The 135,104-nt window shown below is 38.9% G+C and overlaps 2 protein-coding genes across 3 annotated transcripts; both read right to left on the reverse strand.

Moving 5' to 3' along the window:
- Positions 1–21,828: 21,828 nt before the first annotated feature.
- CEP192 (centrosomal protein 192) lies at positions 21,829–100,531 on the reverse strand. The gene is made up of 43 exons (XM_075704851.1): positions 100,362–100,531; positions 99,375–99,497; positions 97,626–97,780; positions 96,043–96,089; positions 94,387–94,519; positions 91,734–91,888; positions 89,110–89,250; positions 87,953–88,292; positions 87,476–87,616; positions 84,354–84,418; positions 84,081–84,272; positions 83,010–83,133; positions 80,887–81,017; positions 77,203–78,244; positions 76,966–77,092; positions 75,361–75,532; positions 69,246–70,146; positions 67,300–67,448; positions 65,230–65,460; positions 64,047–64,172; positions 62,919–63,062; positions 62,654–62,717; positions 61,833–61,972; positions 61,619–61,711; positions 57,082–57,197; positions 55,027–55,203; positions 53,102–53,192; positions 52,156–52,332; positions 51,347–51,607; positions 51,015–51,133; positions 48,816–48,925; positions 43,583–43,724; positions 41,086–41,258; positions 40,609–40,732; positions 37,945–38,050; positions 36,357–36,561; positions 35,495–35,574; positions 34,544–34,639; positions 32,892–33,011; positions 28,923–29,044; positions 27,905–28,028; positions 27,388–27,446; positions 21,829–21,967 (listed from the first exon to the last, which is right to left on the reverse strand). The coding sequence occupies exons 1-43, from the start codon at positions 100,529–100,531 to the stop codon at positions 21,829–21,831; spliced, it is 7,647 nt and encodes a 2,548-aa protein (XP_075560966.1).
- A 4,057-nt stretch (positions 100,532–104,588) lies between these two features.
- On the reverse strand, positions 104,589–117,435 carry SEH1L (SEH1 like nucleoporin). Of its 2 annotated transcripts, none has more exons than XM_075704853.1 (9): positions 117,325–117,435; positions 115,510–115,560; positions 114,307–114,453; positions 112,630–112,841; positions 111,250–111,348; positions 110,077–110,217; positions 109,614–109,771; positions 108,819–108,969; positions 104,589–105,221 (listed from the first exon to the last, which is right to left on the reverse strand). In XM_075704853.1, exons 1-9 carry the CDS (start codon positions 117,433–117,435, stop codon positions 105,032–105,034), a joined length of 1,260 nt encoding a protein of 419 aa, XP_075560968.1. In that variant the 3' UTR covers positions 104,589–105,031. The 2 variants fall into 2 exon arrangements, with proteins under 2 accessions (XP_075560968.1, XP_075560969.1); XM_075704854.1 differs by lacking the exon at positions 104,589–105,221 and adding an exon at positions 105,903–106,866.
- Positions 117,436–135,104: the final 17,669 nt, after the last annotated feature.

Raw genomic sequence — 135,104 nt, forward strand, 5'->3', positions numbered from 1 at the left:
TGTATGCCTTGTAAAGTAGGTGGTAGGTATTAGAGCAATGGCAGGGGGAAAAAGTATGTAAGGATGTAAGGAAGGCAGCACAAGAAAGATTGCTTATAACATTTTGCTGTGGAACAAAATTCTCTGTTTGTTCTAGTCATTCACTGAAATTAGACTCCAGCTAGTTTGTTGTTCATGGGTGCACACGCACACACACTCATTCTGCAAAGTGTTGTTCACCTGCCAATTCTACCCACACACCTGCAGACCCCTCCACTAGATGTCAATCTCAGTTTTAGATAATCACAGAAATCTTAACTGATGTTTTGGTTTTCTTGTTTTGATTGACATAACTAGAAAGGTTTTCACGCTAAATAAAATGCAATGTCAGACTGTAAACTTAGTGCTATGAATATCTGGACTGTATCCTCAGGTTTTAACAATAAGGTAACATTACAGAGCATACATTTCTTTGTTCTCAACAATAAAAAGGCTTGGAAAGGACATTATTAGACAAAGTACTATAGAGACAGCAATTAGCTGAGTCCAGGCTGCAACTCTCCCAGCTACTGTATGCAGTAAGTAATCTAAGAGCTTGGGAGAGGCATGGCAAAAATCTCAGTTGGACGCACATTCTGTTTCTCTTGTTGAAATTTCGAAAACTGTACTGTTGGTCACAATGACATTTCTAGAAGACAGCACTGGTGAATTTGGAGCTTGCAAAAAAAACAGTGGATGAAAAGCTCTGGCCACTCTTCCTGTCTCAGAATTTATGCAACTGACACACAGCTAAGAGAACCAGCACCCTCAACACTCTCCAAACTACAACGGCGTAACGCCCTCCTTTTTCCCAAAGGAAGGCCTAATGCAAAAAAACTCCACTGGGAATGAGCATAGATCAGGTTGCCAGGCCTACCTTTAGCTTCTGATAAATCAGCCAAGAAAGCTATGATGTGGAAACCCTCTGTGAAGAACCAAGAGAAATGGACTGGAATCAGATTGTATCACATAAGCTACCAAATACCACATACGCTACCATAATAAAGAGAGAAATCACTTTCCCTGTTAAGAGGGGCTGGATGACTGAACAGCAATCAAAATGGAGTTCTGTATCAATATCTTATTATATAGAGTCAATAATGAATGTAGCAATTAGGCAATATTTGATCATCAAATAAGAAACAAATTCTTGTCTTAACCTGGCTATTCTTATTTTATAAAAGAACCTCAAACCATTTTTCTTGAGTTAGCAGATCCTTACGGATGTACCAAGTGTCTTATGAGGCAGCATAGATTGAAAAAATGGAATCCTAACGTGAAACAGAATTTTTTCTTTTTGACAGCATTGCTTTAAAATAAAAATGGCAACTACAGTTCTGAATTGGTTCCTTGACTTAGAAGTATTTGAAATACCAAACTGTCTAGTTTGCTGAAATGTCGATAGCACTACCACATTAAAATAGAAAGATATTTAGTAACTTCCATATGCTTTCACATCCATTTATCTGCTTTACAAACTAGTCAGTAAATTTTTCAGATCGGGGGGGAAAAAAAAAAAAAAAGACTCCAGTATGCAGATTAATAATGATAATAAAATGCTATTTCCAAACTCTCTCACAGCACTAACACACTTCAAACACTGCTTCAGTAATTTAGGATATGAATTAATACACAGGATGTACTCTGCTAATATCAGTTTACACACAATTTACAAATAGCTGTATTTTCTGCTTTGCAAAATAAAGTCTTTGCCATGTGAAAGATACAAGACTCTTGCTTGTAATAAAATTTCCCAAATATGTTTTCATTTTCATTCCCAAGTCTCAGACTGATTTGTGTTGGAGGACAAGCCTTCATATTTCCACGATACAGATAGAGAATCTAAGTCATAAAAGAAATACGATTTGCCTTAAGAATGCACTATGAGAACAAGCAGAATCGTGAACCAATCCAAGTTCACCTGGTTTATTCTACAGCATTCTGTCTACTCAACCACAAAGCAGCTACTCACTGCTTGTTATTCTACAATTTTTGATTTTTAGAGTAATACCAAACCCCCCTTTTCTCTCCAAAACCAGCCAGAATTACTTTCTTAGCTGCCAGTCCTACTGTACTGGTTTATGTTAGTTGTGAGGGAAGTAATTAGTTTGCAAAGCACTTTTAAATGAAAGAATTGCCAAATATTGTTGGACAAGATCCTAACTCCTTTCAGGCCCACATCAGAAATCCCACTGATTTCAGAAGGATCAGGATCAGACTCATTTTACACACACAGACACACACACACAAAACTCACAGAAAAAGTATTCAATGAAGAATGCTGTGCCCATCTAGTACTCAAATGAAGCCATGACTCAAAAACCCCAAAACTTGGGATAGTCTTACATGAAGAGGGAAATCGTATGAGAAGGATGCGTAATAGAACTGTTTATCAATAACAGCATCATCATCTTAAGCTTAACTATAATGGGAGAATCAGTATTACAATCTATAAGCTTCTGCCTTTTCTATTCACTAATAACATCATTCCTATTCAGCTGCCCATACTCCTAGCTTTCAAATTCTTCCCAATAACTTGACACATCCACATGTGTTTAAAGCTACTCTATTCTTCTTTAGGGCTTCACAGATTAATTCTATCTTTCTATTTACACACTTTAAAAAAATCCCTCATTTTTCATGATAAGGATCATCTTCACTGTATCCCTTGTACAGTACAGAGCACCTGGTCAATGCTTAAACTTTAAAATACAATTGCCTTCATTTTAAGAACCCTACATTGCAATAAATGTCTTCTAGTTCTACCCTTCAACTCTCCCCCAGGATAAAGCTGGAGAGCTCTGAGAAGTTCCCAGTGTCCACTTATTACAGCTACTTCTTTTGGACTCCTTTAAAATTAAAGCCTCTGCATTAATGCAGCATTGAAAAATATGAAGGCTTTACTATGACAGAAGACAATCAAAATTAAAGCAAATAGGCTGGACAGATGACACTACTCAAATTGCATATATTGTCATATGAGTAGTAGCCGAGTGTTTTTCAGGCCTAAGATGCAACTCTACATCACCTTCAGGCACCCCAGGCTAACACTGCCCACTGAATCCGATACCTGTATGGCCCAGAATGAAAACAAGTCGAACCTGCTGCTGACCGTATGCCTGCTTTGCTTCACCTGTTGCTGTGACCAAATGTGTTTTTTCATGTCTGGAAAAATGTTTCTACAATTGCTTACAGAAACACTGCAAACAAGACTGTTATATTATCCCTTTCTAGCTACCTCCCCCCAAAAGGATCTTAGAAACTGTCTCTTTGCTCTTTCATGTTAACTGTGTCCTAGTGACTTTTTTTTATCCTCCCCACTGCTTTTGCAGGTCATCTGTAACATATTTTTAATATTGAAAATCTGCATAGCATACAGTTGTTTAATGCCTTCCATTAAAGGCTCTCAAAGCATTTTGTTGTCACTAATCAGTTCAATCTCACCAACCCAGACGTACACAAGCATTATTCCTATTCTATAGACAAGAACACAACTACAGAGAAGGCTGAGTGGCAGAATTCATTCCTGCATTCAAACTCCAACCACTAGATCACAAACGGCTTGAAAAAAGACAAACCATTCTCTAATGCTCAGATCTGTATGACTGTGTTAACAGGAGTTCCTCCAATAACTTGCTGTCTCTTCTCTCAGATACTTCCTTAGCTACTCATTTATTTATAAGCAGACTACCTACAGATCTTAACATACCTTACAGACATCAAGAACAGAGACCACTATAAAAAAAGCCATTAAAAAAGATCTTTCCCAGTTATTTTAGCATCAGTATAACAAGTTGTAAGAATGCAAAATACATTAGAATGATAGATATTTACATCTTTTTCCTTTAACACACTGACTACTCCTTTGGCTGGCATCTTCAGCACTCTTCATTGACAGCTGAACCACTTTAAACAAGGCACTACTAGAAAAATATATTCAAAATTTGTGGGAAAAAATGTTTCTACATCTCAAAATTTTAACTCCAAAGCTCTATATCATCATTATAGATACCATTGTAACAGGTCATTCACACATCTCTCTAGTGAGGGCTAAAGTACCAAGATGTGCCCTATCAGGTTATGAAAATGGTAACCTGATTCAGAAGTTTAACGTAGTGAGATACAGGAAAAAAACCCTGTATTTCTCTCTCAAATCTAAGGAGCGAGAAAGTGCTATGTTCAAGGATAGACTTTGCAACCGATGAGAAATGCTACGCATTATACACTATGTAATACAGACTTTCACAAGTAAAAATGGAAATAGTTTTCCTAGGTTAGGAAACTATTTACGCAATAGGCAGTGATGCCATATACTAAAGTTTTGGGGTTTTTTTTTTAAATGTTAAGCAAAAGGATGAATTGTAATTCTAACATTGAAAAACTGCTGTTGCAGATTAATGCAACTTCGGAAATTCTTCTGATACAATATCATCATTTGCAAAAATGAGAGTCTATTTACACTGTGTCATTAACTGTTATTTTTGTTCATTTTCTATTGTTACATGTTATCGTTTCTACAGCAGTTTTCCCTTCATTGCTTAGAATGGAGACTGCCCAAAGGATGAATCAGGAACACATATGGAAAAGAAGTTCCCCTTGGTAGAAGCTCTGCCTCACTTGTGCAAATTAACATCTTGCTCTTGTTTAGTATCATATTCATTATTGCCACACTCTTAACAGTAGGAATACATGAACAAATTGTCACAAGTTAAGCAAGGATGTCAAATTTACTACAAATCAGTTAATCTGCAATTCCTTTCTATAAAATGTATACTCTGCCCCAGCAACACATGCAAAAGAAGTTGGTCTTTAACCAAGAAAATAAGCAGCTTTGAATTAGCTCATATTGACCTGACAATAACAATTTGCATGCAGGCAGTTAATGCAAAACAACTGACTTGGAGTAATTTACTTAGAATAAGGAGTTAAGAGACCAAGCAGGTTATTCGTGTATGTATACTCTCAATATACATGCACTTAGATCATGTCAGACAGGCTGGCAACATTTGTATAAAATACAGCCACACCTATATCTTATGCCAATCTAAGTTACATTGTTTCCAGAAAATTTCACTTCTTCAAGCTACATCTTTCTGGCAAGATGACAAACGTGTGAAATAGATTCTCTTTGTTCCTCAAACTTGAGACTTTTCACCAGCGTGGATACATGGGCAAATAAACACCTGCTTATGGTTTATTTGTAGCTATGCCACTCACAGCTTTTTAGCACATAACTATCCCAAACTGTATTGCTTCAAAACTTGACAACTGTAAGACAATAAAGCCTGTTCCTGCTCACAGGTATTAGAACTATCATCTTGCCGTCTATTTTTGTTTAATCTCTGTTTTTAGAGTGCTATTTATTTATGTCTCTGCTGTACTCCATTTGTTATCCTGAAAGCATGAGAGATGAGCAACGTAAGTTGAATTACACCACAGGCAGTGAGGCCACGCAGAGACCTCGGAGCCTCCCCAGGGAAAGACACAATGTTATCTCCAAGCCCTTTCTCCCTCCAAATACCTGCCCTTCTGCTGGGGGCAAGGCAGCAGAGCAAAGAAGATACTGTTCGGTTCAACCCCCTTCCTGGCACCGCAGCCCAACAGCAGCATGGAAATCTTGGCAGGGAATGCCAGCGCTTGGAGCATTTGAACAGTGGCATGGGGCGTTCAGCCAGAGGCTGCACAGCTGCTGCTGGAAGAGGCTCCAAGCGACCCCCTCACCTACCGGGCCCCTCTGGCTGCACAGACCACTCGCTGGTACAGTGAAGGTTGTAGCAATATCAAGGAGACTTCTCCCCATCCACAATTCCTACTACTAACTGGTATAGACTCTACTTGGTAGTTAACTGCAATGATCCAGGCACAGGCTAGATGATGAATTCATTTAAAGAAGCCTCCAAGAATGTCAGATTACATCTGCCACAAGAAATAAAACCAAAACCGCTTTGGAGTCAGTATAGCTGCGACTTGCCTGTTCTTAAAGAGAATTACATGAGCATAGGAATTTATCTGTCAGTGGGCAGTCTCAGCTTTGTACCAGACATATGATTTTATATGAAATCCAGATGTCATTTAGAACAGTGTCAAAAGTCAGACTGAAATTAGTATTCATCGAATGACTTTTTTAAAGAAAAAAATATGCTCTGCAGCTTAAAGAAAGAATTGTAAAAATATCTCAGACTCATGTATTTCTCTTAGCAATGTCATTTGGTTTTCTCTCGTACAAACATATAAGCCTAAAGAATCAAGAGTGGAAATATTTTCCATGTTTGTTTGGCTATGGCTCATAAGTCAGGATCAGTTTATGAGTCTCTGTAGTTCCCCCAGAGTACAGAGTAGTCCACCACTATAGTTTGATTTACATGCACGATATCTACCTACATGAAAAGTCTTGATACACTAGAAAAGAGCAAGATGGGGTTTCTACATTTATTTAGCAAACAAATGAAATTACTTTCAACAGGCTTAGGTTTTCTTAGGCAATATTAGAACTGCCTGCACACTACTCTACTAGTCGGCGCAAGCAGCAGGAAAAAAAAAATTGCTTATTTGTTCTGAGACAGCCACCCCAAAGCTCTACCTACCACTCTACAGAGTTCACCTTCATGCCATGCTGTGCCTACCCAAACTGTAGCAGTCACCCACTTTCACTGAATAAAATGGTGCTTTATTTGCAAAGATTTAAATAAAGCTTTCTTTGTTCATGAAAGATCTCCATTCTTTTCAGCAAAAGGCATGATCTCATCATTCTGATATAATTGTCCCATTAATTGCGTGACAGAAACTTTGCATTGCCACAGCTGAGACAGATCGCTCTAGAAGGTGAAACTGGGAGTCTAGAGGGATGTTTACAATTTACCTCATCAACAGGAAGAAGAATGTGTGTCATTTAGCTATTCCCTAAAAATGAGAAAGAAGGCAAAATCAGCACGGGGCTAGACTGACATCAAGATGCCATTCAAACAGTATCCAGCCCCAACAATGTCTCAGCCTCACAATAAGCCTTTTACAATCAGTTGGCCCCCAGTTGCCTTGCAAAATTCCATCTCAGAAAGGGATTAAAGATGTCTTTTAGCCAGGAACATTCAGTTGCACCTTCAGCAACACCTGTTTATTTTAATGGTTGGTGTTCATATTTTCTGCTGCATGGTCTTTAAGTTCTGCAGAGATATACTATAAGTAGGTTTTTGTTCAATTGCAGGTTTCTGCAATTGTTCAGAAAAAATTGTTTAGATTTCTAAGTCACAGCAAGGCAAATTTCAGAAAGAAAATGGTATTATTATAGTTGAGGGTTTTTTAGAAGAAAACATTGTGGTCACACAATAAATAAATTTTCTGTTGTAATAGGTGTTACCACTCTTAATACAGTTTTTGAGCTAGTGATTTTCTTCTAAGTCACTCTTCCTTCCAGAGTTCTAAACAAAGTGAGTAAGAGATGATCAGATACAATAGCTGCATGAAAGAAAAATCCTTTCCTTCAGATGCATCCCAGCAAGTAGATCGTTTCAGCAACTTAACGCTTACTCTTGAACTGACATGAGTACTTGAGTCATATCTAAAACAAACATCACAAGAGTTAGCTACAATAGAAACATGTTACCCTTCAGTGCTTTGAGAGTTTCAGTTTATCAAGACTGACAATCTACAGAAGCTTGATGCTGAAATAGCAGTACTGATCTGGATGCAAGGATGCTGCATTAAACACCTAGCATGTTCTGTAAGTCCCACTAAGAAGCCTGAAGTCCTTGTGATTATACACTGTTCTTGGTGATTAAAGCCAGAGATTCAGAAATGTGGAGTTACAAGATTAGGCCCATACCCTAATCACTACAGAAGGTGAGACCAAGTAAAACACTATCTCCACCACAGGTCCTTCTACTTTTCTCAGTCAGAGGTGGTGGTGCACATCAACACTTCCTACGCCAGAACAGGTGAACGGACCTTTCACCTTTCCTCCAGCTCACTCCTGTGGCCCTAGGGTTGCAGTTCTACCCTTGTACTCCCACCACTTCCACTTGTATTTCATCTAAAAGATTGGGTTTGCCTTTTTTCTTTCAGAGTTTGTGTCTGACACACCTGACTCTACAGGCATGGCTGTTTATCTGCTTTTCCTGGCATGACTTCTTGGACTTTGGGACTGAGTACAAATACATCTTCATCTTCAAACAGGAAGATCCACTTCAGGGACCATATATTAGTCTAACCTGCTAGATCTTAGGCCTATCACATTAACACAGAAAATGGACCTCATCCTATCCCTGGATAATCAGGTAGGTCAAATTCTTAGCAAGGGGAACCAAAATTTGCCTCCTTTAGATATCAATATTTATGACGTTTCATATCCTGAGATACACACATTAACTAGACTAAGCACTGTGGAGTTCTTCCTCTGCAGAGAGGAAAGACTGCCTCCCATACCAGTAAAGTCCTCAATTCGTACATCTAGAAGAAAAAATGCTTTAGCACACTGACCTGCATTGGCTTTGTTGTTTTAGGTGGGGCATGTGACTTATTTCTGCACTGCCTACAGATCTGCTCATAAAAAGCTAATCTCACCACAGGCTGCTTCCCTCCCTGTTTAAGAAGCAGGATACCATCTTTTTCACAGACTTGGCCAAGTGATAGCAGGCTTTTTTCTTGGATATTTGTTTTGATGTGTCAAAGTGACTAAAATACTATTTTGTCCAGGTCAAAAAGGGACCGAACTCTGGCCAGCAAGTATGGGCAGTGCAGAGGTGCACCTCCTCATGCCTGGACTCTCTGACACAAGAGTCTTTCACGTGACAAGAATCTGCCTAAGCAAGCAGTGTGGGCTTTACCCATCAAAAGTGCAATGTATGAAGCCCACTGTTCCCCAAGGCAGTTATCATACAACTCCCACATTACCAAATTAACAAAAAAGCATCTTAGGACAACCTTCATGTTATCACTTCAGCATATATAAATTGGATTACTAAGGAAGCAGGTTTTCCAGAACTGCAGTGCACTCCAGGGCATTAACAGACCACACAGTCTCTGCTGTTGTTGCTGCAGCAGCTGTTCCCCCTTTTGTTGCAGTTAGGGGATGACAGCATCTGGGTTTCAACCCAGTCTCATGAAGTTTAGAAAAAATAGCACCTGTAGGTGGGGTCGTCTTCAGTCAAGATGACAGAGGCATCCTCATACTTGGCATCACTGTTCCAAGCTGGCCTACTTTCCACTCCAGCATGTCTTTCTGACCCAAACAGGCTCTAAATACTGACACCCTGCTCTAAGTCACATGCCTATAGAAGGGAGCAGACCAGCAGCATCGGTGGCTCCTGGCTCTGGAAATGCCAGAAGCAGCTTTCCAGGGTGAGGGGTGTCTCCAAGACCCCCACCCCTGCAGCAGATATGCTTGCTTCTGCCCAAGTTTTGGAATAACTAATGTGTCTTAAAAAACTCCTCCAGCTCATAAGAGGTTACAACTTCCAGCCGCCTGTCATCACTCTTCTGCTAGAGATTATATGCTGGAGGGGCTCTTATTACAAATGTTCCACAATCTGTTGCCTTCAAATTGAACTAAGTTAACTTTAAAAAAAAAAAAAAAAAAAAACCACCAAACCAAAAAAAACCCCACAAAAACATCTTTCTAACCTAACTCATTTTGACAGACAAGGTGAAAATGACAAACACACACAACAAACAGATCTGAGAGGATGATAATCACCAGCTGATAAGATGGTGACAAGCAGCTGAGGGGCAGTTACTGTCTGGATCTTGCTACACTTGCAGAAGAGGTAACTTCTGCCCATGACTTCATTAAACTACAATTTTGTCTTCTAAAAGGCAGCTTATTTTCTATACATTGCTAGAATCAAGAAAAATTATACTAGTATATTACTTATCTGTGTTGCTAAAGCTAACATCTTCTACTTAATCCACAAACAACACTCTTCCTGCACAGCCAAGTGTTAAAGTATCCAAAGCCTCTTCCCAAAACCTTTGTTTAAAAGGCCTCTCAACTTCCTTACCTTCAATAAGTTAACATTTTTCACCTGTTTGTCTCATTCTCTACTGCACCAAAATAAAACACTGTTTTAAATTACTTTTAATGTTCCAAGTTCAAGCTTCATTTCAGTGTATGAATTTCTATTTCATTCTACACTCATAAATGTGCTTTTGCAATTACACAAAATAAAGTTCATTTTTCTACAAGAGACTGGATGAGAACATCCATGCCATAAAAGTAAAATCCATGATAACCTCCTTACTGAAGCAGTGCAGAAGTATCTTACCTAGATCCTTCCTAAGAGGGTAACTACTATACTGTGGCAGCATAGCTGGTTTCATTTCTGGTGATGCTAGTGATTATTCTTCTTTTGAGTAGTTCTGTACTAGTACAGCAGTTCTAGGAAACAGCCTCGGTTCTTCTGTGGGGGTTTTTTGTTCGTTTGTTTTGGAGTTTGGTGGGGTTTTTTCAAACTCACAGACATCTTGCGTTGTTTACAGCAGTACTGAAAATCCTAACAGACTAGTTCCTATAGGCCGCACAGAGATGCCTGGAGCTACGACAGTAGTTCCTCTGAGGACCACAAGGGAGAGAGACCCTTGTGACCACAAGGGAGAGAGGTACAGAGAAACTAGAGAGCCTATGCAAGAAAAACATAGCATATGGAAAAGGCTTTGAAATTACTTCCTAACGTACACCAGCTGCCTAACACATATTGTTTGAACCCAGAAAAAGCTATGCAGGTGTGAAGGGGCAGCAAAAAGTTTTGGGGAAGTACATAATTTGCCTACATTAAATGGTTTATGCAACTAAATGGCAAAAGTAAGCACCAATTGTTGTTCTAGGTATGCAAATGCTTTGAAAATTCCATCCCATCATTTAATTTACTTGATTTCTAAAAATACCAAACCTCTTAAATTACTATTTAACTACACAATAGGTTGCTAGCCTGTAAGCCAGCATTCTTTCCAGAGACAGCTTTTAAGCTCATAGTGGTGTTTTCACAATTAAAACCAAGAACAAACCTTTATCTCATGATCTTAGGTTATGTTCACATCCTGTTCACACACATCTTGCTTTGTCCTGCCACAAGGACAATACATCTTAGATACTTTGTACTACCACTTCTGTCTTTTAATTTAATTCTTTTAGTTCCTTAATTCTTGTAATATTTATTCAATTTTCAGCTATTGTCAACAACTAAGTGCATCAAAAATTGCCTTCCTTCTTTTTGACTCTCTAGAGAGAAAGCTAAGGGCTGGTGGATGTGTGAAGTTTAAAAATTTAAAACTAAAAACATTAAAAGTTAATGCTGTTAGTCCATTTCCTCCATGCTTTTTCATATCAAACATGCTACATTTAGAAGAAAGACTTTTTTGAATTGCCAGTACAATCAACTATAAAACCCAAATATAGGTTTTTAACTACATTGTAGAATTATACTCAGATAATGACAACATATATATTTATGTAATCTATATCTGTAAAATTTCTACTTGCAGTAAAACTGAGATTGCACCATACTCTGGGAAATGTCCCTCTGATCCTGATGCACAATTCCTGTTTATTCCATAGAAGAAACCCTAAAGTACACAAGGTAAGCCTTGAAAAGGCATGGTTCTGTGAGAGATTCTTACAGGTACCATCTGGTTAAATCATTAGAAAATAAACTTTAACATTTCACTAAAATTTGTTTTGTCAGGTCATCTCTAGATTCCATTAAATGAATCTTCTGTCTCAACACTCAGCAAAACTATTTAGAAAGGAAAGCACATTTGTTCAAGAGAAGCTTAGAACAGAACACAAGGTCCAAATATTCTTGAATTTTGGAAAGTCTACTCCACACTGTTGTCTTTATTTACATTGGAAGAGAGAGAGAGAAAACTGAGGAGCTGTATCAATACCAAAGTGAGGAGAACATTTTAATATTTTGCCTTCACACCCAGTGTTTCCTATAGAGAAAATAAATCAAGAGACCACGCCAATACCAAACACTGCAAAGAAAACTAAAAAAAAAAAAAAAACCCCACAAAAAACCCCACCACAAACCCAAAAAACAAACAAAGAAACCCACCCACCCACAACCCAATACTAAAAGCTCCTAAACCCTACAAGGACATACTCTCAGAGAATCAACAGGGTGATACACCCTGATTTACCTGAAAGGAAAAAAATTTTTCCTGCTTTTTGGATCTTACACATGCCAGTGGGTTAAATTACAAGCCTTCGTCGCTTTTGCATTCCCTTCCCTCTCCATGTAGGCCGTGGTCTCCAAACGCTGATAGCATCCACAGGAACAAACAAACAGAAGTTCTGAGCTGATTTTCACACAATTGCTGAAAACCTGTAAGATAAATATGAAGAACATCTGAACAGACTATTGAAAAAGAAAAAAAAAATTGCAATATGAGGACACAAGATATTTCTTTCTGAATACAGAAACCCCACTTGCCTGGCTATCATCCTTTACTATGACCAAACTTTCAAAGACTGTTTCTCTCTAGTACTCGTGAGTCATTTTCTAACATCACGTCTTTGGCGGCTTGAAGCATTTTGAAAGTGGAAAGCAAACAAAATTGCTTTTAATGCACTCATAAGAGGGTACTTCAGGTTTTTTAAAAGCCATTTTTTCTCTATCTTTTAGCTGCTAGGAGGCTTTAAATGGGACCCCTGTAGGTTTTTGTCTGTAAACCATACGAGAGCATAAAAGCTTGGAAAACTTGCAGAGATTCTGAAGCAGGTTCACACAGCTTCATTGAAACTGTGTGTGGTTTTGAAGCTCACCAGGGCTCTACTCACCAGGAACCATTTAAAATTGCCCACTTAAAAAATAGATTTAAAACTCATAAAGGATTATGATGAAAATGTAAGACTTATTTTGTAGCCTTCCAGGTTGAAAGAAAAAATACTATTCTGTAAATAGGGAGGAATGGGGTTTCATTCTCTAAAGGTTTTTGGGTATTGTTTCTTTGAAAACACATATAGTAGCCTGAAAAAGGGATCAGAGTAACCTCTGTAAACACAGTCTGAATTAATCTGCAAAGTGATTTACCTGTATCAAAAGAATCAGACTGATCAATCCATTATACCAACACATGGTGGCTCAACTATCCTAAAAGCACTTGCAGGATTGTCACAATGGAAACATGTCAAATCTTTCCCTGTCTTTGGAGGTGACTCTTCTCAACCCATTTCAGTATCAATCAGAATAGCCAGCAAGAAAAGGTGGCTTGGAAAACCGCCACTGCCATCCATAAATACCATGTGAAATGTGAAACTACTTTCATTTCTATGAAGAATCAGTCAAGATTTTCTGACTAACACCGTTATCTCGCTATTACCAGTTTCTCATTTTACATTGTAAGGTTTACTAGAACTTGGTGCTACGGAAGAAAATGGAAAAGTATTGTTTTGAATGTTAAGGGAGACATGAAAAATGTATCACGATAGGGTCTAATATGGCATTTCTTGTACATACAGTCATCATTGAAGCCTGTGAGAGTTCTGTGAGGAAAGATTGCCAGACTGGATTTTTACTTCACTCAACATTGAAATTCTAGTAAGATACCAAGAAGTTAACGAACAGAAATGAAACTATGTTTTTCATGTTTTCTGATGGCAAGTGGTACAATGGATGGATGATGTTGGGACATGGTTTAGTCTAGTCTACCCTTGATTGGTTTAGTGTGGACTTGATAGTGTAGGTTAATGGTTGGACTGGATGATCTTAAAGGTCTTTTCCAACCTAAACGATTCTATGATTCTATTCTATGTTTGGTATTATTTAAATTTGTTGTGGGACTGATTTTGCCACTAGTAGTTGCTTTTAGCTTTTACACTCATTACTTATAAATTTTATACTCTTTGATAGTGAAGAATACTCAGCACTGCTGTTGATTTCAGATGAACCATTCAATATGTCAGCAGCTGTGCAATGCCAGGGAATCAATGTAGCTGTTCACTGGGATCATAAAGAACATGGGGTTGGTCACAGAAGCTTATTTTTCCACAATCACAACCAGCCATGGAATTAATTCCTAACTCAGGAAGGTCTATGCAACATCTCTTCTGTTAATATATAATACTCCAAAAGCTGTTGATGTTTTTTCCTGGCATCCTAGTTGGCTAGGAATCCATTGGCCCATGTTAAATGACCAAAATCTATAATATGTGAGCCCTAGCATAAGAGCAAGAGAGAGCAGAGATCAACAGTTTCCTAAGTCCTTGCAATAGCTGAGATTTTAAAGAGCTCCTACAGGTACAAAGTAAAAGATTCAAACCATAAAGAGAAAACCAAAATGTTTATCCCTGCCTATTGGACCGGAGGGGACAGCAGACCTGACCCCAAATCTAGTGAGAGGAAGCAAGATACACTGACCAGATGCTTAAAAGACTTTATTGCCAAAGAATGCACCAGTATACTCTACCAAACTTGTGTGTACACCTGTAGCAATCTTCAGCGCTTCAGAAGAAGGTAGGGAAGGAAATGAGAACAGAGAAAAAACAAAACAAAACAAAAACCACAAAACCATTTCAGAAGCCAGGCGAGGGAAGGGAAGGGGGAATTCCTTCCTGGATCCTACAGGTAAGTAGCAATTCTGAAGCATGGCATTAATACAGCATAAGTGTAATGTAAACAGATATTCGAGTAGTCTCCCTGTTTAAAAAAGAAAAAAAAAAAAAAAAAAAAAGAGGAGGGGGGAGAGGTACTATTCAAAGTACTACTCAAAGTGTAAAGTCTGGAAGAGCACAGCCCATGGCTGGCATCTCAGTGTTTCTTTTCCATCACTTAGACCAATTTGAAGAAAATCCCTGCAAAGAAGCTTTCATAAGATGGCATTTTTGTGATTCAGTATAGCACCAATATTCCTTTTGAGTTTTATAACTGTTCCTAGAACATTCTTGGCAATGAATTTAAACTTTTTGAAAGAGGTTGCATTTCACTGTAAATGATTATCTGGTATTCACAACACAAAATAAGCATTTGAATATTTATTGTGAGCACACTGCATTTTAGGGAGAACACACAAAGATTCTTACCACAATTATCTTGTTCCAGCTTTAATATATTAGCTGTCACCTCTTTAATGGATCTTGTGAGAAAGGAAAGTTTCTTTCTTTAACTCTCTTTTCCCCCTGAACGCAATTACCACCTCATTCAGAGCTCTTTGTGTCCACCTAATCTCTCTGATTATGTCTCTGACACCACCACAATACTACATGACTGACATACCTGACAGCTGTGACTAGTGACAGAATACTCACAATGAAAACCAGCTCTATGCAGGATGAGTATTACCTACCGCCAGCCTCATAGAACAAACATGGAAGGAAGGTAAAAAAGGGGTGGGGGCATTTCAAGACTAGCCTAACCCCTACCGATTTTTCCTCCTTTTAGAGCCAAACAGCATTGACAAGCAGAGCCTCTTTGTACATACCTACCTAATGAACCAATTGTTGGATGAATACAAAAGAATGCCCATTAGTATTTTAATTTTGAATTTATAGAGTAGAAAATGCATGTTTGGAGACCTGACTTACAAGTAGGACTTGATGGATCATTTTGTCTCTCTCCAGCCCTTTTATGCTTCTCCGGGTCATAACTCCCAGCTGGTGCTCAACTGTCAGATTTAGGCAGGTGGCAATAGATGAGAGCCTGTGAGGAAAGCTATACCTGAAAATATCATTCCCAGACACGAAGCTGCCACTGGAATCAAGCACAAACGATTTCAGAATTCAGCATTTTGAGCCATAAAGACATGAAGTAGTATTACAAATAATTGGCTAATACAACAGTAGTAATGAATACACTAATCAGGAAAAATATTAAGGTAGAGTGCTTTACAAAGTGTCTTATACTTAAAAAATTCCAGGTTTTTAAGTGGTATTTCTACATTAAAAGCTTCATCTTGTCAGCACTGACTTCCTTTTTTTCCCCACCAAAAAAAAGGATGAGAATTTTGGGAATAGGGATGAAGCAGATTTTTCTAAACATACTAAATATTTAGAAGAGACAATTTAGTTGCATCTTTCTGAGCTCTTGAGCAGCTTCAGAAATTACACATTCCCAGAGTCAGAGAGAAGAGGCAGAAATCAAACTAACATTCTCAAATTGGAATGTCTACAGGTCTACAGCCAAAATGTGCCACTTGGGCATCCAGTTTTCAGAGATAATCAGATAATCTTTACAGAAAATTAATGTAAGTGCTTTACAGCCATCTGATTTTATACCTAAAAACTGCTTGTGTAAGAGTATCCTCAGACAATCATACAGCAAAAATAAAACATGCAAGCTTGAAGGATACGCTTAGGAAAGCTTTGTGGTCAAACAGTATGTTACTGAAATGTGAATTGTTCATTGTCTATCTTAACTTTCTTATGCTGCAAGTAAAGTGTTCGTGCTGTTACTATAGATTCAGCACATTACATTAAGTTTGAAAAGGTTTAAGGAGCAGTTTAAGTAAATGAATAAAATGTTTAAAGAAAACCCTCTTTTTAATCTGTCATGTTCCAGCTTGCAATACTTGTTTATTCTGTGCTTTAAGTTACCACTACCTAGGAAACTGTAACACAGATTCCACGCTACATGATGTATCAGTGAACTAATGCAGTGTTGTAAAGAAAAAAATTCATTAATGTTAATAAGCACACTGAGGAAAAAAAACCTCTTCTACTGTTAATGCCAATTCAAATTTTCAAATGGGAAGCTAGAATCAATATTCTACTTAACTGGTAAATTTTGTGAGAGAATTGATATGATGCAAACATTGCCACTTAAAAAAAAATCATTAACAGTCATCTTTCTTACTGAATATGAGCCATCACTGCAGGCAGGAGGATTCTTCACACAAATATTTCATGTCTGTCTTACTAAGACATGTGTACTCTTCATCTATGCTATACAATGAGAGCAGTAAGGCATGAACTTCTATTACCTAGTTTTGGGGGGAAAAGTTAGAACAATATAGCTGTGAATAAAAGTCAGGATATTCAGTTACAGTCCCAGGAACAACTGATCTTATGTCAAATGCCCACTCTTTCATTAGCTTCCAAGGACTTTTGTTCCCATAATGCCTTTTCTCATTTCTAAAGATGCTACAATATAGAAAGCTAACATACTTCACACATATAAGATATATTACCTACTAACCTTGTAGTGAACTCTGATAGCCCTGTAGCCCCCCAACTCCTCCACAATTCATAGGAGCAAGAATATACCAGCATTTCACCTAACAGGCATTCCTACTACAGAAATGCCCAGAAGTCTTTAATAGTCTACTTCAAAAAGCCACCACTGCTCTCAATAACTTACCTCATACACTAAAACCCCTCACAAAATTCCCTTCGCCGTTTTAACCTTCTATATGATCAAAATAATTTTCTAGACAGCCAGGCCTTGATATGCACCTTTAGGTTTTCTGAACACTAATTAGTTTCAGATGCCAGGGCAACAATCTCCAAAACACACTGAAGCACGTGTACGGAATGTATTATAGCTCCATTTGTAGTCAATGATGTGAAAACTTTACAAAGCTGTTGAATAATTATGATTACTAATATCCCAATTAGGTTGAGCAGGTACAAAGACATCCTCAATGTTAGACAATTAATGAATTTTTAAAAATAATTTATTTCTGAATTTTCTCTCTGACTGGTCTTAAAATCAACAACTAAGATTGCTATAATTAAAGAGACATTATTTGTGGTTTTTTTGTTTGGCTTGTTTTAAGTTTGCCTGCTTGGGATGTTTGAGCCAGTCTTCCCACTCTGAGACAAAGGATTGCACCCAATAACAGGAGAAAACTGAAAAAACTTCCAAAACTGACAATCAAAATGAGAGAAGAATTATACCCAAAGCTAATTCTGATTCTTTTATCAAAAGTGTCATGTTTGAAACTCTTAATCCAATTTGCAGTCTTTGAGAATTGGTCAGAATTGTCCTGTTTTTCTGTATCCCTAAAAGGTGTAGAGACAGAGATCAGGGTTTCTTCATAGTAAACACTGGACCACTCATGGCAAGATCATCTTGACTACAAAAGTTTACTACATAGATAAGGCAACCATGGGGAAAGGAAGCAGTCTCATTTTATGGACTAGGAATGGAAGCAGTTTGAAGTGACTTCCTCAAGACTTTTGAAGTCCTGCTGATTAAAAATCCATTGGCTATGCTCCAGCTCTTGCACCTTTCATTACTGGGGAAAAACTTCAGCCCGAACTGAATCAGCTGTCTACCAAAGACTTGGGCTTCCACTGAAATACTCCTTTCCTCTTCCTCACCTTCTCTGCCTCACAAAAAACAAAACAAAACAAAACAAAAACTGTCTTCTAGTTTGCATTGCACACACTAGAACATATATTTTCCTAGAGATAATTTGCTTTACCCATATATGACAAGGTCCATGTCTAGAGATGATAATTATTGCCAATATGTCCAATGACTATTGCAACCAAACCAAAACAGTATGGAGGTACTCAAACTGGGGGGGGGGGGGGGGGGCAAAGAAAAAGAAAAAAGTCATGCACAACTTACTCTTCAGCAGGTAGGTTAATTACACATCATGTAGTACTAACAGAAACTTCCATTAAACATTTGTGAAACAAGAGCCTAAGGAGTAGAACAGCTAAAATATTAGAAGATTACCTATCCTTCCTACATCATGTGGAATCAATTTGATTTGCCTTATGAATGCAAGCATAGCAATATAATTCAAACAGCCAAAACAACTGCTGGGACAAGTGCTCTAGGGATATTCTCCCACAGAGAGTCTGGTCATGGAGTTACCAGCCTGTAGCTTCCTCTTCACACTGCAAAGAAAATTATTGTTACCAGAAGTGAATCAAGGAAAACGGGCTGTAAATAGATGCTAAAATACTTAGCATCACCTGAAAACCATGGTTCCCTTGGATAATGAAGGCAGGTCATTTTCTCATACATTTTGAAGAATCAGTGTTTCACCCATATATATATTTACACACACACACACACTCACTCTTCAGCAGAGAGTATCCATAGCAGCACGTTCTGCACCCTTTCCCTCCCTTACATCCAGTCCAGGTGGCAATATAGGAAAGAGGCATAACCATTCCTCCCAGTTCTTCTCAAGAATTCAGGAAAAGCCCATAACAGAAGTGTGAACAGCGTGCCAGAGAGCAGCTCTATCATAGGAACAGCACACAAAGAGAATTCTGAATTTAGACCAAATAAACAATTATCCAAAATTGGGGTTTCTTACTGCAATTCAGAGGTGCTCTTTTACAAAGACCACTATTTAGGGGGAAATTCTCTGTGACAATACTGGTAGCCGTTTCAACTCCTTAGGCACAGAGAGAAACAAGGCATCTTTTTTGGAGGCTTGTCTTATTAATATAGAAGGAACAGAGGCTGGGCCAGCATCAAAGTCATGAAGGTTTAATTCTGTAAGACTGAAATTTAAAAGTAGAATAATCTGGAATAGCTCAATACCATAATCAGTCTTTGACAAAAATTCTAGATGTGTTCTAAGAGTTATTTTATCCTTATGGAAACCAGTGTTATGAAGTCTTACCACAGGAGGGACCATCATCTAACCTTGTGGAAACAACTACTAAAAACGTCCGAACGGATAGTAAAAGGTACAAAATCACATAGCTCGTATTAACAGACAGTGGTCCTTCCTCCTCAGTGATCCAGTTTCCTTATTAATAGTCAGTCATATAAAGACAAATTTCTACTGAGAAACCAAGGTCCTTGAAAAAAAGGTAAAGGTTAATCAATCCCTCCAGAAACTGGTTCAGAAAAGACTACCATAAAGTTGAGCGTGCAAGACTGAACTTCAGAGCTTATTACAATGTCAGGTTTAAGTGGATGGTCAAGAATAGCTGCTAGAGTAGTAAATGTATAGTGAACATGACTTCCATGAACAACAAATCACAAGTCTTCTCTTCAATAAGACTTTAGCTACATTATCATGTAACATGAAACAACAGAAGAGAATCTGCAGAACAGCTGGAGCTAATACCCTGAAGTCACACTACCTGCATTTCACAAGGATTATTCTAGACTAGCAAGAGGCAAGGACAACTTTAGAACAGAGGGCAGCTGGAAGATACTCAGCTAGGAAATGCAAAGGCTTTGAAGATAGTGACATTGAGCTTGGTCTTCCAACTCTGGAAGATACTTCTGATTGTGCTTCTAAAACTGAACCAACACAGGCTTTTGGACACTAAGGACTTTCTCAAACGAAGCAGCCAAGCCCGTTGAGGTAAGGCAGCAGACAGAAGATTCCCTCCATCACAATTCTGTATTCAGGACAAGTACACAGGCATCAACTAGGGAAACATGCAAGAGAGAGGGCAAGAGGAACATGGTCACAGTACCTAGCAGACAGGAGCTTATGTGTTGACAGAAGAATAAGGAGGCGGCAAGTCTTCCAATGCCTAATTTCTTTCAGTAAATCTTCCCTTCCTTGTTTGCAGACTGCTGAGAAACAAGGTTTTATGAAGAAATGGCAGCTTTAGTATACTTTAACATAATACTGATGGCATGTATCAAAGGCAATGAACTGGGTACTTCAAGTTTTTCCTCCCAGTTTTTTCAAATTTCAGTTGTTTGAAAATGCAGTTAAACAATCTCGTATTGAAAGGAATTTGACTCACACTTCTACCAACCTGAAGAAAGGAATAATGTATATAAGCTATGACAAAACTTTGCTGTCAAAAAGCTACATTTCTAGCTTAAGGCAACTTCAGACAACTCTATGCTACAGAAATAAAATAGCAGACAGAGCCAAAGGGTACAAAGAAGATGGTAACAATGGGTAAGCTGATTGTGGAACTGCTGTTCATTGAATCCTACAATATAAGGACTGGAGAGCACTCAACAAAATTAGAAAGAAGCCTAAGCCAGTTTAGCACACAAAAAATAACTTTTGTTAAAAAAGCACATGGTGAACTTTCAGAGCTTGCTGCCACATGAAGTTGTGGAAACAAGGTATCAAAAGGGTTCAGAAAGGTAAGTGGATAAATTCACAAACAGGTCCATAAATGGACAAAAAAAGGGGATAGGTGGGAATCTACCTCCCATCCCTAATCCAATGACTGCAGATGCTGAAGAAATGCAAGAAAAGTGAACCAAAGGCAGCAGCCAGGCTTATATCATCTCTCAATGCAACATCTTTTCACCACTGTTAGAGGAAGAATACTGGGTTAGACGAATTGTTCTGGAGGGCTGAAGGCAGTATTGCTTGTGTTTAATTTACACTGCTTTCACATTTTTAGTTAAAACAATGTTTATGCCTGCCACCGAGCAGTGTAAAAAGTTAGGGGCTGATTGTCAGATCATCAATCTGGTCCCAGCTTTACCAGACGGAGACATGACATTAACAGGTCAGCTTCTGTACTGCAATCCCACCCCTGGCTCCCCAAAGCCCCCCAAGAAACTAGCACTGCCTAAAAGCAGACAGCTTGATCCTTTACCTACCCAAGACAAAAATCAGGTAGAATCAACTGTTAACATATTGATTTTATTTCTGTATTTACAATGCTTAAAATAAAATATATCAGATCTAGCTATTCCTAATAAATGCAAAAATAGAAAACTTTCCTTTTCAATGAAAGTGCAGAAATATAAATTAGAACATGATAACTTTAAAACATACAATGTTATTTCTCAGTGTTTTTACTACGAAAACAGATTTGTAAAATAAGCACCATAATTCATCTTACAGAAGACTTTCCATCAAAGCAGCATTACAGGGCAAAACAAGTAGGACATTAGTACAGAAATGTAGTAGCAATCTTTGGATATTTTAAATGGCATAAACTGTTATAAATTATTATAAACAGTTATAAAACTGTTCTGACTATATTTTTGCAATAGCTTTACCACATAGCCGAATATTAACTGAGCCATATTTGGTTGTCAGCACAACGAAGAGACCTTCAAATTTTCCTTCTGCCTTTGGCTTGAACTGGACTGGCACATTGATGTAATGGTGGGATCTGTAAAAAGGCAATTACGTGCATATTCATTGTTAATGAACAAGTAAATCCTACCAGATAAAGAAATTCTTGTCTAGCTTTGATTGTCACCAAAATAGTATATTGGATGTGCACTGGATCATCAAGTTTATTTTTATAGATTTGATTATCTGCTATTCTTCTGTGGGACTTTGATTGCAAAGGTCATTCTTTCCTACTGATTATACAAAGTACTACAATACTTTATTGCTGCTAGTTTACCTAGGTAAGCTTGGTCTGCCTCTTTGCAATAATATTGACAGTGCATAAATTATATTTAGAGCAAAGTTACTACATTTCTTCCCTTTAGAAGTCACATGACAAGTACACTAAAATTTCCAATTCTTTTGGAAATTCCATCAATTTGAAGCTAGTAAAATAATTTCGATTACTTCTAATTGCCTCTACATTAAGAAATATTTTGCTGAATCATTGCAAATCAATATACCCATCCTCAAACAGTGTTTTCAAGATTTTACATTACACCTTTTTAGGTTATATAAGTCCCCTGCTATTCAGATTGCATAAAAACGTACCAAATGTAATGCATAGCTATCTTAATTGTCAAAAGCCTAGAGTGAACATTTTAAAAAATATAAGCTATACAAGCAACAAGCTGGAAATGCTGAGTGGCAGCCTATTGGATTCCATGGCATCCAACAGAAATATCCAGCACTAACAGACCGGTAATGGTAACAGGCACATACTGGAATAAGGAAAAATGAACAGCATCACTTCATAAGACAAAGAAAGGACAGCTTTGTTTTCTTTTATTGTAGCTTCAGTTTTCTCCCCTTAACAGTATTTAGTATTATCCAACATCCTCTGGCATGTGCTTATATTCCCTATTTTTTTCTTATTTTGTTCCTACCTTTTCATATTCCTTTCCTTTACACTAATCCAACCTATCATAATCAGTCTGTGCTCTTACCCTTCTCCTACATTTGGAAATTATAATATTGGCCCTACATATAAGCCTGATCCCAGCCTCATTTGTTTAGTATCATCCTTAGTGCTAAAACAGTTGTACTAGCAAATGTATTTTGATATATATTTTTTTTTAAACAGATCCTGGTCAATCAAGTAACTTAAGAGTACACACTTTCAGAATAAAGACTGGTACGCTACTGTATCTTTTGATTGGGTTAATACAAGAACAAAGCACTAATTATGTAGTACTGAACTGCAATCAACAATACAGCAAAGGAGTACAGCCAGATCAGGTTTCACGTGTCTCGCTTGATTGCTGAGTGCTGTATAACAAACCTGGTATGCTCTGTCTCTTTATCTATCTATAACATATGGGATGAAGATATTTACTCAGTTTTATTTTAAAAAATCCATTTTATAAATTAAGAACTTCACTGTGACTACTTAATCTGTAAAAGATGCATTATATCAGAAAACACAAATTTTAGTAAGAAGAGACTGAAACTGCATACAGCCAGGCCACCTGAGAATTTACAAAAACAAAAGTAAATTCAGTAGAAAGTCAGGAGGGATGCACAAGTCTATATCATCATCTCCAAAATAATATATGTATGCTTCCTTACATATCCTAGCACTTACTCAAAAAGAACAATATCACCAAACTCGAACTTATACTGTCAAAAACTTAACAGGAAGTTATGTATCGCTCTTTAAAAGGGATGGCCAGATCTGTCTGTCAAATATTAATTTCCAGAATACATACTACATGACCTTAGTGATACTGAGGCAGAGCACAGTTTCTTAGCATGTTCAGTTCCATCTGACCTCTAAATTCAGGTGTCCATTTGGTTGGTGCTATACGCATTATCGTTCTTCTCTAAAAGCAGAATTAGTCAGACATTACTTAAGAGTTTGTTTTCTAGCAGTCAGTTGATTTCTCACAATCAGGATAAGGCTCAACACACTTGAATTCTTATGCTTCCTCATCCAAAGGGAAAGATGTTATTTTCATTTTCGTCAACTAACAAAATGGGAAAGTTCAGACTCCAGCTACTACACAGCATAAATGTTCTTAGAAATGAAGCAACTTGGAGTTTTTTTTCTAAAGTACAGTAGCCAGAAACTAGTGAAGAAGAATGGTGTCAGGACAACCAGAATTCCCCTGCAATTAACCTGTTTTTTTCTTAATGAAAAATTTTGCTTTACTTCAGACTTTTCACTATACCTGCAATTCAATTAGTCTATGAATACTATATGGGCTTAACAGGTTGTTGCATCAGTTTCAAGTGGTATTTCTGAGAAGTCAGGTATGTCTGAAGCCTACTTCATAGACAAACTATTACTGTAGTCTTCTAAACACAATGGCAGCAACAGCTAAGTTGAATCATAGAATGCTTTGGGTTGGAAGGGACCTTTAGAGGCCATCCAGCCCAATCCCCCTGCAGTGAGCAGGGACAGCTTTAACCAGATCAGGTTGCTCAGAGCCCCAGCCAACCTGACCTGGAATGTTTCCAGGGATGGGGCCTCCACCACCTCTCTGGGCAACCTGTGCCAGTGCTTCACCACCCTCATGGTAAACAATTTCTTTCTTATGTCTAGTCTAAATCTATTCTTCTTTAGTTTAAATCCATTATTCCTTGTCCTGTCACAACAGGTCTTGCTAAAAAGATTGCCCCCATCCTTCCTACAGGCCCCCTTTAAGTACTGAAAGGCTGCAATAAGGTCTCCTCGCAGCCTTCTCTTCTCCAGGCTGAACAACCCCAACTCCCTCAGCCTGTCCTCGTAGGAGAGGTGCTCCAGATCATTTTGGTGGCCTGCCTCTGGACCCGCTCCAACAGGTCCATGTCCTTCTTGTGCTGAGGGCCCCAGAGCTGGACACAGTATTCCAGGTGAGGTCTTAAAAAGGAACAGTATGAATAAGCTGCACCTAAGCCATAGTAACCAGGTCTACTGTCAATGATTATCGTTGACTCCTGACACCCAGAATGGTGGCTACTGGAAACAAAAATAATTAGTCAAGCAAAAAACAGTTCTACCTTTTAGTAATATCTGAAATATGTACTACCCCATAGTCAACTTATTTCAGATGGCTTACGAAGGCAATACAATAGAAACGCCTTAGTTTTCAAACTTTTTTTAAGTAGGCGTAACCTGGTAGTCCTTCCAGAAACAGAACTTAGCCAAATGTTTTTAAAAAGTCAAGTGGTTTTTAATGTTTCATCCATATGTTTATATCACTTAAGAGTCATCTTGTTAAAGGTACTCTCTCTGCAGTAAAAAAAAAATCTTACTGTCAACAAATAGAAATCCTCTTTTGAATGCAAATTCCAGATGGAATTCTTTCCCACCCATTCTTTGCAGGACTTACTATATTAGCTAAATGACATCTCTGTGGTTAAAAAACAAAATAAATAAGATATTTGGTGAAGATTATTAAAAATCTTTTTTTTTTTTTTTTTGTTGCTACAGTTTTGGTTGCAAGATACTGTATTTGGATAAAGCCCATTACTATTTTCCACTGAGCAAAGTGTGGTAAAGGAACCAGCAGTGCTACATATTAGTACTTGAGATCACATAATCAACTGAACAAGAACTGGCAAGCCACTATACCAACTTCTGAAGGTCCGACTCTTGATACTAAGTACAAAAACAAACTTGCAATTCCATTATCCAGACTTAAAACTTGATTACACAGGATTGCTTTCAAATTTGGCCCTCAAAGTGAAGAGCATGCAACAGACCACATTTACTACAAACACTACTAAACACATGACACTTTTTTGGTCCAAAAATATAGGTAGGTGGTACTTTTTATTTTTACACTCTTATTTACAGACTAATATCCCAAGTTCCTGCAAACAGTTTTCTTATCCAATTACTTTTGAACATTACTTTGTAAGATGTCCAGTTAACACTGGCTTTCTTGAAACTCTCCATGATGCTGTTCTCAAATAAAAGCCATTTCAAGAAGTTCTTTTAACACTTTTTTAAAAGCATCTATCAAGTCAAGTAATTCTTCTGTGCTTTATGCTCTTAAATGGGAGAGCTTCTTCAGATAGCTATGTTGACTTCAGGTAAATTAATTTTTAAAAAGCTAGGAAAAGCCAGTATTTACAACTGGAGAAAAAACAGCCAAAGTTGCTAGAAAAAAAGGCTGTCAAATGTTATTACGAAGTGCAGTATATTCAGTTGATAACCTTTAGAAATGGTAGACTGAATTTTAAACTTGTTAACTCTACTTTGGATAAAAGCAATAGGAGTTTATACTCTCTCACAGAAAATATACCAAATAGCTTTTACAGCATTCCTCAAGAATATTTCTGAAATATTTAAGTGTCTTCCAGTGAAGTTACTAATTTTTTTTTCTCAGGGACAATCAAGTCATCCTGTCCTTTGTCTGCAGCTGTACAGCCTCAGACAGATCTAGCTAGTAGTCTTTATTTGGATAGATTTCACCATGGTCACTGCCTCCATAAAAAACCCTTCTGTGCCATCTGATGTCACATATTTAATAAAAAGATGCCAGTTAAATAGAAACACTGGAACAGATGCCTAAGTGGAGTTATAACACTTTGCACTGAAAAGTGGCCTTAAGAATACCTTGAATACCTGTGGCTAACACCACCACAGCCCTACCTTTATAATAAATGCTAAGTATCATTGGCAGACACAAAACTAGATTAGAAGCCAGAGTATCTAGTTCCATGTATGATTTTGCTCACAATTTCTATTCTGTATATCCTTAGTTTCTCCATCTTTAAAACAGGGACCTGTTTAAACACTGAGAATGTGTGCTGTACAACTTCTAATGAAATGGTCACATTTCTGTCTTCCTGACCGTCCCACTGTTACAGATGAGTACGTGAGATGCTATACTTCTTGAAGAGATGACTAATAGGACTGTCAAATAGTTGTTGCAATGAACTCTAAAAGATGACTGGGTTTATTCTGAGGGATTGTTATCACCAACTTGAAAATTCCTTTTATGCAGGTAATAATGCTGAAATACTTGGTACGACCAGGCAATTCCACTGGCTGCTCAAACCTTGTATTTGCAGAGAATCTTTGATGCAGCTCTGCAGGTTTGTCAAATTAGAAGCATGATGAAGGCAATTTGCTTGGTCTGTTGTGCAGAAAATATAAATGGAAGGAATGACTTGATTGTGCACAGCATGCCAAATGGTTAAATGAAGCATTAGGCTTAGCATTAAAAGCAGTAGCACTGTTAGAAACAATTTGCAGGGAAGAAATTGGCAGATGCAGAAATAACTGTGTGGGCTCATTCTGCTTCTAACCAAGATTACAGAGTACAGCTTAGGGGGGGGAAAAAAAGTGCCTTTAACTAGACAGCCAGAATGTTGGATATTTCTATCTACATTTTAGTACTGTACATACAGAGAAGATATTTATCTTACTGAATCACTTGTTTAATTTTTTTGTTAGGAGAGAAAGTTAGCATATGCACTACTCACCTTAGAGAGTATTTTGAGTGCTTGATGTAGAAAGGCTCTCTGGGACTTACAAATTTCAGCTGCAATTTAATACAAAATGCTTAAAAGTGCACTATATCTAAGCCTATCATATTCAATTTATGACATGCTTAAGATAAATCAAGTCACTTACAAATACAGCTTTACACAGACCCAGGGTTTAAAAATAAAGCATGCCCACATTTGTGCATAGTAAGAAAAATTCACATCTCAGTATTTTAACGAAGTTAAAAAATAAATCAGGATAATAACAGATCTATGCAAACTATAATCTACTACTTTTTCAGTTGCAAATATATTACAAATACACTCCATGATTCAGTCAGACAAAAGAAAAGAAAAATTACAAGAGAGCAGAATTCTTCAAATGTAGTATTGAGTTTTGAAACTAAGACTTAAACTATTGCAATCTTCTGTCAAGAGTGAAAAAAAAACAGTACAGTTGAACTGTTGGAAGGACTTATGAAAATGTATTTTAAATAAAGTCTGTCAAACTTACCAAGTGTGTTGTAAAGGAATTATTCCGCAAGTTGACCTTTAATGTGCATGATTCCCCAACTCTAGTTGGAGGAAAAGTGTACAGGTCTTCTGGTGCGTATACCCCTCGAGTTATCTCATTTTGTCTGATTTAAAAAAGGGATTTAAGATATTAAGATTTCCTACTTATATGGTCCGGATATATTGATTGCATACTTCAAGATAACAGGTGTATTTTCTGAGACTAAGTCGGGAAAAATGGAAAGATCCTGAAGGCATCAACTCTCTCGCCTAAATTTTATAGGCAATATATTTTAGCCAGAAAGAATAATGAAAGCATCACTGTGGCATAAATATATGAACATTTACTTATACACACTTTCACAATCTGAGTTTTTCCCCCCATATGCTTTACTAGACTCTTCTCAGAGATGCCATGTTTAACCAAAACATTTTACTCCCCTGCTATATTCACATCATCCCATAGTAAAAGAACTGGAAATCAACTTAAGATGGAAGAACAGCAAGAAGATGGAAGAACAGCATGTTAAAACATGCAGTACAGTGGTCTTCTCAGAAGTGACTTTACAATTCTATGGAGTCTCCAAAAGGGGAGTATAGAAAAAGTATACGCAAGATTCTACTGCTGATATCAGTTCATTTACAACAGCAAATCATGGTTAGGCAACTTAGAAACCCAACTGAAAAGCATGAGAGATTGTACAAAGCCATTAAGAGGTTTGGCAAGTCTGGTTTTTGCAACTGTTTACTCTTTAACATAGAATCATAGGGTAATTCAGGTCAAAAGAGACTCAGGAGGTCTCTAGTTCAACCTCTTGCTCCAATCAGGGTCAGCTCTGAGGTCAGACCAGGCTGCTCAGGGCTTTGTCCAGTCAGAACCTGAAAGCCTCTCTGCTCAGCCTGTTCCACCACATAGCTGTCCTAATGGTAAAAAACGTTTTGGTTGTGGGGTTGGGTTCCCCCCACCCCCCTTTTACCCAGTTGCACACTCTCTCCTTTTGCGTTTTGTCTATACATACCCTGCTTTAATTGCACGTGCTTCAGAGTAAACCTTCATTTCTGGTATAACTGGAAGCTCAGTTTTTGTGAGGACACTTGCAGAAGCTTTCACAATTGAAGTTTCATTTTCTGTTTTAGTACCCTGTTAGCAAAAATAGAGAAGCCTTTAAACTTTGCATTCAAAAGTATTTAAGTATTCAAGTATGTAAGTAATTTCCTTTACCCAATCCTTTTCATTTAAAGTATAATCTTTCAGGAACAGTAGAGTCTGGATCATTGAGACAGAAGCAATGATTTAGGAGGAATACTTTAACAGGCTTCTGTGTCTTATGAATACTTTATTTGTTACAAGCCAATTCACAACTAACTAGCAGTGCAGGTGGAATCTCAAGAAGGCTGCTAGCAATGAAGATTTTAGTAAAAGCCAAAACAAAAAACAATTCCTCTGCAGATATTCTGCCCATATGCCTCAAGAACAGCAGTCAGCTAAACAACTGCTCGGAAAGAAGGCGTAAGTCATCATTATAGTTTGAATTCTCACAACAGCAGAAAGCTTTGTGATCATTTTGTATTATGAACAATACATCTTTCTCAAAGAAAGGCCCCTCCAGAGAAACAGAATCTGATAACTCATTATATGGTAACTGTTACATTCAGAAATTAGGTCAAAATATTTACCATCATCACGACCCCCATTTAGTGTACTCTAATACAGGGAGACCAGATCACCCTAAGGGAATACTTCACCAAATAGCCAATTTCAAATTCTGCATTGTTTAACAAATCTAGCCAGATACTGTTTGGAGCCCCCTGGGTCACAACATCTTGAACAAAGTTAAAGAACCAAAAGAACCTCCTACGCTTACAGTCCTACAACATTATCTTCATTTTTTAAATGGTGCTGACGTTTTAGACAAGCAGTTGATTCCCTTACGCAGGGAAGATTAAAAAAAATAGATTCATCTTCAATAGAGCTGCTATGACAAACTTGTCTTTTAGACATTCGTTTCTTCTATTGAAAGAGCTGCTAATCAGTCTGTCAGAAATAGCAGCAGCCAAAAAAATCCCAACAATCTTAATTTTAAAGAATATTTTTCAGTTGCAAATAACCCATGAACCACAGTAGAACCCAATACATAAGAGAAGAAAGGATTTGTACACATGGCTTGTTTCAAGAGCTTTTAATTTTCCATGTAGTGAAAAAAGATGGGTGTCATGCCTCAGTGTTATCATTCAAATTTTAATTTATCAATAAGGCAAGTTTACCGCATGGGAATAAGGCACATTATGGAAAACAATCAGAAGTTCCCCAGTCTTTATAAGGGCATCTTGAAGCACTGCATGCTTTACCATAGCCCATAGTGACTTCTGTTTCAAACGAAAGCAATATGTTAACACTGTCCAAATGGTTACAGTTGAGTGCTGTTGTTCCAAAGCAACCTCAGGAGCATAGAAATTTGTTTAGCTTTAAAAGTGGAATTATTTTGCTCAGAGTTTAAAAAGATTTTTCCACCTCTCGCTTCTGGGATACCCAAAGAAGATGAAGCTTTGTACTGCTGGTAATAATAGTCAAATCAGGACTCTTAGCAGTATGTTTTGTGTTAAGTATTAAGAATTTCAGCTCAGTTTGCTGCAAAATGATACATTAAAAAGTTGCACAGTTACACAGCTGAAGTACATAAACCATGTAAATTAAAAAATGGTATGCACTTAACATTTGTAGTATCTTCAAACAACAGCAGGGACTCTTTATGCAGTCCTCAACTTTCTACGTGTTAAAGGAGCAATCAGAACTTAGATGCTGCCTCAGCCTTCTGGCAGGTTCTTGCTAGTTCCCCATTTCACTCAGAAGGGACCAATAATTAGACCGAAATACCAATCCAAAACTTCTGTGCACAACTGTGATACTCATTCTTAGCTCAATGATTGTAGAACAATACCTGATAGCAGCCTAACAAATGTTTCTCAGGAAAAGAAAAAACTAAGTATGAATGGCCAGTATTGAGAGGTTGGGGCTGCAAAGCACATGTAGAATCCCTCCTTTCTTTGTCTCTGGGATCAGTTTTGGAGACGTGATCTTCTGAGCTCCTGACTATGGCTTCCAGTGGTGGGGACTGCAAACGCATGCAGAGCATAATCAAAGTCACAGTTAATTGTTTTTTCAGGAAAAAATGAAAGTAGTAAGTGCCACTGATTTTCCTAATTTCACCTTGTTCTTTTAGTTCTTTCCTGAGCTCTTCCAAATTTTTCATTTCTTTTGAAGTGGTGCTATAAATAAATACCACTCAGTCACTCTGAATGACAGTCAGTCTTCACACTTCATTCTATCAAAAGTCCCATTAACCAGAGCCATAGCCCTCTCTGCCACAGCAAGCCCAGCAGGATCTAAGTCCTTTTCAAAGTTGTAGTAACATAGTCTAAACTCTTGATCCCTAAGATATAATAGATCATAACTGACTTGTCTTCTCAACTAAAAGTGGATCTGATTAAAAAGCTGCAATAATCTAAGCAAAGGTGCTGTGCTGATCCCCTTCCAAACAGATGTATAGTTCCTTACCTAGTTGATAAACAAAGTATTTCCCTTTCAACTCTTTTTCAAAATGATCATGACACATCTCAAGTATTTTCTACAAATGTTTTCCCATATGCACAAAGAGATGCTGGAAAGATCTAATTGTTAATGGCTTTGAAAAAAATCAAAAGGAACAAATCTGACACGGTAGTTCAAAAACATTAATATCAAGTTATGCCGCTCAAAGATTTACACAACTCTGACAACTAGTCACATTTTAAGAAGAGAATTCTTCAAAACTCTAGATTTCTGATAAAGAATTCATCTTCTTTCAATTTCAACTGGCTTTAGAGAGACAAATGACATAGATGTTTTCCTCATTTTAAGGAAAATTATGTTCAAAGAATTAGACGAAAGCTGAATAAAAAACCTTCCCAAACCAAACATTATACAGGTCTCATTCTTCAAGCCAAAATTAGAAGTCATTTAACGTATACTTTTTTTAGCAAGTCCCCTTTTCAACACAATTAACTACTGGGAAGAACAAGGATCCTACAAAATAAAACGTAAGGTACCCCAGCAAGAAAGGTAAGTAATGTTCCTACTGCAAAAACAGGCTCAGTACTCTAAAGAAAGATCCCAAATCTTTATCTGGGCTTCTTAGAAAAATTAAGTCAATGTCTCTGGGGAGGACAGCAAAGCATATATAGCAATCATGCAATACTGAACATACAAAGCTCTTCATGTTCAGCTTATTTAATTAATCATTAGAATTAATTCTTCCTAAAAGCAGTAGATTCTCTGTCCTATGTAGACTCCTCTTGTGTGGATGGTGAGGTAGGGATTAAAAGCCAGGTAAGGAGAGAGAGCACAAAAAAAAATCAGTTCTAACTCCCAAACCCCTCCTTCCAAGCCTCACCATAAAGTTAGAGCTGAGGAATAACAGGGCAGCAAAGGAGAGCTCAAGTCCAATTGCTCCCATGTAAAAATTTCAAAAATCACCCCCACCTACACTGTTACTCTGATAAAATACTCAAATAGATTCTATCAGAGACACATCCATATCTCCAATAAGGATATTTGAAAATTCCGATACTGCATTAAGTTACATATTATAGCAAAGGTCAGTTACTTTGCTATTTATTTACTAAAACAAAACAAATGATGCAAACAAATCTGCATCTACAGAAGCAATTCCCACAAAAGGCAAGTTTGTATCTACTTTCTCTGAGCAAAATAAAATTTTATGTCTTAAATGGCAAAAGATAATGCATTATCACATAAGCAAGGTGAAAAAGGTATTTTTGTAACATAAGAAAACGGTACAGTTTACTCCAACAAAAATAGCAGCAGGGTGTTTTGTGTTTTTTTTCCCCAGAATACGCCAGTGCATATGAGAAGGAGTACTGTAGAGTAAAATTAAGATGTTACAAAAAATTTGTGCTCAGAACAGCATTTATAGCATTTATATACTCACTGCTCCAGAAAGCTGAAATCTTAATTTGTGTTTCCAACTAGGTTTTTCAACTGGGTGACACTCAAGGTCCCAGAACTGGGAGTAATTCCCTTTATCTCTAGGTAAAAAGATTACAGCAACCTACCAAAACAAGAGAAAAAAATTTTGCAGAAGGTTATTAGAATAATCTATACATCTTCACTATTTTACCTACACAAAGTTACAGTCAAGCCAGCACAAAATTTACACGCTCCAGAACATACATTCTACACAGAGGTGATCTTGCAGAAAACAATACAGCTTATCCTCCTTTGCTTGCACAACCTATTTCATCAGAGCTTTCTCTCTTGTGGGCAATCTCGAACAAAATTTGACTTCAGCTAATCTGCTTTAAGCAAAGTAGCAAGTGCTTGTACAATTATTTCTATTAGTAAAATGGAGGAGAAGGGGACCAGGAGGGGAAATACATGCAGCTGAAAGACAGCAATACCTTCCTTCATCTGTCAGCTAAGCTGTGAACAACTGCACTCCTCCAGCTCCAAGTCTGTAAGCACACTGTGCTACAGTTACTAGAAGGCCTGAAATTTAAACCAACTTGCAGGCTATGCATTTGATCATCCTTAAGGATCACCTATGTAACAAAGGCTTGCCTCCGTATAGTGTTGTACCAGGTTAATTCAAGAGTAAACTTGCATTGTTTTCAGAGTTGAGGTTGTGGGAAGAAAGAGAAGGGGAGCAGCAGGTTAGATCACTACAACTATATCTAATTAGCCAAATATTATCATACCCACTGCAAAAACCAGCAAATCGTGATAGCACTGTACCTTATCAGCTCCAGCCAACAGCCTGACATGCCAATAATGTAAATGTTATTCAAATAGGCCTGAATTAGGATTGCTAAGGCAAAGACAATTGTTTAAATTCAAATAATGGTTTTCAATATTGTGAAATAACTATGAAACTGGACAGGAGTAAGTTTTTAATGTCTTGTAAATAGATTACAAATTGCATCATCATAGAAATAATGTAGTTAAGGAATACCATAATAATCCATAATGATTAAAATACAGGTATTCATGAAGATGAACAGATAGAACTGAAGTAGCATTGAGGGAGAAGGTGAGGGACAAAAGCCCCTTAAACCCATTCAGTATGTCCTTGGATGTGCTTTATAATTGTGGTTATGAAACCCTCTACTGGTCAGGAGATAAAATTGTAAGTCAACTTTAGGAACAGAGAACTGTTCTTGAACTAGTATGACAAGACTGCTTCTAAGGAAGAGAAACCAGTTCTCGCACCAGTTTCAGAGGAACCCAGTATTTGCGATTTTCTTGTGGACTTTTACAAAACATTTAAAACCAATTCTCTGTTCTAGAATAATTTATCTAAACAAAAAAAAAAAACCACCACAAAACCACCACCATGTTAAAGAAACTACAGATTGCATGAATTCTTAGAATCAACTCAGCTGACATTATAACAGGTGTGGTAAGTAGATACAGACTACCTGATACACCCCAGAACCCAATTTTGAAGATGAACATTTTATCATTATCAGATAAAGTATGATCAGCTTCAAAAATTCAACTGTTATTTCAGAGAATTTCTCATGTAAAATCCTATTTTACAACTGAGATACACCATGCTTGAAATATTTATAAATGTCAGTTTACCTTCTCTCTTCCGTGAGCTTCAAGAGTACCAGAAACACGGGAACATCTGAAAGCGGAGTAAGTAACCCTATAAACACAACCAGTTCCATCCACATCCTGCAAATAAAGTTATGAGTCAGATTCAGGAGGGAAAAGGGGGGCAACCACCACACAATACACCCACCCACACACCACCCTTGCAAAGGACTAAAGAAAATACACCCAGTCAAGCTGCTTTCAAGTGAACAAGTAATATTACCTCCACAAAAGCAAATGAATAAAGACTAAAACTACTACAGTATCTATGCAGTCACCATGACTACAGACTTCCAGTTTAGAAGTCGTGCACTGGGTGGAACATGGCATCCTCAGTCTTCTGGGCTACAGCTAAGAGTGCTACATAACCATTTTTCATTGTTTCATGACAACAGACCGTAATAATTCTAGCATAAAATCAAAGTGACCATCACAGCATTTCAGACTATCAAAAACATAGGGAAGCATTTACAAATATCAATGGTACAGCTACAGTAATTGCACAAGCGACAGCAGTGTGATTCAAATATCCCCGACCTAACTTAAATTACCTACAGAGATACCATGTACTGTGTAATTCCAGCAACACAAGTCTCAAAACAAGGCAAGTCTAGCGTTCTGGAGCCAAAAGGGACACACATCTTTCATGTATGCTTGAATACTTAATGCTATCTGGATGAGCACCAGCAAACTCTACAAGCCAGTAAGCAAACCAGAAACCATTCCACAGAGAACTGATTCACAGTCAGGGAGCACATTAGAGATTAAAAAAAAAAAAAAAAAGGCATAAAACATTTCCCTGATATGGACAGAGGCAAAGAGAAACTTTGTAACTGAGTTCATGCTCAAATACATATTCTTTCTTGAGAGGAAGGAAGAGAGAAGGAAAAAACCCAAGAGATTTTAATAAAACTACCAATGCAAGCATTCACTCACTTTAACATAGGGTGGTGCAAAAGATGACAAATGCCACTTCACGTTTTCATCCCCTTTATTCTCCATTTCCAGGTAACTCTCTAGAAGAGAAATAGCAGACTAATATATTAAAGGTCTTTGTTCAAGTGTTCAAGTATCTTTAACTGAAAGAGTTTAAACAGAAACTATGTTTCAAGACACGCAAGTTTAATGGAAACTGTTCTCGGGATGCCAACTCCAAGAGCAGACTCAAACAAAGCACATTGTCATAAAATTCTTGAAAGCTTATAAAAAAGAAATTTGGAAGTAAAGTCTTCTAGTGAAGAATCATATTGAAGATGCTTACAAGAAACGAAGTGAGACCTAAATCTCACCTTTAATAACCCTAAAACAATAATAGATAAGAACATTATTTCTCTGCTACATGCAGACAGATTTATCTCACATCTTAGGGACACATATACAGATGAGGAGAATGGGTCTACCACAAAAGTGCATTGACCCAAAAGAGCTTTAACAAAACACAGTAACCTCACAGTACCCTCTTTGCCCAGGGACAGTGTGGTTGCAGTCATCAGAGTTGCTTTAAAAAATTGGCAACTGACCTGTCTGGATGCAAACCTATCTGTGGGAAAAAGTGTAGCTATACCACATAAGGAGAAGGAAAAAAACGGGCGAGGAAATAGGACTTCTGAAAAGAGTTCCATCACAAGGAGTAATATTTCAAACTAAAATCAGAAGAGGGGAACTGGTCAACCACACTTACCAGACTAAAAGAACAAAACCAAAGTCAAATTCAAGTTCCCAAACATGCAATACAGTAAACAAAACCTCTGAACACAACATACTACAGATGTTACATTTACTAAGTAAGCGATATTACCTGAGCTTTGGCCAGGTCTTGTTTCAGGAAAAACAATGGTTCTGTTCTTTATTTCCATTTTTGTTAGAGGGAGCACTGAGAGAGGCTTTGCCACATGAACAGCAGGACTTTGAGACTGTGGAGTAAATATATCACGCCTTCTAGATGGAAAGTCTGCTCCAGACACACTCTGTACAACTGCCTCTCGAATTTGCACTTTAATAAACTTTTGCACAATTTGAAGAAAAAGAAAAATTTAAATAGTGAACATTGATATATTAACAAGTCAAACTATTTAGTTCTATTTCCTTGAGCTGTAAGAGCTCATGTTGTTCAGCTTTACATTCCAACAGAAAAAGTCTCATACGTTAAATCACCAGGTCTTCTCTAACTTCAGTTCACAAAGTTTAAAGATTTTTAAAGACAAGTTTAGTTTAGGAGAACAGGAAAATTTACTGAAAATTTGCTATCTAGATGTTTTAATGCAATAGGAATAATAATTTAAAGTAGTTAAATTTAATTGACAACTCCTACAATATTCTCTGCTTGCAAGAACAGGAACAGGGCTGCCTCACACAGAACAAGCTTTGTGTTTCCTTCTGCTATGTAATTAGCACTTCTAAAAACTTCAGTTAACGCTAGTAAAATCTTAGCATACTTTTTGCCTAATTGGATAGGTGGCAAAGAAATGGCAAAAGCATTATCAACTGCCAGATTTCTTACAATTTGATTTTTTTGCTACATTCTCTACTTTTGTCCTAGTAGGTTTCTTCTCTTAAATCCTTTTCTCTTATTGTAGAACATAACACAGTTAAATATGTGCACAGTCTCCATTTCCTCCTCAACTCACTTTTTTCAATAACTTCTCTGTTTGTTTGGGGTTTTTTAAGGCAGTTTCCAATTCTGTGCCATACCTCACCTTTCTCCATCAAGAAGGAAAGTTATCCTTTCAGTGTCTTTTATTTCTCTCTCCACCCATTGTTACAATTAACCCAAAATACATACTGGCTGTAAAAATAAAAAAACCCACGTGCCTATCTCTTCGGGAGAGATCACCAAGGAGTCTTTCTGCTTTTACATTGATGAAAGAAGAAACTGTAGGCTTCATAAATTTTATTGGTAAGTCTTAATTTAATCAGGGAAATCTGGAATTAAAATGCATGAAGAGCAAGAACCTGTTCTGGACATTGTTTAGCACAGACTTGTTGGCCAGATGGTTAAGTTTACCTTACAGGAGCTCAAAAGGAGCTACGGTGACTTGTCCAATGACCTCCTTTAACTTCTTTTATCTTACAATATTATATAGACTACTTTTATATATGCATGTGTACCTATATAGAGTCAGCGTTTTAGAAAATGATGCATAAGGCAGTGGTGGGTGAACGGAGGCAACTTTGTTGGCAATTCAGTCTAAGTGTACACATCATAGTATTTCTTCAGAGATAAATGAACTAAGAATCTCAGTTTGCAAAACAGCATCTCAACTCTGTTTATTTTTTTCTTTTTTTATTTTTTAAAAAGAGAACTTTACAAATTAGAGAGAATAAGGAAGTTGACAGAACTACCGTCTCATACCTAAAGGGTTTTAGCAACATTACTAGCCACATACCTTTTGTCCATTATCACAATGGATATAGATCAGGCCACTCCAAGGAATTAATGAAGGCTTCGTTGCAAGTGATGGATTAGGACTCACCAGAATTAGTGTACTGCTCCTAATAAAAAAAAATATTAGCATGATCCTCACATTAGAATGAGTATCTACAACAGATCTCACTAGCCCCCTCCAAAAAATGCACTTTTAAGATAGCAGGTAAGTGAAGATGATCTAGAGATAGTTTAAGGTATTCAGATACACAATACATTATCAAGCTTTAGTAGTCACTAACACACTTTATAAACTTTTCATTGATGGTTTTGTAAGGGGAAAGAGTAAATCTTATCTATTTTTAACATATACAACCAGTCAGGCCATGTAAAGCAGACATAACTACACACTTCAGAAAAATAAGCTTCAATACTAGTCAAAAAGGGAATTGTACTGTTCAAACGAAATATACTGCACAGATTGCATTTCAAGAACCTTTTAAACTAATTCTAGTTTTAGAGAAGCAGCTTGCTTTCCTTCCTCCCATGTAGAACTGATCATGATAAAAAGAAAAGCCTTTCAATGTTATCTATGTTTTCTATAGTTATTTAGAGTAGGGGACACTGAAGAGTCTAAACTCACTTGAAGCACTTACGGCATCACACAGTAATTTGACCAGTGAGAACATAAGTTCTGATTTACAATATTCTGCATTCTACACTAGAGACATTTAAATAAAGGATGGGAGAAGGTAAGCACTGAAGTCTTTAAAAAATGAGTACAAAATCACTGAATTAAAGGTCACTGGTTGTAAGTCAGCAGAAGCAGTCAAGCTACACCTGAAAAATTAGCTTAATGTGTCATTAGCACAGCACTTCACATTCAAAAAGTTCAGCGTAGGAACAAGATCAGTCCCTATAGTAAAGTCAGTTCCATAATCATTGTCACAACATGGCCATCTCTACAAACTTCAACTAACACATGTTAATGGTCTTAAAATATTCAATCAGGATACTGATATTTCCTTAAAGAATTGTGGGATTTTTTTTGAATCTGCAGCTTTCAGAATCTTTTCACTCATTGTTTTCTCTCTCTCATGTACAAGCTGCATTCATGAAAATATGATTTACTAAATACACACACTATCTGTTATCACAAACCATTTCACTGTATTTGCTCCTACCAGCTTGTCTTTGACATTCACTGCAAACTTCTCATGCAAATCCAAGTTGCATGGGATCACAAACCACATGTGTCTCAAGAGAGTCATATTCAACCTAAAGACACTACCTCTCAGTACTTTCATTGCCATGGAAAGGAATAGAGCATAGGGAAAAAACGCTTTCCAAAGCCAGCTCTTGCAGCCTTTGGAGATACTAACAGTCCCTGCTCCAAAAGTGCAATTCCTTTCACAGCACTCACCAGTACTCCCAACACTGAGGCACAGCGACATGCCAGAGGCTAGTTTCAGTTCACCTCCATAAGAAAAATCTCTTGGAATGCTACCAAATTCAGTAGGGACTCAAGACTTTACTATTCCACATTCAGGCAGGTTAGAGGTTGCCTTTAGCTCATTCCATGGAACTTAAGGGGTTTAGTCAAGGTGAAACAGGGGGTGGTCTGCTTGCTCTAGCATGGCACAGTCAGTCCTTGATCTTAGGACCTTCTTTCACCACCACTGAGAAATCAGACCTTCTCCTTTCCTGGCCTAAATCAGTTCAAGAATTCTGTTGGCTCCAACCATCACAGTGCATAATATACAAGATTCAGACAGGATGACTGCTCTTGGTAGTGCAGGGAGATGGTCATGGAAAGTAGAAAACTGGGCAAGAGCAGATTGCTGTGCTTAAGTCAGCTGTTCCCACGGGTCTGTTTCCTACTTATCATAGAATCGTTTAGGTTGGAAAAGACCTTTAAGATCATCCAGTCCAACCATTAACCTACACTACCAAGTCTACTCTAAGCCAATCAAGGGTAGACTAGAATAAACCATGTCCCAAAGTGCCACATCTACTCGTTTTTTGAACATTTCCAGGGATGGGGACTCCACCACCTCTCTGGGCTGCCTGTTCCAATTCTTGACCACCCTTTCCGTAAAGAAGTTTTTCCGAATTTCCAACCTAAACCTCCCCTGGCGCAGCTTAAGCCCATTTCCTCCCATCCTATCACTAACTACATGGGAGAAGAGACCAACACCCACCTCACTACAACCTCCTTTCAGGTAGCTGTAGAGAGCAATAAGGTCTCCCCTTTTTGTTGGGGTGGGGGGTGGCAGGGAGAGAAGTCTTTTTGTTTTTAAACACACAGGTCATTTTTAAACAACAACAAAAAAAAAACCTATTGTAAAAGGAAATTTTTAAAGCTTCAGCTTCTTTGACCATCCAGCTCCTGGAAAATTATGCAATAATAATAGTATTTCCAGACACAGAAAATTCCTGACCTCCAGGTAACTTTGTAGGTGACAGAAGAACATTCCCTCTATACAGAATTATAAAAGGATAAGGTCCTAAAATATAAAAGCTAGATTTGCGTGTTAGCTGACAAAAAGCTAAGCAAGCTAAAATAAATTCCTAAAAATGAACTAAAACTCCTGAATTAATGGAATTCCTAAACTAACTAAAAATAAATTCCTCCAAAATCTCACCACACTTTCAAACAGAGAGGAACCTATGAAAAGAAACTTACTCTGGTTCAATAATTCCATGTTGCGGAGTTATAGTAAGGCAGTGAGCTGGCCATGAAAGTTCAAATGCCAACATCCTATTAGAACTGTTGACAATTTGTACATGCCCAGTATCCGCTGTGCCACCTGTAATAGAAAAAGAAAGCTATAAAAAGCTAACATGTACAAAAATTCACAGAAGTGACCAAGATTCAGAGATGTACCAATTAAGATAAACCATCTTCTGCCCTATTTTTACCTTCACAATGCTTTAAAATTTTCATAGGTATCCAGTGCATATTATATGTATATACACAGAGCACACTACCTCTGACAACTTAACCAAAACTGTGTTCAAGTTTACTGTTTAGATGTAAAGCTATTAAACAAGATTATTGGCTGAGCCACATATACAAACACAAAATAATTACAAAAATAGTATGCAGCACAGTTATTTTAATACTACAATGATTATTTTATTAACTTCAAAAAATACTTACTAATAGAAGGAGAAGTCAAAGTCAGGTACTCTGGTTTAACAGCCCAAGTCTGTTGAGCATCTGATTTATTCTGAACCGGATCATCAGTTTTTACAGGTAATGGAGGACCCTGAGGTCCTTTAACAGGAAGAACATCCAAAGCTGCATTGATATGTCTGACAGAGTTCTCAAATCTGAAAATAAGATTGCATTAAGCAAAAGTAGTAGTAAATATAACTGATGGGTAATTATAACAGCCTACTCATAGTATTTCTCAAAATTTAATACTGAAATACAATGTTCTTTACATGGGCCCTCAATTTAATTCAATTGTCCATTATTAAGAAAAAATTAATTCAGCAGCTATATCACGACACAGCTTTTTCGCAGAATGTTTAGAAGTGGAAGGTACCATTTAGAATGGAAGGTACTAAAATAAACAATTACCTTCAGGTGATAAAGTAAAATGCTTTCTCTATACATATTTTGTTCAGATTAAGAAAGTGCTGCAGAGAAAAATAAGGCAATGCAAGTTGTGTTTCCAGAATGCTGGAGGTCTGGAGGGACCTCTGGAGATCACCTAGTCCAACAGCCCTGCTCAAAGCAGGATGAGCTACAGCAGGGTTACTCAGGACATTTTCCAGTCAGGTTTTGAATTTCTCCACAGATACAGACTTTACAACCTCTCTGGGCAACCTGTCCCAGTGTCCGACCACCCTCACCAGGAGAAAAAAAAATAAAAAAAAATAAATTTTTCTCATATTTAAATTGAGTTTCTTGCATTTCAGTTTGTGTCCATTGCCTCTTGGCCTGTCGCTGGACACCACTGGGAAGACTCCGTCTTCCTCTTCTTTACTTCCCTATCAGGTATTTATACACATCAATAAGATCCTACCCCTGCTCAAGCCTTCTCTGCTCAACACTAAACAAACCCAGCTCAGTCTCTCCTTGCAAGACAGATGCTCCAATCCCTTCATCTTCTTCATGGCCTAGCATTTCACACCTTTGCTTTCAAAATACATGGCAGATAAGCTTATATATGAAAGCTAGGATGCTGTTATTTTAGCGTTCAGCATATTTTCTTAAGTTAAAAGCTTAACTCACAACCAGTTTGATTTTAAATACTAAAATAAAAGCAGAAATCAACAGTTAAAGAAAAAATAGGTAACTCTTGCTCCGTACAACGTTGTGCTAACATACAGCTCTTCTTCCTATTATTTCTACTTCTACTTTTAATGCTTCTGAGAATCCTAACTCAGTTCAGGACAGCTGAACTAATACCTATGAGAATTCATCCCTTAAGATAGCAATGGAACCAGGAAGGCAACTGATTCACGTAATTCCTTGACATGGAATTTCCTAACAGTTAGTAGTTAACACACTCAGATCTCTTCTAAGAATTTCAGTCTACTCAAAAAATGAAAATCCTTGTGATGCTTAGCCAGGGAATAAATTCAAATCTACAAGAACTGATAAGGCTATAGAGTGGAAAAACAAACAAATGACAACCACCAAATAAGAGAAATGTCCTGCTTGCTGCTGCAGATATCTGTTTCCAACCTCTAGCAGCACAATCCCACTATGCCTGACAAACACCTTGCTAGCCAACAAATCTGTCAAGTGTCCCGAAGTGTTCAGCACCTAGAGTTCAACAGGTACAAGAATTCCAAGACAACATCTACATATGTAGATGTTAAACACAACAGGACTGAGTAGGACCCTTTCTTCACCTGTGTAACAGGATCTTGAGAAGAAGAAACATGAAGACTCAAGAAATAACCCATGCAAATATATTCCTTACAGTGTTAAGGTTAACCCATCTTTATTTTGGTTTTATGCTATGCTATCTTAGTAAGTAGGACTTGTATAGGATTTGGACATTTCTTTCCCTTTTCAGGGCTCCAAATGCTACAGCAACCTCTCTAAATGAGAGAGACAGGTCCATTTTAAAGACCAGGTCTCTGCCAGTCCTCCAAAGAAATCCTCCCAGTAATGGATCACTTCATTTGAGGGAGTGACAGGGGTGGGAGTAGCCTCAGCACAGATCATTCTTTTGATGAGTATAATACACACTACATTGAAAGGCTGGTATATGGACTGGACAAGGAAAAGGCCACTAAGCGTTCATAATATACCTCTGTTTCCATCCCAGATGTCAAAAATTCATTAGAAGGAATGAAGTGGTTATAGCCCTATTAGGTCTACAACAATAAATGCACTTTGGATGTGCCTCTGGAAAAAAAAACAGTTTCTTCAGATGAAGAATAGGAAGTTGCAGATAAAGTTAATGGTGTCAGTTGAGGGAATAGCTTAAAAGTTATAATAACAGTTTAAACAGACTATATAGAGAAAAAGTGAGAAGAGCCACCTAGATACTCACTGGAGCCATCCTCATTATAGAGCCAACTCTTTCACTTATAAAGCAAGTCAATTTTCATCACTGACATTAAAATCTTAAATGAAAGGAGATGCACTTCAGTTAGGCATTATTTGACAGTTAGCCTTATATTTACATTACCTGTCTGATTCCAAATGACACCCAGGAGACTGCTGAAATCCATCCTGATCAAAAGTGGAATATCCAACCACAGAAAGGATAACCTTTCGCATATTTGCATAGAAAAGATGGATATCATTTGTCCCCCGTGGGATATCACATACTAAAAAAGAGAGTAATAGAGCAATTCTAATAAGAACAAAACTATAATACTCAGAAATTACACAACAGATATTTAGTATATAGACCTAGTTAATAATCTGTTGGCTAAGATATCCTAGATTGTTAAAAAATTACTTACTACAAGTTCAGTTATCAGACATAAATCAACATTAACATGAGATGTAACATATAAATCTAAATACATGCCAATTTTAATTTTTTAATTAAAAGACAGACATTTTCCACCTTTATACAAATAGTACATACTAATCCGATTCTATGCCAAATTAAAGTTAAGTTTTACTTTTTTTACCCTGACAAATAAGACTAACACACTCCTAAGGCTTCACAGAGACATTCAACTTGAAAGAAGTTATTTTTCAATTACTCAGTCTATTCAATCTAACACTTCATTATTTAATTCGTTATACCTGTAAATATCCAAAAGGTCAGGAACGTAAGAGTATGATTTAAAAATAATAAAATGTTTCATCAAAATGTTTAATAATCAAGTCAAAGTTTTCTCCTTTGCTTTGAGCCATTTCGTGTTGAATAAACAGAATGAAGAAGTGAACACTTCTCACACAGAATGCATTTGATCCAACTGTTATTTCCTTTGCTGCGTAGTAGATACCAGGGGCAATTATAAATATTTGTATACAGCTTCTACAACTCAGCTACAGATAAGACAAAGCAACATCTGTTGTAGAAGTGTTTTTAGTTGGAATATACATGCATCCGGAAACTTGTTGACAAAGCTAAGTCTTGCAAAAGGATGTTTAGCAGAATGTGGGGGTTTTTTGAAGAAATAATTTATTTATTCTGTCATATATATAATGAAATTCAGTATGGAAATATGTTCTTTCTTCAAGGTGACCACTGTTTCTACTCTAAGTTTCTTTTATTCCCTCCCTCACCCCTCAACTGAATTCCATTCCATTCAGGAAATCCCAATTTTCAAATATCTCATTAAAATATTTAACTCCCACCCACAGCCTATCTCATTTTCACTAAGTTAAAACATCAAAAGGGCTAGTTCATATCATTAACATAACTTTGAATGCCAAGGCCACAGTGCACACAATTCCAGACCCAAAAACGTCAGATCCAAATCACAGCATGTGAACAGCATGATGGCACCATCTTAATCACAACAGACAGAAACAATTTTATACAAAGGCTTAGATCCTATAAAAAACATAGTGAGGTACATCATATGATACCTAGAAATGCACAAGAGATCTCGTGAAGAATACTTGATCAGAATTCCTTCCCTCCTCTTTAACAATACATCCATTTGCAGACAAGATGCTAATATGCATTGGAAGCTAACTAAATTCATTCTGATGACCCAAGTACAGACACCACAAAATGCTTCAGGCAGCTTTAGCATAAAAAGTTGCTAGATGTTAAATATCAACAACCACTGTCTCTGTTCAATTAGTAATTGAAGGATACCTTAGCAACTCAAAATATATTAGATCAGTATGTAAAAGATGTTCAGTTAGTGCAGAAAACCACATTAGTGTTAGGGAGTAACTGAATCTGGTAGCCTGACAGAGATGAGGCTGCCACAGGTCCAACCAGCAGCAAGGCTGAGCATGTGTTCCCAGTAAGCAGCCCCACACACATGCACACACACAGAGCCAGCCACACAGACAGAAACACTCAGCACTCACACAAACAGCACCAATGGCCTCATCCCATTCCCCTCTCTGGCTGATCAGGATGAAGACTCATTACTGGGAACATACATACGTACAGTGTGGATCCCTCCAGCTGCTGGCCCTGGACCACACCACACTGATGCATCAAGTGAGCAGACTGGTGAAAAACTGACACCACACTATTTCAAACACTAATGTTAGTGTGTAATTTCTTAATAGTTTTTTCAAATAGCACTGTGGATTAAGGCAATGAGGAACAGAGACCAAATCAGCCAAGGGATCCAACTTTACATTAAAAGCAATCCTTATAGCCAAGACATTCTATTATTTGAGCTTTTTTTCAGCATCATCTCTTTAACAATCTTTCATTTAAAAGGCCAAAAAGTAAAAAAAGCATTTAGATGTTGAAAAAACAACTTACTTTTCACCTAAAAGATAGCATTACAGAAAATTTAATGAAAAAAAAAAATCAGATTTCTTAATTCTAGGTACTACTATCAGCTCCTGCAAAGTATTTGACTTACAAGAACATGTAACAAAAAAACCCTGTGGATGTTCCCACTGAAAAGTCAGTGAACACTAATCTGTGTAAAATAAGATTGTACTATGCACACCAGACATCACGGGGTGACAAGAAGGTAAGTAATGAGGTGGGTGTTGGGCTCTTCTCCCAAGTAGTTAGTGATAGGACAAGAGCAAATGGCCTCAAGCTGCGCCACGGGAGGTTTAGATTGGGTATTAGGAAAAAATTCTTCACAGAAAGGGTAGTCAAGCATTGGAACAGGCTGCCCAGAGAGGTGATGGAGTCACCATCCCTGGAAGAGTTCCAAAACCAGGTAGACGTGGCACTCTGGGACATGGTTTAGTGGGCATGGGGGTTTTGGGTTGATGAATGGAATGATGATCTTAGAGGTCCTTTCCAATCTTAATGATTCCTAGTTTTTACTTTCATTATAAATAATCCAGCCACCAAGCAAGGAGGCGTGGGGTTGTTACTCTACCCTTAATTGGTTTAGTGGTGGACTTGGTAGTGTTCGGGTAATGGTTGGACTGGATGATCTTAAAGGTCTTTTCCAACCTAAACGATTGTATGATTCTATGGAAGGACTTGAAGTTTGTCATCATTGTTAAAACAAGTAAGAATAACCTAATTTACTTTTCTAAGAGCTACTCTTTCGGCACCCCTCCTTGAAGGCCTATTTGCAGTGTTATATAAGTCTGTCTCCTAGGGTTTTTTATAACAGTCTTCAGCTTAGATTTATTGATTGAGTACAGAAAGTAGTACATAAGAGGGCAAGGATCTTTTATGTCCAAGATAAATAAGTTTGAGTAACTAAAACAACTGTGATCAAACAATAAGCTATATTCATATATTCAGGAAAGTACGCTCTCAAAAAGAGACAGAAAAACTGTCAGAAGGTAGGCCTTGTTTCCTACAGAAAGAAAAAAAAATTAAGCTACCGTTACAAAAACTCTAGCAGTAAGACAACAAGAGGTAATTCAAGGATGTCTAGGCTCTAACACCGGCTTAACAACTTCAGAGCATACTCCAGAACCCAAGTACCTTATCTTCACTAGGATTTCACCTCAACCAAGATGAACAATCAACAATCTTTACTTTTCCAAGTGAAGACAATATACGATCTATCAGGAAAGAATCCGACTACCACATTTATTCAGGTGTAGTAGCCTTAAAACAATAAAATCCTTCCATATGTGAACAGAACTACTTCAAGAAATAGGGTTTTACAGTAAACTTGTTCATGACACTTACGGCATTGAACAGTTGCAGAGGGAGGGGTTTTGGTGGTTTGGGATTGGGGGGGGGCTGGGTTTTGCGTTTTTTTTAAGGACACCTTTACAATCTAATATACTGCATTCTTTTTTTAATTCTTTAATTCCTTGCTAACACAAGCAGAAGTACAAAAAAATATTAACTTAATTTGGGAAAGGAAATGTCAGCATATTTTAATGTAAGCAAAGTTGTCTGCCTCTCAATTTTCAAATAAAAGATGTATCTGTGTACAAGAAACTGAATCTTTCTCAGTTATTAATAAGGAAAATACTCTCCAAATAAATGGAGCATTTTTAATGCTATAACATTCATAGACCGGGGTTTCATCTTGCTAGGAGAAAAGTACAGTAAATTGTTTAAATAGACAGGTATTGAATGAAAGAAAGCAAGTTCCATTGTGGTGGGTTGACCCTGGCTGGATGCCAGGTGCCCACCAAAGCTGCTCTATCACTCCCCTCCTCAGCTGGACAGAGGAGAGAAAATATAATGAAAGACTCAGGGGCCGAGACAAGGACAGGAAGAGATCACTCAGCAATTACCATCATGGGCAAAACAGACTCAACTTAGGGAAATTAATTTAACTTATTACCAATACAATCAGAGTAGGATAATGAGAAAGAAAACCAAATCTTAAAAACACCTTCCCTCCACCCCTCCCTCCTTCCCTCGGCTCAACTTCACTCACGATTTTCTCTACCTCCTCCCCACCAGTGGCACAGGGGGACAGGGAACGGGGGTTACAGTCAGTTCATCACACATTGTCTCTGCCGCTCCTTCCTCCTCAGGGGGAAGACTTCTCACGCTCTTCCTCTGCTCCAGCACGGGGTCCTTCTCATGGGAGACAGTCCTCCACAAAGTGCTCCAGCATGGGTCCCTTCCATGGGATGCAGTCCTTCAGGAGCAGACTGCTCCAGCGTGGGTCCCCCACAGGGTCACAAGTCCTGCCAGCAAACCTGCTCCAGCATGGGCTCCCCTCTCTCTCTCCACAGCTCCACAGGTCCTGCCAGGGGCCTGCTCCAGCGTGGGCTTCCCACAGGGTCACAGCCTCCTTGGGGCACATCCACCTGCTCCAGCGTGGGGCCCTCCCCGGGCTGCAGGTGGATATCTGCTCCACCGTGGACCTCCATGGGCTGCAGGGGCACAGCTGCCTCACCATGGGCTGCACCAGGGGCTGCAGGGGAATCTCTGCTCCGGTGCCTGGAGCACCTCCTCCCCCTCCTTCTTCACTGATCCTGGTGTCTGCAGAGTCGTTCCTCTCACATATTCTCACTCCTCTCTCCGGCTGTGGTTGTGCAGGTTTTTTTTCCCCCTTCTTAAATACATTATCCCCACTGTGGCTGATGGGCTCGGCCTTGGCCACTGGCGGGTCTGTCTTGGAGCTGGCTGGCATTGGACATATATTGCACATAGGGGAAGCTTCCAGGAGCTTCCCACAGAAACCACCCCTGTAGCCCACCCACTACCAAAACCTTGCCATGCAAACCCAATACATCCGTCCAAACTGAGAATTTTGCTTCTATGTTTATCAAAAAGGAAATAGTGGAAAACCAACTACGATCCAAACCTAAAACTACATTTTTCCACCTGAAAACAAGTATTACATTTTTCTTTTAACAAGTCACAGGCTTACCTTCTGTCACAAGCTGTTCCCCTTGAAATTCTTCATCAAATACAATGTTTCTCAATAAGCTGTTTTCTGGTATAATGTGTTTTTCTACCTCAGGTTTATACATCATAGCTCTGTTAGAGAGATAAAGAAACAAAAGTCATTAAATTACACAAAGTATTGGAAACAACAATTTGAAAAGATTGATAAGATTGGTAAGAATCCAGCATAATTTTAACTTTATCATTTCTTGAATACACCAAGCTCAAATCTGTGACTATTCGTTTAAAACTGAAATATTTTCATAATATTAAAATGATTATAAAGAAATACCCGCTCTATTGCTGCACAGTAAAAGGAACCACTGAAATAATGGCTACCATACACTTGTCTTTCCAAGGTACTTGTTCTCTGCTCTTAGTCAGACATACCTAGATTTCTGATAAGTACATCAGGAAACCGAGTGATTTTTCAGTCACCACAGGAAGCAGAAGAATGCTATTTTGGTCACGAGTGAAAGCTTTTTGAGGGGAAAAACGGACTAGTCAATGTCAAAGTGGCAGCAGATGCCAGCCAACAGCAGGAACATGGAGCCAAGGAGCATGACTGCCAACAGGACAGAAAAGACTGGGAGGTATAGGGATATAAATAGTTCTGGGAAAAACAGTAAGCTACAGGTCAGTAAGAGGAAACCTGGCACTCAGCTAGGGTCAGAGCCATGGAAGTGGAAAGAATACCTCAGCACTACTAACTCTCAGGTCTAAGCTACTTACCAGGCTGCTGACTATGTATATTTTTGGAGTAAAGAACTTGAGCCACAAATTGGCAGACTAGGCAGATTACTCATTTCACACTCCTGCCCCTAAGTCCCAATTCATGTTCTTGTCCTAGTACACAACTACAGAATGGGGGTTGACTGCCTTGCAGTACTCAGTCATTTCAAGAAATAAGCATCTTTTTCAAATTATCAAGGGAAACATCAGAGAAGCTCCAACCAAAAAACAACCAACTAGACCACCATGTTCAAGAACCAAATGCCATGCCTGCTGACTAATAAAATCAGCAACAAATAATTTCACTCATGTTCCAATGTTCGGAGTCTGAATAAAAAAAAAGTTTCCAACACCACCTATACAGGTGCATCAAACTTCTTAAAGAGTTTTCTGTTGATCAGTAGATCAAAGCTTTTCCCTAAGAATTCCCAATCCTTTGAGAAGGATTCAATGATAATGAGCATTGCCTCAGACAAAAGAGTTCATACAAAAATCAGAAACAAGCATCTTCTAAGATATCTAAGATAAGCCAATTTTCTATCAGGAAAGTCACAAATGCAGCTATTGTATGAGCGTGTTATTCAAAGTCATACAGTTAAATTCAGCTATGTTTAATACTTTATTTGGATAACAATAAATACAATGACTTCCATAAAGTTTCAGGCAATCGCATTTAAAAGCAATAGTGAAATACTGCCATTCTGAAAATTTGCACTGAATGATGATCATCAGCACCTTAGTGCTCTGCCTACTCTTAATATTTTGCATTATCACTATATACCATACACAAGTCAGAAGGGCCACCTGTGTCATTAAAAGCAGAGTATGCCATTTTTGTGCATTTGAGTTATGCAAATTGAAATGCAGAGTAATATAGCCCCTATTTAAGCTCAGTAAGATATATTCTACAAATTTCCTTAGTGTGTTATGAGCATATGTGGATGTTATTTCTCTCAAATATATATCTACTCAAACACTGTCTTCGTCAACAGAATTCAGCAAACCAAGATGCAAATCTTGTTCAAAACTTAATACTGCTGAATTTCAGTACTACTCCTTTCATGACCCTTTTCTTTAAACATTAAAGCTACATACATATTGGAAAGAGAGATACCAAGACAGAACACAACTCTCTTCCGATATAAAAAAAGCAAAAATTTTCCCACAAAGCCAATGCGCTCAAAATCAAGAATGTAAAAAGAAAATAAACCCCTTAACTAGGATTCTAACTACAGTATGTAAACAAAAAAACAAATAAACAAACCAAACCCCCACCAAACAACCTACCAGATATAAGACTTGCTAGATCTCTCCATATCATCACTGTCTTTTGGTTTGTTCTTGCTATTTTTTGGAAGCATGTTAAAACCATACTCGTGGCAGAACAAACCTCTAGTTTTAATTTTTTATTAAACATCTGTCTCTGTTACAATAGCAAAGTACATCTTACCTACGATACTGCTGCCTAGAAACTTCATCTCCACAAAAAAAACACACTGTCGATACCAAAGTGTTTGTTTTATGGAAGTTCTTTTCCTTTTCCATTGGATTCCATGTTATAGTAATCACCTGATAAAATAAATAGACAACATACTGAGAAAAAAAAAAATCTTATTGTTAGTACTAACATTTGGAACATGAGTCAACAAATTACTGCAATACAAGTGAAACAGGGTTTAACACAAGTTAAGTGAGACTTTAATAAAGAACTAGTCAGACACATTCTCACTGATCACACAATTTAAATTAATAAAACTTGCTCAAATCAAGTATTATACTTACTTCATGTGTTCCTTCTCTTAGTACAAACTTCTCTGGAGATACCATCATCACCTCAGGATCCATAACTATTTTTGTCCGTAAGTTTGCAAAGCACAGTGCTTTAACATAGGCCGCCCGAGAACCTGTATTTCTTATGCGGAAGGAAGCCTTCCTTAATCTTGCAGGCAATAATCCATCCAGTGTTACCATGTAACTATCTGACAGTTTTTTAACATTTTCGAAGGTTATATTGCTTGTTCCTCCATACCCAGATAGTGGTATCTGAGGGGGGGGGGGGGGGGGGGAGAAAAAAAAAAATCACAAAAAAAAAAATAGTACTTCAAATGAAAGAAAGCTTCTTACTAGAACTTCTGTACAACAATGGTAAACTATATAAAGAGTTACAGAAAGGCAAATGAAAATGCTTAAAATGTGAACTGAAAAGACTGCAAGAAATAAAAAAGACTAAGTTTATTCAACCTGTTTCAAGTTTTACTGAAAATTAATTTAAGGCCTACCTATAAAACAAGACACGTTCAGATTTTTTGACCGTTTTACAGTTAAGATCTTGGGCTACTTTTACCATAGTACACAAAAATCCTTCTTCTTCCTTCACAAGCGGAAAAAGCGCATGCAAAATTGAGGCTAATGTTCAAACTATAAAATTTAGTGCCCACACAATCTTGAACAAGAGTAGAGATATGCATAGTGTATATATATATCTTGAAAAGTTTCACCTTTTCGATAGAAACAGCTATTCAGTGCTAGATGTAAAAGAATTATGAAAGACATATGTTTAAAATTATTAGAAGTTAGGTTGGGACTCTCACAGTAAACTTAATTCCTGGCTGTGATCGAATCCCCAGCTGTTTGATTTCCAGCTTTGCAAAGAAGCGAGTTATTCGAGTAGGTGTAAACATCAAGTATATGTTGGTATCTTCTTTGGGACGGATTTTGAGTTCCCAATTACTAGTTAAGCGTTCTTCTGATCCGAATATATTTTGCAGCTATAAAACAAAGACATCAGAAGTGAGTGACTACAATAGAAAAAAGATACAGTAATAAGACTTACTTCACTAGTAACCTGAAATTAACTTCTTCAAAACCTGGATTAACTCAGTTGACAATGAAACATATTTAAGGTTACAATGCTTAATATGGAGATTCAAGTTCAAGATACTTTATATTCCCACAATGACCATATTGATGCCTCTCAGTTTAGACCACAGTTTTTTGCCTTCAATCCATAATACGGTAAGGCTGAATTTAACCAGCACTACATTAATTCTCTCTCAGTTGAAGATTTTAAATATCAGATCTGAACATCTGAGGAAAAAAGGGGATATGAATGTATGCAGACTACGTAACAAAAAAACCTCTAGTTATGGTAATTCCCAAAAGCTAATTCCAGTTTTTCTTTCTTCTCTCCCTCATGTACACTGAGTCCCTTGGAGTGAGGTCTGGAATTCCTCCTGCAAGAAGTGCCATTGACCATTTACTCCACCAGATATTGACTCTGTTGTGCTATAGCAGCTTAAAGAGCTATAAATTGAACTCCAATTTGCTGCAGCACTGTTATGATTTCAGCTCTTCCTAAGGTTGCCAGTGTAGCTTAAGCTCTGCTATCATGTCCATCTTGGCAGTCTCAGAGCAAATACACAGCCTGCCAGTCACTGACATTTATAAAGGAACAACCTTTCAGGGCAAAGACATTTTATTACAAATGTATCCTGATAGTTGTCATAAACACTAGAGAGAAATTTTCATGACAGTTACCTGAAAGCAGTCTTGATCCTGGCCTCTTATCAACAGTCTTAAATGCTGCGTCACAGATGGAGAGTCATTTCTCAGAGTTAACTTCTGCTGGCTGAAAAATATGAAGTTCACTTATATTTTACAGCAAATGTAAATTAACTGCATATGTGTATTCATGGAAACAATGAAAATGGGATAGCCAATTTTAAAGTAATTTCATTAAAAAAAAATCACCTCTTGGTACAACAGAATACATTAGCTAGAAAGTTACTTCTGTATTCTCAAACTTACAGACCTTACAATATTATACACCATTACATATCAATCCTCATACAGCAAAACAACCTCAAAACATATATAAATACAGCTTTTCTGAAGTTCAAGTACTGTACTTAACAGCTTGAACTTTTAAAGCAAGCAGCAGTTGTGTCAATACAAAAATTCCTTAAAAAACCACTTTAAGACACAGTTATAATTAGATTATCCAGATCCACTTAGTTACGCGGAAACAGAGTCTTGTGAGTAGTCTGGCCCAGATTCACTGGAACAGTTGTAAGGAACTCAGTTAAGGATAACTTCTCCTTTTCATGTACTTTTCAACATGATAGTACCACAGAAGTTATGGCTATTTGGCAGCATCAGGTTGACCAAAAAGTAAATTTTTTCTCTCTGATATATCCTGGCATCGACCAGGCTTCTGGTACTCAAATCCTTCCTTGACAGAGGAAGGAAACCTCTCTGGCAAGAAGAGTGTCTGTCATTTTAACAAGTCAAAAAACAATCACAGAAGGATGTGACAAGCCCTAAAACTAGTAAAAACATAAAGGAAGAAGAAAGATCATGCAGTTATAATCAAAGAGAAGGATGGAGAGAGAGCAAAGCCTCTGCCAATTTTCAGTGGCAGACACTCTTTTGTACTCTGTTGGAACAAAAATTTTAAAAATAATTTCAGCTTCCTAAAACCAATGGTGAATCAAAACTATTTTTCAGGAGGAACAGAAAATAAAAACGTAGCAGCACGCAGGGAAGAGAAAGTGATTCCCAAACATCACACAGTCAAAACTACTATGTTAGAAATACACTATCTTAACAAAACAGAAAAATAGGAATAAATCTATCAGAAATTATTCTTGGCTACATTTTAAACAACCAGGAACATTATTAGATTCCTCAAAAAGTTCAGTATCAAAACAACAGTGGATTAGTCCCTAAAGTAATACTTACTAGAAGTCCAGAGATCTGCAAAACTTGCAGTCTTTGCATACAAAAGAAGCAAAGCATATCCAGACAGTTACAACAAGTTTCACTAAATCATGTAATACTGAAGCTGTAAACTTGAAACTAAAAAAGCTCAGACAAGAACTAGTCTGAAGGATAAAGTAATCATAATTAGGGATGAAATAGATTCTCCATCACTGAAAGTTTTAGCATTGGAACACATTAAAATTCAGATAAATTAGTTCAGGGATGTTCAACAGCCTGTGCTATTTGGGTGGTCAAATTACATTACTAGACTTGATTCTTCTAGTCTTAATGGATGAATTGAAAAACAAGCATAGAGGTTTATTTCTAACAAGACATAGGTGTCAAAAGAACCAATAGAATTTTTCCATCAACTTGCCTTAAAAATATTTTCCACTACATTTCTACTTACATAACACACTAATATTACAGTATCAGATATTATTCTAACAATAACTGAAGAGTCCTGAAGAATACAAAAAGCTCAAACAAGATCACAGTTTGTTTCCAAAAATTTGTTGCACAAAAAAAAAAAAAAAAAATTGTAATATACTGCTGCTCTCAATTGAGTCAAAAACCAGCTTAGTTTATCACCTGTGGATTATTAACATGAACTGAGACAGTAAAAGTTTTACTTCAAGTAAGTGCAATATAAAGTACTTAACATGAAATTCTATGTGAACGGCTGCCCAGCTTATACTTACGCTGATGCTCCAAGTGTTACTCCTCCCCAGGCAATGAACTGCTTGTTGGAGAGAATGGGTGGGATGTCTGAGCAGCCAGCAACTGTGGACACAGGTCTGTTTTCCTCAGACTCCACCTCCCCTTTTATCACCACTTCATACTGAGGCCCAGATGGCAGCACAAGGATTTTCAAAGTACTTTAAAAATAAATAAATAAATAAATTTAAATCCTACCACAGAACAAGACTAGCTGATGAAAACACAACATAACTGAAAAAAAATTATACATAGGCCTTTTTAAACTACCTTCTCAAGGGGAAAATAAAAAATATTTGTATTTTATGACAAAGGCCAGCCTTAGACATAGCAAGATTTAAATACTTTGGTTCGTAAATATGCATGCCACATGTACCTCAAACAGTTCATCTGAAAATGGTTCAGCTAAGTATTTCAGGACAAATTATTTTTTGCCCATGCTAACTTCTGATTATTTTGACAGACTAATTTTGGAGAGAAACAAAGTCTGGCTGTCTCTAACATTAAAGAGATGGCTTTTGAAAAACCGGTGAAATTTCACTGAAGTTTCACAAGTGTGGGATACCCAGGAGCATCAAAATTAAACTCTGATCCCTGTTAACAACAGTAGTGTTCTAAGCCACAACCCCAAGATTTTCTTCTCACTTTGTTTTGAATGAGAGCATCAGGAATACAGATTCAAATAATGAAGTAGAAAGAAATGGGCTAATACTGAATAGGAACGCTGGACTAAACTAGCAAAGAAAACAGAGAAGAAACTAGACACACACAAAAAAAAAACCCCACAACCCAGAGGAAGAATTAGGAAAAAGAAAGCGCTGCCTAATTAAGGAGGACAGAAGACAACAGAGAAATAAACCAAAAGGCTGAAGTATATAGGGAAGGAAGTGGAGATTGGAAGCATCTAACCAATGATACAGGGAACTAGAGAAAAAACAATGAGAAAAACAAAACAGAAAAAAAATACTAGAAAAAAAGGCATAGGGCAGGAATGAAATCAAGATTTTAAAGAACAGACTGAAATATTTGCTATAGCACAGACCCACTTAGAGCCAAGAATGAAACTCAAGAACCTCCACTCTAGCTGTCATTGAATTCCTATGATGCCTACTGACAGAGCCCAGCATCCCATCAGTAGGGAACATGAACTCTTGTTACTGCTTTAGTTAGTTTATTAGTCTTTTGGCAGCATTTGCAAGTGGACTGCAAAGTTCCCAACCCTACTGAGTACCTTGAGCCTGTAAAGCAAACCAGTTATGCATAAAGCCACAGGAAAGAAAAGATTAATCACTTTGCATGCCTATCCATTAGGATCATACCGTCATTAGCACAGAACTTTTCACTGTTTAATTTAATGCACTGTGTAGGCCCAGTTAAGCTAGACAGTGAAGCTGAACAGGTTTTGGACAGATTCCTTTGTCCATTCTTGCTCTACTGCAGCAAAAACTGGAAAGCACGTAACAAAAGAGGAAAAGCTGCTCTGGAGAAATGAGTCTGACCCCTGCCATTGCCAAAAAACTCTTACATGACACCAGAATGGTCACTTGAACCAATCAAATCTATTTTGCAGAATGAAGTTCAACAGGTGCTAATGTGCAAGAATATGAATGCTTGTTAAAAAAAAACAAACAAGAAAAAACCAAAACCCAAAACATTTCCCTTGTCTCAGCAGAGTGAAGAAGAGGGAAGCAACTGAAGGGGCTGCTGAAGATAAGTATTTTAAAGCTTTGCTGTACTTTAGAAACATGTACCATATAAAGGGCTTCAGGGACTTTATTTATTTACACTGAAGTCTCAGGACATCTGTTGATCTATGATGGGAAATATTAACTACTCATTAAATCATGTACAGCAAAAAAGGCAGGGAATCTATGGAACAGGTGAACTCTGGCAAAAATCTACTTTGCAGTGAATGAGGACTCTCACTAAAAAAACTGAAGTCAAAGTTTCCCTTATGGATAAAACTTTCAATTTGTTCATCACCTTAAGGTCAAAAGTAGCTCTGTTTAAAACAGGCAGCATAAAATCAGTTATGTTACCTTTCTGTAGTTGTAATGTTTTTTGGAAAAAACAGGACAGTCACTTCTCGTTCTTCTCCAGGAAGAAGGAAAAGATCTTCAGGTTCAACAGCAAAGCAGCTGTCCTGATTTGATGTCTGATGTTGGGCAAGGGGAGAAAGGGAGGGTTGGTTACTTATTTTAAGGGGTAAATATTTCTACAACATACAATACAATTTGGTTGTACATCTGTTGTACATACAGTTCAGACAATTCAAATGCACCTGGCATCCTCAGAACTCTCCCATAGCCCTGCACTAGTTAAACTCTTCTTGAAAGTTGGACACTACAGTACAAATACCTCTAAAAGAGGCATTTTAAGACATCAACTGTGTATACAACACTGAAGGGGCCACAAAGAGATTTCAAGAATTTAACAGTAAGTACAACATGGCAATGGTACGCCACTAGTGAAGCAGCACCACTAGTCTCAACGGTGGTACCAACCATTACTGGTATCAATTAGTATCCAGTATCATCACATTAATGTGGCATCTGTGATACTAGTCATGCATCCTATTTCCATGGCCTATGCTCCAAGAAATGATGGGCTCACAATCCTCAATTTTTTTTTCTTTTTAAGTGTAAAAGGGCACCAAATGCTCCCCCTGTTGACTTTGAAATGCTAGTTTCAAATGTGTCTAGTTACCTTTCAGTCTAGTACCATACTTTTCATGGATTCTCAAGAAAATTAAAGAGATCACATATCTGAAAAGATCTCACTTCATACTTGAGTTTGCAAGATGTCCACCAAAAACTAATGCAGCTTTGTTAGAATATAAAGATGCTTCCCAATGTTAATATTATCGATGCTCTAAAGGGGCTTTACTCCACTAGCTAATTAACACCTGCTGTGCAGCACAGGATTCACTAGTTTTACATATTTGTTACATACTCATTAAAATCTATTGTTAAAAATCATAAAAGTATGTTTGTTAAAACAAATATAACTGAAGCTGAGCAACTAAACTCCCATATGCTTTTTCCAATACCGTGAGCTAATCTCTTTGCTATATTTCATTCTCTTTAAAGAATCATACAATAGTTTGGCTTGAAAGGGACCTGTAAAGATCACCTAGTCCAACCACCCTGCAACGAGCAGGGACATCTTCATACCTGATCAGGTTGCTCAGAGACCCATCCAGCCTGACCCTGAGTGTTTCTAGGGATGGGGCATTTACCACCTCTCTGGGCACCTTTTCCAATGCTTCACCACCCTCATGGTAAAAAATTTCTTCCTTAAATCTAGTCTGAACCTACCTTCTTTTAGTTTAAAACCATTACTCCTTGTCCTGTCACAACAGGCCTTGCTAAAAAGATTGCCCCCATCCTTCTCATAAGCCCCCTTTAAGTACTGAAAGGTCACAATAAGGTGTCCCCAGAGCCTTGCCTTCTCCAGGCTGAACAACCCCAACTCTCTCAGCCTTCCTTCACAGTAGAGGTGCTCCAGCCCTCGGATCATTTTGGTGGCCCTCCTCTGGACCCGCTCCAGCAGGCCCATGCCCTTCTTGTGCTGAGGGCCCCAGAGCTGGATGCAGTGCTCCAGGTGAGGTCTCACCAGAGCAGAGCAGAGGGGCAGAATCACCTCCCTCGACCTGCTGGCCACGCTGCTTTTGATGCAGCCCAGGATACGGTTGGCTTTCTGGGCTGCAAGCGCACATTGCTGGCTCATGTCCAGCTTTTCATCCACCAGTACCCCCAAGTCCTTCTCTGCAGGGCTACTCTCAATGCCTTCATCCCCCAGTCTGTATTGATATCAGGGGCTGCCCCATTCCAGGTGCAGGACCTTGCACTTGGCCTTGTTAAACTCATGAGGTTCACATGGGCCCATTTCTCAAGCTTGTCCAGGTCCCTCTGGATGGCATCTCGTCCTTCTGGAATGTCAACTGCACCACTCAGCTTGGTGTCATCTGCAAACTTGCTGAGGGTGCACTCGATCCCACTGTCCACATCATTGATGAAGATATTAAACAGTACTGGTCCCACTACGGACCCCTGAGGGACACCACTTGTCACCGATCTCCATCTGGACAATGAGCCATTGACCACTACTCTCTGGATGCCACCATCCAACCAATTCCTCATCCACTGAACAGACCACCCATCAAATCCGTATCTCTCCAATTTAGAGAGAGGGATGTTGTGGGGGACCATGTCAAAGGCCTTACAGAAGTCCAAACAGACAACATCCATAGCCCTTCCCTTGTCCACTGATGCAGTCACTCCATCACAGAAGGCCACTAGGTTGGGCAGGCAAGACTTGCCCTAGGCCATGCTGGCTGCGTCAAATCACCTCCATGTGCCTTAGTGTAGCTTCTAGGAGGATCTGTTCCACGGTCTTCCCAGGCACAGAGGTGAGGCTGACAGGTCGGTAGTTCCCAGGGTCCTCTTTTCTACCCTTTTTAAAAATGGGTGCAATATTTCCCTTTTTCCAGTCACCCCGGACTTCACCTGACTGCCATGACTTTTCAAATATCACAGAGAGTGGCTTGGTAACTACATCAGCCAATTCCCTCAGGACTCTGGGATGCATCTCGTCAAGTCCCATAGACTTACTTATGTTCAGGTTCCTCAGGTGGTCACGAACGTGATCTTCTCTTACAATGGGAGTAACTTTGCTCCCCCAGTCCCCGTCCTGCGGTCCATCCACTCAAGAGGTGTGGGAGGAGAGGTTGCCAGTGAAGGCTGAGGCAAAAAAGTTGTTGAGTACCTCAGCCTTCTCCTCGTCCATTTTTACCAGTTTGTCAGTCGTGTTCATCAGGGGGGTACACTTTCTTTGACCTTCCTTTTCTGGATGACATACCTGTAGAAGCCCTTTTTACTATTCTTTGCATCCCTTGCCAAGTTCAGCTCCAGCTGCACCCTGGCCTTCCTGACCCCATCCCTACACAAGCGGGCAGTGTCCCTATGCTCTTCCCAGGATACCTGTCCCTGCTTCCACTGCCTGTGCATTTCCTTCTTGCTCTTTAGTTTGACCAGCAGGTCTCAACTCAGCCATGCTGGTCTCTTGCCTTCCTTTCCTGATTTCTTGCACCTGGGGATCTAGAGCTCTTGTGCTCTATGGACAGCATCATTAAAGATCTGCCAGCTCCATTCTGCTCCCTTGTCCCTGAGGGCAGTTTCCCCAGGGGGTTCTATTGACTAACTCCTTGAACAGCTGGAGGCTTGCTTTCCTAAAATTCAGGGTCCTGACTTTATTCTTTGCCTGACCCATATCCCTCAGAACTGTGAACTCCACCAGTGCATGATCACTGCAGCCCAGGCTGCATTCAATCTTGATGTCACCAATTAGCTCACTTGCATCGGTGACCAACAGGTCCAGTATCACATCCTCTCTGCTAGGGCTGTCTATTACCTGGCTTAAGAAGTTATCCTCAGTGCATGCCAGGAGTCTTCCTGGATTGCCTACAGTTTGCTGTGCTACTTTTCCAGCAGATGTTGGGGTGGTTGAAGTCCCCCAGCAGGACGAGACCCTGCAAGCGCAATGCCTCCTGTAGCTGGAGTAAGAAGGCTTCGTCAATAGGCTCCCCTTGATGAGGCAGCCTGTAGTAGCACCAACCACAGGGTTCCCTTTGTCGCCTTGGTCTCTGATTCTTACCCATAAGCTTTCGACCTGCTCGTGGCTGTTCTTCAGAGAGAGCTCTTCACACTCTATCCATTCCTTGATGTAGAGGGCAATGCCTCCAACCCTCCTTCCTTGCCTGTCTCTTCTGAACAGCCTGTAGCCATCAATAGCCACATTCCAATCATGGGATTTGTCCCACCAAGTGCCAGCAATGGCAACTAGGTCATAGCTTTCTAGCAGCATGGCAGCTTCCAGCTCCCGTTTGTTGTCCATGCTGTGTGCATTGGTGTAGAGGCACTTCAGCTGGGCTGTTGGCCGTGTCACCTTCTCAGAGGAACACCCCTTAATTCCTTTGAAGTATTCCACTGGTGATTTCCTGTTGGCTCCTATTACCTCAGGAGCCACTGGCTCATCTCCATAGGACTTCAGCTGTGCTCCAGTGTAGCCAGCACGTCTCAGAGCAACAGGCTGGGGGCGCTGGCTAGCACCCCGTCCCTGTAACCTTGGCGTGTCATCCCACAGCTTGTCATGGGCAAGCCTGATATTATCCCCCTCCCCCTTCAAGTCTAGTTTAAAGCTCTGTCAATAAGGCCCCACTAGCTCATGAGCAAAGACCCTCTTGCCCCTTTGAGAAAGGTGAATCCCCTGACACCAGCAGGCCTGGTGCTGTGTAGGTGATCCCATTATCAAAAAAACCCAAAATTTGGCTGGTGTCACCAGCCATGGAGCCATGTATTAATAGACTGTGTCCGTCTGTTTCTTCCAATGTCACCTGCCCACAGCTGGAAGGATAGAGGGAAAAAAAAAAAATAACCTGTGCTCCAGGTTCCCTTATGTAAACTTATAAACCTTTTGTCAAACCACACAGTTAAGCTAGGATCCCAAGGCTCTGCTCTAGTTTCAGTACATTAACAGCACAAAACTCATGATTTCAAGAGGGAGAAGCCAACCTACCTTAACTTTCAAATATACACCAATGTTTCCAGCATTTTTCAACGGCAGCTGCTGCTTGGCTGTTGAACCCACACTAGCAGACAGATATATTGTCTGGAAAATGTAAAGAAGCATGTATGCATGTATGCATATATAATAAAACTAAACATTACAGAAGAAGTAGGCTAGGAAAGGCAAACTATTATTAAAACACACTTTGGAAATACATGCAAACCTGTAAGTCCTTTGGAGCATGTATCCTTGCTATTCCAGCTCTTGCTCGGAGAGGAATACTTTTAATGACGCTGCTAGGTCCTGGACTATCCACTTCCACATCAACTCTTGCCAAGAATTCATCCGCTGGACCCAAGGAATCTAGGAACAATTCCATGAGTAACAAAAGCAAGCAAGTCTGCTAGCAGCAAAGACCATTCCTATAGGTGCATGTCTCACTTCAGCTATTATCCAATCTTGAAAACATATTAATGTTGTGGTGATATTAACAGAAACTCTCCCCATTACCCTGGCAACAGTTTTTTTTTCTTTTTAATGAAGTCTCACAGGATCTATTTAAGATTTTAACCTTTCTGTCAAATGTAGCTGAAATTGCCCCTGAAGCAAACAAAAAAACCATCTTAACATAATAGCCAAACTAGCTGATATATGTACTATTTTCTATATAGGACACCAAAAAAACCTCAGAGGTTTCTTCAGATTTCTTATCTATTTTGCAACCAGCACAATGTTTTCTTAAATGATGATTTAATTCCCTCCACAAAAGGAGTAAAGCAAATTCCACACATCTTGCAGTAGTAACTGCTTTGTACAGTTTGATACTGAAGTATAAATACCCCTGTTAACATCTAAAAGATTAAGACACAGAAGTATTCCACCTCCTTCAGTTACTAAAACTGAATGCAATACCCAAAATATTAGGACACAGAGCAAAGACAGAACATTTTATTTCAAGATTGCAGCCTGTTCCTGCAATTCTAACACATGCATACATTGAAAGTTAAATTTGTTTTAGCTGAAATGAAAATCAAATTGCTATACCTGAAGAAGAAATTTGTTTCTTAGGTGCATGGAACAGAACCCAAACTGTTAAAGCTTCAGGATCCTGAAAAAGAAATTGATTGACTCATCTTATGGGGCAGGGAGAAGAATTACTGAAGAGAAAAAAAACCCCAAAACTAGCAACAAAACTCTACTGCTCAAATAGGTAGACTCCCCAAAAATCATTACTGTCAACCCAGACATTCAGAACTGTCATTTCAGACCGCAAGTAACAGGAAGAATCATTCAACTACAAAATACTCACTTGCCCATCATAGCTTGCATGTATCACATGATTTACAACGGATGGGGCTGCTATCTGAGAAACTGCATCCATTTGAAGCGACTGTTCATTGGAAGGATTAACTGGTTCCTTGGAAAACGTGAAGCAACGCCAAGCTACTGCATTCTGTCAAAGAAATAAAGTATTAGAAGTATTAAATCTCTTGTTGTCACTAACAGTAATGTTGACAAAGCTGAGAAATACAATGCAAGTTCTGAATGATCTAAGTAGTTTGGAAAAAACAAAGATTAGCCCGTAGTTTCAGTTGGTATGTGATAGTCCAGCAAACCCTCTAAAAATAGTCAGAAACCCTTCTGCAGTAAAAGGAGACAAGCTGAAACTGGTTACTTTAAGCCTTCAAGAACTTTGGCTGTTCAAGACCAAACCTCACTAGTCACCAAGATGACCTGATCCAATCTTAACACAGGGCCAGTCCTTTCTTGTCTCCCCACACAAGAAAACAAGACCAGCTCTTCCCACAGCACAAAACAGCAGCCAGCCTAGCCAAAAATCTGAAATCTGCATTGCCACGGAGATGCAGAGGAACATATTGTAGCCTATAATACAAGCTATTATTGTCTAGTGAGAGACGAAGTAGATAGAGTGAAGAGTCCTGCTCCTGCAGAGGAAGAGAGAATATGTTAAACTTGCTACAAAGCAAGTTTGGCTGCTTGTTTGAAGAGTCGGCTGTTCCACTTCCAACAGTGGAATATGTCTCCATCTTCTCAGAGGGAAGCATTAGGCAACATAAGCCTTTTGCTGTCTGCTGCCCTATGTTCTCCAGTAAGGCAACACAGAGGCAGCAGTCCATGGCTGGGCTGTGAAAAAAGAAAAAGAAAGGAAAAAACAAAACAAAAAACAAAACCTGAACCACTAAACAGAACCCCACACCTATCCCAGAAGCATTTTCGTTGGTACCATTATAGCTGAATCAGATTACCACACTGCAAAAAAAGAATTTATTTCCTGACTAAGCAAAGATTTCTTGTGAATCTTACTTCTTGTGTCCAGGGTATGTTACTTAATGACATATAACATAAAGTGTTTTGGTATTAAAATTCAATATCACAAGAAGTTAACTTTCACATACAGGAAGTTTACTGTACTTACAGCATTAATAATAAGTCTAATTGGCACAAAAGCATGGGTTTTGTTGATAAGTTTTAGTGGAAGAGCCTTCCAACAGCCAGAAGTCAAGTCACCAAAATCCAGATAATCTCTTTTTCCTGTTTCCACCTGGTTTTAGGGCAAAGCAGAACTTAGAAGGAAAGAAAATGTCTAAAACACACTACCATACAAAAGCACCAGGAAAGTAAGGATGTTATTCACCTATTCCATCCTCTTAATGCTATATCCACACACAATACACACCTCCTAACAGGGATAGGAAGAATCTAAGAAACACATTTCCTTTGATATCAAAAGGGGTTACATCCAATTGGTGCTCTCTCACATATTTTGTGGGATTACTTAAGCCAATCTTAGTGCAATATTTATCCACCAAAACCCAGTAGACAACCAAATTATTTTGGCTAATTTAAAATAACAATAAATTGTTAGCTGTGGTTAATGACTGATAATTTTACTTTTATCAGTGATGTCACAGACTATCATACAATTCATTCAGTCATCTCCAGAAGTACCATCAAGCCCATTTCTGCCTGTCCATACTCTTAAATCCATATTCTTAAATTTAGGACTACATAAAGCCAGATTTCGTTCTCAATGTCACACTGTCTCGCACCTTGTTGTTCATAAGACACAAGACAAAGCATTTTATACACCCACTTATTTTTAATTTTTAATTAGTCCAAAATAAGAAAATATTCTCTACAACCATAAATAAGCTGAAAGTAATAAGAAACCAAGACAAAACCTACTTGATGTAAAAAATAAAGAAATCCTTACAACTGGAAATAAATGGGTTTTGTTACATTTCAATGCCCAATGGTATCAAACATAGCAGATACTTAGAAAGCATTAGATGTTTAAGATCTCATCCATTCTTTTAATAATGAAAAAGCAACACCTTTTAATTTATTCCTTTCACACAGTTGCATAATAATTCTTCATTTGCAGATAGGTGTTCTTCTACAACTAAAACATCCTAGATAGTCATATAAGCTTCTCATAATCATTCTTGTATATTCCCTCCCCACTCCAAACATAAGAAATCCCAGGTTCCTTTGAGGAACAACCTCGCATTCCTATTCTTTTCCAGTGTCATTAAATTATTCAAAATTCCAACAGCAACAACAACAACAAAAAAAACCCACAATAAGCAGCTACTTACTTCTAAATTAGGATTTTCAGCGACTGCTGTCAGAACTACCCTACTTGCCAAAGCTTCTGCCTGAACAATTGTTTCGGCATCTGCAGAAACCGGCCAAGATGAAACATTGAGAATACACTGAAAGATCCCCGAATGACAAGGTAAGAAAAGTATTTTCAGATCATTGGTAGAATAGGATCCTACGATGGTTTTGTTCTTGAAAACCAGACATTGATATTTCACAGGATCCATCTGAAAAACAAAATCTCTGTCATTTTCAACAGGCCTCTTGCCAGAGAACAGCTTCTTTCAAAATAGCACATTTATCTGGCACCACTGCTTACCACAGACATTTTGTATATGTTTTTGCTCAATATTAATTATTGCATCTTCATATTCATGTCCCACTTCCATCTCACTCAACTGTAGGCATTTTCTTTTAAATTAAAGGGTTAGATAAGTCAGCCTGAAAGTTGCAGGGGTTTCTTTCCAGCATCTAGTGGAATATTAACACTGGTCTTATAGTATTTATTATATTTGAAAATGAATTCATAAGTAACACCCTGATTTTTGAGAAAGAAGAGCAGCAAAATAAACAAAGCCAATTGTACTTGGTGCTTTCTGCCATCAAAGATGGGATGAAGAGGTATGGTGGAAGAGTAATGGAAAGGTCAGTGGATGGAGGTCACCAGTAAATCCTAGTGCAGATGCCTTAAAGTTTCTGCTGTGAACATACTCATAGAAAGTCTTAAAGCAGGAGCGACAGACTGCAAGTCATACATAGTGTATTTCAGAGTTAACTTGACTGAAAAAAGTGGGTTTTAATTATATTGTGCAGCAAACAAATTAAATGTATATATTTCTTCATGGAAACAACTGTAAATGGGACTGTCAACTGTAACATAATTTCATGGAAAAAAAAAATCACCTCCTGGTACAACAGAATCTCAGGTTTGAAGAGCTGCATAAGAGCCCCATGATACTGAGTGACTAGAAAAACATGTAAGAAATCTTAACTTTCATATACACATGTATATATACACAGAGTTGTGGTTTGGTGGTTTTTACAGAGGACATATTCAGAGAAAACCAGAAGTCATACACCTGGAAAGACATGTGCTACATCTGCTGGAAAAATATACCTAAGGGATATGATAAGGACTTATAAGACTTACAAGCAGCAATATATAAAGTGAATTATTGTCCATTATTTGTCAGTAATAAGGACCAAACAAAACCAGCAAGAATCAGATTTAAAAAAAGGAAAAAAGCAGTAGTGCATAGAATCCACAACTCAACTGAACTGTGGACAACACTACACAATTTTAAAAGATTAACTAGATAAAGAGCAGTCCACCAAAAACTAGTAAGAACAGAAATAACATCTAGCTCAAAAGTTCCCAAGCATCAAACTGACAGAAGCTCAGAGTATACTATGCTTGTTCTGTTGTTATATTCTTCTCTACTAACAGTATTCATCAGTAAAAGAAATTAAAGTACACTGATGGACCTTTAACTAACTCATTCTCATGTTCTTGAGAGCTTTTACCTCTGGAACTATTATTATGATGACAGAAGTAGATAGAATTTAACAAAATTAAAGTGCAAATGCCCAATCTATGGCCTACAAAGTTACATACAACACACAGAACAAACCATCTAGCTTGAAGCCTGTTCCAAATATTTCTCATTCTCTGTCACTCAAGATCTCCTGATTTCAAGAAAAATGGGAGCAAACTGCACAAAATGTTTTAGCAGTAACAGTCCTCAGCGTGGATGCTTTCTTTTCTAGGGCTGACTTTTCTTGCATACAATGGTGGGAATGAACGAGCAGTAAATTCAGACCTGCCACACTTTATGCATGGAAGACAATTCTACAAGTCAATCCCTTCATGTGGCATTTACCTCTCTATGCCTACTTGTTGGAATAAGTCAGGTGGCCTGGCTGAAAGAGGGTAGCACTGCTTTTGTGCATATTAACTATAAAATGGGAAAAAAATTACAAATCTGTACAGAAGGCTCTAATTTTACATATGACTTCTGGTAAGATTGCAGCATTGTTCCTATAGCTTTATTAAAAAAATCTCTTACCTTTTCCCCATTAACTGAAACACTGAGTATTCCAATGCTGACCTGCAACCACCGTTCAGTTGGATTAAAAATGCTAAGAACCGTCTGTGATGCAATTCCCACGCAACAGGCATTAGGGAACCTCAATTCTTCTGGTACTTTTACATGTCCTTTGGAAGAAAATATGCTCCTGTTAGTTCCAAGTACCCAGAAGCAACCCAGGCTGTCACCATGTCAAGTTTATAAACTCATTTGACTAATGCTTCCTTATGGCAAGGAACTCTTTTGACTCCTACAGTTTTCATAAGAATGTTTTCCACAAGCCTGATACTCAGAATTTCAATCATTTCTAATTTGCATCTTACTTGGAGTTCTACTGTCATGAACAAAAATCCTTATGGAAATAGCACATCCCATGCAGACACTAAAGCATATATATATACACACACACCTTATATAAAATACTCAGTGTTCACAATTTAATCAGTACTAGCCCAACTCAGAAAATGGTAATACCAGTATTAAACACCTTTAGAACATTTACACTGACCAAAAGGAAAATCTTTTTTTACCAGAGTATAACTGTTACCTGAAAAGGTGTTGAGGCAATTTTTGCTACAGAAAATATGGAGTACTCTTAGAGTAGATTTTTGCTCTAGAAGCATGGTCATCAAAAGTTATCACCAAATCAAAAAGAAATCCTGCTTCAAATATTTTACTTCCAGGAAGTCCTTACTTCTAAAATATTCAAAATAACTCTTTCAGAGGAATTACAACATTATAATGGCAACTCAAAACTCAAATGGAGGTTAAGAGTTCCCTGGCATGCTGAGGATCAATCTTCATTACATCCAGAAACCCACTAATGTGTACTCATGTCAAATTAAAAATTGGACTTCTCAGAGACACACCTAATATCTGGAGTAGACTTAGTTACTTGAGCAACAAGCTTTAAAATAAAGCCATACACTCTTATTCCCCTCAAAAAAAAAAAAAATTAGCACAAGTATGAAGGTGAAAATGTAAACCAAGACTAGCATCACTGGAAATTAAGTTCAAAAACTCAAGTTTGCTAAAAATCAAGTTTAGACTACATATATATTCAGAGTTCAAAAACATGTACAAAACCCTAGAGATTATGTATATTAAAAACCATCAAAAAGTAAGATTGTTCAAATTTTACTATTTTAAAATGTACTAACAAGATCAATGATTTAGAACAAACAATAAACAGAAAACAACCTATAAACTGTCACAAATTCAAACCTTGAACCCCGCTAGCTTGTCATTTCACCTGAAAGAATTAGCCAGAAAAAAGTATAGCAAAAAACAACTAAAGAGATCATAGGTTAAAAGAATTCTTTAAAATGAAACACTAATTTGCATTGCTTAGGTTTAGAGCTAAGTCAAGATACAGAGAAATAGCAGAAGGTACAGAAAGCACTTGGCAGCTTGTCTTTCCCCTTCATAACCAGAACACAGCTTCAGCCCTCCACTCTCCTCTTCAGATTTTTTGGCTTAACTGACTGCTAATACCAAGTTAGGCTGGAGACAGAAATGTCATCTACTTTCCAGATAAAATACAACTGAATTTCCAGAGCATAACTTGTCTGGCCTAGCATGAACTACAGCTAGGATTTCTCTTCCTCCTATGAAAGACAGCCCCAGATCCCTTAAACAAACAAAAAACCACTGAATGAACCAAGAATGCTGAAATTCTTCTGGATGATGAAAAATTTATTTTAAGACCATTAGGGGGACTGGAAGAATAGATACTGAATTCTGAGAACATCATTAAATAAGGAAATTAGCAACAGCTTTTTTTAAAATAACAAAGCTTGCATAAAGAATAATTGTGGTCACACTTAATAGTCATCTTAATTTTATTTACTATAATATTAGCATCATCATTATCGCCCTTCTTGTCCACAGCTGTATTTTAAACACAGTCTAAAAAACACACTTACCAATACCAGGTGACTTTGGCAACTCCCACTCATTTCTACCAGCTCCAAGAGGTTGTCCAGTACATGATTTTATATTTAAGATATTCTTGTTCCAGGAAGTAGAGTGTGGATTACAAAGTGAAGCTGCACCCAAAGAGCCAGCACCGATACTTGGACCTAAAGGAATTCCTACCATAAGTGGATTCTCAGTATGTCCTGCTGGGATACCAGAACAAGGAAGCCTTGCTGGAAGACCAAAACCTGCAGAGCTGCAGCCATGAAACTGAGACAAAACTGTATTTCCAGTAGATGGTATATTTCCCAGATGCTGTTGTGCAAATGGAGTCGTTGCAAGAGAACGTCCTGTAAGCAATGTGGGAACAGAAGAAGAAATTGCTTGACTCTCAGAGGTAGTGACATGGGATTTAAAGCTTGAAATAGGAACATATTGTTCACCAGATGAGTTTTGATTGAATGGTATATAAGTGCTTAATCCAGGATATACAGGTAATACATTCAAGGATGGTAATCCTTGTCTCTGTGCTTTGCTTGTTTGATCCTGCCACACTTCTTGTGCTTCAACATTAACAGAAAGTGGCTGAAAGATGCGGAATTCACTTGGTAAAGCTGATTTAACATGGTCTAGCTCATTATGATTTGCTGCTACATTTGAAGGAATAGATGCAAGCTGCTTTTCATTCTTCGGAAAACCTTCTTTGGACAGTTCTTGACTGAGTATATCATCAAGCTTTCTTTTAAGACCAGCAAGTACATTTTCTTCTGATTTCTGGTCAATACTAAGCAGCGCTTCTTTTTTAGTTTTTTGACATGATTGGTCTTCTAGATTTTCATTTGTATGTTCCTGCGAAGGAGTTGGACTGGCTCGAATTATTGTTGTGCTCAGTTCACTAGCATTTTCACCCTAGTAAGCAAACACAATACACAGTGTTACAAATTTTAGAAAAGCAAATAGGGTACATAAAACAAGACAGACATTAATACCAGTATTGCCATCCAATATAAATAATCAAGTTTGTTAAGTCTTCTCTGAAGTTTTGCTTTTGTAACATCTGTGGCTCCTCATCTTGAAAAAGAAAACCTGCAACTTCAACCTGTTTGCTGTCTAAAGTCACATCCTAGCTAGGTGTACTGGGTCAGGCTGGAATGAAGCTAGTTTTCTTCATAGTAGCCCCTATGGTGCTGTATTTTTAGATTTGTGACCACAACAATGTTGAAAACACACCAGTGTTTTAGCTATCGCTGAGCAGTGCCTGCACAGTGTCAAGGCCTCCTCTGTTTCTCACTCTGCCACTCCAAAGTAGGCTGGGGGTGGGCAAGAGATAGGAAGGGGACATGGTCAGGACAGCTGACCCCAACTGACAAAGAGAGAATCCACATCATGCTCAGCAATAAAACTGTGAGAGAATTTTTCCAAAGTAGCTGTTGCTTGGAGACTGGCTTGGCATTCGTCTGCTGGTAGCAAGTGATTGCTTTTGCATCACTTGCCCCCCTCCCCTCCTTCACTTATTAAACTGTCTTTATCTCAACCACCAGTCCCCCACCCCACCCTTTTACCATTCCAATTCTCTCCTCCATCCCACTGTGGGGGTGTGAGCAAGCAATTGTGAGGGGGATCAGCCACCAGCTGGGGTCAACCCACCACACTAGGCTTTAACACCAGAAGAATGCTCTCCTCTCTGAAGTTATCACCAACTAAGAGAGTTTCCACAGGGCCAAAAATATTTGGCTCTCAATGATTTTATAGTGTTATTATGTGGGAAAGTAACTGTACTATGAAAAAAACCTAATGGAGCAGATTCCCAAAGTCACTGACAGGTTCACAAGACATATTATTCTAAAAAACAGAGACCTGCAGTGAATTTTCTTATTTATTGTGCTTGAATCCAATACCATGAAGATTTTCATGTTTAAAAATGCATGAATCATAGAATCGTTTAGGTTGGAAAAGACCTTTAAGATCATTGAGTATAACCATTAACCTAGCACTGCCAAGTCCACCACTAAACCATGTCCCTAAGCACCACATCGACACATCTTTTAAATACCTCCAGGGACAGTGACTCAACCACTTCCCCGGGCAGCCTGTTCCAATGCTTGACAACCCTTTCCATGAAGAAATTTTTCCTAATACCAAATCTAAACCTCCCCCGGCACAACTTGAGGCCATTTCCTCTTGTCCTGTCACTTGTTACTTGGCAGAAGAGACCAGCACCCACCTTGCTGCAACCTCCTTTCAGGTGGTTGTAGAGAGTCATAAGGTCTCCCCTCAGCCTCCTCTTCTCCAGGCTAAACAATCCCAGCTCTCTCAGCTGCTCCTGGTTAAGACTTGTGCTCCAGACCCTTCACCAGCTTTATTGCCCTTCTCTGGACACGCGCCAGCAACTCCATGTCTTTCTTGTACTGAGGGGCCCAAAATTGAACACAGTATTCGAGGTGTGGCCTCACCAGTGCTGACTACAGGGGGACAACCACTTCCCTAGTCCTGCTGGCCACACTATTTCTGATAAAATTGATCCTTTTTCTGATAGAATTGATCCTAAAGGGCAGCATCCAAACGCGGTATAGATTATTTATCCCCATATTCTTTATGACTGCACTTTATGAATGCAAAGGTGCTTACTAAAGTCTAAGTTTCTCGTAACAAGAAATGAGAATCCCCAATTATTAAGAGTCCATGAACAAAAAGCTGATGTGGTTAGGTATCAAATCTGTACTTAGGGTTCTTAGTAAAAGTTAGGGACCTAGAAGCAGTTAAGTTACAGTAACTTAGCAGATATGTTTTTTTTGGGGGGGGGGGGGGGAACCACGAACACACAGCACTAAAGACATACTTGCCAGCTTTTTAAGAAAAAAATTAAAAAGCTGAGTGGCCCTGGCTATAGGCCAGAACACACACTTCCTTCTTCCTGATACTTTCAGCATCATTAGTCAAAAAGGATTAGTTTAAGATGCATGAAAATGCACTGATACAAACACTTTCTTTGTGCACTCACACAAAGAAATCATTCAAGCCCAAAGACCTTCCATTTTGGCAGGTATGCATGGTGGAGGTGGAATGAGTGCACCTCATGCTCAGAGTCTTCAGATTTCTGTATTTAGAAATCAAACCAAGAAAAAAAGAAGTACGAACCATAAACATGCATGCATACATACAAATGTTTCAAGGAATCTCCTATTGGGTTAACTGTCAAGAGCAGAAGTGATTACACCTTCTCACGCACCGTTCATAGCTACTAACAAGAACATTGGCACTAATCAGTGGAAGAGGACTGACCACGGGAGAACCACCCTCTCACAACTGGCATCACACTTGGCAGCCTTCACAATATAGTGGATGGAACTCGAGGTATTTCCCCTACCAATCTGAAAAATTCTTTAGACGTGCTACAAAGGTTAATTTTTTTCTTGTGAATCATAGAATCATTTAGGTTGGAAAAGACCTTTAAATTAAGATCATCCAGTCCAACCATTAACCTAACATTACCAAGTCCACCACTAAACCAATTAAGGGTAGAGTAATAATTTCATGTTTCCTGGCTTGGTGGCTGGATTATTTATAATGAAAGTAAAAACTAGGAATCATTAAGATTGGAAAGGACCTCTAAGATCATCAGTCCAATCATCAACCCAACACCACCATGCCCACTAAACCATATCCCGAAGTGCCACATCTACCTGTTTTTTTGAACACTTCCAGGGATGGGGACTCCACCACCCCTCTGGGCAGCCTGTTCCAATGCTTGACTACCCTTTCTGTGAAGAAATTTTTCCTAATATCCAATCTAAACCTCCCGTGGTGCAGCTTGAGCCCATTTCCTCTTGTCCTATCGCTAGCTACCTGGGAGAAGAGACCAACACCCACCTCACTACAACCCCCTTTCAGGGAGTTGTAGAGAGCAATAAGGTCTCCCCTCAGCCTCCTCTTCTCCAGGCTAAACAACCCCAGTTCCCTCAGCCGCTCCTCATAAGGCCTGTGCTCCAGACCCTTCACCAGCTTTGTTGCCCTTCTCTGAACACGCTCCAATGAAGTACATCCAGATCACAGATTTCATTTCCAAAATTGAGTTTCAAAATAATTTTTAAAAGTTTCAAAACCAAAACTAGACAGTGTGGTACCAAAGCAATCCAACATCAGCTCAGGACAGGTGTACCTAAAGAACTCTAACACAGGAACAAGAGAGCTACACAAACAGATGAAGAGTAGCTACAGTATAAAGCAGTTGTTCAGCTTAAGTAAATAGGACTTGGGAGGCAGGGAAAGGCATGTTAAAGAAGGCGAAAGAACAATAATGTAGCGGTTCAGATTGTTGTAGAAAATTAAGCTGCAAGTTACAATCCTTTAAAAAGGGCATTCAGGGCAGCTGCCTGAGGTGAGATGTCTCACCAGGCCAAATCAACCAAACAAGAAATAACAAAAAAAAATTTAAAAATCATGCACCCTTGACAACCTGACACTTGTATTAAAGGGAAAAGGCACCACTGGTTAAACAGTGCTATAGGAAATACTCAGATCTGAACATAACTCCAAATACAAACATTCTTGTTGTCTGCAAGAAGCTTCAGGCAAGGGACATGAAAGTGGCTCTTAACAAATGAGATGAAGATCTCTCGGTCTCTCTCAGCATAAAGATTACTAACCCAAAGGAATAAATTAACACTGCAGCCTGATAAATGTGACTTATAGATGTACTCATAATACAAATGTAAAACTTCGGCAAAGTACTTGAGGATCTCATTGATAAATTACCCTAGGGAACAAAGACTACTCAAACAGTAACATCTTTTCAAGTCAGAGGGGCAAACTAGTATGCAGCCAGTTACATCAAAGCATCAAGAGCCACCCGTTTGCATGAGATGACAGGAATCTAGAACCATATGCATTTCAAACGTGAAATAGACCCAAGAGCTGATGTTATGCCAGCACTGACTGCAAGCAAATACCCATTTAAATTTTCCCTTCCTACAGGACTGTGATTCCCACTGGAAACATCAAGATGGAAAAGAACAGATATTCCATGCTAACTTGAGCAACTAGACCTAGAACAAAATGGGCTGTAGGCCAGAACACACACTTCCTTCTTCCTGATGCTTTCAGCATGAAGGAACATTGCTGCTGGTGTTCCTATAAGAGCAAGAGAAGTTTTCACTAAGCTTTCACAAGCCACCAGTCCTGAAAAGCCTCACCCTCCGCAAATGAAAAAGAAAAAAAAAAAAGGTGTAGTAGAGAGCATTTCTATTTCCTGTGTTAGAGGAATCCACAACTGATAAAGATATTACAAAATAAATGTAACCACTCAGATTTACACAGATATGGATGCAGAGAGGTTTTTCAGCTTTTGTTTGTTTTTTAAAGTTCCATCCACATTTCCACACACTTTGGGAAGGCGTAACAGAAAGATTCCAGATTCCAAGGAACCCATGGATTTAGATAAAAGAATGCCAGTTATCTTAATCAGCATAAGATTGCAAGTCTGAACAGAAGTTTCACTCTCAGAGTACACTCTTTGCTAAAGCAGTAAGAACAGTCAGAATGATTGCCAGAGACAGAAAATCATAGCTTCAGTCGTGAAAAAAAAAAAGAGGTTAAAGCTAAAATACGCATTTATAAACACTTCTCGGGGGGTGGGGAAGAAGGGAAAATATTCTCCTAACAGCAGAAGCTGAGCAGAAAGGGAGCCTCAGGAGTGATGAAAGCAGATATAGATTCCACAAACTACCACTGGAATACTGCACTGCATTCCAAGAACAGAATGACTTAACAAGCAATTGGGGGGTGGGGAGGAATCAAAGGGGAAAAACACACCAACTCTAACTCTTTTCAGAAGTCAGTAGTTCTTTGAATGTTTTACTATGTTTATGTTTATTAGGGTTTGTGCATTAACACAATCTATTTCAGAATTTAAATTTGTGAAACTCAGGAGTAGGGGAGCAGCAGAACTTCTTTTCCCTATGCACAGCATGTCCTAAACTGTTCCAAAACCCTTAAGGCTTTTCTAATTTAGAATTCTTTTGACCATTTAAGGGTTTGTTTTGGGGGCAAGGGAGAGATGTTCGTTTGTTTGTTTGTTTTAAAGAAAGGGAATTAATACATTTTTACAATTCAAGACTTTCTTACCCAGTATGCCTCCGGATTATCTATTACAGCTGTGTTCTTAAGGGTACTGTCAGAGGCAGAGACATATGTTAATCTGCTCATGCTAGCACTTGAGTAAACTGACTGAGGTAGTACGCTCTCTTTGCAAGCAGATTCCTGATAACATGGAGTGCAAGTCAAGTCAGTTTCAGACCTGAAAAACAGATTCAAAGTATGTCAGTATTAGAATATATTTCTAATGCTGCCTTCAAGAAAAATCAATGCTACACATTAGCTATACTATTCTAAAAATCAACTTACTTAGCCATTCTGTTTAGTACAGTCAGTAGAAATGAGAAATCAGCTCTCAGTTAACAATTACAAGTTCTGGCTTTGATGTACATAAAACTCATTTTCATTAGATATAAATATGTAAGGCAAAGCATCAGACTTCCACAACTGAACTCAGATGCTAAGGTCACAGAAACAACACAAGAACTATTAAAAGCAAAAAGGTGAATCAATATACTTGTATCTAACTAGATGGAGGAATGTCAAATGACATCAATTCAACATCCCAGGCATCACACATTAGTATCTCCTATTCACTGCTGAGATTCTCTTCATTTCACACACCTGAAAGCATGGGATCTCTCAGCACTTTGTCAAACAAGAAGAGGTAACATGAAAACAATTATAGTTGCTGACAATTTTAACTGGAAATCCTAACATCTATGTCACACACTTGCAAAAATAGACCTATCCTGCACATTTTAACTTCTGAGAAATTGCCAGACAGCCTGTAATTCTAGTATCATGTACAACACACTAACTGTAGTTAAATATCAAACAGTGAACTTAAAAAGTTAAGGCAAAGAAATTAGTTGCCTCCTCTTCTTAGGAGAATGTATACAGCAATTGGCTACTGGCCATGTTTATATGTTTAAGACTACACATCTTATAGTTTACGTAACACTTATTGTTATGGGAGCTCATTTAAAAAATGTTGCCCTTTCAGTTGCTAAGAAAGCCTTAAATCTTAGACACAAGTTGCAGTTTCAAAATATGAAGTGGTCAAAAACAAGACAACTATTTCTATCCATCCTCTCTCACAAGAGATAGTACGAATCAGAGAACCAAACTGAGTGAAATAGAAGTTTAAAAAACACATCTTCATTGGTCTATACAACGTCAAGCTTTGTTATCATATAATTAACATCATAACCCCCAATGAAATAGCTTTATTTGTAATAGATTAATTACACTAGAACAACAATTAATAAAGATGGGATTTTATAGCTTCATCAACACAAAGTTTTAGGTATCTGAGGTATATGACTAGCTAACAGGCTGAGTATTTTGTGTTCTTGCATTACTGGATAATCCTGAGCAGGAACAGCAATGTTCCTATCCAGCATCTGTATCTCATCAGGCCAGTGAGGAAAATGAAAAGTTAACAATTGCTTAAGACTGCTTCCCCATACACATAATAAAAGCAAACAGAAAGCTTAGTCTAAGAACGAAGTCTTAGCCTGATTAAGATCTTATATAAACTGAGATCAAGGACAACATTCAAACTAAAACTTGATCCCTCAAAAATCTTCATGAAGCATTAATAATTCTTATAACTTGCACCAAGAAATTTACCCTGAAAATGCTGTTCCAGAAGTCTCACTAGGAGAAGAGTGGATTAGTGGTGAAGTTGAAGGTCTGAAGCTATACTGCTCATCCTCTAGAGTCTGCAAGTCACATTCAGGTAGGATGGGTTTATGCTCTGGTAAATAAACAGAATTTCATAACAGTATTTATTTAAGCACAGAGAACAAGTCTACGGTCAAGAAAAGCCTTTTCAACAACTGGTTACATTTATCTAGGCTTACTTACCAGTACTATTCTGGGAAGATGGGGAGAGCTTCTCAAAAGTTACGTGTTTCGCATTCCCACCACAAGCAGTACTGACATCTTTGTTTCTCTCCTCTATTTCTGCATTTTGCTTCTTTTCATCATTGTTCAATTTCTGCATAGGCTTTGCTTTTTTAGGACTTACTGAGACATGTTTACTAGATTGTTTGGCAGGTTTTAAGTTGCTGAGTGACAGAGTGTCTCCTGTACTTCTTTCTACCAAATCATTACATGGTTCAGGAACAGCATTTGTTGCTCGATCTACTGTTTCTGTGTCTTCCCTGATGCAACATCTACTAGTGACATCGTTGGTCTGGTAAGCAAGCGGACTTCTCTGTGCCACTTCCATTTTTGCTGCTAAAGGAATTCCACGTGTCTGTGCTTCATTTCCAGTAGGTAAGGTTTGGATATCAAGCATATCTGATCTAAGATCAGCATTCACTGACTGTATATGTTTACTATTTACTAAATCTGACAACTTTTCTGAATATTTAACACTATTTACACTTACATCTTCATAGTTGGAAACACCAGACAGACTAGAGAAATGCTGAATAGCATTTTCTTCATTACAATAATCCAGAAATCGCTTCTCTATTTCTTGCTGCTTGCTACGATTATTTATCAAGTCTTCTGCAAGAGTATCCTTATTTTTATCTTTACTCAGCAAAAACGTATCAGGCATAAGGTTCTGGACAGATGCTTCATGTCTCACAATACTCTCATATTCACTTTCATGTCCAATCTCATCTGTTTTTTTGAGGTATTTTTCCATATCAAATGCACTATTTTCCACATTGCTGGATAATACTTGATTAGCAGGAAGTTCCGTCTCTGTATCAATTCCAGGAAGGAAACATGTTCTTTTACTTTTATTAGAGAGTGTCATCATCATAGCAGCTAGTTGGGAAGGGTCAGCACTGGAGGAAGCATTAGCAATAGCAGAGGCAATTGTGCTAATACTCAGGACAGAGTCAGAGTGATTAGATAAGCCATCTTCAAACTTGTCTTTATGAATTCCATCCTACAACAAACCAAAATGAATTAAGCACCAAATAAAGAAAATTTTGTTTAGTGTTTTGGTTTTTGCGTTTTGGTGGTTGTTTTTTTTTTTTTTTAAATTATTTTGCTTTTCTGCATCTGGTAATATATTAACATTTCTAGTTGTCAAATATTTAATCAACTGTCAAGAAGCAATACTGCAATAGGCGTAATTCTCATTGTACTGATTTTTTTAAGTCTACTCCACAAAATTTTTTTTAAAGATTAAATAAAGATTGCCTGCTAGGAAGCCTTAGTTCCTGTAAAACTTTTAAAATCCTAGAACGTTTTAATTCAGTTCAAAGAACTGGGAGTGAAATACCACCAGGAACGAACACAGCAGAGAAGAAACTGCCACAACCAAATACACAGTATCTTCCCAATTAATTTTAAACCATCTGCCTCTCTACAAGGGGAAGACAAATCTATTTCTACCGTTTTCTCTATCACTCAAGTCAGATTTCTTCCTTAATTTTCACATTGGCTATTCTTAGCAGAGGGCATGGAATAAGTAGACAGTCATGTCCAGACCACAGTCTCTACCCACCTCTCTTAGATACACATACATTCAGGAAAACATCTGTTCCCCTGTAGGTACGCATGCATGTCTTCATAACATCCTCATAAAAAGACTGATAAAGTATGGAGCAGATAAGTGGACCATGACTGGACTGAAAACTGGCTGCTCAAAGGGTTGTGATCAGCCTGCTCTATTTGACCTGACTTTGAGCAAGAAGGGACAGCAGGAGGCCAGCCACTTGTTAGTGTAGTACCCCGGGGATCAAGACTGGAGCCAGTACTGTTCAACACCTTCATTAATGATGTGGATGATGGGGCAGAGTGCACCCTCAGCAAGTTTGCCCATCATACAGAAGTGGGAGGTGCAGTTTATACACCAGGAGACTGGGCTGTCATTCAGAAGGACCTCAACAGGCTGGAAAAATGGGCTGAGAAGAACCTCACAAAGTTCAAAGGGAAATGCCAAGACCAGCACCTGGATAACCCCATGCACCCGTACAGGCTGGGGACTGACCAGCTGGCAAGCAGCTTGGCAGAAAAGGACTTGCGGGTCCCAGTAGACACGAAGTTGACCATAAACCACCAATGTGCCCTTGTGGCAAAGGAGGCCAACAGCATCCTGGGCTGCAGTAAGGAAAGAGTTGCCAGCAGGCTTAGGGAGATGATCCTTCCCCTCTACTCAGCACTGGTGTGACCACATCTGGAGTGCTGGGTCCCATTATGGACTCCCCAGTACAAGAGAAGACATGGACATGCTGGAGACAGTCTAGTGAAGGGACACAAAGATGAGTAAGAACTTGGAGCATCTGTCAGATGAGGAGAGAGCTGGAATTGTTTAGCCTCAAGACAACAAGGCTCAGGAGGAAATCTTATCAATGTGTATAAATACCTGATGGGGAGAGGAGGGGGGCAGGAAGGAGTAAAGAAGATGAAGGCAGACTCTTCTCTGAAGTATCCAGTGAGAAGAAAGGAGGTAACAGGCACAATTTTAAATACAGGAAATTCTATTTAAACATAAGGAAAAGATTTTTAATGGCAACATGATCAAACACTGGAACAAGTTGCCCAGAGAGGACCCAGAGAGACTATAGCATCTCCATCCTTGGAGATACTCAAAACGTGACCAGACCTTGATCAACCTGCTCTATTTAACCTGGCTTTGAGCAAGAAGGGATGGACTAGATGATCTCCAGGAGTGCCTTCTGACCTCAATGATTTTGTGATTTGTCTGTGTTTGAGAACATTTTAGCATCCATATCAGACTGAGAGTGACCTAAACTTGTCCAAATTGAGGGTAGGGTAGATTAGTATCTCGATATGCATTATCAAAACCCCAAATTACTCATTTTGTATCTAGAACAATAAGGATAAGGATATATTAGAAAGAAAAGCAATTATGGCAGTACACAGTCAGACGAGCAATCCAACCAGTCATTCTGCATTTAAGTCTGCAGCCTTCATCATTTGATTAGCTAAACCAAGTCAAACTTGCTAGCTACTGATTCCTTTCAGTGATCATGTAGAAGGGCTGTTTCTGTAACTGAATGGGTCTGTACGTGTTCTGCCTGATCAGAAAAAGGCCGTGACACATTAAGGAGAGAAGGTAGATGTCTAGGATCATCAAATGGAAAATACACCTTTTTCAGACTTACACCACGTCAATATTTTTTAATTTTATCAAGTAAAAGACTTCATTCACATGCTAAAGACAAGTTGTTTCATTTAAAAAAAAAAAAAAAAACAACCAAAACCAGAAGGGGAGACATAGCTGAAATTCAGAAACTTGATCGCAGAACGTCAATAGCTCAGGAATCTCTGAAAAACTATGGGCCAACAGACCAAGCAACTCCAAAAGTGAAGTAGGGAGAAAAAGGAAAATGAGGTGGTGATAGTAACACCTGACTCACTACAGGATCATGACATTCTAATGAAACTATCCTTAACAAGCAGTGGCACCTATTAGGATTCAAATAATTAATATAAAAATCAGTGAGCTGATACGGAAGTCCAAATTTAGCCATATTCAAAGCAACAATAATAATTCAAGTTATTTGAATTTTGTTCAAGCTCATAGTTGCACTTCATAGAAAAATACAAGGGAAATACCTTTGCTTTACTTTTGGTAGCAGCTTCTATATTAATGCTTTTATGTATTCCAGCTGCAGTATCCACCCTATGCCATGCACCTTCACAACTGGTAGAATTTGTATGTTCTTTTGTTTTTGCTTCTAAGTCACCTAAGAACAAAGAAAAAGACAGGGAATTAATTTACAGTAAACTGTCTAAACATCTGCGTTCTTGGGATACACATGCTCCCTTAATGCTCTATAGAAAAAAAGAGCTGTTATAGTGGCACAAATCAAAATACTGCAAGCATCGATTGTTTCCTGTACAGTACCCAAAGTTTACATTCAATTCATAAAATTAGCTGGCATTAAGAGCACCATGCTCACACTCTTCAAATTTTATTTTCAGGTAGCTTATCATATTAGCATAAGCTAAACAAACCTTTTCATAAAATGGTGTTTGCAAGGTACTGTTAACATAGACCAAACTCCAGTAGAAAACTAGAAGAGTTATATCTGCATAAAGCCAATTTTCTTACACTGGAGAAAGGGTTTGACTGGGATAGATAGCAGTGAACTGGTGATTTCGAAGGATTATGTTTAAGAGGGACAGGTATGTTTCTGAAACCATCAAACCCACGAATAATCTTCTTGATTACGAGATCAAATCCAAACTAGGAGGTATTGTTCACATGAGATCTAGAGGCTACCATTTCAACAAATGAGCTCCTGCTTCAAGGAAAACATCTGGACTCCCTAGAACACTAAAACCAACTTTTAAAGATGCTCTGATCAGTGAGTAAACAAGTATGAAACAACAAACATTTTTTGTTTGTGGTTTGGGGGGGGGTGGATTTTTTTTGTTTGGTTGGGTTTTTTTCCATTTTTTTTTTTTTTTTTTTTCCCTGTTCTTATAGTAGATACTTGGGGTTTGAATATACTTCGTATTTCAAGTAACACCCTCATGTTCCTGACCTCTCAGCTTCCTCTCCATCTGCTGCTCCTTAAGTAGGAACTGCATACTGGTACTGCTGATAAAGATTATTATTGCCAGTACTACAGAATATCAGATGGCAGTAACTATTAATATCTTGGCCACAAAATGACCCACATACCTACTTTCTCCAGCATTTATAGCAACCCTCATACCAAGAGAGCTGCAGAGCACATTAGGGTATTTTTCTATTATTCAAAACCACAACTATAACTATAATTTAATTGAACAGAGGTCACGAACTCAATGAACTCCTGGTATTTTTTGACAAAAATCCAGACTATTGTATACTGATTTTAAGCACACTAACACTAGATTTTAAAATAATAATAATCATTAGAGACCCTTTAAAAATATTTGCAGGGTCCCAACATGAGAAAAATTACAGCTGTAAAGCTGCTTCAAGGAAGCAGGCTCCGTAAAAGCCTGATGGATATTTTTCACCAACGCAAAAAAGTACTTAAGTCACTGCACTGACTGTACAAGCAGGTTCACAAAGACTGATGTTGCCACAGTTCTATCAAGAGCAATAGAGATGCTTTCAAATGCACTCATCCTTTCCTAAACATACTTTATTAAGTTGATATGCACCAAAACGCATGCTATGATCTTTACATATAAAATTTGGGAGGAATCTCCTGAATTATTACTTTAAGTTAATCAGATATCACGGGAGTGTAACTTTCTTTTTTTAAAGATGGCAGAAAAAAATTGTAGGCTATGTTTTATGCACACATCAGCTCAGCTATAACCCAAATTGTTTTCCTTCTTTCCCTATATCCTCTATATGAACAGACCAATTTTCTGGGGTTTTTGTTTGGTGTTTGGCAACACATTTGTACAACTTTTTCAACAGGAAAACTCTAAAAGGACTTTAATTATTACAAGACATTCTGGCAGTTATCCAGTATCTGGAAACACTGAAATATCCAAGACAATTTAGGGTAGTACTTAATATTAGAATGTTCTCTCTTCTAAGTTTTTAGGTTGTTTTTCTAGGGGAAGGGAGGGTCAGGGAGGCGCTCACAGCAAAAAAGATATTTGGTGAATGAAAACTAGAGATTTTCTATCATGGATTACTCTTAATAGTCTTTAATAGCTATATACAAGTAATTCTTAACTACTGTTATAACCACTGTCTAGGGCTGACCCTTCTGTTCTATAATTACCTGGAAACACCTCAGACAACTGCGAAATCTCTTGGCCGGTGTCACCTCCTGATGAATCAGACTGCCTTAGCAAAGCAACAGGTTGCCTTTTCTTCGGAGATGTAATATAGTAACCAAAAGATGGCTATAAAACAAAATTACCCCGGAATACAGCATGAGTAAACTTAATAACAAATAGGTTCAGCGGGCTTGCAAAGCAGTTTCAGCCACAGTGCCTCCCCAGTTGGTGTTTGGCTCTCATACCACTGAGAAATAACATACGTCTCCTAGCATGCAAATGCCTAATCCAAATACATACACTTCCAATATATACATAAAATAAACTAAACAACTTATTTATACCAGTTAGACAAAAGAAAGTACATATGCTCTCATCATCCCTGCCTGGAGGCATGTTCTGCTGCTCAGCCTCTGCATGCACCAGGACAGAACATGCCAACTCTACAAATTCACCAGGACACGACTGAATTACACAAGCATATTTGACTTCTTCCTCCCATTGCACACACTTTCCATTTTTTTTTTTTTTTTGTCTGCAACACAGATGAGATACTGTCTACCAACAGCAGATGAGACAGGTATCAGATAGATGCAAGAAGCATACAGAAGTATGTTGGTATGTTAGAATCTAGGTGACTATAATTTTTATTGAAGTCGGGCATTTGCCTAGATAGCACGTCAGGTACCGATAGCCATTCAAAGATACCCTCACTGTTCAAATACCCCTGTCTGAGCAGCATTTCATTCAACTACTATGTGGATCGTTTGCTTGGACCTCCAACATGCACCCTGTAATTAGTGTATTTTTGTCTCTCTAATCCTACACATAATTAGTTCCTGACCAAAAGGTGAAGATCAACATTCATCGCTAGCACCAGCTAGCCCTTCACATCAGAAATTCCAAGTGGGAAACAAAAGCCAATCCAGACCTGCCACGCACAGACAATTTCCTTCACAAGTAAACTTAGAAAAGTAGTTCTCAGAAAGAATGTTACAATATAAGAAAAAAGAATTAGTGCTAGCTGTTGTTGCTCTTGTCCTTTCCTTGTATCTTAATATTAAGATACATACCCGTTTCACATCACTGCCTCCACCAAGACAACCAAGAGCTTCAGACCTCTGACCAAAGAACTCCCCCAAAGACAAACGTAAATAACTGGCATCTTTATCAAGATCAGATGTTCTCAGCAGAATGCAGCTATTGGCAGATTTCCATGAAGTATCTGCTAATTCAGATGCATTCAGAATGTCAACTTTTTCCGCCTGCAGACAAAGACATTTCAGAAGTTGTAACTTGCAAATAAATTAGAGAACTATTCTGTTTACATTCAGATAATTAGTTACCTGTACAAGTTTGTGTGCTTTCTCAAATTCTTCCTGGTCTTGTGCAATCATAGCTGCTGCTTCAGCTTAAAACCAAAGAGAACGTTTATTAAAATAAGGCATAAGTTATTAAGTGCTGTCATTACTATTTTGTATCATTAAACTAAATTTTGAGGGACAGATACTGCAATACTTAATTCTACATCTGAGACAGTTTGGGACACACAAGGAATTATTCCATCCTGTTATTGTGAGAAAAGTTCATATGAAATTAGTTTTAAAAGAGTACTCCCTGGATCTTTAGGACCCAAAGTGAAATCAGCATTTAGCTAACTAACTTAGTGGTGAATAAAGGAAGTCTCTTACAGCCTTAACTCCAAACCAAACTATAACTTTTCATAGGTTATGCTACCCATACTAGCTAGAATTGAGTATCATGTGGCTACTTCCGAACAAACTTTTACTACATTTGGTTTTGAAAATTTCATCAAGGTGGTACCTGTGGAGCAAAAGAGACAGACTGGTTTGCACCAGTTCATGAGATACCTGTGCAAATAACAGGCCCAATAAATCAATACTTTTAAATTCAAGTGCTTGTATTATTTTCACAATTACCATTTACAGAACAACAAACACTTAAAGTCTCTTCACCAAAATGATGTGAAAAACTGCTAACCAAGAGATATTCCTCTACCACCTTATTTCAATGTTAATGTTATCATGAAGCCCATCAAAACTTATAAAATATGTGGCCTTGTACACACAGCATCCCTAATCATAGAGGACACAGGGCAAATGGAGGAATAAGTCAAGAATGGACATAAACTTGTAAAGTGAATACAGCTGTTGTCCATAAAATTACTCATGGGAAGTTGCAATACACACTCTGAGGAAAGAAATAAAGTTGGAATACGTCTTTACTGAGCAATCCAACTGTATTTCCTAAAGGCAACCTAGCACTATCAATGACACATTGTTATATCCAGTTGAACTCTAGGTCAATATCAGTTCTTCCTTAATCCTCTGTATAAGCCATACAGCATTCTGAAGACTTCCTGAAGCACCAAAGTGTCAAGTGAGCAATCCTGCACTATTCTATACAAGAATACATTGTGTGCACAGTTTGCCGACAGAGATAGACATGTCATAAATGAGACTCAGAAACATCAGATGTAACATTTCCTTTCTGTCCCTACAAATAAAATTTCTCAGCTGTCAAGCATCACACTCAAGCATTGCAAACAGACAGGCAAACTAGCAGCCAGAAAAATGCTAACCACGTTGAATCTCCAAGCACGTGTCTTCTACCATGTGAACAGGTAAGCCAATTGGCTTGAAAGCAGAATTCCTTTAAAAACCCATCAGGTGGGAAAAAGGCTAAACAGCCTTGGAAAAATTTACAACAGTCAAATATTCTAATCACTCAACAACTCAAGTCTGAGATGCAAGAAGTGGCTGAAATATCCTGGCATTTGAAAAATAACGAAGGAGCTCTGCTTTACTGACATAGTAGGTAGAGAATTTTCTACCACATTGGATCATATTTGCGTGTTCCAGCAGAAAACAGTGTTGAAAAACATTATTTCAACCAATCAACCCTGTTTGATCACTCATTCAAAATAAACAATTCCAGACAGCAACATAGACAGCTGTGCTGGTTTTGGCTGGGATAGCGTTAGTTTTCTTCATAGCAGCTAGTATGGGGCTATGTTTTGGGTTTGTGCTGGAAACAGTGTTGATAACACAGGGATGTTTTAGTTGCTGCTGAGCAGCACTTACACAGAGTCAAGGCCTTTTCTGCTCCTCACCGCACCCCACCAGCGAGCAGGCTGGGGGTGCACAAGAACTTGGGAGGGGACACAGCTGGGACAGCTGACCCCAACTGACCAAAGGGATATTCCATACCACATGACGTCATGCTCAGCATGTAAAGCTGGGGAAAGAAGAAGGAAGGGGGGAAACATTTGGAGTGATGGCGTTTGTCTTCCCAAGTAACCGTTACGTGTGACAGAGCCCTGCTTTCCTGGGGATGGCTGAACACCTGCCTGCCAATGGGAAGTGGTGAATTAATTCCTTATTTTGCTTTGCTTGTGCGCATGGCTTTTGCTTTACCTATTGAACTGTCTTTATGTCAACTCACGAGTTTTCTCACTTTTACTCTTCCGATTCTCTCCCTCATCCCACCGCGGGGGGGAGTGAGTGAGCAGCTGTGTGGTGCTTAGCTGCTGGCTGGGGTTAAAATACGGCAACAGTATTCTCTTTGAAAGAAAGAACAACCTCGAGTGGACCATGGACATCTTTAGAATGCATTAGCCCATCCATATGTCACTTTACAAACTAGAAGAGACTAGGAGAAATACCGTTGCACACTTTGCTTGAATCTGTCTAGTAAAACAGATGACCAGATTATATTTTGGTGTTAAGGAATTGATTTGTCTACAGTATGACGCGCATATTATCCAAGCCTGTATGACAAACTTACAGACTCTCATGAAGATCAGTCTGCAATAGCTTAAGGAGAACAAACAACTTTAAGTAAATAGAGGTTCAAAAAGCCTGGAATTTGTTAGAAGATGAGAGTCCAGTAAAGCCCCTCAATAAACTCCAACATTTTTCATTACCATTTTTCAGCATCAAGACATTCCCAAGGGGTTCACAAAAAGAACCCACCAGCTAGTGAACTCAGCAGCTCTTTTCACATTCTAGTACATTCTGTAGTAATTTCTTGTTTACAATTATTTCCTGTCTTACAACCATCATGCAATACAGAATGACTACTGTTTCCTTGTCTTGAAAGAAAGCATAACAATAATTAAAGTCCAAAGGAAATATTGTGGAAATGACAGCTACAGGAGTCACTTTTGCTCATACAATAGGTACCAGTGACACATGTTAGAATGCTTTTTGAAACAAAACAAAAAGACTCTTCATGTAGGAACCATGGAAAGAAGCTATCAACTATAACTAATGACAATATCATTATAGGCTACTATCAACATCAGCTTTCAAATAATTTGTAGTATCTAAAGCCTTGAGGCTTTGCAACACCAAATACTGATTTAAGTGGGGAAAAAAAAAAGCAAGAAAGTTTACTTAACACTATTACAGATAACAGCTAACTAAAAAGGAAAAAGATTACATACATCCAGTAATGAACTCCTCATTTATTTTATCATCTTCAGACAGATTTAAATCTTGTTCTTCATCAAATGAAGTATAATACGCAAGATCAGTCACCCATTTGCCCTCTTCATTTTGGTAGACAATGCTGTGTGGTAAATCACCTGAAAGATATATCAAATGCTACACTGTTGATTAAAATAAAAAGGAATATGGCAAAGTCTCTTAAGCTTAGATTAAGGAGTTAAAAAAAAAAACGTAGCTCAAGTTGCTGCAACTGCAAGCTTAAACTAGTTTCATCATCAAATAAACAAGTGCAGTATACAACAGTCAGTATTTTTTAAAACAAAAACAAGTCAAAATTTATTCATGCTACATTGGTTTTTTACTACCAACTTGCACAACTGAAGAAAAATGCGTAGCTTACAATTTTATTTCTTTTTCCATGTAATGAAGTCTGGTCACAATTGTATAGATGGGTTATATTTAAAGCAACCTACCTTTCTCTGTTGTAGCTAAACTTATGTTCTCACAGCTGTCTGCAGTTGGAGACAGGTAAGTATCAGCAAGACCAACTTCACAATCAGTTCCATCTGTCCGAGGTGCATTTGCACTAAGAAGAACTTTAGGAGTGGTGTAGTGCCCCAAAAATCCTCTTGCTGTGTGTAGTACTTCTGCATCAGAAGCAGCAGCCTGACACTCAGAGGACTGTATTTCTTGCTTTGGAAGGACATCCGAGACATCAGCTTTATGGCTGTTCATGCACTGAAGACATAGTGAATCTAATCGCAACTCAGCTGCAGTGCAGGAATCTAACACATCTCCAGCAGTCGTGGAATTCTTAGAAAACAATAATAATTTTAAAAGTGTCAGAAGTGCAGTTGATAACTGTGCTAATGGTTGTAGGTACAAAATAGTCCAAGTTAACTATGTTTGAAAAATATATCTGAAAACAAAGTGGTGTTATTAATGTTTGTTGTGGTTTAGCCCCAGCCAGCAACTAAGCACCACGCAGCTGCTCGCTCACTCCCCCTACCCCAATGGGATGTGGGAGAGAATTGGAGGAGTAAGAGTGAGAAAAACTCCTGGGTTGAGATAAGAACAGTTTAATAATTGAAATAAAGTAAAATAGTAATTATAATAATAGCAATATAATAATTATTATAATAATAATATACAAGGCAAGTGATGCACAATGCAATGGCTCACCACCCACCGACCGATACCCAGACAGTTCCCAAGCAGCAATCCCTGCTCCCCAGCCAACCCCCCCCCCGCCAGTTTATATACTGAGCATGACGTCATATGGTATGGAATAGCCCTTTGGGCAGTTTGGATCAACTATTCTGGCTGTGCCCCCTCACAGCTTCTTGTGCACCTGGCAGAACACGGGAAGCTGCAAAGTCCTTGACTAGCATAAGCAGTACTTAGCAACAACTAAACCATCAGTGTGTTATCAACATTCTTCTCCTACTAAATCCAAAACACAGCACTATGCCTGCTACTAGGAAGAAAATTAACTCTATTCCAGCCGAAACCAGGACAATGTTTTGTAAAGAAAATTTGGCTTGTTAGTTCAATCTCTAATAAGTTTTCAAATATAAATGCACTGCCATACTCTATATGATAAACAGAAATTTAAATGACAATTTCATACCAGTTGCCGTACTGCTCTGGGCAGCATTTCTCTTGGCACAGGACATCCAGTTACCCCTTGATTTTGTGAATCTTCATCACTAGCATTTCCAGAGTCTGCTCCTGTCACAGCCTGGGAAGCATCAGGAACCTGAAAGTTTTCCTTTTAAAAAAAAAAAAAAAAAGAAAAAATAACATTTAAGTTACACTAGAACATATATACCGAAGGAAAAAAAAAAATTAACACTACAGTTGTTTTTACAATGTTAAAAAGTTCCCTAGTAAAGAGATTGTCATACTTTGTTCGCTCATGTGCAACTGCCAGAGGCATCTCTAGCTGCCAGCACCACGACCAAGGACAACAGTTCCTGGCTATGCCAATCCATGCATCTGCCTCTAAGGGCACACACAGCAAGAAGATGGAAGATCTCCTCTTATCCCTACTACATCGTTTCATTCCCTTTAACAAGAGCACCATGCTACTCCTCTTCCCCTTCTGGTTGACCCACTGCTGGATGAGGACTCCAAATCCAACTCAGAACCTGTCGTACCTACCCCACTGCCTATCTACAATGGCAGTGAAGCAGCAACATCTTACACAATTAGAGAACACCTGAGGTCAGAGAGAAGAACTGTCATTCTCACTCTTCAACCAACCACCTATTCCCTTCTTCACATACAGCCATAGATGGGCAACTGGCAGCCTATGCAGACTGCTTTTACAGGGTTAACATATCACTTCCCCCAGCTCAGAAACTCTGACGTCAGTTGGGAAATTTCTGAAATTTCAGAAGCTACAGTTCATTTAACTGTTTAAATCAATCACACTTTCCCATTCTGGTCAAGCATGCAACTACTAGGATTGCATCCATTGTTGCAAAGCCAAGAAAATGGAAAGGCACTTAATCCCTGGCACTCTGTTTGTAATGGAGCTAACTGCTGCTCAAAAGATAAACCACAAGCCAGACAGTTGCTGCTCTACGTTTACCTTTCACACACTGACCACTTAAATAAGAGACTTATTTACTCTCCTGGAAAAACAAGTCTCTGTGATACTATACACTTAAAACCTTGGAGATTGCTGCCCAAGATAATAAACCAGTGATCAAAAAGATTTTATGAACTAGTTGTATGATAGAAAATAAGTGCCAGCATGTTATCTTAATAGCTACAGAACCAAAAACTAAAACAGAACCTTTTGTCAGTAGTGAATTAAATTTCTTTTCAACAAGTTTAATCAATGTCTTAAAAGAAAATTCCATTCTGTTCTTTGAATTTTGTTGCAGTTAAAACTGTAACTCTAAGAATAGCAGCAAGTTAAACTACTGAAAGCAGTTTTGTCACAGAACCATCAGATTAAAATTAAGCAGTTCCTACACAGACAATAGGCCCATCTCCTGAATATTACAAGCAAGACCAAAAGCTGGCTTTAGTTTCAGTTCAGCTGACCAGCTTGCTGGGGCTGGAGGGGACAGGGCAAAGCAAGCATTTTATTGGTATTAGCTTTCTTATAGACATTTATCTTACATCAAAAATTTCTTGCATTCAGAGGGTCGTAATCAAAATTAAAATCATGCCATCACAAGATGATGTTATCAGTGGAGGATTCTGCTTAGTTACCAATGACATCATTTCCCTTAGGGGATTTGGGAGGACCCCAAATGCTTATCTACAAACATCTTACCATCTCTGACACTAAAAACCACCACTAGGAAGCTGAGAGGAAGCAAGGTGTGCAAGAAACATTCAAAAAGAATGCCTCAGAGGTACAGTAAGTTCAGACCAGCATAAACAATCCAAAACTCTAAAAGCAATTTTTACTTTTGTAATAAGGATTAAGAAATGCAGTATTAAATAGTCCAGCAGAAAAAATCCATTTTCAGGAAATACTACTGATGCTGTATTAGTTATTACAGGATTTCTCTGAGGACAAGCCTCCATCATCACAGAGAAAGGACAGAAATTCAGTTTTAGGAGTTTGGGGGTTTGGGTTGGGTTGGTTTTTTTCCCCTCCTTTGCAAGATCAAGTAACAGAATTGACTGCACAAGGTTCTCTGCCAGAGCTGCTTATCAGGAGAAAGGAGAATGCTATGCACAGGATAAACAGAAGCCTGAGGAGCAGGGTTAGAGGGGGGTGGGAAACCTGAATGGAGACTTGAATACTTGAATAAAGGAGACACCATAACAGGTAACTCTTCAGCTTTGCTGCAAGCCTTCCTGACTAATGCCTCTTGGGACAGCCAGCTACTTACCTAATTCCACCTTATCTCTTAACCAGCAAGACCTTCATAACAAGCAGATGAATCAGCTGCTAGCTCTGCACTACAAGGAAGAGGGAAAAAAAAAATACAAAAATAGCTACCTAGCTTCTTTCCTTTCCTTTTTTTTTTTTTTCCTCCCAAGGAAAACCTTGCAGAGGGAACAGAAAAAGTCAGAAGCTCACTCAAACAGCTTTGTTTCTAGTTTAGAGCTGTATTTGCTATCTTTAAATTTAAAAAGAATCCTTTGCTGCTACCTGTTGGATAGTATTTGGGTTTGTCAGGAAAGAAATAAAACCTAGTTCACCCTGGCAGACAACTCTCAATGCTGCTACCATGTTTAAGGGCCATTGGGCAGGCTGACCTTTGAACTTTACTTTAAACCTACTTGAAATAAGCCATTTTCAGAAAGCTTCAGTGCTGTACAGCATTCTGAGAGTTTCTGTATGTCGGTGTCTCCTCTTGTCATTTCTGGTTCTATCAGCTGCTCAAAATAGGCTTCCAGTTGGTTATCAAAGAACTCTTCATCATCAATATCCTCATCTATTGGAACAGAAGAAAATATCGTATTCACCTTTCATGGACATTTTATATCACCTGACATACTATCAAAGAAACTCTGTGATTTTTAATACATTGAGTCTCACAATACACTCACACAGTCAGAGCAGAATTATCCTGGTTTTCCCTTAAAATAACTGGGTCACAGAAACAAGTATTTGTCTTACTCCACGAGTAGTGATATACAGCAAAACAAGATGACTATAAGCAAGCATGTTAACTCCCAGGCTATCAAGTTCTTCCTTCACATCTTCCTTCACATGATCTATACACCGCCACATTCCAACTAGCAAATCGGATACATACTCATAAATTAAAAGTAAAATATATGTAACATTTTTCAAACTACGCAGAAAGTAACTGAAGCATAGTTCTATATTTCAACGGGGAAAAAAAAATGTTAAGTGCTATGACTAAGAACAGTACTATTCCTGTTTGCCAAGTGAGCAGTTTTCCAAGACACAATTTTTCTTGTTTTCTGGCTGTTTTTTTAATTTGTGGGGGCTGGGGGGAGAGGAGAGCTTCCAGGGCTTTTGTTTGGTTGGTTTTAAAGACCCAAAAATCAGTCAGCTTTTTAGGGCATGGTTAAATGCACTCCTAAAACCACTGTAAACCATATTCCAAGAAGTTTGACATCTTTACTTTTTATTCTTTAATTTCCAGGAAACAGTATCCTGTATTTTTCCTTATTAAAAAAAACAGTATACTAAAACAGGCCTTGCATTTATAAACTCACAACTCTATTTTGTTTTCCACATAATTAAAGAAATGTTCATTTTCAGGTTGCTGGTGATGGTTTAGGAATTCTCCAGCAATTTTGCCTTTGTAGTACATTTCAATTCTTCTCCCCAAAAAGGTAATTCTGAAGAATCTTCTTAGTATTCCCTTCTGCCAGAGAGCTCTACACAATGCCAAAAATGTACAGGAAAAAAGTACATATATACACACACAGGTAGGTCATCATTATTTTTGCATTCCCAGTTTTGCCAGTGCCCTGTACAAAGAGCATGATTTACAGAAGCACCCTCTTCCAACAAAATGCAATTTAGTTAAAACTGGAAGCTATGGATGCTCAGCAACTTGGATATTACAGCAAAGCAATCAGTATCTGTTACATTTGAGAGTCAATAAATGAAAACTCCACATCGCAGCTCTGATTCCATATATGACACTGGAGAAGGTGGAGGGATTACAGCAGCCTAAGTTTCTTCAGTTTTTGAAAGAGGACTAATACCTATCCTCAGAACAAATGTCCATAGAGTGCTTTAAAAATTATATGAGGACTAGTTAGTTACCTGAATGGTAGACAAATACCTACAATTCAAACTCAAATTAACAACACAGTAATTGTTTTAATCTCATTTACCTATGTCTTGATTTCTTCTTTGTGACACTGAAATAATAATCTGCTATCTTCCAAATAACGAGAAAGTAGATTAATGTATTCTACCTCAGCTGCCAAATTTACACTGAATACAAAATTACATGATAAAAATTAGTACATTGCACACTGAGCAGGAAAAATAAAAAGATCAATTAGCTTCACCAGTACTGGAACCCTGAATAGACAAGTATTTCCAACTAAAGACTACCAACTCCTTAGGAGGGCACGTAAAAGTAATTCCAGCCCTCTGGGTGGAAAAAATAGTACTTATACGCAGCAAACTATTAACTTAATTTTTTATACACTTAACGTGCAAGTGAAGTTATGCAACAAGAAAGAACAAGACGACTTCAAAAGACAGTCATGACATCTGTAGGTATAATAGGGAGAAATCCAGTAACCCTACTTGAATGCAGGGCTGCTTGATCTCAAGATGGCAGTAAATCTATTTATCACTCTGCCTTCCTCATTCTTGGTCCATCTGAGGACATACTCTGTCATCCTTCACATTATGTGCAAAGTCAACTGCATTAATAAAGAAGAGCATGTTTCTCATTCAGCAGCAGCCATTGGAAGGGCAAAGAAATTTCAAAACCCTTGTTTAGTTATACAGAATTCAAGCTCTCACTTTTATCCCTGCAGATAAACTAGACTTCCAACTTGGATGTCACCCTACACGTGTGGCATCCAAAGAGAACTGAAACTCAAGTAAAAGTTAATTCTAGCTGCATGTACACGTTCTTCATCACAAAAGTTTATTTCTATTAATCCAAACTGAAACTGTAGCTAGGGTTACCACTTTATTAAATGAATGCCCATGTTTCTACCTGTATTTTTGATTCACAGTAACTGAGGACTGTTGCTTGATTTTTTAGATGAAACTTCCAATTGTGATTTGAAAAACAAATTCCATAGCCACGTGCTCCTATTAGTTTTAAAACAGCCAGTTTCCCAATGAACACATTTTTCTTTAACATTCCTAACACAGTTTTTGATCAAGCATAATCCTATATTAAATACTTCAGTAAAACAATACCTTTCTTCTTGAGTATGCAATAACATTGTGTCAGAATTCTAGAGTTATAAATACACTTACCAGTGGAATCTTCTTCTGAGCTTGCAAGAGACGAGAGTTTTTCATTTTCCAAAAAACTTGAAAGGCTATTGCTGAGATGATCACTTGAGATTTCACCTTCTGTCAGCTTTTCTGAAGGTTCAGATGGACCAACCTGTGAAAAGCATCCATACAGAAATGTTTCTAGGAGTTACTAGCTATTGTATAAATTCAGTTAATAATAAACAAATAATGAGGTTAATAATATTCCAAACCCCACCACCCTTTTTTTTTTTCCTACTTATCCCAGCAAACATTCTAGTTCCAATGGACTTTGCTTGCTAGCTTCCAGAATGGAAACACGCAAAAAATAAAAGGGGAAAGAGGGAAAAAGCATCTGAATGACACCAAACTTAAAAAAACTCAAAAATAAAATACCAAACCATTGTATTAAAGAGTTTACACTTGAAAAAAATCACCCCCCATTCATTAAGCTGCAATCTCAACTTAAAAGTACAAAGACAACTCCCAATAGTTTCCTATGCTACTAAAACAGTGCTTCTTCAGAAATCGTACACCCAGATCAATCCTTTGTTCATAATTTCTTCAAATGAGCATACTAAATTACTTATAAAGTATATCAGGTGAATCTAGCTAACTGTAAACATTGTATCTTTTATATACCCAAATGATTTTTAAGCACAGCACAATGTAATGTCTGTTTTTGATTTAGTCTCACATTCTTTGTGATAAACAGATCATCTTTGACAGACAGCAAAAAAGTCAAAGTTCAGAAAGTAAAAAATTTGAAAGGGACTTGAATTATGGTTTTCAGATGACAGCCTGTGAGCATTCAACTGCAACTCACTGACCACTGTGGCCCCTGGAAAAATCAAGTGAAAGAAAACAAAATCAATTTAGTAAATACCAGCTGGCACATTAAGGAGCACATACTGGACAGCATCTGGCTGCAGCCTGGGGCATATTTTCTATAAGGGCCATGAGATCTCCCATTCCTGTCTGCCTTGTATCTCTGTGCCCATAATTGTCAGCTTCTCTAACACAGTAGATAAAAACAGCTGAAGCATAGCCCTGCCTGTCAATTCCTGCAGCTATGTGCTAGCTCTGGGACAGAGACACAAAAAAATAAAACCTCAAACCCACACAACACCCAAAGGCAGCAGGAAGATTGCATTCTTATAAATAGTGCGGTTTTTAATGTTGAGGACACTGAAGAAGTCACCTGAACTAGTAATATTCCTCAAAGTAATTAACAAGGACAGGGGCAAGTCAAATCAGGGGGTTATTATCTACTTCAATTTCCAAAACCATTCCAAAAAGTTCCTCACAAGGCTTTTCACTAAGCTGAACTACATACAATTGGGATAAAATCTAAGGTCCTTACATGGATAAAGAACTACAAGAGAGCACAGGGTAGGAGTAAACAACAGTTTTCACAATTGAGAAAGATTAGATGGAGTCAAGCTCCCATGGTACTAATTATGTTAAGTGATCTGCAAAAAGGAGGCAAAGTAAGGTATGACACATTTAGCATGCTAGCACTGTTACAAACTTAAGGGATACATGACATAAGACAATACACAGTTCAATTCCCTCCCTCCTCCTCTCACAGAATTAAGTCTACTACAACATTAATATTAGAAAACTTAATTTCACTGTATGTAGAAAAGGTTTCACCTTGTTATTCTTACTGTCTGGAAGAAAACATATTCCAGTTGACAAATCTGGAACAAAAGAATGTAGCGTAATCAGTATTTTATTATGTTCATGTTATACTACTAAGTGCTAACTATTCTATAAGATAGCAGACCAAGCCTCTTGAAGGTCTTGCATACACCATAAAAATAATCCTGAAACACACACTTTATCACAATACCAAAGTTTCAATGTTCTTATAACAATGATCAAAAGTATCTGGGAGTAATTAAAAAGGTAGGGCTTCATCAGGGTTAGAGCTGTAAAAATTATGCAAGACAATTACTGCCTTAAGGATTTGTATAAGGCAGTGCAAGAAAGTATGGAGTCCCAGGTTGCGCTAGCAGAAGTAGGAACAAATGTTCTGTTCCACTGTTGCATTTCACCTATCGGGCCAATTCTTTTTTTGGATCACTTGTGAGCAGCTTCCATTTGTCGTTGTGTTATATCCACCCATAATCCAATTGCAAGTCCCACAAGACAGAGAACATTTGAGACATGCACATACAGATTTTAGCAAAAAAGGTTCCCAGTTCTTAAATAACAGATGGGAATAAAAAGCAATTTCCAGACTAGAATCCTAAACCTTGAATAAACAACAAGTTAAAACCAATTAACTAAATACAATCAGGCACTATCAAGTCCAAACACTAGGCAGTCCCATTTTTTCCAAAGCATCATGATTTCTGTTGCCATAGTTGCTGCCACTTCCTCAAGACTACAATAACAAGTGACTGAAGTCAACACTTCACTGTTAGAAGTGTGTTTTATAAGGACCCTTTTATATTACAAACCATAGTACTTTCTATGTTCTCTATTAAATTATTGACACTTACCTCATGAAAACCTATGCAAATATTCAGATAAAGCTTAGAAAAGGTTAATAACTAGAAGTATATATTTACTAAGTATGTTTACTGAACTTTAAGGAACGAGCAGAATTTAATCCCAGGACTGGCAGTAGCAAAAAACCAAACAAGTTTAATATCAATAGCCACACTTTTAAAATAAGTTACAGAATATTATTTTGCTCCACTACTCTATTCATACTTCAAAAAAGCATAGTTTTCACAGCAAATATTCCAAACTACTTTTTCATGCATCATCTCACTAGAAAAGTAGGTTTCCAGCTTCTACAACTGCAGTTAAAAGATCAGCTATTACAGGCTGGGATACAGCAAGAGAGACATTAGTTAAAATATAATCTCATAGACTTACACCTACTGAAAGACAAGGGGTAGAAAACAACTTACATACACTTTTTCCACAAGTAAAGTTCCTGAAATTAATTCAGATTCCTACTAGTATTCTTAATCATGGTATTTTATAGCAAACATTACTTTCACCAGCTTCCTGAATAGCTTTGTACTTTGGGGAGAAATCCAAGAACACCATCTCAACCACAAGCTTTCTCTGTTTTCAGTTTGTTCAAATCAAAGAGATTCTTTTTCAAAACCCATTTACACTATGCCACATAACAGCAATAGGGTCAAGAGAAGACATCTATAGCACAGAAAGCTAATTACACTGACAGTAAGTATACAGTTTTTCTCAAATTTTAATACCTTCCAATCGTTCAAGTGGCAATACCTCAAGTAAGGTACCTTGACTGCGTTTTGAATGCTCAATGACATTCTGATCTTGTTCTCCATATACTGAGTGGGATTCTTTCAAACCAGCAGAAGTTGGCTGTGGTTCTTTAACTTGTGTAGCAACTTCCCTAGAAAGAGAATTATTTCAATGAAAAAAATCACTCAGTGAGCAGTATAGATAAACATTAGTATACAACATCTCTCTATATAAAGACTTGATAAATTCTCCTATTTTAATGCCTTTGTCTCTAGGAGCTCAGCTGTTCCCATTAACAGACGTATTACCTGTCATTTTACAATAAAGGAATAAATATCAAGATTACAGGGGCTTCAGTCTCACAATCTAAAATGTGGAACAAACAGTGAAATTTAACACAACATATGACTCTACTTTTTTCTGTCTGTTCCTTTCTCTTTCATTTCTGAAAAAAAAGGGAAAAGTATAAGGGGAAAAGGGTCTATGCCAGGCAAGTTCCATGATCCATTTGAGAGCAAGTCAAACCCTAGACAAGATTTTCCTAAGTCCACAATATCAGCATGCCTTTTGTAACATTAAATTAGGGACTAAATCATAAAGAACGTGACTTTCTTAAGTTCCATAGAGTTCTACTAAAAAACAGCTTTTATAATTCAGCAGGAAAGTTATTTTTCACTTCTGGTTTCATAGGACTTCCACACAGGCAGATAAGCTAATCATGTAAGATGTTAAAATTTCCACATTGAGTGAACTGAACCATACTTCTGCTTTAATGTTTTAGATAGATAAATAAAACTAACATCTGAAAGTCTAAAACACAGTTATTCTGTATTTTTTTTTACTTGAATACAATCAAGAAGCTGACTCCCTCTCTTAAATCTTATATTCTTTGTTTTTATAGGGACATACTGCCTATAGTGCAATTTTATCAGTGAGAAAGACACACACTGCAGTTTCTATCACAACAATAGGAACAAATTTGACCTTGGTTAGAATAACCTATGCAACAGCTTCCAACACTTCCACCACTTAGCAATGCTCTCTAAATTATTTCACTAACACTAGTTATTTCTTAAGAAATAGCAATCACTGAGGCTGCAAGGAAGCTAAATTTAATAAAAATTTATGTTCCTTTCTGTATGCAAACTGCATGATACTTACCTGAAATAGATTTAAATCAGTGCAACCTATTATTCACACACATGACATGAACCAGAAACATCAGCTTAAATCTAGATTATGTAATGTAAACTAGGTAAATCCAAGCCAGATTCAAATAAGTCTATTAATTAATCATGCTCTGGAAATTTTTGATTAGTATGACAACAAAACAAAATATCATAGTTTAAAAAAATCCCAACAATTCTAAAGGTTCATTCCTGTCACATACATGAAGCCCAGGTTAGTCAATTAAACAGCAGAACGTCAAGGGCTGTACAGCCTAAGTGGCAGCACTGCACAGCATGCTTCCACATAGCCTGATACTATCCCTCTTCAGAAAACACAGAGGAGCTGTTTTAGTAGGAAAAGCTGCCCCGGCTGCCAAACACTGTAAACTAACCGGCTAATGCACAGCTGAGCTCTCCAGTTACTGCCATCAAAAGGCCAGTAGTAGAAGCTGCTGCTGAGGTGAGGAATTCAATTCTGAAATATTCCATAATTAGCTCAAAGTACATATAAATCTACATACTACATACTAGTATGTGCATTTTGGAACAGAATTAGATTTTAACTATCTCACTTACACATCATCACGAAAACTGAGGGCAAATCTCCCCATTGACTCAGGATCTGACTGACTGCTGTGAGAAGATCCTGATGGAGGTGAATGTTTCCCTTCTAAATAGGATGCACAGATATCAGAAAGCCTGTAAAGGTAGGGAGGAAAAACACACACATAATCATTCTAACATGCACCTCTCCTGTTTTCCAAAGAACTGGAAGACAAAAAAACCCACCACGTATTGATGGCCACTCATCTCCTATAACTTCAATTATTTGTACATTTTAGCATTTTCTAGCCAATCTGTATTTACAGGTACACATATGTACCCAGAACGATCCTCTCCAGTCTCCTCTAGTTCTTCAGAGAAATACCACATTACCATTTTTAGTGGCTAGTGCTGTCCCATTTGGAATGGACGCTTCTGGAAAGACAGGGTCTAAAAGTTTGATGTTACTTCTTGTTAAGTCACAGGACAGCAGCTGAGTAAGCAAAGGCTTCTAATTGTTACCCTTTGCTCTACTCCTCGCTGAACAAATCATTATAAATGCTGCTAAATTTTCATTCATCTCCATAACACTAGTTCATACACTACACTTTCTAAAATGAGCCAAATTCAGGTAAGTTAAATGAACAGTTAATAGTGTTAAGAGAACACACATGTAAAAAAATGTATTCTTCTCTATATGACTTCAAACTTGAGTATATTAAGCTGAAGAATCGAGCTAAAAGAAACTTGATTGTTATCTTACCAGTCTAAAAACTAAACTCCTCTTTTAAAGGGTAATTTTAATAAAAGTTAAGTATTTATGAGTTATTAATGTAATGCAGATTTTTCACTGCTAATACAATCAGTCCTATGTTTGCTGATTAGTACGCTACTAATTAATAAATAGTTTTATCATCTACCACATAATCTATCAAAAGAATTTTTCCTCTCCAAAGTTAAATGTTTCAAACCAGTCAGCTGTTTTTTATATCATTAAGTGCTATGAACTGATAGTCTCACCTGTTGTCACAGCCTGTTTTACTCCTGGCAACAGTTGAAGCTGCAACAGGTAAGCCAGGGTTTGAGGAAACAGTAACATTTTCAAAAACGACACTTGCACTGCTATTCAATGAATGGCCTAAGAAGCTTGGAAATGTCTCATCAGCAATATTTCTGAAGTCTTCCATCATCCTGCACAAGCCGCTTAAAATAGCACTCTGCTTGGCAACACGATCAGCCCTGGTCCAGCAGCATCTGAAAGAACAAAACAGCTATACAGTTACACACATCGCAGTAACGCTGTCAAAAATACGTTATGTATACATCACGGGCCAATAGTCTTTGGCAGTCACCCCACTTCACTCACAAACGTGCTTAAAAATTATTCCAGTCGTCTCCCCCCAAGCCTTTTGGGGGACGCTAGGTTTTTATAGCCTTCTTAGACTTTCTGAAAAGAGCACCACTCCTGCAAGTTAGAGCACCGACGCTGCAAGACGTGCCAACCTATATTTAGCCTGTAAAGCCGCTTGGACCCAGGCAGCCTTCCTCCATTTCCACAGCAGCGAGCACCTGGGGAGCTACAAACTCCGTGACGCGATCGCATCGGGCCGCTGCTTGGCAGGCGGCAGCCTCACTCTACCGACCTCAACACGGAAGGCCCGGGCTCTACCCCCCTCGGCACTCCGTGCAGGCACCGCCACCGCTCCCCCTCACACACACCCCCGTCGCGGCCCGGGGGGGGAACTCGTTCCGCCGGGGGAGGCGGCCGCTGACACTCTCCGCCGCGCAGGCCGGGACGGGCTCCAAGCCAGCGACCCCTTTTCCCCCCAAACGGCAGCAGACCGGGCCTGCCCTCCCCGGAGCTGCCGCGGCCAAGACCCAGGGGCCCGTCCCCCCACAACTCGCCTGAGAGGAGAGAGGGGAACCGCGGCCCAACCGCCAAAACTTCAAACCGCCGCTCCCTCCGCACGCGCCGTCCCGCGCCCGCTGCCCTGCCTTGCCCCGCCCACACCGTCCCGCAGCGCTTCGCCCGCCCGCCCGCCCGCGCCCCGCCTCCCCCCGCCGCCAGCCAATGGGCGACCACCAGCCGAAGCCGGCGATTGGCCGGCGGGGCACGGCAGGAGGAAAAAATTGGAAGGGACGAGAGAAGGGGATGCTGATTGGGCGAGGGGCGCCCGGCACCGCCCAGCCCCGCCCCCCGCAGTGCCCCGCCGTCCGTTAGGCGCCGTCCGTTAGGGCGCCTCGCGCGGGGGGGCGGAGCCAAAGGCCGGTAGTCGCGCCCCAACGCCGGCCGAGGGGTTTGGAAGGGGACGATGAAATCGGTTATTTCAGGTGTTTGCTTAGGGACCGGCGAGGTTGGAATCCCGGTAGCGGTGAGTAGCTCGGGGTCGTCCCGGGGAACGGCGGCGGCCCCCGAGCCTCCGGTCCGGCCCTGCTGCCCCGGGCCAGGGCATAACCACCTAGACAGGAAAAAGCCCTAGTCGGATTTACGTATGTGACTTTTTTTTTTTTTAATTTCTATGACAGGCGCTGTTTATATTACTGACGGGTTTTTTGTTGTGTTGTTGCTACATGAGTCACTTTGATGAGGCTGAGCACTATGCCGCTTAGATACAGTACCTGGATAATTTTATTTCAATTTTGAAGCATAAACATCCCGTTCTTTTAAGTAGAGGATGAGAAGGCAGCCGATGCCTTCCAAACAAGGTACATAGGATTACGTGTATGTGTGGATGACAACTTTGAAAGATCTAAATCAAATTCAGTGTTACTCCAGGACATTTTTACAATGCACTTCTACATTTACATTCCTGGTATGGAGATTGCAAAAAGCTAGAATGCGAGTGAAAATCCACACATTCAACATCATCCGAATTTCATGCCGCGTTCAAACATGTTTGAAACAAAACCAAACAACAGTAACAACAACAACAAAACCCCAAAAGCCACCTCTTGGCTACTACGAGAACCAAAACCTTCTAGTCTTGGAAGCTTCAAGCTGACATGTGCTCCAAGCACGCTGTTAGTATACGGGATAATGCATATCTTCTTTAAGAAGAAGAAAAGGGACAACAGCCTTACAAAGCGCTAGGCAAATTTTAAATACTGCAAGTATCTGCTGTAATCATCCCTTTCTGAGCCCTTCTATAACCTCCCTGCCTCCTAGGGGTTCTGCTGCTTACATTCAAGGGCCCAGGTCCTGCACACAAGTACAGTTCATGATTTTGAGTCACAGGAGCAAGACAGACGAATAAAGAGGGAAGCACGAGTTTGAGGAAGCAGGGGTGGGCAGTCAAGGATATGGTGTGAAAGGTCCTGGTTTGGAGAGACGTCAATGCAAAATGGCAGGCAGGGGGAAAGGCAAGTTATCAGCCGCAAAACCAGCCTACGTTCACTTGCTGAAGTCAAAGTACTTGGCCAGTCCATTGGAAATGACTTGTTTGCACTGAAAATACAACAGCATGTTTCCATTAGTAAGAAGCGTGACTGGAATTAGTCAGGACATCTAATAATAATACATGTTCAGCACAGAGGAAAATAATGTGATCATGCTGAATTGACTAAACAAATGCATTAAAAGCTGCAGAAAGTTACCATTTACTTTACTGTTACCGTAAGCAGATATTCTGGGCTCCGAAACGACAACAGAAGCAAATTTAAAAAAAAAAAAATTGCAAGCAGGAATCTTTCCCTTAGGTCTTGGCTTATCAAGGATGGTTATATGTAAAGAATTATCTTTGAATATATTTTACATTTGCTTTTCTTACACTGCAGTAATTGAGGCATATCTGAGACACTGTAGGGTCTCACAGCACAAACTTTAAGCACTGGGAAACAGCAGCATATGGAGATACTGCCACCTTGCTTCTCTTGATGGCTGCTTAGGAAGGAGCCCTATTTTTTTTCCTGGTACTAGAAGTACAGTAAGGAAAAGATCAATTGCTCTATTGAAGGGAACAACCTACTAAAGGCTTAAGACAGAAATTCTGCAAGTAGCTTAAACCTTCAAAAGTATATTCTGCTACTTACATACTCAGAAACAGTTTTTTCTGTTTTAGGGATGAATCCCAGTATAATAGTTTTGATTTTTTTTTTTAATGACTCATTCTCCAACAGAGGACTATTGTTACTCCCTACCCCCATTTAAACCTTATTTTTTAATCATGTAATATTTCTGTTGTTTACCAAAGTATGGCATAGTTCCACAAAAGTTAACTTTTTGGTAAAAAAGTCCAAGTACCTGCTTTTACTAAACTTCTCCCCCCCTAGTTCTGTTCCTGCTGGCTGAAAATTACCAGCAGCCTACCTCCACACATGGTCAGCAAGCACTCCGTAACACCATCGTTACCTCTCATGGGTTTTTAGTAAATTAAAACTACATTCCTCAGAAATAAATCAAGAAACAAGTGTGGCGTATCTGAGCAAAAATATAGCATATGAGCAAATAAAGTTTCCAGAAGACAAATAAAACTCACAGGAACTTGCCCTCATTTTGGAAGAATGCGGGTTGCCCTCTCCATTACCTTATACTAGTGGTCTAGTCCAGGAAGTAACATAAGCCCCTTTTGAAGCACGCTGAAATACACTGTTACACTGGGTTTCTGCTGCACAGAGCCTACCTTTGTCCTTCCTCCCCCTAAGATCTGCTGAACGCGCTCAGCAATTGCATCCTGTACAGTAACGCTACTCCCTAGCAATACCACGTAGTCATTTTCCAGTTTTATCCTCCCGTCTCACACCAGCCAGAGCTGGGTCAATGCCAGCATGCTGATCCACAGCAGTAATGTTCCTGTGCTGACACATCAAAAAAGGAGGCTTTTAAGTCAGTACTAGTTCTTCAAAGTATCCTAAGTGAATTATTCAATCACTGGAAAAGAACTGAGCTACCAACAACTCCAGTAGTCTCTGCAGACCTTCAACACACCCATGAGAAAAGTCAGAGCACACCCTGTGGCAGAAAAATGTAATACACAACTGCACATCCAGAATGGCACGACTTCGTAACAGCAAAGCTACAAGAATGGACACCTGAATCAAAAAAGGTCCTTGATTAGGAGCCTGTTTAAAAAAAAAAAAAAAAAATCCTATTACAAGAAAAAGCATACTAATACAGACACTTCAGAATAAGTTTATTAGTGAACCACAGTTATAAAATTTAAATATGTATACAGCAAGATGGAAAATGCTTAAGTAACCAAACACTCCAGACTATTTTGCTGCAGTATACACAGGAATGGTTTTGTTTCTTTTACAAGTTGATCCAATATCATCCTTTAGTTACTCAGCAACTTCTTGAAGGCATGTTTCATGTTGAGACAATAGTTCACATTTGTCAGTACAATATACAAAAAGAAAAAAAAAAATCAAGATCACACTAAACTGATTCCAAAAATAAAAGAAAAAAGAAAAAAAGGACAGGCACATTAAGTCAGCTACTCTGTAAATAGCGCATGGGTAATACTGTTTGTATGTGTTGCCATAGTTCAAAGGGTACAGATTAAAATGGTTGCTTTGATACACAAACATAAATAACATGTTCCAAATGTTGTGGTTTGTTTTGCAAAACATGCATGAAGTCCCCAAATTTTTTAAAATCTTCTGTACGAGAGAAGAAATACAAAGGCAGCCAGAAATGGAAGCATTCACAAACACCAGAATAAGGCCCTTCGGAATTTATTTAAAGTAACATGTTAAACCCCTTCATTCTCAGGTAATAGATTAAGAGGCCGAGATACACATCGTCTGCGAGGGTGAGGATACTGGATGGTGGCAGTGTCAGCATCGCAAGAGTGCTCTATCAGAGGAGGAGGAGGAAGGAGCTGGGCATGACTGGACCATCTCGATCCAGCCCGTGGGGAATCCAGAGGGGGAAAGAAATACCTGAAACAATTAAGAAAGGAACAAAACACCAAAACAAAAAAAAACAAAACAAAAAAAAAACAAAACAAGAAAAAGAGAAAGGTAGTAAATACAAGGAGAACCAAAGGGGAGAAAAGACATGCTGGAAAAAAAAAAAAAGGCTTTAGTATATCCATGCCAAAACCAATAGAACATAATAGCAGAAATCAAGGCTTGTAATTCAAAACAAGACAAATCTGGAAACTGTTCTTCAAAGGAAAATAATACAGTGTTTTCCACTGAAAGTCACAGAAAAGAATACCGTAATAATAATCCTAGTATACATTTTTACAAAAGAACAGATTGCTTTGGAAATCAGGATGTTGTAGCACAGCTATTAGCAGGCTTTCATTCTCCCAGAATTCCTGCGATTTGTTAACAGAGCTTTTAGTAACCCTTCATTTGCGACACAAGATAAACGTTAAATATTATGTAAATACATATTCTGCGTATGCATCTAATTCAGATTAACTTCACAGCACTTCTAGAATAGATGTAAAAACATCACTGTTTTTACAATACTTTAAATTTAATAATATACAATTCCAGAGAATAACTACTGTCAATGAAATACAGTCTTTGCATGTATTTACAGATTTCTGCAAAATCCTCAGAGTAAATTTAAGATTCCCGGCAAATGCAAGACTCGGAATTATGCCATTTCATGTCATGTTTCTGCTGTTTTTATTAGAACTTACCCGTAATAGTTGTGCATTTTAGTGTAACTGTTAGATACCTACAGATGTTTTCTGTCTTGTTTACAGTTCCATGGACTTACATAAAGGAACAGCCATATGATTAATGAAATTATGGGACAATTCACAACAAGCTGCATTTTGGTTTCAATCTGTATGGCTCAAGTGTTTGCGTTTTTTAGGATACTATGCTCAGAAAATTTTAGTTACTCCACAGAATTATTACCATAGGAATGTACAAGTACGTATCAGAAAAAGCACTTCTCTTAGTTAGGATGAAGAAAGTATGACAGTACTTACAAAATGTTTATTTGAAGTCATACTAAGTTATAAATGCAGCAATATCAAACTGTTAAAAGCTACCATCTGTACAATTGTCAAAACACAGTTTTCTTATTCCTTTAAGACTAACAGTTTCATATATTACAAAGCAGTTACAAACTTGTGATGTTTAGGAACCTGAATCAAATGCTGAACACTATGAAATGCAAAACAAATTCGTTACCAAAACCATTTTAATGAAAATTATTTTAATGGCCACTTCCCTCCTCCCATCCCAACCAAGGACAAAAATTTCATTTTTAGTCATGAACTAGTCTTTTAATTTGACAAGCTTTCAAAAAAATGTTTTGATGGAAGTTTTTGGGTTTGGGTTGTTGTGGTTTTTTTCCAAACAAGAAGCCTCTCCAAGTATTTTTCTATCAGGAGTTCCAACAGTATCAAACTGTGCGGGCTAGTACAAAAAACGTACACAACGTGTTTTAAAAAGGCTTTTTGAATAGCATTTAGTAGTTAGCAGGCTGCTGGTGTCTCGGGAGAGGTCAAACGGCGTTGGGGAGGGGAAAAAGGAGTTCGTTTTCCATTCCTGTGTGCATGCAACAAGCAGCAAAACACCAAAGTTACTCCAGTTAGCTTGGTATCAGCTCTGCTTTCTGTTAAAAAGGACATAATACAAATGGAGAATGGAAATTGTATCATAAATCTAGACACACAATTACATCAACATAACAATATAGCCTTACTGACTTATTTTCCAACAATCTATATCATCTGTTCTAAAACTATTTTGATTACAAATCCAGTTTGGTGGTGGTGCTTTAACAAAGTTTTCCAGATCTGCCTATGCTTTATCAGTTTTAAGTGTTTAAATGTATAGACACTGAAACATGGCATCTACAGTCACAGACAAAATAAATTCTGTGTAGCATACCAGTTTAGCCAAATGTCAGTACATAAATCTTTACTGTAAGCATTAATACACTAAAAAAAGTTAGCAACTGTGCTTATGCAGTTCAAGCCAATGTGATTACAAAAGAAAACATGTAGGTAAGTGCATGGGTTTTTTTATAGTAAGGCTCAATCCTAGGACAAGACACCATATATTTTGAAATTCCACAGCCACAGACTTAATTCTGTAAGAAAATGTTAATTCCAAATTGGAGCAGAGAATAATTTAAAAACAAAACAAGAAAACCACTTTCAAAATACAGAGCAGTGGTGGGAGTGTAAAATATTGCTAGAAGTTTCAGTTTCACAATGGCTTACTACCAACTTCAGGGAGAGAAGACCAACCCATGGGGTAGGGCAGGGGTAGCCTTGCTGGCAGCAGCAGTCTTAGATAAGGAGACTGTGAAACCACACCCTATGCTAAAGAGGTGTACAATGGCCTCTATCTCCCTACAGGAGCCCAAGCAAATACAGTTAAACAGGTTTGGATATCACATTTCCAAGACAGGACTGCATTTCAGCATTTTTTGCTACCCTGTAAGTAGCACCTGGAACCAGATGACCAGTATCATTTTGGCCTCCTTTCTTGCTGGAGACCCGGCCCATTACCACCTCTTGCTCTCCCATTTATCTTGTGAGGAAAACGTGAAAGCCCTTCTCTGTTCCACGCAGCTAGGGATCTAGAAGCCAGAACGGCCATTCAGGAATGACTGCTGAAACGGGGAGGGAGGGTGAGGGCTACTCTCCAAAAGCAAACTGTCACAGTAATTTACAGATGAGCATTTTAGACTGAAAAAAAACCGTATTAGTAGCTGTACGTGGATGGAAATGGAGGCTATCCCAAGGCATTTGAAAAAAATAAAGGCGGCCACAAAACTTGGAAGCTACTGCTACAGAATTTGGCCATATCTAGTCCTTACATAGGACACATCCTGTAAAGTTGATTGTACACACTCCACCACACAAATGCAGGGCGCAGTGCATTTCTAGATTTCGGTTTTCAGAAGAGGCAGTTGAATTTACCTACTAAACAGCAATTATTACAGAATAAAAACATAACAGAGAAAGCAAATTAATCTGCAATAAGAATGCCATATGAGGAAAAGGCTTAAAGATTAAAAAACCCCAAAACTTTTACTCAATTGATGTTACACCTGCAAAAACGCAAGTAAACTAACACTAGCATATGATTGTTGAAACCATACATTATGAAGTATCTTTTCCTCCTTCCCTTCTGCTACATTATCCTAGTGAAAAACAGAATTTGTTGCTAGTATTTTTGCTTCATTTTTAAACGCACATCTAAAACAGAAGGGCAGTTACCCAGCAGTATGAAGAAGTTTCTCCTTGTTTGAAACTACTTCAGAAAAGTTGGTTTTAATCATGTGAAAGGACTAAAAGCGAAAATAGTTGTTTACATTGCTTATTTATACAGAATGATTCAGCAAGGCTTAGGTTTTGATCATTTTCCTCTTAACACTGGCATAACCGACACCATCGCAGAGCAAAACTAGAACAGCTTGTAGAAGTATTCATGCAATAAATGACATTGCACTTAAAAATAATTATAAAAACAAACATGAAAGCTAAGTGAAATTAAGAAGATTCAGAGGAGAGAGTATTCACTGAAATTCAATCTCTCTACTAATTAACCTACCTGCTGGCAGATGATCCATTTAGGGAATTCTGTAGACTTGTATTGGCTGAACCTAGAGAGGCATTAAAAATTCCCTGCTGAGAACTACCATTCACTGGACTCCCGTTACCTTTCAGTATACCAGTACACTTCCAGTTGTCCATGTAATTAGCTGCAAATATAGACGTATAAAAACTGTTAGTTTCTCTTCTGAAGCTCAGCTTTTGATAAAACTATGGTAATTTCAACTGGTGTGAATTAGAATTGAACCTAAATAGCAATATATGAATTCCAAACAGCTGAGGATCTGGCCCTTCAGCTGTATGACATCTCTGCCTATCCACAATTTAAAACTCAGTTTTGTTCAGTAGCAAGAATGAGTTTCGTATATTAAAATACTGAGAAACAAATGAGAGGGGATGAAGAAACTGCCACTGGCTTTTTGTTGTTGGAAATTTAAACAGGAAAAAAGCCATTTTGCCTCAACATTGTGACTGAATGTAGATTTTCTGGTTTTGGCAGGAGGCAAAGATAGTAATGCAATGCATACATTAGTTTTAAAAACAACAACTTTACATAGCTCCTCGTCTGGTGAAACAATTTGAGAGTACAGTAACAACTATTCACAGCAGCCTAACTCACGGAAGTGTTCCAGCACAAAGTTATTTCCTTTTTCTGAAATGTAAACAGAAATATAAAAATCTACCATTCACAAATCTAAAATGGACTTTTACTCCAAAATTATTTTTTGAGTAAAACTTCTCTGCTATATTCAGCATACTACAAAGCTAACGTATTCCAGGTGGGTGATCTTACCCTTCCAGAGCCTGACGCAGCCATCATCACCAGAGGAGGCAAGCACTGTGCCCGTAATATTCCAGCTCACTCGCCACACCTGGGAGTTGTGATTATCAAACTGTGCCACAATATGAATTTCAAATTTTGTTAATCCTCCAGATGAAGTCAATTCTTTCCTGTTTAAGAGAAAAGCAACAGTTCGGCACACAACTGTTCAAAGGTCTGGGTTTGAACATGACAACAAAAAGGGAGGACCACATCTTTCAAGAACTTTATTTGACAACTGTTACTAGATTAGGAGTATTAAGAGGTATTCAGACAAAATTATAGACTTGCTCACAATGTTGTCATCTTGAAAATCAGGCTGCTAAAAACCAATCCTGCGTACATTAAGTTACTACTTTTGCTTCACAGATACTATTAAAATGAGACTATGTAGTATGCACCACATCGTACAGAACCATCTTCCTTTTAAGCTCACCTTAGAGGTTTTAGTGTAAAAATTCGTACATCTTTGGTTGCTACAGCTAAGATGTGGAAGGATCTTCCCAGATTTGGAGCAAATGCAATATCATGTACAGGATCTGTGACTGTCATCAGAGCTTCTGCTTTTGCATATTTCCTGTACAGCATAAGAAATTAACCTTTAGTGCCATCAAAATTGCCAGTGATACAAAATATATAAACCAGACATAGTGGGACAGGGAAAAAGGGGTTAGTATACGTGATGAGACTTGCAACAATAAAAATATTTTCTTAAGATAAATTTAGTTTTAAGTAATAATTACAAGCTGATTTCTTCAGAAATTGAGTACATCAGATATAGTAACTACTAACAACAGTATGCTGAATCATACAACGAAGCAAGGATTCCAGCACAGAGAACATTTTTGTCTACAGTTGGAAGGAAATAAAAAGATTCTTCCATTCACAAATCTGAAAGGAATTTGTTTCTCAATAACTTACTAAATTTTCTGTGCTTGTAAGCAGACCGCTATCTGCCTCCTTCACTGTATGATAAAACACGTATTCCATTTTCTTATTTACCACCACATAAGTTACAACAACTTTTCCTTATTGTTAATGCACAGAGAACATTGTCTGAAGCCAGGCATAAACCCACAAAACACCTTGGCTCCCTTCCCACACCTATCACCCCGAATGAAACACAAGTTCTCTGTCATCATTTAATTGAAAGTGGCTGTGCGTACACTTCCTGGCTTTTTCTGGTTCTGAATTCTTAGCTGTACAAACTGAACTTTCACAGAACACTAGTAATTTACGGGACTTTCTGTCATTATAAACATGCTTTTTAAGGTCACCTTGAACAAAACAGTACCTAGTGCAACACAATTCAACTTTGTCCTATTAATTCCTTGTGCAAAGTTAAGCATATAAATTAGTAGAAGCAGAAACAACAATTCTCCCTTTAAAATCCTGGTAAGAACACTGGCATTTCTGCACTGAGATGGAACACAATTATCAATATTGTGTCTGTTAACATTCTGACGTCTCTCCCATCCAATGGCTCAGAGACAGAATTAAGGCATTAGTATTTACTACTCCACATCTAATGACAGTAATAAAATAAAAGGCTGTATATTACAAACTATTTTAAGATCCCACAAATGTTATATATTGTGATTTAGCATACCTGGTATTTTCATTGTATTCATAAATTTGAACCTTAGCCAATATATTTGGACTGTTGTCATCACTTCCTACAGCTATCATTGGAGAATGGGCTCGAGAACTAAAAGGTGAAAACAAATACTGTTGTATTTTCAAATGATTTCACAGGAAGTACACCAAGCCATTTTTTAAATTTCAGGCACATTATCTATAAAGAAAACAGCAAGAAAAAAAAAAAATCACAAGGAAACATGAGTAAGTGCTATTCACTTAGCAACTGTGAATAGCACAGTTACCAGAACAATCTCCATTCTGTTGTTCTGAATGCCCCCTTTATACACCCACTAGGGAGAAATCACTAGGGAACATTATTTGGCAATTCAAGATGATGCTCCCAGAGAGCAGAATTGATTTTATATATGCATCTGCAGTCAAGTATTAGCCGCAAGCTTCATGGCAGAGTCTGCATTCTTTGCAGTACTTTTAATGGTTGATTTAGTGGGATTTCATTCAGGTTTTGGAAGACAGATTACAAAAGCTAAATGTAGATGAGTTCTAGTTTTTAAATCAACTTTTAACCCCATCCCGTGCATTAAAGAGAAAGGCTGTACTCTAAACCTTCAGCACAGTCTACTACTAATGTATAGAAGAATAACTGGATCAGCAGGACACAGACCACTACTTCTGTATAGAGAGCCATCAAGTGCTTCTGGACTAACAGATCCAAAGCAGTTCAGCCCTGAATGGTTTTTCCCTTCCTGTTATTGCTGGGGGAGGATGTGAGATGGGAAGTGGAGGAGAACCTCTGCTTGTGTGTGTTCTTCTGGGTGGGGACTACCCAACCAAACTCCTCTCTGATTCCTTCCTGTTCAAGAAGGTTAAGTATATCATTGAGCCCCTGAGGACACAAATAAAAGAACAACCCCCAGGCTTTGTATTTGTGCTAGCAAGACTCTTGCGCTTCCTCATACTCTGTTGCACTGGCAAGGGTGCGCATCCTTGTTAGAGTTGTCAAAATTATTACCTATTGCAACACCTTTCTTAAGGAAAGGAGACAGGAATTGTCCCTTTATAAACACTTTCTCTTATGAAAATCCCAGTTAAGTTTTGTGGGATAAATAAAAGAGCACTCCATAGCTCTTTAGCTCATTACTTGCTAAAAATAATTAGGCTGGCAGTATTTCCTCACAGAGCACAGGAGGACTTTTTGTAACACTTCTCAGGCTCTGCCAAGCTTGCTTTATTAAAAGAAATGTTAGCAGCTTTCTTTCAGATCTGAGTAATGTACACTCAGTCTTCTCCATGCACGCTTTAGGATTTATTCTATGAAATTTCAGAACTAACTCTTTGGATCTTCTGCTTAAATAGTCATAAAGCAAATCCTACAGTTTTAATAACATACCTTGAAGGATTCCAAGAAATACAACTGCAGCTTAGCTTACATGAGATTTCATGCTGCAGTGACCACTGACTGAGATTCATCACATCTGGAGCTTCATAAATCCGTACAACTCCATCTGCTGAACAGGTTGCTAACATAAGACCCATATGCTTGGGAGCAAACTTCACATCTGTAACAGATGTCCTACTGTCTACTAGAGTGGTCCTCTTTACCTGCAAAGAAAGGCAGAAAAGCTTGAAGGAAATGCTGGAAATTCCCAACAAAAATGTATTTCCTAAGGAAGGCTAATGAAAGTCTGACACCACCATTTCATAGGATCACTTACCCCTTCCATCAAGAATTTAAAAAAAAAAACAAAAAAAAACTTTATACAGCTATGAACTGGAGAAATGATAGATCGTTGCACTGATGCAATTTCAAGCATCAAGAGATATACCCACAGTGGTATCAAATACCAAAAAGAGTTTAGATTACGCTCTTCGGGGCGGGGGGGTGGAACGGGATGGGACGGACACAGAACCCACAACACAACACGTAACATAAGCATAAAATACAAGAGTATTGGCCACAGGCAGTTTGAAACTGTCCTCTTCATTCATCCTAGTGACAATATTAACTGCGATGCCTAACAACACCACTTTCTAATTTCGGTGCTGCTGAAGTTTACCATGAAGCATCTTCCAACAGAAGCATCAAAACAACAAGTATTTCTGATAAGGGAATGGGTGAATACAGCAGGCGTTTAATAGGAAGATTAGCTAGGGTGAAAGAGGAGAAAACTGTAAACATTTGTTTTCCAAGTTGTCTCCTCTTCTGCAAGAAAATATGAGTTTGAGCTGAAAACTATGCATTACAACTGCCTCCTGCACAAAGAAGTCAGCTTTCGTACCCCACTGGGTGCCAAAGGTCCCGACAACCCAACTCTTCACAATTATGTATTTTAATGTTAGAAAACTTTAGTAGAAAGTAGAAAACTGCAGATATTTTAGCAACCTAAAACAAAATAGAACATTAGAGGCAGGAATACTATACTGAGTTATCTAAGATTACACATGAAGAATAGCTGCAAAATAATCTGTTTAGATCTAAAATTCCCTTGATGAAATGCTACCCAGAAAATCCGCTTCTGAGCAAACTATTTCCACCCAAAACCTGATCTATTGTTTGAACAATGAAAAAGAACTGCATGAGACAGTTTCAAATGAGCTCCTGTCACAGAAGAAAAACCCCACAACTTTCATTCTACTATAGATGGGAATTCATGTCTGCAAGTTGTTTGCCAGGGACCATCTTACTAAGAAACACCAATAGTAGTGGCACTAATTGGCCTGAACATTGCCATCTAGCTGTTTTCCCCAAATGCTTTAAAAATACTTACTCTATATTGGAATACTGCCACAAATTAATAAGACATAGGCAAAATCAGGAACACTTTATAGTAACAGAAGAAAACAGGGTGCTTTCTCTGTTTCAGGAATAGAAAATACGTTGCAAAACCAGGAATGTCCAGTAACTTGGTATTTAGAACAATTTTCATGTTCAGTCTTCTGTTTAATTCTGGAATTTAAACAGTTTAAAGCTTCAGCCCATTACGGTAAGCAAACAAATCAATGAGGCACAGTAGAGCTGTTTACATGAGAACACATAGAAACTGTAATTAATACATTAAAGTCTCACCCAGTGACTCTGGCCTCGGAGTTTATCATTTGACTCTCCCACTATTTCTTCCCATACAGCTGCTGTTCTATCAAAAGAGCAGGAAGCCAGGACCTGCCCAAATTCAGGATGGGCCCACGTCACACGCCACACAGATCCACTATGCGTCTGCAAGATAACACCAAAACACTATAGAGAAACATACTTACTGTATTAGTCCAAGAGATCATACATTTTCATGACTTTCCGCAGCAGAAGTAAATTCTAGGAAGTAGGAAGACTATTCCTTTGAAACCTATGTTCTTTTATAAAGCTCAAAGTTACACAGCAACTGGTGCATTTGTTTATTCCTATAAGGACTACAAAGTTTTGTTGCTATCGTTAATGGTTAAAAGGTAATTACTGCAAGTGTATTTCAAGACATTATTGATTCCTCCTTTAAACCATAAGTTCCAAACTAAGGTTCTGCCTTCACGCAAAAAGTACAGCTTTGTTGTCAATTTTCAGCCATTACCATGCTCACTTCTAGCTTGCCTGTACTTTTCCAAAGCGTACGCAGAGCACTACTTACCTTCTCCTTTTCTACATGAAACTCCACTTTCATACCTAGTCAACGTAATGCTTTGGTTTTTAAAGAAGCATTCTCATTCAAAAGGTTCACTTGCATTTCCATTTACGGGGATTATTGCATTGCGGTCCTATTAAATACAAGTTTAAGGACAATTCAGAAGCTGAATGCGCTAATTATCCTGATGAAGCGGAGTTTCTATATGACACAGCTCTCAGAAAGGTTTTGGGGGAGGGAAGGAGAAAAAAAAAAAAAGAGGTCAGATGTTGTAACATTTAATAGCCAGACCTCTTCCTTTTTCTTTTTTTTTTTTTTTTAAAAGTCTTTCAATATGCAAAAAGGAAATATTCAATTAAAAATGAAGGCACTGTTTTCCAACTCCCTAAACACCAGCTAGTGCTATGTTTACTGATAACAAAGTCTGCCAACATAACTAAGTACTACTACTATAAAACTGCATGCTAGCCTCTGCTTTCAATGAGAGGTATTAGAGATGTTTTATAAAAGCAGAGAAAAAGTATTTTACCGTAAGAAAAACAGGATCTACCACAAACCAAAAGTATTTCTACTCTACAAGTCAGGAAAAACTAAGTATGTTTCTTCAAAAACAAAGGAGAAATTACAGTTATAACTGTGTAATTTTTATAAATACAAACCTTCCAGCTGGCAGTGCAATGCCAATCCCCATTTTCACTTTTGTCCCAGACCTATTAAGAAATCAAAATACAATCATACAAGTTGTATATAAAGCTTACTAAGTAGTACTAAAAACCACAGCCATTAAAAAAAAAGAAATATACATATACACACACCCCCCACTACACATTTTCATCTGGAAAACTCTACCTGGCTCCGTACGCAATTGCACTTTACTCCCTACTACAGGTAGGGAGAAGAGGCATACACCTGCAAAATCCACTACTGTATGAAGCCTATCTTTTTTCAAAAATGAATTATTAATAGAATACAAATGATTACAATTCTCAACCTTTCACCCACTCTGTTCCACGAGCACACTACTCAGTTTCACTCCAGAGCCCCCATGGTCCTCACCACGGCACGTGCTCAGATCTGGTCGCAAACCCCTGCTGTGGCTCCTGGCAATCATCCCAAAGACAGAGCAGGACAGCGACAAGAAAATCAAGCTAGTGGGAGAACAGATCTTGCTTCTGTTCCTAATTTTTCTGCCCTGTATTATAAACACACGCAAGTCACTTAACCTTCCTTTCTCTTGATTTCCCATTCATCTTTATGACTTTTTTTCTGAAAAATTGTGAAGGAAGTCATTAATGTAACCAGATGGGAGACACCCCTAGAAGCCTGGCACCCACTCCCGTTTGTTGCTCATTCACTATGTAACTCTACTGCAAGTCACCTCGCTTCTGCCATTCTGGATCTCTAATACAGCCTCGGTCATTACCATCACGGCCCAGCTTGGTAACTCCTCCCCGACTGCCCACCTAGTGAGAATGGGACCCACGCCAGATATACCACTGCGGGCTTGTAAGTGTTGTAAAACTCTGCTTAGAGTAAAACTTAAGACAGTCTCATAAAGGATACTGTTATGATTGCGAAGTAACTTTACGTTTCTAAAGAACATAGTTTTTGAGTTCTACCTACCTCTTGGCATCTTTCTTAAGAGTATTCTTTTTAGCCTGCAAGTTTTACGTAGTCAGTCCAGACCAAAGACTGACGTGGCTCTGGCTTACTTTTGGGGGGACTTGGTTGCCGTTGATCTTTTTTTTATTTTGCTTGCTTTTTAATAGGCGGTCAGGGAGAATGGGCTGCTCGCGTGTTTTTAAGCCTCACCTACATTTGACGCAGCTTTCTATAGAAAAGCCATCTTCTCAAGCACTTCCCTGCTCTAACTGCTCTCTGCAGATTACATCTCTTAAGCCTAACCCTGTTAACTCCTGAATTTTTGTCCATCTTCTCACTGTGCGAATAAATAAATAAATAAATAAATAAAAGCAACTAACTTTTTATTTACTAGCATTTTCTTTCCTCTAAAGGAACGTAAAATTAAGGTTGCTAGTATTTTGCAGCTTGTCTAATCCGCCAGAGCACACGCAGAACATTTCAGCCGGCTGCTTACTGGCGCCTCATCCCGAAAACAGCAGCTTCTTCCCTCAGGGCCCTTCAGCAGCTGAGGGAATGGAGCGAGCAGCACTGCTGCGGCCCCCCTACTCCACAGGGCGAAGCTCGCCCCGCCGCAGCAGGGGCTCCGTGCGTCACTTCCACGCGCGCCCGCGCGCACACAAACACCGCGCACCACGCGGGAGCGCCTCCCGCCCCCGCCGCAACGCCCCGGCACCGCGCGCCCGTCGCTACGGGCCGCAACCGGGGCCTCCCGGGCCCAGCGCGGCCCTTCGCTCCCCGGCAGCCCGGTAGGCCGCGCAACGCCGGCAGCCGTCGCCCCCCACCCGCCGCCGCCACACCCCCCGGCGCAAGGCCCGGCGGCTCCCGCTCACTTTGACGCTCTGGTCGCTGGAGCAGGTCGCCATGCGCCGCCCGTGGAAGTCGAAGGAGACATCGTGGATGAGGTCGCGGTGATCCGCCGCGATGCTGCGCGCCACGAACATCGCGCCGCGGCGCCACCCCCACGCGGGCGGCCTCCTCGCGCGGGGACGGTGGGCGGGGCAACGGCCGCCGCCGCCGCCGCCGCCCTGCTCGCGCGCAGCCGCCGGAGCCCGCCGCGCTCACGCGCTGCTTCGCGCCTGCGCAGAGCTGGAGGGGGGCGAGGGGCGGGGCCTCGCGCTTGGCCGTTGCCGCCCCCACGGCGGGCCGGGCGGGAAGGACGGGCGGCAGGCCTCGCCATCCCCCCGGCGGCGGACCCGCCGCCGGGGGGATGGCGAGGCCTGCCGCCCGTGGCGTGGGCCCCTTAACCGGCCTAACCGCTCCGCTCTGGAAACGGCGCCGGGCCGGGCTGTCGAGCTGACCGAAACAGCTTCGCATAGTGAATCCGCCCTCGCGGGGTCGCAAAGAGGGCTGGTTCGCCCGGCGGGCGATAAGCCAGCCTTCACGGACTGAGACGAAATACTGTTGTTTGTTCACAGAGTTGCGCAAGTTCGGGTGCTAGGTGGCTTTAGCGCGCCGAGTCAGCCAGTCAGCGTCTCTTTATACGCACTTGTTACCATATTTAATTCCCTAATACATATGCTATGATTGGTTAAAATCTCTTTGCCTGGTATTTAAAGCGGTGAGCACGCTCAGTTGTCCTTCAATTTGAGCCTGGGCTGTAATGGCGGTCAGGGGCTCGTGGCGCTCGCGATCTCCCCCGTGCCGGAATTCCCTTTCCCCTCATTTCCTTCTTGGCAGATCTCAAGCAACTGCTCGCGGTTTCCTGCCCGAGCCCGTCGTACATGGCCGGGACCGCCGCTTGCGGACAACCTCGCCAGACGAAAGCGCCATTGGGGCAGGGCCTTACACGGACGCGACGGCAGCATCGGCTCTGGCCGCAGCCCGCTGGGTGAGCCCGGGCCTGGCTCGGGGGCAGCTGCCCGGCCCTGACGGCTCCCAGGGCCGTGGCCCGATGCCCGGGCCGGGGGTGGGTGGCCTTCCGGCCGGTGTCAGGCCCGAGGCCTCTTCTGCCCCGGCCTGGGCAGTGGCTGGGCCCCGCGGGGGGCTTCTGCCCCGCCGCCTCCTAAAGGCGTAGGCAGAGCAGGTACCGTGCGGTCTCTGTACATGACCCTACTTACGACGTTGGAGCTGGCTGTAATAATGCCAATCAATAAGCAGGCAGAGGAAACATTCAACGTGGCACTGTGTGATTTACTTCTTTATGACTTGCTGTGCCGATAAGTAGTCGGGTGAGCCCTGAGCGTACTGCGGTGCCAAAGAACAAGAGACCTGCTTCTCCAGGAAGGGTGTGCAGGGGCTGGGTTTGGAAGGTTTTGGAAGGGGGGGGTGAGGCGTGTGATACACAATGCAGACGGCGCAGGAATCCCAAGACGGGTTGGAAGCCCTAAGTGAGTGTGGTGGTGCATCCTCCCCCCCCGCCTTTTCTTTCCTCGACCACTTTATGATTTTAGGAATTCCAGACCATGGCCTTTATGTAGTGAGATGGTCAGTTAAGCACACCCTAACTGTACCAAAATCTCCCACATGGCTGAAGCAGAGAGCGGTCCTGTCCTCATCAGAAACTCTGTATTATGGCTAACGAAGCGAGCAGGAACAAACAGCGACCCCTGACAGCCTTGAAACAGAGCGGTATCATCATTACTGGAATTCCAGCAGTTACCAACCCAAATTGTGGCTCAGATGGAAATTTACTGATGACTAAAGCCAATCATCTCATGATCCTATAAACAGCAGTCCTAAGTGAGGCCCTTGGAGCTCTCCTGGACTGCTGTGGGCTGCACCAGCACCTCCCTCTGAGCGGGACGCCTCTCAGAGCCAGCAAACTCTGAAAGTTTGCTAAAATCGGAGCTCCACTGCCGAAGACCAATGCTGGAGCCTGGGCCGAAACCCTTCACTGTCTGAGGCTCAACCCTCGCCCGTTGAGAAATTCGACGTATTTCACTGAACTCAAGGGGAATTTTTAACAGGTATACCTTCATATATATATGTGCATTCATGTCTGTGTGTAGATGTATGATTTAATTACAAGTGAGTCTTACACTGCTGCATTATCCTTAGTCCTATAAACCATTGACCAAGTCTGATTCTAAGATTGGACCCAGCTGCACCTGGACAGCTCTCTGAAAAGGAATGTAGAAAGCAAGGGGGTCCATTCTGAACCTCGTGGCTCAACAGGAGGGTCCTCCTTATCCCCTGCATACACAATCTCTCTGTGAATCATTCCAACTCAGTGTAACTTAAATTTTCCTTCATGCACTTCCATGTAGCAATAGAGCAAGCCTTGCCATCTTCGAATCTTAACTAAGTCGCTGGTTTGATCAATTTTGTCTAACCGCTTTGTTCATCACTGATGATTGACTGCTATTAAAATATCACAATCAAATCCTGCCATTTGCCACAAGTAAATTCTAAACTGCTACTAAATCAAACTGTGTAAAGTCACTCATTCACGATAAACTAACATAATCGGCAGGATTCACAAACCTGCATTCGCGACAGCAAGGCGAGGCGGGTATGGGATGGCACCGCAGGCTGCGAAGCAGAGGGAGCGGAGCAGAGGCTCGTGCGTGGCAGCAAACACACGGCAAGGGGCTGAGGTCTGGGCTGGGGCCGTAGGCCAGCGGCGACCGGCGCGCAGCCGGAGGGGTGCACAAATGGGCTGGGGGCTCCTGGGGGCTGAACGCTCCCACCCCTCACCCACCACCTTCCGGGGGGCCCCTCGCTAGCGGAGGCACTCGCTGCCGGTTCGTATCCTGCGGGATCAGCCCGCAGACGGGATCACGCAGCTCTCCGTGCTGCTAGTTTTTAACTACCGTTCGTTCGTCGTATCACTGAGCGCCAGACTGGTCCGGTGTCTTGTTTTTATTGTTTATTTTTTTAATTTTATTATTATTAATTTATTAATATTATTAATATTATTAATTATTTTATTTTTTATCTTGTCTTATTTACTAGCTATTCTGAAGCTAATTACAGTAGTTCATAAATATTAACAAAAATAAATAATTTGTTCACTACAATCCAAATAGTAATAATGCAGTTAGTAGATTTAAGAGACAAATAATAATGAAATGACGATGGTGGTAATAAATGACAGCAAACATGCTTGTATTTAACTGTACTTCATTTCAGTTCCAAACCAGTACTCAAGTCATTAGGACACCTTCACTGCCTTACAGCTACGATCCAGTTTTCAAATCGTACGATAAGTGATTAAGGAAGAGAATCAAATGTAGTTTCCTGAAATCAGATATATTCAAATTCTTTTGATTCAAGTCTGATTCAGACCTTTTCTAGAACATTTCTTATATCTGCACCTTTAACGGGAGATTAGTTTTACCATTTTCAAAAGGACTTTTGATTCTCACCACCCCCTTTAAAATTTTTGTGTTTGGGCATGGCAATAAGGAGTCAAATTCTGTCCACTTGGTGAAGATAATTTGTTCAGGAATGTCCAAATACTTAACAGAATTATAAAGAAACCATTACCTGCTTGTGGAATAAACCTGGCAGTTTGGGTTTATATTTAGTGCATTTGTTTTTACAAACTGTAAACTACGTTCCATAGCAACTGATGGAGCTGCTGCTACCACATGCCACAGAGATCACTGTTCTCTGCATAATATGCAAGCATACGTAATACGCAAGCATTTAACAGACTACTGCCTGTGTTTCATTAGTAGATCTCATATTAAGACTAGATATGCTGGTACCCAAATGTGATAAGGAATGATAATAGATTAATGATAAAAGATTGGGGTAAATGACAACAAATTTGGACTTGAAGGGACACTATGGTGTTAAGATGCTAGGATTTAATTGTTGTAATGATACCAGGTAAGGAAAAGTTAACACGTTGAAAAATACTTTGTTACCCAAGTACAGGGAGTATGACAAAAATGTTTTCAGTTACAGAGAATGGAAAATGCAGAAGGATTTGGAAGAAAAATTACCAGCTGGGTTTACATTCTTACCTAAATTGGCCAATGATAGTTGCAAAAATTATATTTTTTTAAATACTAGAGAGCTAAATCTTAATGGAGAACAGGAGTTGAAGAGAGGAATTTGCAAGTTGTTGTCAAGAAAATTAAGACATCTAAGTTTTACCTATTTATGTTAGTGGAGAATGTGGTTTGAAGTTTGCAAATAACACAGAAGATTTGTAATGCATTTTAAAAAATGAGGAGCTAATGAAAGGAAGGGGGCATCATTTTCTTGTTTCTGAAGATGAACTGGTATTGCACAATTCACCTCCTAGAGGGAACCTCACTGTGGAGTGTAGGGCCAAGGTCAACATACCCCTTCCCCCCGGCCCTGCAATCACATGCAATCACTTTGGAGGTTGAAATTTCAGTGTTTTCTAAATACCAGTAAAATTTAAATAATACAATAGGACAAGCAAGCAAAGTTGATTGTTCCAGTGCTGTAATTAGAGAGGTATTATGTTTTTCATGCTAGAGGGAATACACTCATATATAAGAAAAACAAAAAAAAACCCCACCCAACAAATAATATTCCTGCACTTATTTGGATTGCTAAGGAGAAAGATTTTTTTTTTTTTCTTCTTTCAGCATGATTAGAGACATTTATACTTTGAAACTTCAGTTATTGCTTCATCCAAATAGCTGGAGAGACAGTGCCTAATAAAAACATTAAAGCTGTTTTATAAGTTCTTTAATTCATGGCGGTGTCTCTGAATGGTGGATTTTGCTAGCTATTTTTGGGAAATGTCTTTTACTGTAAACCATTGCCTATATTTATAAAAAATTGCATTTCTTTTTCTTCCAAAAGAATTGTTTCCAGTCAGTGATTCAGCTGTCAAAAACCCGTTCTTTTGCAATTTTTAGTAACGTAATGATTTTGTCAAGACTCAGTATGTTACAACTAGTGAATTCATGTTTTTCACCTGATTAAATTTAGTTTATTTCTTCAGCCAGTAATATCAGTATAGTTGGAGCCGGGCAAAATTGTCAGATTCACAAATAATCGGCATCAATCTGTTTCATCTGAATAATGTATAAATACTTAAATGTGGCACAAATGTATGTTTTTGTTTGACCTGAAAAGTTTCTTTTCTTCAACAACAAAAATTGTACACTTCATATCAAGACTTAGACTTTTTTCTGTACATTTTAGTTTGGTCAGTAAGTGAAAAAAACCCTAACTTTTTTAATACATATACACTTACAAAATTATTTATTCATGTAAATACAATCTATTGTCTCGGTCTCTAGATTCAATGCAGGTAGGTCAGTTTACATTTATTTAGAAACTAGGTCCAAAATCTTCACTCACTTTAAAAAAATCCAGGAAATAATATGTGGGGGATTGTCATCCCAGAATGTTAATTTACCATTGTGTCTGATTTCAGTCAACACCCAGTAAATGAGATAAATATATTTATCCCATGTAGACATTTGTATCAGGTGCTTTTGGTTAGTGGAAAGACTGACACAGAACTAAGGCTCAATAGAGGAAACGCTTCATAGTGAAACATCAAAATTAGCAAAGGGATGAGGGAACAAGATACACCCTTTCTTAAAGGCAAGCAGTCATTAAATAGAGAATCAAGTAGAGCAGATGACATCCAGTCTAACAAAGAGGCATTCACATCTTTTGGGAAATGAAACAATGCTTATTTAAATTCTTTTAAATGGCCAGACTATCGCCTGGATTAAAAGTAAAATAAAATTTGTTGAATAAGACCAAATCTCTCTGGACCTCTTCAGGAAGACTTCAAATGTTATGAAAGAAATTGGCCATAAAAGCTACCATGCTACACCCCTACAAAAGAGGGATTTTCCAATGATGTAACATGAACATAAGATATCTAGGACCACAGAAGTCTTGTCATCTAGGGTACTATGGTAAATCACATGGAAGCATTGTGAATAGTATTTTCAGTTTAAAAGTTTTACTTCCTCACTTAGGTCTAATATAAACCTTTGTTATTCTGTTGCCTATTTTTAATCTCATGAATAAATACTTCCATTTCTTTTTACCTTAATCTAGATGAAATTCAGAACGAGTTCACGATTACTGCCTAGCAAGACGTTCCCCTTTGAATGGTGGAACAAATCTAGAAAGCAAGGCGCTGAGCGCTGGGGAGTGCTGCAGCTCCCTGCGGCGTTCCTAGAGTGTCCAGAGGGCAGAGCAGTCGGCGCACAGCAGGCAGATCCAAGCTGCACAGCGGCGGTGCGGTGGGCAGCCAGCGCGGCCGCGGCCAGGAGGGCATAAGCATCCTTCATGACTGATGGCAACCGGAACGCTGTGCGCCGTGTAGCGAGGTAACGCGAAGCGTACTTGAACTCGTGGAAACGCCAGGAAATGTGCAGCTTCCAGTTGTTGAGCCATGAATTAGGATTCAACTATTGGCTAACCTCGGTGACTTCCTCTTACAGTGGGGGCTGAGCAGTACAGAAAAACATTCCATTCGTGGTGGTGGTGGTGTGCATGAGGTGGAAAAGACAGTCATGTTTTAACCTATTACTGTTTGCTTGGTCACGTGCAGATGAAGACCATACCGAATTATGACAATCTTGAGACATATTTTTGAACATTTGGGTTCAGTATTATCTCTAGATTAAATTAAATTGAACCACAGCATAGGAGAAGAAAGAAGAGTATCTGTAATAAGGTTAGCTTTTCACTTTTGACACAGTAGGCCAATTTTGTTCTCCAATTGACTGTATAAACCTGCATAACTGAATTTACTTCTGCTGGAAGTTCAGTGTAACTGTATTAGCATTGGTAGAGATATTGTCATTCCAAATGACTATAACAGATGCTGCCTTGGATTTAAAGAAAATATGGTTACTACTTTCCTTTTTTCCCTTTTGACTACCTTCTTCAAATAAAAGATGCTCTTCCCTGTAGAGGGAGATTTTAAAAGACACAAAGGCCTGCCCAAAAGAAAGTAAATTGTGAACTGTGTACATATAGGATGTTTTTATCGGCACAGGATAGAGGGTGAGGAAGCCTGTCTCATATGGCCACCTCTATCGTATGCTTTGGCCCTACCTGCACTAGAAGCTGATCCGTTACGGACAATCATGGATTATCATGCTAACAGCGAACAGCTTACAGCATAGTTAAATTCCATTCCTGATAACCATTGAAAAATATTATTGTTGACAGAGAAGACCTGCCTGACCCTGTGAAATTCATACACTTTTACGTACCATGTTTTTCTTAACAAATGGATTCCCAACAATTCATAATATTCCCTAGGGAGTGAAAGAATATCTATTATTTTGAGATTCCTGGATTAAGGCACTGTAGAAATACAAAGTGGTATTATCGAGCAATTAGATTCAGGGAAAAAATCTAGTAAACCCAGTCATTAAGTAGGTTGCTTAGCTTTGAGAATTTGGAGCTTAACAATTTTCTAGAAAGAGTTTGAAACTGTTAGGCATGCTGCCAGAAAGTGGTCTTGTACGTGTAACACACTGTGTCATACAAACTTGAAATCTGAAGGTGGATGTTTCAGAGGAAAACTCTCATAGTCACAGCAGCATGTGAAAGAGATGGGGTGAATTCCTGTTAAGGAAAAAGAATACCAGCAATCATTGCTATGAAGGGTAAGTCAAATTAAGAGGATCACTTACCAGGCATGACTGGCAGATCATGGAAAGAAATTTGTAGCAAAATTAGATTTCATGGGCAAAAATGAGGGTAAATAAAGTCCCCAAGTCTTTACATGAGTAAACTGAGAGTAAAACTCCTACACACATTTAAAGAAAGCAGAAGAGTGAACCTTCCTTTATATGTCACCCTGCTTTGTTGCTACTGCACTTAGAGTTCCACTTACAACCTCTTATTATTTGTTTTGCTTTGAAACCAATAGAATGTGTCAAACTGAAATGAAAACTTACTGTTTACCTAAAAAAGGACTATTAGAAAGACACAGGAAAAAGATAAGCTCCAACTCCATAAAATTACATTTTACCACATAATGTAAAAAAGAGTACAGGAAGACTAAGTAAGCAAAATAATAATTGATTAGCCCAAGAAATGCCATTCAAGCAAAACAGTTACCCAGTCATGATCAAGTATCACTTTGGCAGCCCATAAAAGATGAGTTAAGGGGAAACAGAAGTGATGCTATGTAAGTAAGTGGCTTATGGGTGGAAAACTATTCTCAGTCATATGAATGTGCAAAGAAATGTAAGGGAAAATTGGAACGACAGACTGACGAGCAACAACGGATAGCTAGGAAGGGAATACAAATGGCTTCATAACAGATGAATATCAAGGTTGATCTCAGATTGTAGAAATACATCAGAGCTATCTTTAAACTAGTGACCTTGGGTTGGGAAATAGGAACAGAGCTTGTAGGAGTAAAAATGGAAAATAGCTGGCCCTGAGAGTTTTCACAATAAGAACAGACAGAAAAGTCTAAACTTAGCAGCGCTGGCTTTCCTCCCTCTGTTGTGGTGTGTATGGAAAGAAACAGCAGAAGTAGAAAAAGGCGTATAAATTGCTGACAAAATTGAAAGCTAAACCATTTTTGCAGACTACAATTATGATCGAATATCACATGCAATACTAAAGCTGTTGCTTACAGAATGGGTATTTATGCTTGTTTATAAGCTAAGGAAGCCTTTAATGCCTTTACTGGTGGGTGGTAACATGACTCTCACTACCTTAAAAAATTATTTCACAGCACCACCAGATACCATAGTAATATTTAGTCATTTGGACACTGGGGTCAGACAGGGTTTGGTGAACTGTGTTTGAAGAAGGACCTTACCCCACTGATTATTCTTCTCCCCAGACGACGTGCCCCTCCTAAGCCCTGGAGCCTGCCCTTTTGCACATCAAAAGCTGCAGCATAGCATTGAACTATGCCCCTCCTGATGGAGGACACTCCGGCAGGTACGCCTCCCTCCGCCAGTACCCTTCTGCCTTCTAGAGTCCGTAGGCTCTCGGTGACCCGCACATGAGCCAGCTCTCGTTCCCTTCAGCAGTCTGCTCACGAGGGGGAAGAGCGGTGCCGCTGCAGGAAGGAGCAAATCTCACAGCCTTTCCTCCTCGGCCTCTCGCCCATGGGATGGAGACACTCTGCAGACGGAATCCTCCTGCTCCGAGGAGGCAGGGGCACAGCTGCCACGGGGCACGCAAGGCAGGGATGGGCCGCGTTCCGCAGGCTGGTTTCTCACAGGGTACTGCTTGATGCCAGGTGCGCATCGCAGTGCCATCCATCCTGAATGTGACTTCATTTCATTTACCATAGGTATCTTCTTTAGATTATTTTTTCCTTTATTTGGAGTTTTCCTTCCTCACATTTTAGAAGTGAGTATTCGACTTGATGTGAGCTGCTTATTAAATTTGAAAATTTTTAGTGGTTGGGTACTGGAGCTGACTCAAGGCTTCTCCACGTACAGGAAAATGTGAATTTTGCAGCAGCTGTAGTCATATCTGTTTAAAAAAGAACATGGGGGTTGTGAAAGGTGGAGGTGCATGAAGAAGAGCGTAGAGGAAAGAGAAGAGGGAGGCACAGGGAGAGAGGCTGAGCAGACTCAGTGGTTTTGGGCTGACTAGGATTAGAGTTAAGAGACCCTCTTTGTCCACCACTGGATCCCAGCCCTCCAGTCTCCAGATTCAGGAGGTTGTGCCTCTCCTTGCCCATGCCCCTTACCACTCAAACAAGTCATCATTTACATCTCCTCCGCTGCTGCCAGGGCTCGGCTGCTCCCGTAAAGGGAAGGGGCAGAGGTAGAACTGAGTCAGAAGGATCAGGTTTGCTACTGCCGCTGGCACATACGCACTCTGAGAGTGAGTATAAAACATGTATGAACACAGTATAACACATATATATACAGTATAAAAGTATAAATTACTCAGGCTGAGAGAGTTTGCCGCCAGGAGGTAGAAATTAGTTGTTCACACAGCATGAACAGCTCAAACGTGTGGTCTTCCTCTCCACAGGAGAAAAGGCCTTGGCAGAGGAAAGAGCCGGGCTTGGCTGCTCTTTATTGGGACCGTTTTGCCACCCTGAACATCTGCATCCATAGGCAACCTGCCTACATTGCCTATACCTGCAGCTGGCCCTGCTGTTCTCTATTCAAATAAAAGAAAGATTCTAAAGCTAAAATGGAAACGTCAGCATTGCCTATCAGTATAAATAAATGTCTTTAATATTTTTTTTTTTCATTTGGAAAAAGAAGAATAAATGCTTACATTAAGGCATAATATGTGAACATGTGTCTGGTAAAAATCTGAACTTCTAGTGCAGCAGAGGTGGTACAACGCAGTTTGAAAGATGACAACACATGATGTTATCATTGCAGTATTAGCTATGGGAGTAACTTGCTCATTACTCTTGTTATATGATCAATACTTTTGTTGTCGGTAAGTGTAACAAACACACTTCATTAAAATGCTGTTTAGCTCTACTAGGGTAAAGAGCTTTTGAAATTAATGTTTTAGGAAAAGCACATACTCCCCAAACCAAACAGATTACCCATTTAAAAAAATATATTTAAGCAGCTATACAAGGACATTAATATATTTCTGCATCTACAAGGGCAGCAGTTTAACAAACACAGGGCCCATGATAAGAACAGCCTTGTACTTCTGACTTCCAGCAAAAGAATAATCCTTGGGGCCATTTTGCTGTGTCTAAAAGTAAGTGTGTAAGGAATCACAATCTATTACGTGTTCTGGGGCTGACAGGAATCCCAGCTAGGGCAAGTGGCTGTACTTACAGACAACTTTAGACTTCAAGACATATTGTTGAAAGGGTAACGTGAAAGGGCATAGCCCAGGTTTTCAAACTGTTAGAAAACACTTTCATCTCTTCTTACGTAGAATAGACTCCGTCTCTCTCTTCAGATTTCAAATTTCCACACAGCGTATGGGTAGACTATGTAATAGATTTGGAATCACCTACTTATGAATGCCATATGTTATCTACAGCTTTTAGGTCGTTGTGAGACATAACAAGATGGAGTTAATTTAACTAAGGAACAGTCTGGGGACATAGTCCAGGTAATATATATATCAGCAAATCTTAAATGGACAATGCTGGAGTAATTTTCTAGTTTGACCACCATTAGGAGAAGCTAAACATATCTGTCTACGAAAGTTTCAGACTCCAGTAGAGAGAACACCGAAAGGCTCCCTAGAGGTCTACTAAGCACTCCTCCTCCCTCTAACATTTCTAAAAGCAAAGAAAGATGATGAATTTCTTCTGACAATAATAATAGTTCATTGTTTCCAAAGCATTTGAAACATCTGCGTTAAGAACATGTAATGAAATCCCGGACAAGATTCCAGGGAAAGCATACTTGAATTTCTAGAAGACACATGACTACAAAAGCTAATTTCCCATCACTGGAAATTTTGAAAGTGTTTTGTTGTGCTCACTTAAGGCTTCTCCCCTACCAGTGAATTTCTCACTAACAAAAATGCTGCCTTCCAGTCAGCTATAAAGGTGTGCTCCCTTAAAGAAAACTGTATGGGGATTTTATACTCATCACTGACCACTTTATTCATCACACGTCTCAACCCAGAGGTACTGTTAGATCAGAATCATAACAAGGAGAAATTTCCAACGGGAATTGCTATGAGGACAGATTACCCAAGGGACCAATCATTAGATGCAGCAAAGAATTCACATAATTTTAATTGTTATGGCATAAACTGTATGGTCGTAGTTTATGTTAACATATTTTCAGTTAAATTATTTCTAAACTTCACTGTTGCAAGACAAGAATCGGGTCTGCATACTGTTAAGTCTCTTTTCTACAGACTTGTACTAATTAGCATGGTTAGTTGGCCTTACTGGAATCAGGGCTGTTTGTGCTGTGACAGATGTTTAAACTGAAAACTCTAGACACATGTCAAAACAAACACAGTCCAAAGCTAAGACAGCATCCACCATACAAACACACTAAAAAGAGCACTCGTGGATTTTAAGGCATGTTCACATCATGCCTTAGGATTAATGGCACTTTGAAGGTTCCCACACAGCTCTGTTGTGGAGGCTTATTAGCAACTGCTGAACAGTGAATACTCCTCAGCAAAGGTCAGATAAGTGACACTAATTACCAGCAATTGCTTCCTGCCCAAGGTAACTGACATGCCAAGTTGTGGAGAAAACACTGTATGCCTAACAGACATAATTTCTAATGACACAACTTATTCAACATTTCACAAAAATTATCTGCTTTTGAACAAACTAAAATATAATTATTTCAGATTTGTGCGTCTTTGGTGAGTGGCTGATGTACGGTCCCCAAGCACCGAGCATAGCTTTTGAGCCTAGCAAATGTCCTTGAGACATCTGAAATACAAAGAGAACACACAGCACATTGCAGTGCTCTGTGGGAGGATAGCAGGAACAGATGATATTTATATACACAAGTATTGTGCACAGAGTATAAACACACCCATGAAATGCTGAACAGAAACGTTCTGTGCACGGAGTTTACTTACCCACTGTCTCTTCAATTACACAGATTAGCCAAACAAAAACGCTATTTCCATTTTCCCCCAATAATGCTATATTCTATTATTATTAAAAGTATCTGCCCTACTTTTTATAGAAATATTTTTATATTATTCAGAAAAATATAATTCAGCACTTGGTCATTCTAGCTAATTTAATTTCCCTCACATCTGGTAACACTTGGTAGATTTAAATGTATACATATATGCAACTCCCATTATAAAATACTGTGCATGTAAGTTTCCAGTTAGAGTAACCAGGGGGGTATAACTTGCAGCATAGATTTCATTAATCTAATTTACTACTGAACCTATTAATGAATGCAGTTGCCTCCTCCAGCTATCTGCCTCATCCTACTTCCCAAGGCTGCTGAAACTCTGGAAATTAAGTGAGAATTATCCTTACCAGTTTTTATGGGACCAAGAAATACTGGCATCACAGGATTTGTGACGTTCCCCAGAGAAAACCCCTAGAACCAAGAGTGTGCGTGTGGCAGAGTTTCCCAAACAATGCAACCCACTTCTCGTTTCACCACTGCTGCTGTCACATTTATTCCTTATATGGTATTCACAGGCCAAAATATGTTCTGAATCTAGAAATTAGATTGCGCATTTATAACTTCTGATAACATTATGTGTAAGGTATTACCGATGTGTTGAGAAGCAATGGGAAATCAGGAGCGTACTAGTTACGATAGAAATGTTAGCGTAACAGCTTGTTGGGGTATGCAGATACGGGCCTATGGCAGTCGTATGTCCTAATCCCGTCCTCACAGAATCACATTCAAGAATCTAATCACCAGTCTCAACTAAATATTCTTTCTTAATCAAGAAAAATGAAGGGCAAAAAAATAAGGTGGTCTTGCTTGGACACAGGAAAAAACCCTTTGCTTTCGCTCTGCGTCTTACCTTCCCTGCTCGGTGCTTAAGAGGGGGCTGGTAAGAAGAAATCAGCCGTCTTGGACAAAGAGAATCCGTTTCAAGTGAACAGAGCTTCCAGAATTAGTGTAAGAGTATGGGAGCTAGAAGCTAGCTGAGATGCTAAAGTGACCCTGGAGGATATTTCTTGACAAATATAATCTTAATAACTTAGTTTATTTATCTCTTTGTAGCATTGCTCCATTACTGCAGATCTGTGTCGGTAAATATATTACTTAATACTTAAATCTTGAGAAGAATCTGACTCTGAGTGATCTAACACACAATCGAGACATTTCCGATAGAAAAGGGTGGCAAAGTAAAGAAAATGGTGTACTAGGACACCTTAAGCATTTCCTTTGTGACAAATTGTTTCCAGTGTTTTTTAGAGGGTGCTACGGTCTGCCACTAAAGAAGCTGCAGTGGTCTGTTTGAGAAGTGGTACCACAAGGTTTTTAAAAAGAAAAGAATATCTTTTGATGACTAGTGATATCTCTTTGCATGCAGTGAGACAGTAGGAAAAGAGATCTAAAATTCAGAAGATCCAGAGAATTTCATATACCCATTTTGATACTGGACATGTTCTGTACAAGGGTGCTTCTCTCCCCAGGTTGTTAATTCCCGTAAGTGGTAGTGTCATGACTTGAGCTGCTGGAACTGTTCCACTGGCTAAAATAAGATGCTAAAGACCTTGACAGCATTCCAACTGGAAAACTTGTGTTACGAATCCTTCTTTCAGTACATTATACTCAGTTTTTCTTTTCTTTGAGAAAACAAATTGGTTTAGCAGTTACAGCAATTCATATGCCATAAGGGTATGAATTAGAGGTTTTAAATGTCCGGACCAAAGAAAACATAGCATACATTCAGAAACTGTAATATACTTGTTATGCAAACCAGATCTTTTTAAGACTCCTTACTTTGGTAGATTAGTTTCGAAGCCATTTTTACAAGAGGCATTATCAAAGAAAAAAAGGAAAGATAAATTTTATAGGCACTACTAATTTGTTTTCGCTAGGAAATCATACTGCTTGAAAAATTAACAATTTATTCGTGGCTCTTTGCCACCTACAGGCAAAATCTATTTTCTTCCTTGCTTTCTGATTTACTTTGAGGGTAAAAAGAGAGGTGCATTGATTATTGCAATCCTGCCTTGCCAAGTAAATGTAGCTATGCAAATTCTTGTCTAGTATTCCATGGTCCTTACAAGATTCAATGCCTTTACACACTGGCACAAGCATGAACACCTTGCCCTGTATAACATACCAAAGGACATCTCAGCAGACAAAAGTAGCCACACAGTCACAGAACCCTGCCATCCAAACAGTGACTCAGAGAATGTGGCTCCGACAGGGCTGCTGATTATCTCAATAGGACGAGCTTATACGGGAAATGGTATGAAATCAGATATATTAATGTCAACTTAAAACCAGACAAAGATGGCACAAATTTTGCACAGATCTGCTAGCACAGGAAAGACAGAAGTAATTATTGTAATATATGTTGAAGGCTCACCACTGTATGGTAGATTTAAGTTCCTATGAAGTTGGTAAGAATAAGGTTTTTTAAATCATTATTACAGCTAGTGGTAAAAGAAAACCCTTTCCTGTTATTGGCACTTCAGGTTGTCTAATGCAGAAACATAAACTACAAAATGGATTAGAATCCTAAATCACATTGCCAAAAAGACTTTTATTGCTTTATTTCAAACTATTGGCGGGGTGGGGGGAAAGGCAAATACAATTTGGAGACTTTTACACCCATGAAAATAGGCATAATTGCTTTGTTCAGATGCTGGGAAACCCAAAGGAAAACTGGAACATAAAATTGAGAACACAAATTTATAACAGAAACATTTACCGATACTCCTCAGTACAAAGTCGTCTTCTGCCAAAACAGTGTTTTCTTACAGGAACTTCTCCTAGCAAATAACAGTGGTATGAGTCGTACATTGCAACCTTTTCAGCTGTAATTCAGAGAATGCCCTTAATTTCGTAATTTGGAAGATAAGCTTGAACGTCAATGAAAATACGTATAATCAAGCATGGAAGCCACTAAAATACAGAATCTGTGCTACAGAAAAGTTACAAGATCATGATGACGTGATTTCAAAATTATGAGAGAATGTGAATTAAAGACTCACCAGGCAACATAAAGCTGTTTCCAGAACTGCAGTTTAGACACCACTTTAACCATTATACAGTAATGTAAAGTGATGCTTTGAAATGATAACAGTGAGATTAGAAATGGTCTCAGCATGGAACAGCTCTATTCAGTCTGTGAGGAAAACAATTTTAAAATCTGATAAACCGGTGATCTTCAAACAAATGCAAGTCTCAGTAAACTTTCAATGTGAAAACCTTATGTTAGCTAGATGCAGTTTCTACTGATGCAGTTTCTAGTAAAAAATTACCTTGTAACCAGGAACGTGGAATGCCATCAAGCCACTCAGGACACTCAAGGAATTTGACTTTCTCACTTGCAAACTATGATTTTAATAAATGTCAGTGTAGCTAGGGGTGAAAAGGAAAGAGGGACAGAAAATCAAATAACATATACAAACCATCCCCAGCAAGCAAGATCCTCTTTACAAGCAATAAAAACAATAACTTGGAGTCATCTTTCTCTTGGCAACTGGCTCTTCTCCTCTTCCTGTAGCCGCACCCCACGCCCCCCGCATTGACTCAGGCATTAGGTTTTGTGGCTGACTGCACCCCACAGCTTAGGTTGCTGGAAGCGTTGCTTCACAAAGCCACAGCAGAGCCTAAAGTCATTCTACCCATCACACATCCTGGCTGGCTGCCTTTTCTGCTAGCTAGTGTCCATTCACTCGTGACAGTACTCTGCCAGTTGCCATTTTCTTTTCACACTCCGCAGTTATTTCGGCTTCACCGTAGGAGTCCAGTGCCAGACCAGCACAGATCTCTGGACTATAAAACAGACTTCCTAAATAGACCATGGATTTCCTTGGCCATGAATTTCTTCTACCCAGAATTCCAAACTACAGTTTGGGCAATCATTTAGTCTGGGCACAGCTGTGTTGTTCTTCTCTTCAAAGCATAATTGCACCTTCCGTAATTCCATCACTTTTACTACGTAGCCATCTTTTAACAGACATTGGGTGCTAGAATCCCACTGTTGTGGACCTATGACTGATGTGACAGACTTCTTTAGCTGAATGCAAACCTGTTAGGGCCCCTTGCGCTTCTGCTACTGTTGCTGCTACAAGGATTTGCATTTTGCTACTGACATTTTTAAGGTTTTTTTTTTTCTTTTGTTGTATGCCAAAATACAGTCTTGGGCAGGGGGAGGAAATCAATAATATAACTGTGGACAGGTATTTGCACTGGCCCCCCCTTTCAGTAATAGGAATTTTAATGTTCACTTGAACAAGGAATACAGTCCCCAAAAGTCCGAAATAGGAAGACTCCACTGTAAATGCAGATAATAAATGCAACCTGTTTCATCCTGGCCATTGGATCTTTTCATTCAGCTTCTCCTGCTCCCTGCCAGATGCGAGAAGAGTGGCCAGCCCTTTTGGGTTTCCAGTCCTATCCAGTCTGGCGGGGAAGGGAGGATCCTCTTTTCCTTCAGGCCTTGGGCTATAAGACTTGGGCTATAAGGCTAATGGGGAAAGATATGTTCTCATCCTCTCACACCATGGCAAGCTTTAAGCACATTACAGCTTTCTTCCTTAATGGCTAAGATTGATAGGGAGTGTGTTTGTGAATAAAACCACCTCAGGGAAGAATTTGTTCTTCATCTACCAATATCCAAAATGGTTCTCAGAAAAGCAGCACAAACCAGATCATTTCCAATAAATGATACTTAAGTAATTCCAGTGAATGACCCAAAAAAACCATACACATGGAGGAACAAGCACTTAGTCCATTCCAGACTGGTACTAGAGTTAATTGTTTGGCCAAGGTCACTGGACAAACACCATTTAAAATTAACTTGATTGGTCTTTTTCATTCGGATGAGCAAGGGCACCAACACCAATTTTGAGATCAGAACTGCTGTGGATACCAACTACCCTGGCATGACTGTTTTGTCAGCACAGCAAGGGGCTTCTCAAATTATCAGACATTTTAATGAGAAAACTTGTAATTACAATAACTACATGTTTGTGTTTATACTAAGACAGAAAACACTAACAATATACCACACATTCCAGCAACTCCATTATCCTGCTTTGCATACGTCTCATGCTATCTCAAGGGTTTAAGAGTTTTTGTAGTAGTAGTAGTTCATCTCGGTTTGGCTGCACAGCTAGTACTATTGGCAATAAAATAAATAA

This window comes from Pelecanus crispus, chromosome 2 (genome assembly GCF_030463565.1).
Source record: "Pelecanus crispus isolate bPelCri1 chromosome 2, bPelCri1.pri, whole genome shotgun sequence".
Lineage (NCBI taxonomy): Eukaryota > Metazoa > Chordata > Aves > Pelecaniformes > Pelecanidae > Pelecanus > Pelecanus crispus.

Coding starts and splice junctions, on each gene's coding strand:
- CEP192 (XM_075704851.1), bottom strand. CDS start 100,531: ATGATGGAAGACTTCAGAAATATTGCTGATGAGACATTTCCAAGCTTC. Junction 84,419..87,475: donor TGAGGAGTTCATTACTGGAT/GTATGTAATCTT, acceptor TTTGGTTTTAAG/CTGAAGCAGCAGCTATGATT. Junction 52,333..53,101: donor AGGATCAAGACTGCTTTCAG/GTAACTGTCATG, acceptor TTTGTTTTATAG/CTGCAAAATATATTCGGATC.
- SEH1L (XM_075704853.1), bottom strand. CDS start 117,435: ATGTTCGTGGCGCGCAGCATCGCGGCGGATCACCGCGACCTCATCCAC. Junction 114,454..115,509: donor ATTGCACTGCCAGCTGGAAG/GTTTGTATTTAT, acceptor GTTATCTTGCAG/ACGCATAGTGGATCTGTGTG. Junction 110,218..111,249: donor GAATACAATGAAAATACCAG/GTATGCTAAATC, acceptor TATGCTGTACAG/GAAATATGCAAAAGCAGAAG.